At 40.7% G+C, this 127,979-nt stretch overlaps 1 protein-coding gene across 2 annotated transcripts; it reads right to left on the reverse strand.

Moving 5' to 3' along the window:
* Positions 1 to 41,359: 41,359 nt before the first annotated feature.
* On the reverse strand, positions 41,360 to 121,338 carry EPAS1 (endothelial PAS domain protein 1). 2 transcript variants are annotated; one of them, XM_069852626.1, is made up of 17 exons: positions 121,084 to 121,338; positions 78,193 to 78,383; positions 66,615 to 66,766; positions 65,918 to 66,002; positions 65,527 to 65,589; positions 65,295 to 65,413; positions 64,987 to 65,189; positions 56,276 to 56,382; positions 51,093 to 51,240; positions 50,213 to 50,421; positions 49,701 to 49,888; positions 48,770 to 48,880; positions 46,569 to 47,053; positions 45,313 to 45,436; positions 45,106 to 45,223; positions 44,428 to 44,598; positions 41,360 to 43,688 (listed from the first exon to the last, which is right to left on the reverse strand). In XM_069852626.1, the coding sequence occupies exons 1-17, from the start codon at positions 121,107 to 121,109 to the stop codon at positions 43,537 to 43,539; spliced, it is 2,652 nt and encodes an 883-aa protein (XP_069708727.1). In that variant the 5' UTR covers positions 121,110 to 121,338; the 3' UTR covers positions 41,360 to 43,536. The 2 variants fall into 2 exon arrangements, with proteins under 2 accessions (XP_069708727.1, XP_069708728.1); XM_069852627.1 differs by lacking the exon at positions 65,527 to 65,589 and having other exon boundaries at positions 121,084 to 121,336.
* Positions 121,339 to 127,979: the final 6,641 nt, after the last annotated feature.

Raw genomic sequence — 127,979 nt, forward strand, 5'->3', positions numbered from 1 at the left:
TTATTTTTCAAATAAAGTTTTATGCAATAAGAAAATTTGGAATGTGTTCTTCCTATTTTATTTCACCTCCTTGGCCTATCACAGTGACTCAGGCTTATTTACAGTAAATTGTCCTAGAGAGATTTCAGAGGTGGATTAATTAGCATAGAGGGAAGTGTGCAGGAGAATTCAGTATTCTGTTCTGTGTTTGCTACCATGTGCTGCGCAGACAACTCTCTTTGGATTCGGGCTGTCTACTTCTGGGATAGAATTCCCCTCTGTGCAGTGCCATCCTCTGTAGACACACCTGATGTCTATCAGTAATAGAACAGCAAGCACTGGCAAGCCCATTCATTCTTTGTAATTAAGGTAATATGATTTCTGAAGTATCCACACGAATAAGGAAAGACATGGAAAGTTATCCCAATAAAAAGGTATTTTTTTTTAGTGAGAATGTAGCAACACTCTTTTAATACTATTTCAGTCATGCAATGGAGAATACTTCCAGCAGAGAAAAGGTGAAGTCGCCTACCATAGGGTATGTCAGTGAAGAGTTAGTACAATCTTATCAACTTTCTAGTGTTGTTGAAATCAGAGCAAAACTCACCCATATATCCCCATGCCTTAGTCTGTTTTATTTAAAGAAGTCTTGTCTCACTCTGCATTCTCTTTGCACTGCTTCTCAACAGGAAAGCAACCTCAATAGTATCTGATAATCAGGCTTGGTATGCAAGAGAACATTCACATCAGATGGAAATGGATGTAGTCTAACCCTGCTCAGGTTAGCCAGTATCCATGGTAAGTTTGACCTGAATCAAGATGGTATGCTTTGGGCATGCCAGTGACAAGGTGTTTACAAAACCAATGCTACGTACAATACTGACTGAATCAAAGCAGTAGAGAAAAGAGCATCTCAGGTCCAGGTGTAATGACTGGGCAGTTTGTTGAGAGCGCAGAATGAGTGCAGAGTGCAGGGTCTTCTTGCATTTCCACAGTGGCTGGGTTTCTGAAGCCATGGAAGGTTACAAGGAGGGTCGACTTTACATATATGGAAAAATTTGCAGAACATTGACGTGAATGGTGACATGGTCTTCCTGAAGGGAAGTTTAACCAGGCAAAGTGAGGATGCTTGTAACAGGCATGACCTACATATCCAGATTTAGAGAAGTAAACCAATAAACAATAAGTAAATAAAAGGTTTACTTCAGCTGCAGCTCCTCTTTTTTTTCAACAGAAGCGACCAGCAGCTCTCACCGAAATCCTAGGCCCCCTCAACTGCTTTAGGATTTCTAGGGAAGGCAGGGATGTGGTTTATTTTCTTATAGACAGCTGCACCACCATACATGCATACTACAAATACAATCACCTCTCTTATGAGGAGAGGCTAAGAGAACTGGGTCTGCTTAACTTGGAGAAGCAAAGACTGAGAGGGGATCTTATCAGTGCTTATCTAAAAGGCAGGTGTCAAGAGGGTGGGGACAGACTATTTTCAGTGGTGCCCTGTGACAGGACAAGGGGCAATGGACACAAGCTGGAGCACAGGAAGTTCCATCCAAACATGAGGGAAATCTTCTTTACTGTGAGGGTGACAGAACACTGGAACAGGCTGCCCAGAGAGTTGTGGAGTCTCCATCTCTGGAGATAATAAAAACCTGCCTGGATGTGTTTCTGTGCAACCTGCTCTAGGTGAACCTGCCTTATCAAGGGGACGGACTGGGTGATGTCCAGAGGCCCCTTCCAGCTGCTATCATTCTGTGATTCTGTAATCAATGAGAGCTAGCTTCTATTTTAAAGTGACGATTTCTATGTAGCTGCCTAACTTCTGGGATTTACAACTCAATTTTTTTTTAAAAAATACCATAAATCCATTTTTAAAGTAATGAGGAGCAGCAATAAGGCAAAGAATAGAAAAATCAACAGACAATAGACAAACACACCCTTTGAGTTGCCTGGCTGTGTCCTACATCCTTATTTTATGACAGTAGGCACACTCATCACAAAGTGTATGCTTTCATGTGACACCACAGGAAACTTGCTGGTTTCAGCTAGTTTAAGCCTAAAAGTAGGCAGTACTTTACTGTTCGTTTGATTTCAAGAGAACCACAGCAAATAAAAAGAGCCTTTGAACCCTCAAGTCGGTAGCATAAAGCTATTCTAAAGTTTCAGAAACCACTATGAAGAGCCCCAAATTAACAATTAAAAATAATAGTGTCATAATTCCCATGTTTTTTGGCAAGTAACTTGTGATTTATCAGCACTAGAGTTGGGAATGACTGATCTTAGCAAAACAAAAGGTTTGCTAGTTCACCTACTAGTTAAGGCTACATTTCACAGCATGCATTTATCAGTCTCCCATAAGGAGGCTGGCTGCATGAGGTGCGTGTTTTAGTGATTGATAGGAATGGTTGGACTCAGTGATCCAATGGGTCTTTTCCAACCTAGTGATTCTATTATTCTATGATTCTATGATTCTATCAAATCAAAGTACAAACTTGGAAGCAAAAGGAAGGCACCAGCCCACTAGATAACCCAAACGTGTTTTGTGTTTAGCAAATTCATTCTGTGGCCCTGTTGGCAGAAACTTTTCTAAACTCAAAGCTGTGGGTTGCGACAAGGCTGCAAGGTCAGCTTTGTCACAGGGAGGTTTGTTTGCAGAGGCTCTTTTCAGACCTCAGATTTATGTCTCAAACCCAACGTGAGCATCTACCTATTCAGAGGCTTTGTAAACCTGATTAAAACCTTCCTTTTCTTTCTTTCTTTTTTTATTCTGGGCTGTGGGAGGGTAAGAAGAGGGAACAAGGAGAAAGGCGGTGCAGCAGGAAGGAAGACCTTGCCCGAAGATCGACCGCTATTTTCATTGCCACGGCTGCCAAGCTCAGCGGGTCAAAGGAGCCCCGGCTGAAGGCGGCTCAGAGCATCCCTCAGGCGTTCGCTTCCACCGCAAACCAGCAAAACTTGCAGCCGAGAAGCTGCAAGCGAGCTGTGCCCCTGTCGGCGTTGCTGGAAGCCGGGCAGGGAAGCCGTTCCCGACCTTTTGCAGCTCCCTCCGAGAGCCCAGAGCCCCCGGAGCATCGCGGTGCGGGAGCCCCGCCCCGGCTGCCCTCGGGGGCAGGTTGGGAACACGGTGAGTGACAGCCGAGAGGGAACTATTGGCCCTCCCTCACGGGACAAAGAAACTTTGGAGAGCTTCGGTACGAGGCAGAGGTGAACGGTACTGTGCTGTGGCTGCTTTTTCGTGCTCTGGCGAGTGCCAAGTTGATTTTACTCCGTTTCCAGCTGTGCGGTTCCAGAAGAAGCGTTGCTCAGGTAAGAAACCCGTAATAATCGCAGTGTTGCAGATTGCAGTGTTGAGGAGTGAGGTGAGATAGGAGAAGAAAAAGAAAGCGCCTGTGCTGAACTGCTCAGCAGTACCTGGGTGCTCAGGTGTGCTCCCTGGCACCCTTGAGCCTGGCAGGTACCAGTTGGGGAAGAGTGTATCAGTAATGGCAGACGATGGGACCCCTGCCCCCCCCCCCCCCCCCCTAGTTTTACAGAGCGATTTGTCTGTTGCAAAGGGTTAGGTGCAGTTCTGCTGAGTAGTATAACGGATTGCTGTTGCTCTAAATTGGATGCTTTTGCCCCAAGTCTTTTTTTGGGAACTGACTGAAAGGTCACGAGCAGCCAGCTTCTGTGTGTGCTGTATGTACTCAGGGTTTGGGGGAAGTGGGGAGAAGAGGCTTTCAGGTTTTCTGATACCCCTTTCTAGATTAACACAAACTCTGCTGGAGAAAAATGTTTTAGGTCCTGCCTGCTGCCTTCAGCATTATAACTGTTTTGTAGGACTTGTGGAATGAGATGGGCTTCTAGTTGCCTTACTGTTATGGGAACAACTCCCTAACATATAAAACTAGGATGTAAAAACTGAATGTTGGTGTGAGTGGCTCATCCTTCCTCTCAGCGGTGGGAGGTGAAACCTGACTGGATAAGCGCTTGCGCCTGACATACCGCTGATCACAGACAGGTGTGGGCTCAGCCCCTTTAGGGGAGCCTCACATCTAAATGACAATGCTTTTAATCATTTTCCACTTTATTTCCCAAGACCCAAACCATTTAGCCTAAAATTATAGTTGTGTTCTTGAATTATTGCCCTTTTGTCTGTATTTTGGTTGTATAAGGGCTGGCTTTTGCATGTGTTGCAAGATGCTTTTCCTCTCTGCGGAGGTGCACCGTTTCTGCAGAAACAGTTATGTTCTTGGCTTTTCTTTTAAAAATAAGGTATTTGTAGTGCTGTGGTTAGGTAGTTTACTCTCCTTTCTTGTCTGGACCGCAGGAACTGTAGTTGCTTAGCACTTCATGGACTCTGCTTCTTTCAAAGTACTTGTAATATCCAGCCTTGGATGACTGTTACTGAAATGGTCCTCTGGCTTCTTAAAAATCACTGTATCTTGAGATATATTACTGCGTTAGTGTTGTGTTGAGAATTTTAAAAACCTGCCCTGGTGGTTTCATCCAAGAACCTTACCATGCAGATAGCCTCTCTGCTACAGCCTGGTCCAGCTTTCACTGAAACCAGTGAAAATCATTCTGTTAACCTCAGTGGTAGCTGGGTTAGCTGTTCTGGCTTGCAAAAGTACTCAAGAGTATTACCATAGTAGAGGCCAATGGGATAGTACAGCCGTAAGTCCCATTACAGTCACAAAACTTCCCAGGTGTGTATACTGGGCAGCAACTTTGATCTGAGTTGTTTGGTGTTTCCCGTGGTTCTTCTGTTGGCAGTGAAAGCTGGTGGAGTGTGTATTTGTTTGTTTGGGGGATTTTAGGGTACCCCTTTGAAGGAAACAAGAAAATAGGTCCTTGTTTACTTTCGCCTGCAGCCTTAAAATCACAGTAAGAAACTTTAATTTTTGTTAAGAAATCTCTCCTCACATATTTTTTTTGTGTTCTGCCCCTAAAAGTCTCATTGCTGTTGGGAAACTATTGATATCTATTTGAGTTAACCTTACTGGAGAAAAACATGAGAGATTGATCTGTTTCACCAGCTTAGGGAAATTAATGAAATTGGTCAACAGCATGAACAAAGATATCTTCATCTGAATGCTCGGGAGAGAGAGAAAAAGGATGAGGTGCATCTCTAAGATGCAGAGGGTGATTCTGGTTGGAGGAACATAGTTATTGAACTCTAATTTCTCTGATCGGAATGAACAAGTCTGTGGGCTTTGCTGCTTTTAAGGCAAGACCAGATCAATCCACAGGTGTTGAGTGTGATGGTGTGCAGCTGGACTAAGGACTTTAGCAGGACATTCATGTTTATGAATCAGGATCTTGTTACTCAGATGACTTGAAGTAGTACCATGCTCACAGCTGTTCATCCATCCCTAGTTAGGTTAAGTGTTTCACTAGAGCTGCAGAAGGGCAGTGTGTCTCTGCCCCTCATCCCCAGAGTTCTGGATGCTGCTTCCTGCACATCAGCTGGTGGCTCTGCCTTCAGCATTGGTGTAAGTAGAGGTAATTGGGTTACAGAACTTGGATTATTTCCAACAAGGTTGTCTTCTGAGTGTTAAGGGTAAGCACCTAAAATGTGCTCACTGTCCAGGGTCTGGAAACCACCATCAATCAACTGGTGCTTAAGTTGGAAGCACCAATATCAAAATTATGGATCTAAGGCATGGAGGGCCTGGAAGTAGTGGGAATTAGGGGAAAGTTTTGTGTCTTTCTGAAAGCTAGTCTGCTCACTGGCAAGAAAGAAGGTAAGAGACTGTATTTCAGGGCTGACTTTTCCTAACGGCCTTCATTAAGGATTTGAAGAAAGGTAGAGAAGAATCTGATCTGCTATGGTTTACTAAGGCCTAATTGTTTAGATAGCAAAGACTCTGCTCAAAAGGAAAAGCAGACAGGAGGACTGGCATAGTCTAGGTGGTTGATAGTGTGGGTTGTTGTTGGGTTTTTTTATAAGAAAAAAAAATCCTAGAAGAACCTCTACCTTTGAGCGAAAAAAATGCTGTATAAATGGCAAATGTTGTGCTAGTATTTGGTCTTGCAGAATCTTTGTGATCACCTCTCAGCTTGATCTAACCGCAGATGAACTCAGAAGCATGGAGAAGTGGTGTTGACTGCTGTAGAATTGACAGTGTATTTAAAGATGAGCATCTGCTGAACCATGTACTTTATTGTTGGGCTAGATCCATGTGCAGGATGCTCCCCCTTATGTCATATAGCTTGTAAAAGGGAAATAATATTTCCCTCCCCTTTGAAGCTTGCAGGAGGCTAACTTGTAAGTTTTGACATGTACCCAGGTTTTTTTTTTGATGGACAGTGTTATTTAAACACCAAGCATCTGAGATACGTAGGGGTCAAATGGGGTAGAAAACAGGTGTAACAGTGAAGGCTCGGTGAATCATCCCTAGTCTAAGTCTGCCCTCTATTGGAGAATATCACTTGTTGCGCCGGGTGCACAGGGGTTTCCGACTAAAGTAGTCCTTGCATCCTTGCTTTGTAACTAACCCTCGCTGCTGCTGCTACTATTATTATTATTATTAGCAGCAGTAGTAGTAGTAGTAGTAGAAATGTTGGTTGTCACTTGGGAGGCAATTGTAGAAAGTTTCAAAATAATTCAAGATGCTGCTATGTTTTCACCCCAGGGCAGACAACTGCCATCTAAATGAATTTTCTTCTTCTCCCACCCCTCTTCCTTTAGAAAGAAGGGAGCTTGATGGACTATTAGAGACAAAATAACCTTTCAATACATTTGCTTAAATTTAGCAAGGGTAAAAGGCGTGGAATGGACATAGCTGACCAAACCTTGATGAATTTTTGGAGGGATTTTAACATCTAAGTATCTCAATGCCATAAGAAATCTTGCTCTGTGTTATTAAGCAGTGTCCTAAAGCTTCTAGATGATCATGTATATTTTAGAATTGTATTCTGCTTAAACATTTCAAGTAACATCTTTATAGTAACATAACCAGGGCAACATGAAGGTATATGGGCTACAAGTTGGTTTTGGCTAAAATAATGCTGAAATGTTTGTTTAGAGTTAGCTAGACTGGCAAGTTAGGCTAATAGACCTGTTTATCCAGCCTCATTCTGGTGCCTAGAACAGAAAATGCTTATTTTAATAATCTGTGAAATTTAAAAAAAAAAAAAATCCAAAGTGATTTAAGGTGACACAAACTTAGTGTCGTTTGCTTGCAGAACACTCTCTTATCTTGCTGTTAAAGCCTGTCTAGATAAATACTCATGAGTTGAATCATAGAATGCTTTGGGTTGGAAAAGACCTTAAAAATCTTTCAGTACAGTGACCCTGCCATGGGCAGGGACACCTCCCACTAGATTAGGCTGCTCAAGGCTCCATCTAACCTGGCCTTGAGCAATTCCAGACAGGGGGCATCCACCCTCTTGTTGAAGAATTTCCTCCTAGTGTCTACTCTAAATCTGCCCCTCCCCAGTTTATAGACATTCATCCTTGTCCTATCACTACAAGCCTTTGTAAAAAGTCCCTCCCCAGCTTTCTTGTAGGCCCTTTCGGGTACTGGAAGGTTGCTATAAGGTTTCCTCGGAGCCTTTATTTCTCCAGGCTGAACAATCCCAACTCTCTCAGCCTGTCTTCATAGCAGAGGTGTTCCACTCCCCTGATCATTCTTGTAGCCCTCCTCTGGACCCATACCAAAAGCCCCACATCCTTCTTATGTTGAGGACTGCAGAACTGGACACGCTTCTCCAGGTGGGGCCTCACAAGAGAGGAATAGAGGGGAAGAATCACTTCTCTTGACCTGCTGGCCACATTTCTTTTGATGCAGCCCAGGATACGGTTGGCCTTCTGTGCTGCAAGCACGCATTGCCAGCTCATGTCGAGCTTCTTATCAACCAGCACCTCCAAGTCCTTCTCTGCAGGGCTGCTCTCAATCACATCATCGCCCATCCTGTATTGAAAATGCTGATTGCCCCAACCCAGGTGTAGGACCTTGCACCTGGCCTTGTTGAACCTCACGAGATTCACACAGGCCCACTTCTCTGGCTTGTCCAGGTCCCTTTGGATGACATTCTGTCAACAAGATGGGGACCAGGGGGGTAAAGCCCCTCCCACTGTAGGGGAGGTTCAGGTTTGTGACCATCTGAGGAACCTGAATATATATAAGTCTATGAGACCTGACGAGATGCATACCAGAGTCCTGAGAGAATTGCCTGACCCAGTGGCCAAGCCACTCTATGTGAAAAGTCATGGCCATCAGGAGAAGTCTCTGGTGACTGGAAGAAGGATAACGTCGTCCCGATTTTCAAAAGGGGTAGAAAAGATGACCCTGGGAACTATCAACTTGTCAGCCTCACCTCTGTGCCTGGGAAGATCGTGGAACAGATCCTCCTAGAAGCTGTGCTAAAGCACATGGAGGTCAGGGATGTGGTTGGAGACAGCCACCATGGCTTCACCAAGGGCGAGTACTGCCTGACCAACCTAGTGGCTTTCTGTGGTGGAGTGACCATGTCACTGGACATGGGAAAAGCAATGGATGTGATCTATCTGGACTTCTGTAAAGGCTTTCACATGGTCTCCCACTTGTTTTAAGGAGAAAACATATTCAGACATTCCTACTGGCTTAGGAGTTATTTATTTTATTTTACAAGAATGCTTCCATGGAGCCTGTTTTTTGCCCAGCTTTGTGGGATATCCTGAGGCCAGGGCAGAAATCCTTGCAATGATCCGTCTTCCTGACCAAGGCATCTATACCCTTGACATTGAAAGTAAGCCAGCAGATGAAATACTAAGGCTTGCAGAAGAGCGCAATCTGGAACAGTGCTGTAGGCAGCTCAGTAAGACCATGACAGATTGAATTGGCTTTGCTTGACTAGTTTTCAGGGGCATTGTCTCAGAGAGAGACTACCTACCTTCAGGTTGTTAGAACTGCAAAGGGCTAAATTACGTTTTGGCTTGACTGGGGTCATGTTATTTGTCACTTCTTAATGGAATGCTGGAAACTTGGCATCACCCCAGCTTGCACTTCTGTCAGTATATGGACTGGACGAGGATTCAGACAACCTTTTGATGTCACATATTCCAAACAGCATTCTTCAGCTCAATGAATTAGTATCTTTTTTGGTCTGCTACAGAAATTCCAACAGAGTAAATGCTTTTTCTTTTCCCAGGAAAAGGAAATTATTGATTCACTATTGTTGGCTCACCGAAGTTGTAGCATTCTTTAAAGATGTCCAAGTAAAAAAAAAAAGGGTATTCTGAGTTTCTGTCTCTGACAAGACTAGCTTTTCAAGGGTGAAATAAGTTACCTCCTATGTTCTTCCTGTGCAGTGAGCAATCCCTCCATCTAATAAGACTAGAAAATGCCCAGCTTTTGTTCTCTTTGCACAAGCTGATGTTTGAGAATGTTCTCCCCTGGTGTGTGGGAGCACATTTTTTTTCAGAGCCTGCAAGGGGTGGAAAATTATTTTGGCCTCAAGCCTTAATTCAGAGATGCTGAGTAGTAGCCACTGTAATAGCAGGAGTTGTAAGAGCATCCTTCCCTAAGATGCTTTAGACTTTAAGCTAAGGCAGAGTAGTTTCAGATCAGTTGTTCTTCTGATCCCAGTCTGCCAACAGAATTGTAACGAGTGCTGTTCTGCTTGAATCCAATCTAGAATAGCTGTTGCAAGATTTGGCTTGGGTGTTGAATTTATGTGTGAGCTTCAGTTGCTTTCAGCTACTGTGGTATTTCAGCACAAAAGATTGAAATAACTAGCTAGTCAGGTATATTTAACACATCTCACTGCATTTAAAGACTAGGACAGCCTGTACTGATTTATATAGAGATATGTGGTGTTTTGATGTTTTCAAGTCCTGGGCTTGTGGCTTCTAACCAGTGAGGTCCCAGAATTTTTCAGCTAAGGCATGAGGCTAAACATATTCTCCTGCTTCCCCTTTCTTGCCAGAGAGGAAAATCGGCAGTGGAAGAAGACCATGCTTTTAACGTCCTTGTCTTTTAGCATCTGCCTCGGTGAGGGTGCTGTGTCTGATATGACTGTGTCAAAGTCTTCCTTTCGCCAGTGTCCTCTGCAGCTTAACATGCTGCTGCTCCTGCTTTTCTAAGCTGAGATGGAAGGAAGGAGGATATGTGCCCCCTGAAAGCAAAATTTCTTACACAGTACAATTAACTTTTTTACTATGACCCTTCCAGCACTGAACCGCTTGTGTGACATTCATTGCTCCTTCCTCTCAGTGTCATTTTTCATTCACAGCCTCAGTAACTCTCTTTGGAGTTTATAACATCTCAGCCTCCACTACTGTTCACATTAAGATCCAATTTTGTGTAAGTGCAGATGAGGATAAGGAGCAAGAGAGAGAGGACAAAGAAATACCAGCCTAGCAGAGACACCAGCTGGGTGGAAAGGAAGGCTTGCTGGGAAAGATTGTTCTGCAAGAGACATTGAATTAGTGTCTCTTGCCTTATTCCCTTTTCCAGTACAAGGGCAACATGTAGATGCTTTTGACATTCTGAAGGCAATGTCCTCATAGTCTTCTTTATGGTGACAGAAGAGAGTATTAGAGTTGGAAAGTAGTTCAACTGGCCAGTGATAGGCAGGGTCCTTTGAAACCTACCCCTTGTCATCACTGTCCCCAGGGGCTGTACAAAGTTTTCTGCTGTGATATGAATCTGCACAGTTCCCTGTCTGAGAGATCGAGTGAGATCCAGTGTCAGTGCAGAGACTGTTTCCCATAAAACCAGAAAAAGGCAGATCAGGAGAGGGATTTCACAATGGGTTGCAGTTACAAACTGCATTGTGAGATAAAATGCTTACCAGTCAGAGCAGGCAGCAACGTGCAACTGCAGATTCTTGCAGCTGCTGACTGACGTCTGGCTTCCTGCGCAGCCCCTTGTGTCTGATGATATGGCTGAGCTCTGGCTGCAGCCTGTCCCTCCATGAGGTGGGTATTGAGGCTGTCTTTCTATATCTATTGTCAGGACTTCTCCAAGAACCTGATATCCCTGTCTGCATCAAAATGGGATTCAAACTGGGGAGCTTGTTTAAAAAGGGAGAATAAAACCAAAACCTCCCCTGGTAAAAGGGGCAACAAAGACAGCAAAAATAACTGAATCTGCTGCTTCTGTCTCAACAGATGTAGTAAGATTTTTTTTTTTTTAACAACAGCTCAGTTTTATTGCATTACAGATATTTATTTTTTTTTAAATCTGATTAACTACCTTGATGTCAGACTTCAGATAAAACACACTCGAAAACTCTAAGCCAGTATCTTTTGTAATTGTGTTTCATGCATGACATAAACAAAACACTTCCAAAGAGTGGCAAGTATTTAGTTTTATTGTGGGTTCTGTGTATTGGCAAGACAAGCCACCAAAAGAGGAGCAGAGCCAATTATGTTTGCATCCAACTGACCTTTGATCCATTTTCTACTGCAATGAGCCTCCTCTGTCCAGTCCTTGCATATCTGGGGTCAGCACAGGGGTCTGGATTAAGGAAGCCTATTTGCAGTGGCTAGTGGAAACCCACATCCACACCGGCTACTACCAGCCAAGAAGTGTCATAGCTAAATTCCTCCTTCAGTCTCCCGAAACGATGCTTGGGTAATCTTCTCAGCTGATAATTTTCAGGAAGCAAGTTGGGACATTGTTATCAGAGATATTTCCCCTGTGTAAAATTTGATTGAAATTGGCTAACAAGTTCCAGAATAGTAGAAGCAGTCCAGATAAACAGACTGTAAAAATATATCTTGCTTTTTAAGAAACTGAGGAAAAAAACAAGCAAACTTGTTTAGGGATCCTCTTATAAACATGCTTTTTCTCCTATGCTGGAAGTTAGCTTAAAAATTAAAACTGTTTGACTCGCTTGACATAAAGGCGAATATAGAACCAAGACTGGAAATTTATGGAAAAGATGGACCGTCCTCTTTTCTGCTCGGCCTCTGAAGCTGTTCTCCAAAAGGTGGCAGTCTCTGCTAGCAGGAGTAGGTTGATCTGGCCGATGGATCCTTTTCCTTCAGGTTCATTCAGTTTTGTGTTCTGCATTGGTTGTTTTTCCCTCCCCTCCTCCTCCACAACCTTTATCTTTCAAACGACAGCAGCAGCATGTATATTTGACAAATATTTGTGCAGCACTGTAAATGCACACAGACTTAAAAATGACCTTTGAGTTAAACCAGAGCAGATTCCCACGCAAAAAAGGAATTACATTTAGTTAGGGTTTTTTTCTTAAGCTGTGTAAACAGAAATTATTAGAATGCATGCTATGAATGCTTCATCTCTGCATCTCTGGTTGGCCTTCCATAGCTTTTTAAAATGTTTTTCCCTAAACACTCTGCCAAAGACCTGGACTGGCACTCTCCAGTTCTAATCAAAACTTCCTGACTTTTCCAGTGTTTGCTCAGATTGGGGTCAGATTTGAAGCACCCAAACCTGCCTGTGTCATAATTCAGACCCTGTGGAGCTCATATTCTCTGCTTAGCCATGTTGTTCTTGTCGAACTGTATTTTACTTCCCTGCCAGAACTCTACAACTCTAAAGGCAAAGTTTTTCCTGAGCTGCTGCTGGGCCTGATGGCAGCAAGGAGCCTGTGGATTCTCCTGTAAGACCCAGCCAGTGCCTATCACAGGATGAGAGGGAATGCAGTTCATACCCTGATGTTTCCACCCCCATCACATCCTTATACACATGATTTCCTCATCTACTTTTGTAGTCTTTTTCCCTGGAGAGCTCGATGAATCTAAGGAAAGGAGTGGAAAATGTCTGAAGAGGTAGCTAATTCTGTCCTTCCATTTGGGCACCGAAACCCAGGTTTACCTCTTGGGACGCTCTCAAAGGCATGTGGTGTTGTTGTTTAAAAACAAATAAAGAGCAGACTTTCCAGAATAGATCTCCAGCAGTTAAAATCCCAGCAATTACATTTCAAGCCCTTTTTGAGGTAGGGCTAATTTAATGAGGGTATTCTATAGACAAATTCTCTAGGACTGACCTGGTTCTACCATGCAAGCACTCTAAAGTAGCTATGTCTTTACAGCATGAAAATTTCCATGTCATTGGAATAAAAGGATCTTCATATGAATAATAATTCAAAACTAGCATGGTACCATTAGAAGTTTTTTTTAAGTAAGCTGTTTGTAGCAGTGAGTCTGTTCTACGACTGTCTTTTCCTTTTTAAAAAACCTACTTATTGGTTAACAAATCTGACTTACCTTCACTTGAGATTTTATGACTTAGAATGAAAACCTAGTTTTCAGTTGTTGTGTTGTTTGGGGTTTGTTTTACTTTGGTTGGTTGGTTTTGTTATTTTAAGAATGCATTTGTCTGCCAGACACTGAGGAACTGATAAATGCAAAATCCAGATTCTCTTCTTGCTACTGATTTTTGGAAGAGCCTTTGACTCTGCTGTGCTCTGAGGCTTCACACTACGGGATAAGTAGACAAAAGCCAACAGTGCAGAAAAGGGCTGAGGGCAGCTCCACATCAAGAGAAGGTAGGTTAGGTCTATAGAAGGTCCAGATGAGAGCAGCAGAGATTGTGAAAGTCATTGAACAGCTTCTGTATAGCAGCAGATTGGCTTGGGAATTCCTTTCTTGGGAAAGAAGCTACAGAGAAAGGCTGGACAAAGTCTGTTGATGCCACAGGGAAGGAAAATTTGAAAAGGAATTAGTTGTTCTCTAATATGAGATCTGGGGGACATGAAAAATTTTAGTGGGTTTGGGTTTTAAAGCAAGGGATGGTGTCTTATAACATCATTTAAGCTGTTGAGCACAGCCTAGAGGTGCTAGAACTTCATGTGGGTTCAAGAGTTTTCGATTTAAGGAGTCTTGTGGTAGACCTGTGAATTGCGTTGACCCTGGCAGAGTAAACTGGTGAGCTGTTAAAACGTGAGTGCACTAGTCTTGTATTTTTCCCCAAGCATCTGGTATTTGCCAGTGTCAGAAATGGGCAAACCTAGGTTGCAGAGACTGATGGGGCGAAAATATGGTCCCATCCACTATGGGCGTTGTGATTTTTTTTTTTTTTAAATATCACAATAACTAATTTTCATGTGGATAAGAACCAGTTTGAAAGTCAAGTTAGTATGGCCTTTAAAGGTTTTCTTTCTTTTTCAGTGATCACAACTTGTAAGTAACTTTCCTCCTTTTAAAGAAGTATTTCACATGCGTAATAGGAAATTAGATTATCTGGATTATTTCACAATCAGTGTAGAACTTGCTTCCTTTTTTTATGTTCCCGGGTCTTCTTGGCTTGGCATGCTGCAGTTCTTCACCAGAGGCCAGATTCTGGAAGATGACTATCCCAACTCCCACAGAAAGTTTCCTGGAGGCATTTGGCAGAGGAAAAAGCACAAATGTTTCTATGAGAGAACTTTTTTCTTTCTTTGTTTTTCTCTTCTCTCTCTTTTTTCTTTTTCAAACTAATCACATTCTAGAGCATTTGTTTTGCTTGTGTCTTGATTAAACCAGAAAAAGGAAAGAAAGAAAAAAAGAAAGCAAGAAAGAAACAAACAAAAAAACCCCCACAAACTGAAATCCAGGTAATTGTTTCCTTCCTTGTAGACAGAAGAACATTGCAGACTTATTTAAATGTAGGATAACTGCTGCTGTATTAATGTAATTCATTAAATTGTTTCCATTAAAGCTTTTTAAAGTTCTCCTTTTCCAGTTAAATTTCTGTTTATTTTTGTCAACTGGCATTCAGGACCCATTGAAACACTGGAAACCTACTAGGTTAGGTTCTACCTAGGTTTTCTGGGGTGATGGAGTAGTCTATAATTTTGTCCCAAAGATTTTTTTGATTTGAGTTATATGAGAATGTCCCTTTAAAAAAAACAAACAAATAAAGAAAACAAACCACAATGCAACAACAAACTAGTCCAGCTATAAGCGATGAGGCATTAATAAAGTTATGTAAGTATAACTTTTTTTTTTGTTATCCTCTAGTAGCTTATAGAAGTATAAATATCCTAATCAGATAAAAAATGAATGTTAAATGCACATTGCTTTAAAATAGACTGGTCTCTTAGTTTCTTTGGATCTTTGTTGTAAAGACGCTTGGATCAAAGCTTATTTCTTTAATAACAAATAAATTGCATTAAACATAATTATATGCCTTTTATGAAGATTCAAAGACAAAGCTTGTCAGCCATGCAAATATTTTGGTACATGCGTTACAGGTTTCTTCTGGACTGGGCAACTTCTAATTTAATTTAAGAAATGAGTGGGGGAGAATCATATTTATAATAATAAAATCACGGTTTCAGAAGAAAAGAGTAGGAGCTTGTTTACAGCCTTCAGTAGGCTTTAGATCAGAAGGAAAATTATCACAGTTATCTCTAATGCCCTTAAAATTATTGTAATAAACTTCCTTTTCTTCTTTTTAGTATCCACGTGGAAAATCTTGTAATCTCTGCTAATTCTGAGGCAACAGTTTCCCTGACTTTGTTAGAGGCTTTCCAGAACAGTGTTAATGAAACAATGAGACATGACAGGTTGGGTGTTATGGTCTAATAATGATCTGCCTTGGAGGTTAATGGCCCTTGGCTCGCAGCCTCCTGGTAATAGGCAGCATGTGCAGTAACTGTCCAGGTGCAGCATTATTAATTCACTTTGGTTTACTCCAGGCTCTATGTGCATCATTGAACATTCATCTCTTGGTTCTTCAGCCCCAGTATAGGTTGGTGTTTGAGGAAAACGGCAAGATTTTGCCGAATAAAAGTAATGCATCTCAAAATAAGGACCTTTTCTAATGCGTTACCTTGTGGTGTCCAGGGAGTCCACTCCTGCAGGGGCAGAGGTGGGGTAAGAGGAGCCTTCCCTCTCTTCCCCAGGCAGCAGCCACCCAAGCACATCTGGGGTCGTGTTTCTTCACCTCATGCAAGGCTGCATCTGGGCACAGAACTGTGCTTTGCTGTCCTCTCCCCCCCTGCCCTAATCTCCTCAGGTGATGGCAGGCTGGGCTGTGACACTTCTGCTACATACCTTGGGAAAGCTCCAGCTTTGACAATTTGGAATGAAAAATATTAAAATATTGCTATTGCTGTGTAATAGCTCCTGGCCAAATTCTTTCTGCTGAAATTTCAGTTCCTGAAAAGAGTAAAGGTGTCGCTCCTCTGAGGTTGTTGCTGCTCTGTTCTCCAGATACATTGACATCTGAAGGGGTGTTTGCACCTTGTGTGACTCGAGTGGTGTCTGCAGCCTAACTCTGTGGGACACCAGGTGTGCTGTGGGTTAGAGGAGGCTCAGGAAGCCAGAGCTCTATTTCTGGCATTGTCAAGGACCTGGCTTATGACCTGGGGAAAGGCACTCTGCCTCTCCCTGCCTGTGTTTCCTTTCCTGTTTATATAGCCTGCAGACTCTTCAGGCTGAATTTTCTCAGGCTGTGTTTGGTGTTGAATGTCTACTTCTCCTCATGTCTGAAGGGCTGTGGCACTCAAAATCTGATGGTGGATAAATTAGGAGACAGGGAGGTCCATTATGATGCTAGTGAGGCATTTGCCTGTGAACAGCAAACACATCTACTCTTTATCCTGTAAAAAATAGATTGTTCTTTTTGTCATGACTTAAGTTACTTGATCTAAATTCCAGCGAATTATTAATATAGTAGCCACTGCATTTTTTTTTTCAAAGGTCAGAATGGACTTACGAAGATAGAATGCTGAAATAATAATTGCATATGGGTCTCTCTTGACAATTAGAGTACATTGTGAAATGTACTTGTGGTATGGAGTACTGACAGCATTTTATGTGAAATTAATAATAATTCTGAAAAGAGTACTTTGTTAGGGGAAAATAGATTACCTGTGGTCTGAAACAAGTGAGGCTGCTACATCCCCATGTCTAGCCAGCAGCGAGGCTGATGATGTATACCCAGGCAGTAGCAAAGGCAGCAGCATCCGGTTCCCCTAGAGAGGGCTGAGCATGATAGAGGTCCTCCAGTAAGGGGCTGCAGGAAAAAAAAAAAAAAAAAGTATATATATTGGTGGGAACTCTGGTCTCTAGTAGCTAGCTTCCTGCATTCTTTTCCTAAAAATACCCCTGGCTCCCAGTCCAGTTCACCTCACCAGCTAGTTCAGCTCCCTCTTTGTCAACATTTGCATGCTCATTCACACGCCTGCACTCACTCCATGGACACACGGGCCCTTCTAGTCATAGTCTGACACCAGTAGCTGCACTCAGACCCCCATACACACACATGTGTGATGAATAGCAAGTCCCTTACCCACTAAAAGAGTTAGAAATTAGTTTAATAAGAAGATAGGGCAGGATGTGGCCAGACACGTGTACCAAACAGCCAATTGGTTACATGTGACCAAATTTTTATATCCACTTACATCCCTGTTTTCCCCACACTTGTTCATCTCAAAATCACCTAAATCCATCCCTTTCCCCATCTCTGGTGCCTTCCCCAAACACCCTGTAGTAAGTCTTGTGAAATCCCAACATGCTTTTCCTGCACATCCCGTGTGTCCCATACACCTGGACAGCAAGCCCTCTTCATCCACAAGCTGCTCTGGTATTGACCCATCTAGATTTCATGCCTGGACACTGGAGCTGAGGGCCTGCTGGGGCAGCCCTAGGAGGGCCCAAGCAGGGTGTCCCTTCTTATGAGTCCTTAATGTGGACTTATTTTGGAGTTTTAACATTCCTGAGGTTTTGTTTTTAACTTCTAAATGGCTAGGGAAAATGTGAGAAAGCAGGAAACTTGAAATCTGTAGCTGTCTAATTCATGGCCACCCAATATGCTTAATGCCCGAGAAACACATGCATCATCCTCGTCAAAACCAGATAGCAAAACCTAAGGTAAAACAACATAGCTACTTTTCTGTATTAGTGATCTATCTCTTGCTTGCTGTTTTTTTTTAAACGTCATTCTTCAAATGTAAGTACAAAACCATAATTAGTACGCAGAGCAGATATGGCAACTTCAAAAACAGAAATCAAGCAATAAACCCTGAGGTAACATAAACACATCTTGGTTGTCACTCCTGTGTTATAGAGGCAATAATGATATAGGGAAGTGAATGGCTTCATGGGAAGATGAGATAGACATTTATGAAGGTTAACACAATTTCTGCACAGAAATTGAAGGGCTTTATCTGATGATGATGGTGTGGGTAACAAACTCCTGGTTTTATCCTTGTGGCAAGTTAGGTTGCTTATCCTACTAGTTATTTGTTGGGCTGCTGTCTGTAGCAAGGTGAAAGCTAGCAGGTTTCCTCCTCCACTCCTGAATAATTTAGTTACCTAATTCTTCTACAACCTACCAGCCCTTAACTTTTGCAGAAATTGCTTCTCTTGCAAATAAAAAAAGCAAGCTGGAAGACAGGCACAATTCACGAATTTCTCTTCTGTGCTATGCTGGGTGGTGGTTGTGCCTTTACAGGGCAGCCTTTTATGAAGAAGCATTTGTTCTAATTTAAGAAGGCTGAGTGAAGGGCTGTGGCTGGTCAGAGCTTGTGCTTGACCTAGGTGTAGAAATACAAAGGGATTAGTTAACTGCAAGCCAGAATGAGATAATCAGATAGTATCTGGGGTCTTGTCCGTGCTAAAAAAATTGCACAGCCATAACTATTCCAGAAAACTTTGTTTTATGCAACCCACAAATACAGTTGAATTAGTACTGCCAGTGTTGTAGTATTTTATATTGGACTATCGTTCCCATTTGTTCCCTCTTGTTAAAGTCTGAATGATGTTGATAGAAGATACTTAAAGCTGTTTCCATGTCACTGTACCTGCGGTCGCAAACAAACACACTTTCTCACTGTCACAGTGACTGCCTTGTAACTGGGAGGACTTTCTGTGATAGCACTTTGCATACGTGTGTGTATCAGTACATACAAAGCCTAACTGCGGTCAGTAGACCCTTACGTGACTGATAACAGAAGGAGTCTTCAAGTGAAAACCATCCCAGACATAGCCATCCCCCTACACCTCTGGTGGGAAAGGAGCTGGATGTGCTGTGCAGGCAGGGACTCTGCCTCTTCAAGGAGCCCTAAAAAAGGGATAGGTAGAGATGAGGACTGGATCAAAATATGGGTTAACTGGGGAGTAGAGTAAATTACAGTATTACAGTAATAACATTTGGCCCTGAAATGTAACCTGGAAGGAGAAAACTGTATTAATGATAGTAGTGCTTTCAGGCTCAGGTGAAAGGAGGAACAGCTCTGCTGTTTCCTAAAGTAAAAAAAAAAAAAAATCAAAGCCAAATAAATCATTAAAACCTTCAAACAACCTTTATTTTTTTTTTACTGAGGTTATTTTCCAGGTGCAAACATATAAGAGAGCAGGTAGAGCTACTCTCTGAGGCGTTCTGTGCCTGAAGCCTTCTGTTCTCTCCCCAAGTGGGAATCAGTTATATTGTTCTAAGCAGTTGTGGACTAATACTACAATGTTTACCCTTGGAGCACTTGTTATCTATGATAATCTGGGTAAAACAACAACACTTCAAAGTGAAGATAAAATACAGATAAAGGTAATTTTTCTACCTGTGACCCTCTTAGTCCACTCTGTATTTATTATTCTGTATTTTTATCAGGTAGCTTCTAATTTCTCTTTCCTTCTTCCGATAAAATAATTTGTAGGTTTAATTGATGCTTTCTGAACTGAAAACTGATGCCTAGCAGAGCATTTTTCTTCTTTACTTTTTTTTTCCCATGAGAACCTCTCAATTTGTGGTTGCTTGAGGAAGTTGACTTAAGCAATTTAAAATGTAGTCGTGGCTTATTTAGAAAGAGACACTGGCCGTTAACACAAAAATATATGCCTAAATATGCTAACAGGTGCAAGAGCTCTCTAATCACATGATGGCTACAGGAAACCTATTAACCATAGTGTTTAGGTTAAAGACAGGTCATGCTGATAAATACATACAGAAAGTAAATTTTTTTGCCATACCTTTTTCTCTCTTCCCCTCCACCACAGTTTTTCCTGCTACTGCTCATGCTTACAGATGGATGTTGAAGTTTTCTAAGTTCTAGAGTTAGTATGAAAGGTTGTGACGCCAATTAAAATTGGTGACAGTCATAGCTGTAGTGGGAACAGAAATAGAGGTGTGAGGTTAAGCAGATGTCAGCAATCATTATGAACTTCTGTGCTCTTTCAGTTTTCAGGTCACCGCTTCCAGATACTTTCTACATACTGCTAAAATAAAGCTCCTGAAAACACATTGTGAAAAATCTGAAGTTATTGTCTAAGTTACTGCTTAGATTGCCTTTGGCTTTAGAAACCTTTTGTAAGGCAACATTTGAGTTTGGAATTCTTTTTTTTAGGGCTAGAACTTTCCTTCCTCATTGTAAAGAGACCACACATACACACACACACAGAAGTAGACTGGAGTAGAGTTCAGCTTTAATAAGGAGGACCTCTCTTCTATACTACATATTCTATCAGGTCTATAGTTTGAGCATATAAATGTGTGTATAGCCCATCTCAAAGCTCCTTAGTTGCTGAGTAAAAATCTGCTGGCTTTCTGCATCACAGATTTCTGTAGGCAGGGGAACCCTGGTGATTCATCCCTAACTGTGATCCAAAGCATTTCACACACTTGCTATTGATTTGCTTACTGGTTGAAGTTTCAATGTGCAGGGTACTGTTATACTCTTCCCCCTAGTCATGACTTCTAGGTGATATAAATTACTTTAAAGTTGATTGGTGCCATCTTGCCACTGCACCTAATTTTGAATCATCAAAACATGTTTATGGAGCATGTAAACAAATATGGGACTGACCATAGTCATGTTTAATATCTTCATTAATGATATAGATCGAGTAAACCCTCAGCAAGTTTGCAGATGACACCAAGCTGAGCGGTACAGTTGCCACACTGTGAAGGTAGGATGTCACCAAGAGAGACCTGGAGAAGCTGGAGAACTGGGCCCATGTGAATCTCATGGGATTCAACAAGGCCAGGTGCAAGGCCCTACACATGGGTCAGGGCAATCTGTGGTTTCAGTGCAGGATGGGGGATGCTATGATTTAGAGCAGTCCTGCAGAGAAGGACTTGGGGGGCTGGTGCATGAGAATCTCGACGTGAGCCAGCAATGTACACTTGCAGCCCAGAAGGCCAACCATATCCTGGTCTGCATCAAAAGAAATGTGGCCAGCAGGTCAAGGGAAGCGATTCTGCCCCTCTATTCCTCTCTTGTGAGACCTCATCTGAAGTATTCTGTCCTTAAAATAAGAATTATATAGAACTACTGGAATGGGTCCAGAGAAGGGCTAAAAGATCATGAAAGAGTTGGAGCACCTCCCATGTGAGGACAGGCTGAGAGAGTTGGGGTTGTTCAGCCTAGCGAAGAGAAGGCGCTGAGGAGAACTTATAGCGACTTTCCAGTATCTGAAAGGGGTTACAAGAAAGATGAGTAGGGACTGTTCACAAAGACTTGTAGTGACAGGATGAGGGGGAATGGCAATAAACTGGAGAGGGGCAGATTTAGATAGATGTTAGGAGGAAATTCTTCATGATGAGGGTGGTGAGGCACTGGCACAGGTTGCCCAGGGAAGTTGTGGATGCTCCATCCCTGGAGGTGTTCAAGGCCAATGTGGATGGGGCCTTGAGCAGCCTGTCTAGTGGGAGGTGGAATCTCAGGGCAGGGGAGTTGGAATTAGATGGTCTTTAAGGTCCCTTCCAACCTAAACCATTCTATGATGCTATGATAGGCTCAGAGTGTTGGGGTTGTTTAGCCTGGAGAAGAAAGACTCTGAGGAGACCTTATAGCAGCCTTCCAGTACCTGAAGAGGCTGTGGATGCTCCCTTCCTGGAAGTGCTCAAGGCCAGGTTGGATGGGGCCTTGAGCACCCTGATCTAATGGGAGGTGTCTCTGCCCATGGCAGGGGGGATTGGAATTAGATGACAATTAAGGGCCCTTCCAACTCAAGCCATTCTATGTTTCTGTTTGAAATCTACTTCATAAGGATGTTTAAGAGAAAATCCCCATTAGCCTTCAACAGCATCTATCCTTTCCAGGACAAGAACATCTGCCTGTCTACAGCAGAGGCAGTGCTTCTCAGAGGTTGGGTCCACTGCGCCTGTGTAGTGGGGCCAGTCTTTCAGCAGCAAACAAGATATAAGTGATTTTGTCCTGCAAATGGAAAACAAGTGAATCCTCTACTAGAAGGCTTCTTGTTCTGGTCATTTTCTCTCGTTCCCAGCAGGGCAAGATGACATGAAGAACAAGATTTTTATTTTCCAAGATGCCTTCTGACATAGTGAGGTGGTTTCATCTGTGTCTGGCCTCTGTCTGCTAATGACTAAACTGGCCTGCAGTATGCCATTGAATCTCAGTACCTAAACCTGCATCTGTGGTTCAAACATCTCAGTTAGTCAGCTTGTGCTACTGTCCACACCTTTAAAAGTCTATAGCAGATGGAAGTTGCTGGGTGTTTCCCCCAGGATCTTAACTGTCTTACTGCTTTCAGTATTACAGTGGAAAGTTGATGTTGAGGTAAGATTTGTTAGAAAATATGAAAGCTAGACTTAAGTGCCTAAGCTGTAGATTTTGACACTTCTACCTTATGCTTCTAAATTACAAAGTGGAAGCATGTGAAGAGCAGTGCTTTAATCTTCCAGAGACACATGACAAAGCTTTTACAATCGTTCATTATAAACCATTTCCCTTGGTGTAAAAAACTCAAGCACAATAACACTGCAGTAGACACCTAATCTCTTCGTAAACTAACTGGTTTTCTTCTTTCAGCAGTCATAACTATTTTTAAATTGCAGTTGTCTAACAATGTTGGTAAATAGTGATGATCCAGGGATTAAGGGATTTTTTGTTCTACAAATTTCTTCGTAGCCTTCAGTGTGTTACTTGCACTGTCTGGCTTTAGAGCACATCTTCCTTGGATGGAAAGCCATCTTAAAGGGTAAAGATGATACGAGAAACTCCTGCCTTGTAATCATGTAGTGTATGGTTCTTCCTATCTGGCTTGTCACCCACTGACACCTCAGGAATTCATCTGTGTGTAGGATAACCCTTCATTATACAACTGCTTTCACAAATACAAGGGTTTGCAATACTCTTTTAGAAAGCAATCATTTTTATTCTTTTAACTATTCGTCCTTATGTTATTTAAACATTCTGATCTGTATAAACTTGGTTTGCTGACATGATTAATTTTAAGATTTTGGTACATATAAGAACTTTTCCAATCTGATACTTGTGTTATTTACCTAAGGTGGAAAACATATCTAAGGTAGTTATCTTCTGAATATTCCATGGGGACAGCTTGTTCTGCTGTGTTCTGTCATATCACAAGTCTGTTACCATATTTGATTAGAGAATGTATTCTGGAAGGTATGGGCAAAATACATGGTATTTTGTGTCAGATCTACTTTGATGATGGCAGATGCTTTTGTTAGCGGAAAGTAAGACTTACCAGAACATTCTATCATGAGCTGGAAACAGAGCTAATCCACACAAATGAGAGGTGGGAAAAGGTATTTGCATTGCAAAAGCCTGCATAGTTCTCTACTGCTCAGCACAGTATCGAATAAAGCCACAACAGATGCAGCAACATCAAATCTGTTTCCCAGAGAGGAGAAAGCCATCTTCTCTCTGAAAGACAAGTCTTGGAAGGAGCAAAAAGACTTAATTTGTCTGCATTTTATTATTGTCTTTTGTTCTTATATCAGCTTTAAAACAGCTTCCTTCAGGAGAGAATTTGGAGAGGAGGTAGACATTAATGTTGCTTATCTTGCATAGCCTTCCACTTCCTTGTGGAAGTGACAAAATAGGATAGCCTTCTTAAAACTTGTATTGATGGTGTTTTGCTACCTGAGCTTGGGGCTCCAGTCTAAATGTCACAGTTGTCCCTACTTCTCACACATTATCTCATGATGGGTGACCCTTCCAGATCAATACTAGCATGAGGAGGGGGAAGGATTGGTGTAGTATTAAATTTTGCCCAAAGAGGCATATCGCTATGTCTACGAGAGAAATATGTATGCGTTGGAGTCTGAATGTTGGACACCTCTGAAACTTCGTAGCAGAGCCCTTACTTGTGTCCTAGAGATACAAAGTTCTTGTCAACAGCTTGAGGGAAGCTTTGAGTTTGGCCATACCAGAAAACACTGATCTGTGGTAATTGCATTGCACCTATCTCATGGCAGCTTTATCGAAAGACCTGTTGATGTAAAAAAGCAGTAATCGAAGAGCATGTGTATGTCAATTGCAGAGGATTGAAGTAGAACCCTCAGTTTCTAAACATGTGTCCGCCTGAGGACACATGAGGATTCACAGGAAGCTTGTGTTGAGCTGTTATTAGTGAGTTAATATCTGTACTGGATTTTTCTGGAAGCTCTCGTATGGCCTATCAATACCTTTGATCTTCTATTCCCATTTCCCCAGTACAGATCTCTATTGAATAGAGTACCTAGTACAAACTTCTAAAGTTTGTATGCAGGTTGCTAGCAAGCATAATAGAAATCCAGAACTTGACTGACTGAAAGAAAAGAGATTGTATTTCTCATGTGGGATTGGAGCACGCCCCAGTAATGTAGCAGTTCCTAGCATTCCTTTTCACTTGCCATAATCTCTTTTCCACTCTCTTCTCCCCTGGTATTGCTCAGTCTGTCATTCCTGCCATTCTTACCAAGTAGCTGAGTGCTGAACAACGTTTTTGGAAAATACAGCTTCTGTGCTTCCTCTTTTCCTCCCAGCTTGGATCATCCCACCAGTGGTATTAATCTTTCTTCTTGAGAAAAAGAAGCTTTTGGAGAAAGGAACAGATGCAGCTATGGTTCTGTCCTCTGCAATGCAAACAAAAGGCATTTGGAGATTTGTGCCCAGCTCTCTGTCTCCAACGACTGCGGCACCCTGGAGTTAGTATGAAAGCTAAAAATTAGCATACACTTTGTGCACCTACCTGCCTGAATACAGTGCAGGAAGTCTGAATCACCCCAAACTGAGGTCCTTGTTACTCTTGCTAACAGAGGCACGGTGCTAATATAGAAAAGTCAATATAAATGGTGAAGTGCTGATAATGTATTTGGCCTCCTGGGAGATGGAAGATATTTTGTTACAAGGTGCACAATGCAACTTGGTTAAGCAATACATGTAAGCCAAGAGGCTTGAGACAGGGTGTGTGAGATAGCCAATGAACCTGAATGTGGCCATCTGAATAGGCATGAATCAAGTTCACCTGGTTCACTGGATGTGAATCAGCATTGAGACAGGACTACTAAAAGAAACAGATGTATCATAAGATACTAAAGCCAAAGTAAAAGAAGTATTTGAACATTGCTATGGTTCTGTTGACACAAGAAAATACCTTTGCGCTCTACTGAATCCATGCTATTCCACAATTAGAGAGAGAATTGAAAGCCATAGATTTACAAAATCAGTATCTGATGTCTTTGGTCCTGTTGAGCTGCTATTTTGTTGGCATTGCCCAGTAAAATATTTATCTTCTAGAAAAATAGAAAAAATCCAAGAGATGACTTATATGTTTGGGAAAAAACCACTAAATATGTGAAAGAAACAGAGCATTCTGAAATACCTGACTTGGAAAAAGGTTACAGGAGTTTCTTGTAAACAGGAATCTGGGTGTGGTTCTTGCATCCACACTTCTTTTGTGGTTAAAGCAATAGTGGGTCACATAGGTATTCACCTATATCCTGTAGATATGCACTATAAAAATAGCTTGGGAAGTATTTTTCTTATTCCACCCTGACATCATAAGAATTTAACAATGTGCTCTTCAGGTTCATGACCTTTAAATGCTCATAGTGAATAATGAAGATGGAAGAACATTTGTACACTATATAATGAGGAATATTGCATAGAGGATTTTAGTCTCTAAATACTTTGCCGTATTCAGGAATGACCAATGTTTATTTTTCACTTTACTCCTAGAGAAACTAAAGCAAAAAGAGCCTGCATAACTTTCTCTCTGATCTGCATTGGAGCTTCATGCTTGTGGAAGGGATAAGTTTCAGTCTCACAAGTTGAAGTCTGCATTACTACATTTTATATTTAAGCTTATACTTAAATATAATTTAAAAATTGCTTGAATGCTTCTCTGACCAGAACTGTGCTTATGGCAAAGCAGATACGATTACCAGCAAAGACTCCACAATATTTTGATGACACTTAGACTTACAAAAAGACATTGCATGTGAAGGCAGTCTAGGATCAGTAAACATAAGAAGAGTATCTAGAGTAATTCAAGTGATAGTAGTTTTGAAATAGCTTGTAAGACGCGAGAATCCCCCAGTGTGCATAAGAGTGAATGAGATCACTCTAAGATGTGCTCTCACCCCATTCCTAGCAAATCATGATTACAGATTGTGAATTCAAGCTTGAAAAATCTTGAACAGAACCAAAAACACAGGAGGTGAATACTTCAACCTTGGAAAAAACCCTCTAAATTTAAGAGATGATGTTAATGTTCACACTTGATAAGAAAGAATAAAGTTTTAAAATTGGGATAGTAGGTCTGACTATGCATTAGAGCTTATTTTTCACAGGATATATGGAAGGGAATTGATCTGTGGAAGTGGGAAGGTAGAAAAGGAATTGCTCTAGCAATGGTTTTACATCCTTTTATTTCCCAATAAAAAGGTTAGTTACTGAATGAATAAAAACAAAGAGTTTATGGAGGCAAGATACCTGTGAATTCTGTACAAGACAGGCATACCTTTGCCCATGAACTGTGATTGATGTTTGAGAGTGGGTGATAGAATCATTTTTGACAAAGAGCTCATGTTCAGAAAAGGTTTGAAGAACTTGGATGTAAATCTGCTTACTGGAACAGAAGCCATGTGAAAGAGGAGAGTAATTTCCAACTTGCATATTTGCCAATGAATATTAAACTGTGTAACACAAGTTTATTGCCTGTCCAGCAGTTTCTTAGGAATATTAGAAGTTCACTTACTCCTTTCCATTCTCAACTTCTTTCCCTGTCATAAGCTTATTTTCAGGTAAGAAGATTAGCTAAACCATATAAGATGTTGCACTGGGAACAGTTCACATTCCTATACTCTAAACAGAAGAAACCCTGATTCTGATTTTGGGAGAAATATCAGTCCTAGTATGCTCTAAAAAACCCATGAGATTATCAAAGTCAGCCCTGTGTGGGGCATATAAAAATTGAGAAATCAAGGAAACATAGTCTGGATGTTATCTGGTATGCAAAAAATGAAAGCGTGAAACCAAATAGGCAAAACTAACAATAAATGAGCTAGTCCAAAGACCTTTTATCTCCTTTTGTTATGACTGTGTATGGTTTTTTTTCAGGCCTTTGTATGTACCACCAAGATCACAGGCAGGCCCTTCCTCAGGGTAGTTCAATGGTTGCCCCCGTGTAATAAGCTACCTCTTGTCATTGCTAATAGAGTGAACAAGGGGAAAAATTGGTATTCAAAGATTAAAGTTTGGGGTTGTTTTGTTTTGTTTTGTTTTTTAATTAAATACTGAGCCCAAAATGCATATGAAGTCACATCTTGAGAAAACAGCTCCTGCCATTTAGGTCTAGAAGGGAGGGATTTTCCTAGTCTCTAGTTTATCTCTAATAAGTGCTGACCATTATATAGGTAAAAAAGTGCCCTACCAGAAATCTTGCCAGCATCTCAGGCAGTTGAGCATTATACGCGATAATTATGTTCCTGGCAATAGGTAAAGCCAGATGTTCAGGAGCAGCTGTTATTGACCTGTTGGCAAAGTTAGGTATTTCATGGTATGATGGAGCGATTCTTGGCATCTTTCTAGAGGAGGAGGGCATAAAATTGAGGGTAAATTACGCTGAATATAAAGTACAACAGAATTCCATGATGATAGAAATATATGCCGGTGGTGTAGAACAGTGAATATTGAAAATTGCAAGCCCTGTAAAGGGTTGAAAAATACCTCCTGGGCATCATTAGTCAGTGGTTTCTGCTCATCAAAAAGGGCCACTGGGAGTGGCATCTGGTTCTGTTTCAAACAGTCTACCTTTGGATTGTGGGAATATGACCTAGAGGCTTTTCTTCTTTCACAGGTACTCAAAATTCAGGCACTTGGGATTTCTTTGCTATCAAGTTTTGTGAGGAAAGAAAATACAAGGTTACAATGGGAGGTCACAGGTACTTTACTACTGGAACAGTGGAGGGGGAAGTACACAATAATCTTGGGTCAAACATTTCTTAAACCCTCATGTATTTGTGTAATTCCTCTGACTCTCCTTCATAAGGAGCTCAGAAAGCATGTATGCTATTGTGGGAGCAGTTGCAATGGTGATCATTTGCTATCACAATGTGTATTTTATGAGTTTCCCGTAGCTAAGTAGGCCATGCAGGGAAATGTTTGGTTCTCTGTTCTCTCAAATGGATTCAGAAGCGAGTTTTAAAAGCTTGTCTTTATGGGTAGGAAAATGTAATGAGTTTTTGTTTTCTTTGTGTTTTATGCCATGCTTGAAAATGTTCTGAATGGGATGTTTTTGTATCTTTAAATATGTTCAAAAGGCTATATTGTCTTAATCATTCATTTGCACAGATAATTCAGTTTTCAGAGCAAAGTCCATTTGTGTGTTTTCATGTCTGAGAAGGGTAAAAAAACACTGTCCATGAAATGCATTTTTTCTGTGGAGCTTATAGGAAAACTGAGTAGCACAGAGAAGAAAATATATGTTTATGGGTATTTTTATATAAAAATGAAAGTGGACAAGCTTTATGAACTGCACAGTGTATCTGTAACTAGATTTAATATAATTTAGCATTATGTATGTCCGAGATTTACTTAACCGAATTGTCAGCTTTTGTATGTGCATTTCATACCTTTAGAAGACCACAACTGTGCGTCGTCATGTCCAAGACTGATTTCTCACTATGAAAGTTTGAAGCTCTAGCTCTCAGAACCTCTGATTTTAAGATCTTGTGTGCACTAAATCCTGACATTTTCACCCAAAGTAACTTAGAATGAGATCCTGTCTCAGCCTTTGGTATTCATGCACATGTTTGCACATGAATGAGCTTACATAAACAAGCGTTTATGTGCTTCATTGCTTCACTTTTCTTAGGTAAATGCTTATGAGAAAATATGTGTGCTACTGGGTAAAGCCGATTAAAAACTTCTTACGGAGCTAAACTGTTTCAAGGATCCTTGGGGGATGATAGAATTCATTTGTCGGTATTTTGCTGTCCTTCAACAGAATATTGCTAAATGGCAAGCTGGGTAGAAGAAATAGCTTGTTTTACCTGTTGCTTACTGAAGAAGCATAAAGAAAGTTCAAGTTTTTGACTGAGTTACATGGTTGTTTTACTGAAGAAACACAGCACGATACTTGCATTGGTCTAGATGTTCTTTTCTGCTTACTCCTCCCAGAGGGCTTAGTCTGCTATGGTTTTTTTTTTGTTATAAGCATAAACATTGTCTAACCATTGGAGAGATTTTTGCCTGTGATTGGATTTGCTGATGCTAATGTTTCCTCCAGGAACTAATAAGAACACCTCAAGAAAAAATATTTTTATATTGAAGAAAGATTGTAGAGTAAAATACACAAGAATTATTGTGTGTTTTCCTGGAATAAGTATAAAGGGTAGATGGGTAAGAATATGTAACAAAAAGTTTGAAGAATAAATGATATAATGTTGTGACATTGCGTTTTTATTGTTGTTAAACTGCATTGTTCTGTTTTATAACATATTTGTATCAAGCTCTACTCCCCCAAATGTAACTATATTTGCAGGGCTTGTCCTTGAGCTAAATAGTTGCTAAAAACGTAAAGCTAAATAATTATTATTATAATCAACTGTAAATGTTAAAGCTTAAGTATCATCAATTGTTAGTATACCTACCTCCTAGCCCGACATCAATGTAAAGCCTCCTTCAGGTCCAAAATCTTTCCTGAAATATGGGGAGTGGGGAGGAGGAAATCTGTTTTTTTTTCCCCAGCCAATTATGATCATTAAAGTTTATAACCCTATATATTTCCTGCTGCATAACTATTATGCCTTTAAACCTATCCTTTTAGAACTGAAACAGTTTTTTGAGGCGAGTTTTTGGGTGTTTTGGTGTTTATTTTTCTTACTGTGTGGCCTTCATGATATTCTGTAGCATTTCTTGAAAATTTCTCTGAAAAAAATCTTGAAAAATTTGTGGAATGAACTTTAAAAAATTGTTGAAGAGCTGTAGCTCAAAATCCTAGAGTAGTACAGTATCTCCTATTTCTTGCTTTCCTAAGACTATTAACAACTGAGCCCCTTGCAATTCAGGACAGTTTTAAGGTCCGTATCCTACATTTAGATCAGATTCCCATGTTTCTGTTGAATTCAGAAAGTTTGCAGGCTGAGACCAGACTGCACTATCTGAGGACATGGACGAGAAAAGCTAATGAGATGGGAAGAGTTAAGCATGAAAAATAACCATAACAATAACGTGACCTTTCTTGCTGGTGGGCTGTAGACTATCATTTGTTCTGCAAATGGTTTAGCTTGTCCAAGCAATGTGTGGTTGTTGGTTTGGAAATGGAATCGAGGCACTGTTATTTAGTTTTGTTTGTCTTTGCTCGCTTTGTGCAGCTGAACTTCCTTCAGAAAGATAAGGTGGTTCTCCCAGAGTATTTTAAAACTGCAAGAATAGCAGCTGGGCTGGGAGATGGTGAAGGGACATTGGCAAGGCTAGAGTTCTAGATGAAATTCAACATTTTAACTTTACAAGGGCAGGTCTGTTCACTTGCTATGGGGGTGGTTTGTTAACTGCTCGGGATTTCATTGTGTCCAAGCTGGTCAGTGCATCAGACTGTAGTTTGTGTTATTTAAATTAATATGTATTAACCGATGCTCATGGGCTCACCTGTGCCACTATTTACAATTAGAATTTGGGAGCTTAGCTAAGGGTGCTCCGCCCTTGGCAATGCAGGGGAAAAGGGTTGTCATAGAGCTGTGATAATATGTCTCTAGTTACGAATTGCTCCAATCAGTAGGTCTATTATGTTGCGTGAAAAACTGTGTTTTGTTTATGCAAGGGGAGAAGGGCTGGGCACAAAGAGGTGGCCGATATTTGCCTAGAGGATTCATATGTAATGCTGATGTAATGCATTGCCAAGCCCAAAAGAAGTGCACAGCAGTAGTCTCAAAGCGTTAACGGTGAGTAGTTAAGTGCTTAAAGATAGAGGCTGATTTAAATGCCTCCTTTGAATTGTCATCCCCTGACTAAAATTCCCCTTTCTAGATTCATATTATTTATATCTATGGAAATTTCTATAAGGCCACGAATGGCTTCAAAGTTCAATCCTCATAGGTACTTTGAAAACCAGCAGGGAGTGAAAATCCCTGCACCAGAGAGATTCATACTATATGGACCACTGAGGCAAGAAAGAAGGGGATGCTACTCCCACCCTCCTTCCACACCTTCAGCTCCTTCCTCTGGCTGCAGAGTCTCCTTCCTTCCCATGGTCAGCAGTCAGGAACCTGCCGTCTCCCGAGCAACACGCCCTCTCAATTTCCAAATATAGATTGAAGAATAACTGTCGGGACCTTCCTGAGCACCCTTAGAGGGTCCGCAGCCCTCCGGTGCTAAAATGAGGCAAAAGCTGCAGTTGCGAGTTGGCTAGCATGGTCTGCATTTCTTAATCCTCTTGCTCTTGTGGCTGTGGAGTGGGAAGGTGAGTCCTCGTGGCATCCTGGGGCACGAGCTTTCTGAGAAGAGGTGCAATGTTGTGTTGGTGGTGCTGTTGTTCGTTTCTCTGTGCTCTCTGTGCTGCTTTTTGGCCCTCTCTGCCATGCCTGCCCTCCCTTCCGTGCCAGCATGTGCCCGTCCCCCCTGGCCAGACGAGTGCCCAGCTGGGGCGTGCAGCTGGTGTGATGGGGGCAGGAGGCGAGAGCAGCCCCCGTACCAGCTGCACCCTCACACAGGAAAGTCTCCACAGGCTGCTTCCACATCTGCCAGAGAGGCGACGTGTCTGCTGATTTACCAGTTGCGTGTGGCTTGCTGCCCTTACAGCTGCACAAAAGCCATGGATGGGGCTCTGTTCCATCCTACCCACGTGCTCCCTATGGGAAGATAAGCATGCCCAGAGAATTCTCACGAAGCAGTGACTGCTCTGCCGTGTGTGGGAGCTGCAACCAGCAGCACAGAGGAGACATTCTTCAGGTTGTGTCATATGACTTTGAAGGGGTGAAACTCAGATCGCACCAGAAATGAGAGGAGTCAAGTCAGGAGATGTAGTAGGATGGTAAAGGCTTTGCTCCTTCACTTTAAGGAGCACCATCATCCTTTTCTATTGCTCCCTTCCTGCAACTGATGAGTCTAAATGGTATTCCATCTTCTACCTTTAAACTTGTTTGAACGTGTGTTGCCGAGTCACCTGCTTTTCACTCAAATGCTACAGTTAGTGAGCTTCCCCTTGCAGTACTCCCGGTGACATGACTTACCTCTCTTTGGCAGAAAGTAGTTTGTCTTAGGGGAGTATTTGTTAAGTGCAATACAGTCTTGAATTAACATCTGACATAAGCGTTGCTGAAAGAAAACGGATCCCATTTATTGTGCAGCAGGTATAATGGGGCTTCTTAAACAGCACAATTTGGGAATAACCCAATTCCTTAATTAAGTCTCTTTTTTCTTTTGTGCCAAACCCAAGCTGCTCAGGCAGTTTTATTCTTTTCCCATGTCTGAGAGGCAGTACAGTGTTTAAGGACTTCAGTAAAGCTACATGTTGATTTTTAATAACAGCTGTGTCTTGAGGCTGATCGTGGGGTAGTTCGTGGTAGATCGTGGGCTGATCGTCTATCAGTAGTTAGTCATCTTGCTTAAGCTTACTAACCAGTTTGTTGTCAAAAATATCTGTGTTTTGGAAGAAATTTGACACCTCTTTGCTCTGTTTCTTTAACAGATTAGTCTGCATTTCCTCAGCTCCTGTGCAAAGGGAGTCTGCCAACCTGGAACCAAGCTCCCATTTGAAATAACTAGTGTATACCTATAAAGTATTCATGAAAGGATTCAGGCTTTTTGTTTGTTCTTTGATTATTCCTAATTAAACATCAGAGGATCATTTGAGATAGTTGAAAGCAAAAATGCTTTTTCTGCACAGAACTCTTCGGTTCCATCAGCTCTCAGTTGTCTACCTGCCAAGGTACTACTAATGAATGGCTCAGGTTTGTCTCCTATGGAGAAAAACAAAACCACTTTCAAATGGCTGATTTTTGTGGGTGGGTGTAGGCTCTGGCTAGTAGTCATGCATATGTGCTGTGGTGGTAGCAGCCAGCAGACTGGTCCTGTGACCCACCATGTGGTCTGCTCCAGTCCTACTACATCTGTCTCCTCAGCCAGGCTCCAACTGATATGGAGGACGCTGCTACTCAGTGGGTGTCTTTGTTTCAGGAGTGGGAAAGGGCAGGAGCTGAACTGTCTTCTCTCCGGTGACACTCCTCCTTTCCCCTAGGAAAGTGGTGAAGATTAACCAGGCAGAGCCAATTGTGAAGTGCTGGCTGCTGCTCTGGTGTGATAAGTCTTCACCCCATCACCATGAACTGATTGAGAATGGGAGGTTTAATGACTGACACCTCTAATCCTCTAAAGACCCACTGACTCTAAACTCAGGATGTTATAGATGACCTGTGAAGGACTTAAAGCTTCTGTTGTAGCATGGGATGTAGTGTAGTAAGTGTCTATTTCTTATGCTTGGTTTATGGCTTAGGAGGAAATGAGTTGCCTGTATATTGTCTATAGATGCTTTATGCTTTGACTGGGAGCCATCCATTTCCCAGATTTAAACTGTGGCACTGTGCTGCTTGTGCTGTCAGCACACTACAGGCTTAAAAGAGATAACTTCACCCCCTCACCTTCTCCATGCCCTTTTATCTAGCATCTTTCAGACATCTCTGAAGCACAGTTGAACCTTACATAGGTAAAGGTGGAGTGCTCTGTGACCTCCTAATGCTGCAATGTACTTGTCACTTGTTCAGCAGGTGGTATGGGCAGCTACTTAGGAGTTTATAAGATCAGAAACAAGCCTTTCTCTGATTACTGTTATATACTGTGACTACTACTTTGGGTTCTAAAGCAAGGGCCTGATGGAGATGTGTGTGATGTTAAACAAAAATAAATTATTCATGAATGAACATATTCAAGCCCAGACTGTTTTGAGATTATGATTTCAATTTCATCAGAGTTGGGGGGAGTGTTGCCTTTTGTGGCCCTGTTCTGTAATTGCGTGTATTCCTTTGTAAATATCTTTGTGCATCTCTCTGTACTCCTATTGACTCATGACAAAAAGCTCTCAGGAGCACTGGCGGGTTTGTATTGCTGCCTGGAACAGCTCTGTAATGAATCCCTGAGTGGGAATTTCCATCTCTGCTTCTATCCTCTGTCTCTTGCCGTGGATTATCTATATACATGTGGCTCGTGGTTCAGATGGGTTAACGAGCCAGGAAGGTTCCAGTCCCTACCCAGGTCCTATACGTGTTGTACACAGGTGTGAGGGGAGAATTGACTTCTCCATGTGGGAATGTGGTCAGTGCTGCCTGCAGACAGGCATTTGCTCACTGGTCCATCTTAAGCCACTGAGTTGGAACATACAGCGCATATTTGTGACCCTACCAAAGCAGTTAATAGGATTTTATTTTCATTTAAGCAAGTTCACAAAGTGGAAGACACTGTGACTCCCTTACACTGATATACAGCTGAGCTCCGTAAATTACAGGGAATGTTGTAATAAGATGGCTTTCTGCCTTTAAGGTTTCACAGAGAAATTCTCTAATGCTCTTTTTTTTTTGGCTATTACTTGCAAACAGGAATTGAATAAGCAAAGACAGGCCATTATAACTATGGTTTCAGAGGCTGTTCAGCTTCAAACAAAGGGATTTCTTCACATTCAACCTCATTAGTTTGATTAGTGGGCTTGTAAAACGAAGCATGAAAATGAAACATGACATAGACACGAATTGATTGTACTAAAATTACACAAACTGCTGTTTGGAAATGAAAGGATGACAGCCATCTCTGAGCTGTTGAAAATGTAACTTTTTAAAAGTAGCTCATTTTTTAGAGCCTGTAAATTACATTGCTGTAGCTGCTGAAGGGAGTCACTAAGGAACTAAAAAAATCCAAATGAGTTCATCAGGTGATTATTTTTCTTTTTTTTTTTTAAATAGAGCAGAAAAATCTGAGGATTAACAAATTACCAGTTGAAAGAAATTGGGGAGGAACACATTATGATTGGATGGAAATGGATGACAGTCTACTTCTCTCAGTTTTTAAAATGGAAATAACAGTCAGCACTATTTTTAAAAAGGCCTCTTTGTCTTCTGGTAGATTCTGTTTTCAGATGTGCTCTGCCCTGTTTCCTTGGTTATTGTAAAAATATCTGTTTGGTTGAATCCTGACTGGAGATCATGAAGGAAAGCAAGGTTACATTTTCAGCATCAGCTCAATTACTGGCACTTTGCAGTGCAGGTGCAACACTCTCTTACACCTAGTGTTAGCTGTAGGGCTGCAACACACTGTCTTTAAAATTCAGGTTTGAGGGACTAGTTTTCTTACTGGAGTTTAGTCCCACAAGCCTGTATCTCTTTGGTTATGGACTGATGTATGCTCTACGTACATCTCATACTGTCAAACTAGGCCTGTGTACATGACTGTGCAGCCATCTAAGTCCCTTTTCTTTTGTAGCTCACTTTAAAAAAAATGAACAAATAATTTGAATATATGTTTTAGTGCTGGTGCAATGATACTTTCAAGGATGACTCATGGCTGTACAGATAAGATCCCTGAACTCCTTTTGCAATTGTGTGGTCTGCATTTCCAATAAGAACATCTGGAAAAGGATTTTGAAATTAAGTTAGGTGTTGTGAAAAAGTGAGATGGAGATGTTCACTCAGGACAAGGATTCAGCATCTTGGTAGTGAGGAGAGGAAGAGTACAACTGTGAAGCACAGCATATTGGGGAAGTATCCGGTTGCTGGGGAAGTATCCGGTTGCTGTGAAAGTAGCTGTTGTGAGTGAGGCTGCTGAGCACAACTGTGCTTGGGGGATGCTGCAATGCAGCTTTTGTGACTTTAATTTTTTTTCTAAATATTTTTTTTCTAAAGATTTTTTCTTGGTTTTGCATGGGGGGAGGGAGAACTTGTAAAGTGGGAGGTTGGAGAAGCCACTTTAAAAATGAAATCATAGGTTAACGTGTTTATTCATGATATTAAGATATAATTGATGGTTAAAAAAGCCAGGGGTTTGCCTTCAGTTTTTTGAGTGCTTGGGTGGCTTTGCATAGACTTTTCTGAATGCTGTAGATCTGAAGAAGGCAGAAAGCGGTGCTAAATAAAGCAAAACCACTACACAGTTGTTCAAGGCGTCATGAAACAGAATCTTTTCTGCAAAGAGAGGTTTTGAGAATGGAGAGGGGGGTAGACCAAAAATTAAAGCATTCAGTGTTGGTGTCTCCTTTATCTTTAAGATCAGACTGGCCCTAAAAGAAATGATACTGTGCACTCCAAAGACTGACTTAAGTTTAAACTAATTGAAGTTGTGAACTACAAGCTGTGTTAAAAGATGTAATTATGCTAAAAAATACAAGTATCTCTGTAGTTGAGCAAGGCACAGAAAAGATATTGAGCACTTGCAGTTAAAATATGGAGAGTAACAGGCTTTCATTGCTTCGACTGGTTTGCTTTCTGTTAACTCTGGTTTGCGGGCTGCAGTTAAGGACCATACTATCTGTGTTAGTAGTAAGGCGATAGACACAATTAGTATTCCCTGCTTTTCCAGGAAAAAAGCCAATAGATGTCATGCGACATATCTAAAAATGGATGATGATGACTTTCATTTTATGCTTCATTTGATCCAGTCTAACACTGTTGTGGTGCTGCTATGTGGAGGAGGGGGCAATTTCAAATTAAATATATTTGTATTGATCATAAGGCTCATCAAATGAGTCAAGTTTTGTGGCTTGCCACTTAGAAGTTCATGCAACTGCTGCTACAAACTAATGCCAGTGAGCTGTGGGCTTCAGTCTGGTGTTGGCAGATGTGAAAAAGAGAGCAAGACTTTAAAGCTGCTGCTTTTTTTGCTAGAGAATCGACAATAAAAATCAGTTGCATAAACAGTTGTAACTAGGAAAATGCATCCTTGCTGATGTCTTTAAAAAGATCTTTATTCCAGAAAACACTGCTGAAGTGGCATTGTAATCACTTCACTGTCGCTCTTTCCAGAAAATATTCAAGTGGGTTTTAGCTTGCCTGCAGGAGCATTGACCTTTGATTTTCTTAATTTAGGGGTTATAAACAGAGAGATCTGTGGATCACTCTTCCCCCAGGGCACCTCGGAGTTCTCCAAGTTCTGAATGGCCAGGCTCTGGAGCTGATGCATAAGGATTGCCCAGGTCTGAAAATACCAGGGGATACATCTTGACTTGGAAATCACACCCTCAGTGAGCTTGTTGGTGTCAAGCTATTGGCTTGTCCCTATTGGACGCAGAAGGAACAACACTGAAAAGGGATGAGGAAAAGGCTGAGGTACTTAATGCCTTCTTTGCCTCAGTCTTTAATTGTAAAGAAAGTCATTCTGTCTGTGTACAAACCCAGAAGCTAGAGGAGCAAAATGAGGCTCCCGTGATCCAAGAGGAGGTGGTCAGAGCCTTGCTAGCCCAACTAGACACCCACAAGTCTATGGGGCTGGATGGGATTCATCCAAGGGTATTGAAGGAACTGGCGGATGTGCTGGCCAAACCCCTTTCCATCATCTTCCAACAGTCCTGGAAGACTGGGGAAGTCCCACTGGACTGGAGGCTGGCTGATGTTGTGCCCATCTACAAAAAGGGCCGCAGGGAGGACCCAGGAAACTACAGGCCTGTCAGTCTGACCTCAGTGCCAGGGAAAGTTATGGAGCAGGTGATCTTGAGTGCTATCATGAAGCACATGCAAGAGAACTGGGTGATCAGGCCCAGTCAACACGGGTTCACAAAAGGCAGGTCTTGCCAAACTAACCTGATCGCCTTCTATGACAAAGTGACTCGGCTGCTGGACAAGGGAAAGGCTGTGGATGTATCTTCCTGGACTTCAGGAAAGCCTTTGACAGAGTTTCTCACAGCATTCTGCTTGAGAAACTGTCAGCCTCTGGCCTGGACAGGCGCACACTCTCCTGGGTGGAAAACTGGTTGGATGGCCGGGCCCAGAGAGTGGTGGTAAATGGTGTGAAATCCAGCTGGAGGCCAGTGACAAGTGGGGTTCCCCAGGGCTCAGTGCTGGGTCCAGCCCTGTTCAGTGTCTTTATCAATGACCTGGATGAAGGCATCGAGTGCACCCTGAGCAAGTTTGCGGACGACACTAAGCTGGGTGGAAGTGTCGATCTGCTGGAGGGTCGGGAGGCTCTGCAAAGGGATCTGAACAGGCTGGACCGCTGGGCTGAGTCCAACGGCATGAGGTTTAACAAGGCCAAATGCTGGGTCCTGCACTTGGGGCACAACAACCCTGTGCAGTGCTACAGACTAGGAGAAGTCTGCTTAGAAAGCTGCCTGGAGGAGAGGGACCTGGGGGTGTTGGTTGACAGCCGACTGAACATGAGCCAGCAGTGTGCCCAGGTGCATCTTGGCTTGTATCAGAAACGGTGTGACCAGCAGGTCCAGGGAGGTTATTCTCCCTCTGTACTCGGCACTGGTGAGACCGCTCCTCGAATACTGTGTTCAGTTCTGGGCCCCTCACCACAAGAAGGATGTTGAGGCTCTGGAGCGAGTCCAGAGAAGAGCAACCAAGCTGGTGAGGGGGCTGGAGTGCAGGTCTTATGAGGAGCGGCTGAGAGAGCTGGGGTTGTTTAGCCTGGAGAAGAGGAGGCTGAGGGGAGACCTCATTGCTCTCTACAACTACCTGAAAGGAGGTTGTAGAGAGGAGGGTGCTGGCCTCTTCTCCCAAGTGACAGGGGACAGGACAAGAGGGAATGGCCTCAAGCTCCGCCAGGGGAGGTTCAGGCTGGACATTAGGAAAAAATTCTTCACAGAAAGGGTCATTGGGCACTGGAACAGGCTGCCCAGGGAGGTGGTTGAGTCACCTTCCCTGGAGGTGTTTAAGGCACGGGTGGACGAGGTGCTAAGGGGCATGGTTTAGTGTTTGATAGGAATGGTTGGACTCGATCCGATGGGTCTCTTCCAACCTGGTTATTCTATGATTCTATGAAGCGCGTAGCAGCATCTGGAAGTGCTCTAACAAGTGTATGCACCTCTCTTTGTCTCAGGCTTAATTTTTGCTTTGGACACATAATTATTTGTATCGGGAGAGGGTTTGGGGAACAGCAAATACCAATTCTCTTCCCACTAGCATTAGCTCTGTGGTGTGGATAGCATTGGCTTGCTCTAAGGGAGAAGAAATGGGACATGTGACAGACTTCGTTGTCCTAAGAAAATTTTCTTTTTTCTTTGAAATAGTTTCTTCCATTCTTGGGAATCTTATAATAAGAGAGTTCAGGGGGAAAGAAAGAAAGAAAATAATGGTGTTTATTTAAATGTAGGTGAATATTCCCAGTTCTCCACTGTAGCCCTTAAAAAAAAAAAAAAAAAGATCTGACATATCTGTGAACAGCTTCATAAAGCTTTTTAAGGAGAAGTAACAGATGAAACCTTCACCATCAAGAACCAGAGCAGTTGTGGTTAAGACTCTTTTTCTCGTTCTCTCACCTTACTGTTGCAAGCATGATTAATCACCTACTGTCCACAGATATCAGTACTGCTCAGGAGCTGATGTCTCGACTGAAAAAATAGTAGGACTTTGCTCCAGGTTACCTGGGCTTTTTTGCCCTTTTATTAGTAATCATAATAGTTACACAAGGATACAAGGATGTTGGGAATTTCCTGTAGTATTTTGCTATAACCATTTGGTCGATAAACAGCCTGAATCTTACCTGCATGAAATCTATGGTCTAGAAAAAATATTGGCTTGATTATTTTAAAAAGCTGATAGACTTGTTAACCAGCTGGAGGCTGAGGCCAGCCCCAGTCACAAGCATTTGGCAAAACAGCCTGATTTTCAGGTGAACATAGCTAGTGTTGAACTACGTAGTTGTGTTCAGATCTGTCTGTGGTACTGGTGATGCAAGATGTGATACCAAGAAATGGTGCTTTTAGGCAGTAGAAAATAATTCACGCTTAGTTTCAACCACTTCTGCTGGCCTACTGGGGGCAGAAGAGGTGGGAATCAACATTTTTAAAAAGCTCAGCTATTGTGCGATCTAGGTATTATGCTTCTGGCCAGGGTTTCATTCTTTATGGTCCATAAAATGCAGTGTCAGAGCTTACCTATCCAGGACAGCCATATGCATAAAGAAAAAGCCACTACAACTCACTAACATGAGAAGTGTTTAGCTGTAGCGGAAAGGAGGCTGCCAATGCTGAAGGCACTACTAGCAAGTTCTTTAAACTACCTGAATACAGGAGTGGTGAATACTTGAAACTCTTCAGAACAAAAATGGGACACCCCCAAAAAACAGTGCCTGGCAGCAATGTTTTGCAGTAGCAGTCAATGATTTTTAAGTGACCTTTAAGATAAAAATTGATCTGGACACTTTAATCTCTACTTAAGAGATTGGCTTTTTTTTTAAACCTCAGGTGGATAAGGATCTGACATGCTGAGTTAGTCTTGTCCAAGTGCCCTAAAGATCAATGGCATGCTTTAAAAGGGAGGGTAACAGAAGTACCACCATTAACTCATCACTACTAGGTGTTGTGTGGTTACTGTTAATTGCGACAGACTTAGAAGCAAGGAGTTACTTTCTAGGCCTGCTGAGCATCCCGCCTAGAAAAGGAGGCCATGATAGGTCACTTATACGTATTATTCAGAAGAATTGCCTTTGTTTGAGCAGCTCAGCTGTGTCTGTATGGCACTGCAACGTTTCAAAGTAGTTATCAGAAGGGTCAAGCACTAACACTTTTGACACAGTCTATTCTGAATTTAAGTGCAAGTTTAGAAGTTAATTTCTTAATGTATCTGCCTGCCTGCAGCATCATCAGTGTTATTGTACAGGCAAAATTCGCAATTTCTGTATAGAAAAGGACTGACATGTTTAACAACAGCATTGGGAAAAAGGCCTGCGTGGGTGAAACAGAGGATTGGTTGGAGGGAAAGCACATTATTCATGGGCTTGTCAGGACTGCCAGAATATGATGGCTTATGTTACCAGAGAACCGAGGCAATTCAGCCTCTAAAGTGTCAATTTGTTAAATTTCTTTTCTTTATTTTCCTCTATTTTTTTTTTTTTTTGGTTCTTTTGAAATGGAAGCAGCAGTCTGAACCATAGGATGTGTTTCAGAAGGGTGGTTTGCAGGGCATTAATTCCTCATTTGAGGAAAGCTGGGTAAACCCTACAAAAAGGGTGACAGCACAGACCTCTGGCAGTCTACATCCCAGCGCTCAAATCTGGATAACTTGTTTGCTCTTTCATTCTTCAAAGATCAATGCAAACCTTTATTTTCTATAAATAATTTAATAAATACTTTTGTTTTACAATGATACAACAAATAACAAATTCATAGCAAATGAGTCACAAAGAATTTAGGATCAGTATACTTTAATAAGGTATCAGTGTCAAAATACATTTCCTTATCAAGTTAAAGTTCCCATACAGTTATAATATTGTCAATAAGAATTCAGCAATATAGATTATGAAATAATTATGATAAAAAGTATGATTAATATTAAGACATGGAATATTCTTTCAGAGTGTTTTAGTAAACTGTTAGGGTATAGCATTATTAATGCTGAAACTACACAAAGAAGAAGAGCAGTATTCAAGTGTCTTTAACCCTTGAAGCCTTTTAAGTCCTTGCCACTGCAAATTTATCAAGTTTGGCTTGCCAATTTTCATCATAATTTTCATACTTAAAATATATTTTTTTCCACATGGTAGGAAGTTCAGTTTAGGAGTAGATTATTTTTGGCAGTAAAGTCTTGAAAGATTGCCTACAATAGGGTTTATGATTTTTTTTTTTATACAGTGTACCACTAACAAAAGATCTTTAGCTTTTCTAAGTATTTGTAATTAAGACTTGCTTAACAAAGCAAACTCTGAAGTGCTCAATGAACCCAAGGCTCCCTCTCTGCAAGTGTCAGTGCATGATACAAAGCAATTTTATAAATGAGGCTTCAGCAGAATTAGAAACCTCAAAAGTATATATGTTTGTTCTAAGTTTCTGGACCAGATTTTTACCTTTTGTATGTACATTGCCACTGTTCCATTTTCTTCAATGAAGCTATGATGATTTTTACCAGTGGAGGAAACAAGATGATATTATCCCACCATATATCTAGGTCTGTATGTATTTTAAAGTCAGAACTGCTCACCTGTCTTTTATTACCTTAATATTTTTGCTGCTTAAATATGTTGCAATTTAAATTTTCAAATCTCTTTGCCTTTGAAAGCATTCAAAGCCTTATTTTATTGAAATATGTACATGACAACTAATGATAGTTGGAAAGGAGCTTTGAAAATGTCTGGCTGCCTTTTAATGACATTTCAGCTACGGATGAATGTAAGGCAAGTAAAAATGAGAGAGACCTGCCTGCCAGCTATTCATCTCATTACGCAATCCTTAATTCTTTTTGTCTGCTTGTAACTGAGTTAGCCTAATATGCTGGGAAATACTACTTTAACTTTTAGTTTTAACAATTGAATATCGCAATTATTTTGCTAGCTAGCGTGTAAAATGAAATAGCGTAACATTAATCAGAGGTGTTAGTACTGGCCGCTGGTCAGATTCCTGAAATATCAGCAACACCATAACAAATACCATTTGTTCTAGCAGAAACAGCTCTGAAATTTGTTGTGCCCTAGGTAATATAGCCTAAGTACCAAGAGATGATCAACAACTGACCCACAGAGAAATTTAAAAACCCCAAACAAACAAACAGTGTTTTATGGAGGGGAAAAAAAACAACACCACCAAATGAAACAAAAAAGAATAAAACAAGAAACCTCAACACAAATGAAAACACAGGTCTAAATTCTCCACTGGGGTAAATGTGTAGAACTCCCTTGGCTGTAAAGCTAAGTCAGGTTAAGGCAGCTGAGAATGGGGCTTGCTTCTGAGGAGAAAAAAAAAGCTTAAAACATGCAACTTTTACAGATACCCATAAACATTGCAGTTCACCATTCACATTTCTTTCAATAAAATGTATAAAAATGAAGGGGAGAGAGGGTAGGGAGAAGGCTGGGATTTTAGTATGCTTTTCCAAAAATTATGAATGTTACAATACAATAAATGCTAGAAAACTGAAAGACTCAAAGGATTTCAATTTGGCAGATCAACAAAAAACTGTGGCTGGAGATCAAATTTGTTTCATTCATCTTTGGCAATAAAAATAAATCTTTGCAGTACTGCAGCCAAAGTATCACATGATGAGGTGTTTATACCACAGCTTTTATTAGCAGAATATTTGAAGAAAAATTCAGAGTATAAATTACAGGTAACGAGATAAGGGGAGGGTAATCAAACTCTCTAAACAACACTTTAATTGCAATAGAGAAAATACAGTAGATGTATTTCTTTAATATGAATAATAAAGTGAGTAACTTCAAAAGGCCACTATTTGGTAACGTGGACAGGTTCAATATCTAAGTAAAATCCTGTAAAAGTGTATTTGTATTAGAAATAGTCTACTTGCAAAAATATATTTAAAAACTGAAGCTGTTTTGAACTGCATAGGCCATGGTATATTGCAGGATCGCTCAGGTTGCCTGGTCCAGCGCTCTGAGCAGTTCACTGCCCTGCAAAAGTGTAGAGCTGCCCAAAACAGGGACGTTCACCTCACAGTCATATCTTGTCAACTCGGGCAACAAGTAGGGTTCAAAGGAGGGCCCCAGCAGACGACTGGTCATACCTGGAAAAAAATCAGTGAAGTAAGTCATGGTGCTGAGACCACAGAGAGGACTTCTTTCCTCTCCTCCCTCTTTTGTTTATACTAGTTATAACTTCATTTCATGCTTCTGTCAGTATTCCTCAAGACACCAGCAGTTACAGGTTTCAGAGTAAACCAATGTGTTGCTCTGCCTTAAACTGTTGCAACCGAGTCACACAGACATGTGCAGTTTTTCACCTCCACCCTCAGTTTAGATTGTTCTGAGAAAAATTATTTTGGTGCAGATGAGGAAAGCTGTAGTAAACGACACAGTGTCTAAATCGGCACCCACCCCCCTTATATATTAAAAGGGACATATAGCTATTCCCTTTAATTACTTACTTTAACTTCCAGAAGGCCCATGTTAGGACTCTAACCTACAAACCTCCCATATCAATCCTGCAGTGAACTTGCTCAGTACAATTTAATCAATTCCATCACAAGACAAGAGTATGGATGGAGGATGACTGGACTTCTAAGGTAAAAAGGTATTAAGTTTAATTGAAATGAAGGGTAAAAATATTTTTCCTCATATATTACAAAAGTAAACATCAAAGTTTCACAGTAAATAACAAAACTAATTTTTCATTCTATTAAGTAATACGTATGTTGTTCTTAGCTTATCATTCTCCTCTGTACTTTTTAAAGCATTTTCTTTCATGGAATCCGTACTGGAACTAAATACCAACATTTTCCAATTTCTGTATTTGACAGCTCTTACCTGACGTTTTATGAGCTGGCTGGAGAGTATAGTCCTGATAATGGGAACTGTAAAATGGAGGGGGAAATGCTCCTGCTTTCAAATTCTCACCAGGACTGCCACAGGAAGGTTGTTGCTGCTGCAGTTGATTCATTGGTTGGCTTAGACCTCTTGAGTTACAGACAAATTCATCTGGTTTACATAGTAGGAGGAAAAAACCAGGTTAAATAAGCCGGTGTAATAATTATAGTAGCTAATACCGATTCAAAGCAAAGCGATCCTCAGCGTGATGGTCATACAGCATAGGCATGCCTATATCTTGTCATAAAGGAAGTCCAGAAACAGCTCTAGAAGTAGAACTGCACCAAAGATAAGCTTGTGTAAGGAAACACAGAGTCCACAGTGTCACAGAGGAAGTATCAGTTCTAGCTCTGAGATGTCTGCACCTTGGATCAGCACAAGGTAAACCCATCTCCATTAAGCTGACTTGTTTTACCTCCAAAGCAACCACCAGGTTGTTCTCAAAGGTACCTTAAATTTTTCAGCTCTTAGTGATAGAAATTGATCTTTAACTATAGCTTAGTAATATTTACAGAGCTTATTCATCTTTCCCTTTGAAAGAGCTTTGGTTTCTATTCAACCTGTCTTAAATTTGTGTTTCAAAATGTAACATTGCAAAACCACTTTCTTTTGTCTTACCAGTAAGAACACTTGTGCTGAGAGACTTCTTTTCTGTAACCAAGGAACAGTTTTCCCCTTTGAGAAATTTCATTCTTTTCCACATTAGGTGAGATGGGTTTATGACAGATGGATCTCCCTAGAATGTGAAGAAAAGCAGAACATATAATTCAATCAATGACTGTGGTGAATCCAAAGCTGTGAAGGGGATGCATTTCTTATGATTACCCCACTCAGCTGTTGCAATGCTTGTTCTTCATAATCCAGTTGTCGCTTCAGTTTCAAACTGTTAGACAGGGCAATTCTTGCTGGGTTTACATCTATGCCTCGTTGTCCAAAAGCATCCAAGGGCCTGTGGAGAAAAGATCCCTGGGTGCGTGAGCAGGGAGGCAAATCTAAAGCGTCTTGTTCATTTATGCAGACTCTTCTTTCATTTTGACACATGTAAGATGCCTTTGACATATGATAGTGGACAGACCTTAAACATCAAATGTTTTTATTTCCTTGTGTTAGCCACAACACAAGCTTTGGAAACTTTTGAGTTTGGGGATCAAAGACCAGTGAAAGTCTAGCACAAACAGCCTCCAGGGATCTCCAGGCAGACATAAAAATGCTGTGGAAAAGAGAAGTTATATAACTTTTAAGGACAGGATTTTAAGACCCACACCTGTCCTCTTGCTTTGTGTACCACATATGAACACAGAGGCTGCTGTTTGGGGATAAACCCTCACTTTCCCTATGCACATTCAGAAGCTGGTATTTTTGCCAACAAGAAATCCCAGAACTCAAATTGCAGGCTAACTGCTCTCCTTTATGTTTTAAAATGACAAATGCCATTTTAGGTACTTCCTGAATGTTTTAGCGTGACCAACACTGAAGACCCAAGAGCTACAGAGAAACTTCTAGCTATGATAGGAAACTTCTAGAACTGTACCCTCCAATCTACATCTCATCACATCCTGTTCATGTGTGTAAAAGTGAACAAGGTGAGGATGGATTGTAGACAAAGACCCTGTGATTTTAAATCTTAGTTATGGTACTTACATGTGCCAACAATGAATGCACTCTCTCCTATTTGCTGTTGAGCAAAAAATACATGCACTGTAAGAAAGTAGGTATGGGTCCCAACTCACTGCTGGACCAGTAAGCCTTTTCAGTACTTTTTTTAAACTGCATAAAGTCAAGCAGGCTTTGCAAAACTACTGGGGTATTTTTTACCTCACTAGCAGGAAATCCACTCATGCATCTTTACAGGCAATAAACAATTAGCCCACTTCTGCTTCCACCAGACTGATTGCCACTGGGAGACCACCGCACTAATTTTCCCCAGAGGATTGTAGTCTGATACCTAGCTAAACAACTTGGTCCAGCTGAATTGAGAAAAAAAAAACTTTTTTCAAACTTTTTTTCCAAGATTATTATCCCCTTCATTTCTGAAAATTTTTTCTGAGTAAAATACATAGTTATAGCACAAAACCTCTTACCTTTTTTTATATATGGGCATGCTTGGAGAATGTATTGGTGGCCCTGAGGGTGAACTTGATAAAGATCCTGAATGTTTATCCATGAGTCTCCATTTAGCAGGAATATATTCTAATGGGGGATCGGGTGGCCACTGGGTATTTGGTCTTCCTCCCATCGAAGACAGGGGAGTACTGGCTTGGTCATGGTATGGTGGCAGTAATGACCTACTCCCCTTGTTGAAGAACACCGATGACAGGGACCCATGACCAGGGTTAATGTTTTTATTTGATAGCTGTGGGCAATATTTCTCTAGGAGGAACTGATTCTGTGAAGCAGAAGCAAGGGGTTGGAAGATGGTACTCATGCTACTTGAACTCTGCTGGGTATTTTGTGTAGTTTCAGAGAGAGGACGGTCTTCTTGGCAGATTGGGCTGAGCTGGAAATCTTCTCCATCCATAGGAATGTAAGGAGCCAAAGTTTCAAGGTCCAGTTCATTGAAGTCAGTCTGTGCAAAAATAAAAGTTCATAAAGAAACTAGAAATTAGTAGTTGTGGCAATTAAGTGTTATATGGAATACCAGTACATGTAAAGCTGAAAAAATCACTGTGCACCCAATTTACCTACACAAAATTGACTAGCTCTTATTTAAAGATGTCTTACTTCTATAACTAGCATACACATTCATCATATCTTCAGCAGCAAAGCAATATGACAAACTGAAGGAAAAAACCTCCCGGAGAAGCATTATTAGCTAAAGTAGCGTGTGTGCAGCCTGCAAGATCAGTGTGATCTGAAGTAAATCTTGTGTTTCGCCATGCTTTGAATAATTTGTCTGCCAAGGCTCTACATGTGACATGTAGTTCAACTCAACCTCAGGCTTTTCTGTGCTAAAATAGAAACCACAGCTTTCTCATAACCCAGCTACATGAAAAAACTATGTCTGAAACCGCTAAAGTTTTAACAAATGTAATTGGGAGAGCACTATTGAACTTAAATCTGGTTTTGTTTTGTTGTTCTTTTTTTCCTTGGAGGACTAGTCATACTTAAATTAATTTCTCTTGGCATTTGACCAAAACTGAACAGCAAGGGAAATCAATGTTGGCCCACCAGTCAGCTCATGACAGCAGTACTTTTCTAACACTCATTTTTCCCACCAAAGCTGCTGATGTGGTGGAACAAACCTGAGCAAGCAGATGCTGAAACTGACAATACTGAAGTTTGCACACGCAAGTCTTGCACCAAATCTCATCCTGATCCACATTTTCCTCCTCTCTGTCCACTTTCTGTTGCTTTCAATGCTGTTTCTATGTACAGACTTAGATGAAATTTCTTCAGGACATGGACTACAGCCTATCCAAACCTGCAACTTGCACTGGCAAACTGAGGCACCTCATTTGGGCCTCAGTCACTCCAAACTTTACATAAGATTAACAGAATGAGATGAGTGTAAGATCTGAGCTGCCAGGCAGCAATTCCTGTTCCTTTCTCTTAACTATAATAAGCATAAGCTGTTAACAAAGACATTTCAATGAAGTATCTAAAGTTAGGTGGGTTGAACCAAGCCTACACATTTTATTTACTAAGTCTCTTTATATAATGTTATAATAGCGGAGAATTAAGAGTTATTTATAAAGGGAATTACTGTGCTTACACCCTGATTAGAAGGCAGGAGACAGAGACTGTATGTTACTTTACATTCAAGTAACTGTCACGTCTCTCTGAAATCCCCCAAGAGGTAAGACAAGAAGAATATACCCAAAATTATTGGGTTTGGTTTGTAATTAAAGAAGATATGTGCTATAAGGGGCACTCCTTTCTCATTTTAATGTTTTGCAAGAGTTTGTTTATATTTTGTTCTAGGAAGGATGTTTACTCGCTAGTCAGTAGGCTAGATTAAAAAAAAATTGCTGTTGCGTGTATTCCTTATTCAGTCTACAGAAGCTTCCAAATTCTGAAAGCTCTCTATTGCTTCTTTCTTCTTAGCAGTACCACCACAGTGAAACCCTAAGTCGCTTGCTTCAGAGAGTCAGGCATAGAAATTTACACCCTAGCTTTTGAAAGTGCATATGTTTCTTAGTGTTGTGCATCAGAGCTTTGGTGTATATGTGCAAATGCAGTTTGCATGTTCCATCACAATACTTGCACATACCACATGCATTTATACTACCTACTGGCAGGGGATTGATTTTTATGGTTTTTGGAAGAGATATCCGTTCCTTACCTGGGAGGTGCACTGACTTTTTGATTCTGTGTCCATGGCAAAAAGTTTTTCTATCACCTCAATCTTAAAATCTTCATCCACAGAACTGTAATAATCTCCTGGGCTGCTTGGCTGTATAGAAACAACAATTTGCTATAAGCAGGAAGACAATCACAGTATTGGCTTAGCGTCATACTCTTTATACTGTACTATTCAGTAACAGATCTTTCCCATGAACAACAAATGGTCAGACTATATATAGTGTCCTCATAACCAATACTACCTGCTTCTAAATACCGTGTTCTCTTTCGGACCCTTCAGTACAAGAAGGAAATTGAGTTGCTGGAGCATGTCCAGAGACGGGCAATGAAGATGGTGAAGGGGCTGGAGAACAAGTCTCTTGAGGAACAGCTGGGGTTGTTAAGTCTGGAGAAACTTCCTCTAAGAAAGGTCAGCTAAGGCTCACTCCAGCTCTTGGGATCAACACCCCAGCCTTTCAGTGGGGAACTCATAGGGCTGCTCTCACATGGTTGAGCCGGATAAGCTTTCTGAGGACTATAGCTTCTAATTAACAAACAGAAACAGGACAGGTCTGGGGCAACGCTGCTAGTGAGCACTACTTTACATTAGCTTTTCATTTAAGGCTAAGTCCATGAAAGGTGGTAGCACATTCTTCTACTAGTTGTTTTATAGGTTATAGTAGTTATTGAGGGACAGCTAGGAGAAAATGAAGACTGCGACGTAAAGGCAGGATATAGGTCCCATTTGATGGTTTTGCTATTGATCCTTAAGATACATGCAGCACAGGAGGGATACGGGTACAGGCAGAGAGAGCCTTGTTAGTAAGCAATGACACAGGACTGCTAACGTGAAAACGTCATCTACATCTATAGATGTGACTTACATTAAAAACATAACATGATTTTTTTTTTAAAAAAAAAGCTCTTCTTACCGTGGAACAGCTACTGTTGCTGCTTGCACTTGGAGTACTGTTGCCAGGTGCAATCTGAGGCATTGTAAAGGATGGTATTATCAGTGTTTCACCTTGAGCAGTGTGGCTTTTCACTTCTGCTGGCCATGCTTTATTTGGTGTCACAATAGCACTGGTAAAGGCAGGGGCGTCCTCAAACTTCTGCGTCCCTGGATGGAGTTTTAACAATATTAATGAATGCTTTTAGCTTGTGCTGTGTTATGATATAATTGCAGCTATTCATTAAAAGTAAAGGCTGCTCCTAGTTGCCATGACAATAAGTTGGCATAGACTTAATGCATGTTGTTTAGTCAGCAAGAAAGCCTGATTCTACTCTCATTCACAGAAATTTTCCACTGGTGTGAGCACGTGGGCTCTTATAGCCATTACTCCCAATTTGTACACACAGTAAAAAGACCTTGTCTATTATGTTTCTAAATGTAGGCTCACATGTGGTTCTTTGTTGCACAAACAGTATTTATACAAATACTAACCAAAATCCAGGGAAATAATGGCATCGCCGGGTGTTGGTGCCAGCTGAGCGAGTTCCTCTGGTTCCTCCTTTAACTTAGTAAACAAGAAGTCGCTCTTCTCCGTCCCAGGGATGCCACTCTCATAGCCGGTGCTCACTGTCAGCAGGTGAGGCTTGAAGAGTGATTCTGTTTGGTCCATGGAGAACACAATATCGTTCTTCTCAATTTCACTAACAAGAAAATAGGGTTTAGGCATTTTGCACTCCACAAAAAAAGATGTGGGTGAAGTAGGCAGTACAAACTCTCTAAAGCTGAGGCCTGTACAAGTATTCTGGCCTCTCTCGGTTGCATGCCAGGCTCTCAACAGACGAGGCACAGTTCCAGCGTTGCTGAGCACCACCATCTCAAATGACACAGAGTGTGGTCAGGACTTTTGTGAGAATACTCAGGGCTTTGTTGCTCTGCTTTTAAAAGAGATGTAGTTGAGGCTATAATAACCCAGACTATCACTCAAATAAATATTTCCTATTTTGTCCCCACCTAGGACCAAAAATACTTGATTGATTCTGATTTTTGAGGCAGTAAAGAGCTTCTCTTAGCAACATAAGATAAAATTATTACTTAGCAGTTGTATTACACAATAAAATTCTCATTGCAGGCTTTATGCTCTGTTGTATCAGCACAGCAGCTGCTCTGCAGAAGAGAAAGGCTGTGGTGTATTTCAACAGTGTGTATGGGAACAGGCATGCCATATTCTTCATCAATGTCTAACATCAGTAAGCAAGACTGATTTTAGAATAACACCACTGAATAAAGACTCTTCAAAAACTTCTCTGATTATTGTATTTCTTCTAGCATATGAATCCATACTGTTTTTTTTTTTTTGTCCTGTGCAGCTTACCTGAGTACATAGTTGACACAGACAATACACTGGGGCTGTAGGTTGCGAGTACTATAAATCACTGTCCCTTGTGTTTCCAGCCACACATATCCACCATGCTTGGCAAGCATACGGTACTGGCCTGTCACTACTTGACCTTTTGTACATACTAGGAAAAAGGAACAGAGAGAGATGAATAAAGCAACAGGACGGGAATGGACAATATATAACAGTTATTTTAAATAAACCCGCTTCTGAGTTTCCATTATTCAAAACTGCACTGAGACATTTGTTAGCAAGGATGCTTAACTTAGAGAAAAGTCAGCCACTCAAAATATAAAAAGGGCTGCTCTTTTGTGGTTTCCACTCAAGGTCAGAAATTTGAGTTCTGGCATTTGAGTTCTTGAGACGGTCTGAGTATCAGATTTTAATCAGATGTGGCATTTTAATTTAAAGTAAGATCTCAATTTCCCCCAAAATAATGCCTGCTGACTGCATATTTCTTGAGAGTCCCCATTCTAGAAATGTCTCAGTTTGGGCTCCCAAGCTGACCTGTAGAAAAGTGGATTTATTAAGGAAACTATTTAATAGCTTCCTTAATTAGGTCATGGGTAAGCCCAAGAGTCAGATGACTGAAAAGCTATACTCACAAAAAAAAAAAAAAAGAAATCCTCACAGTTTAAATCCATACCTATGTATCTCATTTTATACCTTAGAGTTAGGAACTGGAAATAACACCACAAATAAAGTGAAGGTGTCACTAGCACAGCACTGGTCTTTAGAGGCTGAAGAAGTAATACCACTCTTAAAAAACTATCAGAATTAAGAACGGTAAATGGGACTCTTGCCTAGGAGAAAAAATAAAGCTGAACTGCTGAATTTCTCTGTCTGCATGAACTGTACTGTTCCGCAGCAACAGCTTGAAATTAGCAGCCTAGAAGGAACCAGGAGCTTTGTGACAAATCAAATAATATTTATTTAACTCAGAATGTTTTTTTGAACTGGCCTGTGTTTCTCAAGCAATAAACTGACAATAGTACAACTTGGGTTTAAGGCTTCAACTCGATGTTTCAAGGGTGAAATCCCCCCCCCCCCCCAAATATTTTGTAATAGTTGAAGAGAATGAGTTTTCAGTATGGAGCTTTGAACTTCTGAGATGTAAAGTTGTATGACATCCTGTCTGTTGTAAATCTCCTAAAAGCAATGAATATTATCATGCAATTCACAGTTGTCAGCTGAGGAAAAATGTTGTCGATCAATGGCAACAAAATTAGGGCTGGAGTATGCAAGCGGTACTTGTGACTAATGAGAGTTTGTACTTGTTAGAAGATGTAGTCACACTGAGTAGCAAAAGTGGAAACTGGCTCAACTAAGTCTTTGACTACACTGGCCATCTTTCCTTTTAAACAGCTTTTACACCTGAAGACAGTGTGCCATCAAACTAATGCCCAGAAAAGAATGCAATTTGACTCAGTAAGGCTGGAAACTTGATTCTGCAGTCTTTGTACAGAAAAATTCCTTCTGAATGTGCCCATTAACAGAATCTCTTTATTGTTAATCTCTCCTACACTGCCACCATACAAATGTACAAATCCAGGCCTGTGAAATGCAACAACTGTTTTGCAGATAATTGTTGCTGTGTTTATCCTTCTATCTCTGAAGTTTGTTTGTTTTCTTCCTAGGAGTATTTAATCATCCTTCGCTTAATTTATTTAGACAAAGTAGAACATTATTTTTATTGATTAAATACTTCTGGTGGAACAAAATCAAAAGGCTTTCATTTCAAAGTGTTTTAGTGACTGGACTGTTCTGCTCTGCTTGTGAAACATAATTACACTGCTTCCTAATCATCAGCTCATCAATAAGAGTCACAGTGTAGGCGCCTGTTACATTACAAAGAAGCTTTTACTGCTTTAATCTTTTTTATTATTATTATTCAAAGCATGTCATGTTCTGATATAATAACGTACAGCAGAATCCCTCTGTGGGGTCATCTCATAAATTACTAATACACTCATAACTGCTGACTTTGTTATTAATGCTACATTTAAGATTCTGCCTTCAGAGTGAACTTCTCGCTTCTCATTTTTTATTATTTTAGTATACATTGCCTGTATCTTTACAGAACTAGTATCATCTTAATGAAGTAGGCTCTAATTATATTCATTATTTCTGAGTGGAGAAAGGGTAAATCTAACTGGGTGGGGTAAATCTAACTGAACACAAAATTTGGGTTTTGATTCATTTGGAAGGCCTGCTGAACTTGTATGTACAAGCAGCACATCCCACATGGTGGCATTCAGCTCCCCACTGAAGTCAACAGCAGAATTCCCACTGGCTTTAATGGCAACTAGATCAGACTCTAAATGGAAGTGATTATAGACTATTAATTGCTGAATTGGAAAATATAGCTCAGCTATCAATCTTTTATGTAGATTTATGTAACTAGACAGAGATTTTCTTCTTGCTTGCATAACATGTGGAAAACTGGGTATGGTAAATACTGCCAAACACATTCTAATCTTCCATTTGATGGTGATTAATCAAGACTTTTGTACTCTATATGCAACTGTACTTCCAGCCAAGAACACAAACACTATTGTGGCTTGCTTGAACGTGTGGTTGTTATTTTACCTCAAGAAAAAAAAACAACCAAAAAACCAAGAACCAACTACAGTACAGTAAAACTGCAATAAGGGTGATTTATCACTAAACTAGAAGGAAGGAAAGGGAAGGACTTCTGCTTCTGTTCAAGAGACTAAGTTGTGGGGTTTTTTTCCCTTTATTTGAACTTCAGTCTCCTTTCTGTATTTCCTATGCATTTTTACAACGCTAAATGTCTGTCACTGTCAGAATTGATGACTGCATTATTGCATGAATATATACTTTATACATAGCATATTTCTTCTTAAATATATTGTTTAATAAGTACAAGTGTGCTGAACATTAATTGCATAAATTAAATGGCCAGAAAGAACTAATAAGTTCTTCATAGCTACAAGCCAAGAAGAACAAGTAAGCTGTACATCAGCTATACACCTGCTTGGTTACCTCATGCATTAGACATCATCTCAACGGCATACATGAAACCCAGGGATTTCTTATTTGGACAGTTTATGTGTGTTTTCTCAAGTCATAGCTTGCTTGTCACTTTGCCTTTGTGGTTGTTCTGTGAGTAGAAAAGAAGCCTGACTATTCCAGAAGACACGGGAAATATTTATTTTAGAAAACTAAAGAGGTCAGATTTGCTGGCAATATAAACTGAGGGTTCTGTTGCGAGCAACAGCGTTTAGCACAGCACAGACTTTAGTCCTGTGCTTCCAACAGTAAAGAACATCCATGCTGATCCTATGCTATCATAAACACCGTGGAACAGTTTGATCCTAAATATTTATAACCTGTGCAGTGCATAGTGTATGTCTAGACTTTCCCTTGCCTTCTTTCTGCTTCTCAATCAGTCATCATTCCCAACAGCAAAAGCTTGTAGGACATAGCTCCTTCTGTAGGCACAAATAGCATCTCTGCACTACAATTTGCTCTGAGGTGAATTGAATTGCTAGAGTAAGGAGCAACCTCCATCAGTGTGTGGTCCAGATGGGTACCAGAAACTTTCCAGAAATCTTTATGTGTACCAGTCCCAACTCGATGATATCATTTAATTAACTAGGAAGGGATAACCAACAAGCGGTCACTCTCTCACTCCTGTTATCAAGGGGATTGCCAGCTCTCATTTAATTCCCTTCCTGCTGTAGTCCCATTCTTAGAAATGCAACACAATGTTTCAAAAGCAACAGTGCAGCATACCCATTGATTTCTCAGGATGACGCTTGATAGCCCAGCGTAAGTTAGGTATATCCTACCTATGAATATCACTAACTTCTTTTCACTGTTAAAAGCATAAACACATTACCTAAGAAACAACTTTGACAAATGCATTCCCAGGCAACTCTCTGCAAGTATAATGTGATTCTACACCCCCACCCCCCAGCTCGGGAAACAGGATGATTCATACCAACACTGTTTTACAACACACAACTTCAACCGCTGCCAAACATTCTTTCAAGTAACATTTCAATTCAAAGCTGTCCTGAATCCTTGCCATTAAAGCTAACGCATTTTCCCTTTTCCCCTTAAGGTCAGACAGTTCTTTGCTACTGCTTCTCTCTGGGAAGTACAGAAATACTTTCTGTAAGTCTGTTGGATGGGCAATTCCCTACATGCATGACCTAAGTCATGGGCTTTTTTCTTGACGCACAAAGACCAGGATCATTGTAATAACTACATGGCAGGGGTTTTGTAGCTTGTGTATGCCAGTCTAGGAGCTTTGCTTTAATAAAAAGAGCAGGAGCAGATGTTTTAGCGATTCATTGGTAAGAACTGTCCCATGCACTAGTTCAGTGGTTGCAACAGCCAGAGGTAGGACATGTCATTTGTACATTAATGCACCACGCTGTCTCCAGCCATAGCGCCGACTCTTAAGGACAGAGACTGATAATTTAAATCCAATAATTAAGACACCTTATGTTTAAGAGAGAGGAAGCATAACTGTGTGGCCTGTTGAAGAGAGGGAACAGATATTGGCTCTGATCTCTGCTCCTGGAACAATTCAGGTACTTTAAACACAAACTAAAACTGGCAGTTCATACAGGCATAAGAATAACAAGAAGCTGTTCCTGGTAGTATGTATTATTTGTGTAATGAATATCTCTTTTAGAATGTTTCCTCATATATCTGTTTTGGGAGGAGAAGATAGTTATTAGTTGGTTGCAGAAGACAGGCATTAAAAAATACACTGCAATAAGATCTTCCTATTTCCCTTTTGTACTGCTTTTCCTGCTGAGCCCAATGGTGCACCAGGAGGATAATAACCACCAGTAAATGTACTTCTCACTAGGCTACTACTGCTTAACTCAGCTTTTGAAATTTTCAGCTCATCCTTGTATTATCCCTTAGAGAGAGTGATCTTTCTCTCTACTATCCAAGTTTAATTTTAATTATGGCAAAAAATCAGGCCCTCTGGAAAGATCAGCAGCAGGTTCCAGCTAGGCAAGCACAATAACTTGTAAGCTTTCTTGCAAAGCCTAAATACTGTTCTCAGAGAATATCTGCACACAAGGTTCATTTGTATTTTAAGCTACTTATTTAGGTAGCTACAAACTATGCTTTATGAGCAAACTGTGAGGAAAGATAAGAATCTGACTTACAGTTCTGGTGACTCTTGGTCATGCTCTCTGAGTCCAAGGCATGGTAGAATTCATATGCCGAACGGCCCAGCAGTTCCTCTGGATGGTATCCAATCAATTCTGTTATTCTTGGTTAAGAAAAAAAGATTTAAAATTCAGATCGCCTTAGCCTTATGCTTACATGTACAGGGCAGCTATCAGCTCTAGTCCTTAATCTAACAGAATTAAAAGCACAATATGAGAAATTCCGAACTTCTAATCACATTAGGAGCTGTAAAGGGCTTCTGATTACATTCTGAAGTATTTACATGTTCAGAATAAACTGCCTTTTACTACTGCTGGAATACAAGTTCCTAGAAACGTCACTACATGTATTGTGAAATTTCCCAGGTCTATTTCACTGTACATCTTTTAGAAGGTCTCAACTGGAAAACCATTGCCGACAAAGTTCTCCAGCTGTCCACTACACGCAGAAACTCCCAGCTACCATCATACAAAACTAAATGCATGTGAGGGGGGGTAGTGGTTGGCACCATCAAATTTAAAAGTATGTGTACATTTAAAAAAACATACATAAAAGGGTTGAATCACTACTTTGGGTATTGCATTTAATGAAATAAAAAATACAGAATGAGAAATGATGGGCAGTTAAATTAAAAAAAAAAATCAGCTCTTCTACTTAGAATTTCTTAATTATATGAGAACTTAGGCATGTGGATTAGGTTACTTGGGTGAATAATCCACAAACTAAGTAGGATTTTACACAAAGAAAGCTATGATCTCAAAAACTAGACTTTTTTTCCAAGCCTGAGTACTCAGGCAAGGCAGGATTTCTCACAGGTTCCTGAATAAATGAAAATAGGTCATCAAACTGTGCAGATGATTTTCTCTAATGAGGGGGTGGATGAAAAGGATTCTTTTTTCCTAAATTTAATTTGAAATACCATCACACACAACTTTACAGGAAACACAGCTGGTAATATATAATACAAAATCGAAGATATCATAGCTTCTGTGAAAATAAGGAAACATCACTGGTTTCCAAGTCAACAACACTCTTGGATGCCTTTTCTAAGCCTTTAAACTGCAGTAACAACCCATAATGTAACAGAGAGCAGCAGCAGAAACGACTACAAGCCAACTGCTAAATTGACATAATCCTTGAAAAGCCAGGAGGTTTGCAAGGAATGGTCACATCTAGCAGCATGTCACTGTCATCAATGGTAGTGCTCAAGTTTCATGCCTCATAGCTAACTCCCTGGAAAGGCTTTATGTGCCACCACCACATCTGATTAGTGTTATTGCTGTTTTTTAAAAGACACATCTTTAGGTTTGTGTAGTACCTGAAGAACTGCCTTGACCCAGCCTTCCAGACACAAGCATGTCTTTACAAGATAGACATGTAAATACTGTAAAACAAAAAGAGCAAGAGCATGGCATTCATCTCCCAGATGCCCTTCCAGCAAGGAAGACACATAAAGCAGACCTATTTTGTGTACAGTTTGAATGCCAGGGCATTGAACCAGCTTTTCCCTTGTCTCCACAGAACTGTATAGCTCACACTTCTGGGAAACCTTGGTTTGTCATGGTGAAAATTGCTTTGTCTGGATTTCCATGGAAGGAACCTGGGTTCATAATGGTTTAGTTGAGCAAAGACTGAGTTGGTTTTATTGGGTTCCCCTTGAAGACTTGCTCTTCTGCTTATGTTTACAGTTTTATTTTTCCTTACAGCTAAGACTGACAAAGAGGAAATTTTTGATTCAGGTTTCAAAAACAGTTGCTTTTTCCACTCTTGTCGCTGACAAGCTTCTGAGCTTTTAAACTGCACCCCAGTCAAATCTGTAACTTTTCTTTGAAAACACAATTGCTTTTTCATTTTTAACAAAAGCAGAAGTTCTCATAATGAGTTGACCATCAGAGTTGAACCATTAGGATAAAACAATGAATACAGAAGGAAGCCCTACTTAAAGTAAGGGTCCCAAAATATAGTTGTTGCTTGGTTTTACACAGTTAGCTGAGACACAGTTAGCTGAGACATTGGTGTAAGCGGCCAGGGGCTTTTGCCAGGATCAGTGTAAATACACAGTTTTTAGAAACAGAACCTATGGCTTTGGTTATATAATGTCATAGTATCATAAAACCACCCTGGTTAGTTTGGAGCTCATCACAAGAGGGAAGGCTTTTAAAATACAGGAAGATGAAGATTTACTCTTAATCCAGTCTTTGGGAGCTGAGAGCCAAGTGGGTGTTGAGAAGGAAGAAGAAAATGGAAATAAAGATAATGGGAGAAAAAAAAAAGGCATCATGTACCCAACGTCACCAATGCAAATCCAAAACCACATTACAACCTTCATGAGTGTCAACAGTGGAACACAGATAGCAAACAAAAAATATGCATTACAGCAGGCTGAGGGACTCATAACTCTTACTTTATAGGAACTGCAATCTCTATGCTAAATCATCTATTCCAGTCCTGTAAATCCCTTACCAAATTGCTCCTTACTGTTCATAATGAGCTCCCTCACTATAAAAATTACTCTTCTTGTCATTTCATGGCACGGAATGACTGCTGGTGTGATCCTGCTGTGACAATGTAAGATTTAATTAGATCTAACATAACGTTGGATGAAAGTTAGCAAGTTGAGAGTTGATGTCTTTTTAATACAACCAATTAAAAAAGTATACAGAAAGATAATAACAAGATATCAAAGAATTACACACAAACCCCACAACACTGGCCAAATTCTAAACCTGTGCCTGGTAACAGGGAAATACTAAGAGTGATTGTTTCAAAAAAGCTACTTTAAAAGAAAGATGTTAAACTAGCCTCTAAGCCCTTGTTAATCTGTTACTGGTATTCAAATTCATTACATTTCTCTTTAAATACACCTCGGAGTGAAATGATTTTCTAAAGAAATTACATGTTTCTTTCTCCCATTCCAAAACTACCCTAAAACTGGCTGGCAATGTTTCCTAAATACATTTTTAAATACCACTATTTTATATCAAAACCCTCTCTCTCCAAGAACTGTTAGTAGTATTGGTTTTAGGTGCATGATGAATTGGCAGATCACACCCTCCTTTATTTCTCCTCTGATGCTGCTCACTCTGAAAAGCTTAAAAAAATCTTGCAGGCTGCAGACATCAGATTAGCCAGTTCCATGCTGAGGTGGGTGGCTATCTCTGTCTCTGTCACACCTGTCCAGTGACTCTCCCAAGACATTTGTGGAAGATGACTGGCTGCAGCTGACAGCTCTGAACCCCGCATGCCTTCCACAGGAGCTTCTTAGCAATACAAAACACCAAGTGAATACACAGAGGACTAACTGCAAAGGAAAAAGCACCCTGCAGACCTGTGAGGAGGAGGAATACACAACTAAGGGAGTCACAGAAACGTATATGCCCCACGGGACCAGACCATCATTTACAAAACCGAGTCCAGAACACAAGACTTCTACTTTTGTGTAGACACCAGACAGAAAATTGCTCTTTGTGCAAGCTGTGGAATGACAAATTTGGAAAACAAACTGTATGGTGGTTTGGGATGGCATTCCTGCCATGGTAGGCTTTGTGTTTCCTTTGCATTTGTAAAAGCTAAAATGGTGCTAATTAGAAGGATAATAATAATTTTTGTTGAAGACAGGTGGGCTGAGAGGCTGTTTATTCCCCTGTTAACCATTCATTTCTGGAAACACAAATACCTTTGAGGGAATCTTAATTTTGCCAGACTGGCACTTCAGTTTTCTGAGCTAAACTTGTCACCATTATGCATTGAGGTAAAAAATCTCAGAAAACGCAGTAAAGAGTTGAGCAGTAGCCCTCCACAGTAGCATATCTGTCCCAACTACCACACATAAATGCTTTTTGAGCAGTACTTCAGCTTCTCTTAAACATACCCATTTCTTGAGATGCGGAGTAAAGGCAAAGTTTTGTGCTTAGGGTACACAATGGACAAACAAGTGATCCAAATCCTATTTCTAGATTTGTACAACTTTGCCCTACTTTATCTCTTCAAGAGATGGCCAAGCAAACAAAGCTCACTGCTTCAAAGGTTACATCTCCTATAAGATGAGCTATTTCAAGTGTTTTGGTGTTCTTAAAATTATGTTTTTCTGTCCCTTTACAAGAGTACAAAGCTTTTATTGTATACCATTTCTCAAGTTAAAATAGTATCATAAGAACCATCAAGACTGAGAAGTCAGGCTCTTTGTGAAAGACTGGTGTAATGTTTACTGCTCATAAAAAATAGCTGGGTGTATATTCATCAGGCTGTGTGTGGACTGTGTATGTGAGGGTGTGGATCTCTTAACAAAGTCTGTATTCAAAGTGCTACCAAGTTATTGAAGTTAAACTGGTCTTGACGGGAACAAATAAACAAAGTTATACTTAAAGCAGAATGAGTTAAAAAAAAACCACAAAAAACAGAGAGAAAGAGAGAGAAAAAAATAAAGCATCACACAGACACTACGTCTGGGGTAAAGCACTCTGCCAGCTTGCTAGAGCAGGTGACAGGACAGCTTGGCAGTCCTGCCAAGTACCCTCATTTCCTCTCAAAAATATTCATGGCTTCTTCCACTCTAACTCAGGCCAATGAAAAAAAATAAGATGCAAAATCCTGGGACCTCCTATCCATTCCTCAGAGTGATGGCTGGCCTGGTCAGTTGTATATACCCTTCTAGGCAAAAAAACTACCTGGGGACATGAAAAACTTCACAAGGACTCTGCCTCTCCTACCTATTTTGTCTATCTAAATCAAAGTTTTGTTATTAAAATAAATAGGTCTTTTTTTTTTTTCTTAAATATGACATATACCAAAAGCCAGTTTTGCCAAAAGTGGATCTTTGGCTTCAGATATCATCACTTAACTGTTGTCTTCATACTGCATTTTACCCCTGAGCAGGCATGAAGGGACAAGAGGTCTCTTCAAATGCTTATTTGCATTCTCACCTTATTTATAATATTCCCCAAATATAAGTCAAATGGCAAACTGACTCAAATTCATATATAAGGTCCTATGCTTGCACACTTCTGTTTTACAGGGACATAACTGGAAACACAATACAATTCAGTTTCCTGTCAGTCAGGCACAGCCTGTATTATCCCACATGTACTTTTGTATTAGGAGAAGCCTAACTGTGATCAACATTTTTGACATTGTATCTTCCTGCACCATCTTATTCTGAATCACCATACATCCTCCACTGCTCCTTTTTCTTAACTCTTCATTTAAAATGTTCCAACCAAGAAAAAGAAAGAAAAAAAAAACTAAAAAAAAAAAGAGTACAACTAAATGGGTTTCTGTAACAAGGAACATACAATTTCCCAGAGCAAGCCATGCAGTCAAAGTAAAGGAGAACAAACGCCTTTCAGCATGCTGGTGCCAGGGAACTGGTTTGTGTTGCAGCCTTCAGAGTTGCCGCTTGTACATGTCGCCCCATGCAGAGTAGACTTCTTTCCTTATCCTTCTCTCCCCTTCTGCATGCTACCCACAGCAATTACGGACACAGAGCACTTCCCTTTCCCGTCCCCAGCACTCCAGAGAGGTCACAGGGATGAAGGCGAAAAGCCAGCACCACCTACAATACCACTTTCAAAACCCTGGTACCCTCCAAAACACAATGAAGGAAAACGATATGCTGTGCATATACCATAAAGGCTAAGGCTGCATGTATTGGGACACCCAAAGTAGTTTGGGGGCTTTCTATCAAATTCAGATATAGTTTTCACTTCTGTTTTGTGGATCTTTCCACCACAGGAGCATATTGCCACTGTTTCTATCTACTCATCGCTCCAGTGGTCCTGCACAGGAGGATATGCCAAACATCAGCTGTCCCACCAAGGTAACAAAACCGCCTCTGTACAGACTTGCTTTTTTTTTTTCCTGACTAAAACACCCTCACTGGCGATATTCCCTGACACAAAAGCATTGTGCAGCTGAACTAAATCCTCGCTTGGATTACTGAATTGTACCACTGATCAGCATTTCCGTTCTGCAACTAAAATAATCCTTCCTATAAACCACTTAGCCAAGATAAGCGGAGCAAGGGAACATTTGTAAATCGCTCTCCAGGAATGGCTGAAACAAGCATTTAACATAACAACCTATTTTTATTATTTATATCTCACAAGCCTTTCTTTGCAGGCTGATCACCTTGCACAAGCTGTTTTAAGAATACAAGTATATCCCAGCTAACCAGTGGCAAGTCATAAGCCTACATATATAAAAATTTTTTTTTGAAGGCAAAACATATGGGCTTGGTCTCACACATTTTAAATGAGGGATGGCCAGTCTTGCCTGCTTCACGTCACATCCATCTGTCTTGTACCCTCCTGAGGAAAAGCCAACAGAATCACAGCACTTCATGTCAGCCAACTAGTGTTTGCCACAAAGAGTTGAAAGGTAGCCAGCCTGTTGCCTTTTGACAGAAGACTATAAGCTTTCCTAAGGAGATGACAGATGTGATCCTTATTTTCCACAAGCATAAATTTCAGCTCTATGTACAAAGGCAGCTCCCTCTTGCACCCACTTAAGCTTCACACTGAAAATGGATGTTTCTATTTGTAAGGTCTAGCACAGCTGCCATTCATGAAGAAACTCTAGACTTTCCTTAACTGAATGCGTTAAGAACAAATACTTAATGCTCCCTGGAAGCAGACCTGTCCACACCAGAAGAACTGTAAAGGGGATACTCAGATCACTGCAGAACCCTGCTAGAGCAGGCATGCTGCCTCTATTGGGACTGAACTAGAAAGACACAGTCCCCTATGGACAAATGAGCTGTGTCAGGCCCCGCTGCATCGTTGCAGAAAGGCCAGATTACATTGACAAGGGTTTGCGTTTCTGACTGGCACATGCTGCTTTTCCTCCTCTGCTCCTCAGTCTGGATTGACATTCTTGGTGTAAGCTGCTCCTTCAATGCAATTTGTCTCCCAGCACCGAATTTAATAGGAACAGCTGAGTGCTTTGCATTTTTACGTGTCTAGTGATGTGTCGCCTGTTGGAGGGAAAGCAACAGCCCTCTGGCAGGGAAGAGAGATCCAGGAGGATCTGCCAAAAAGAACCTGAAAGGTTTGTGAAGTCTCTTCCCTCTCTGGCCTGGTTGGCTTTTTACAGCTCTGTCACAATCTCAATAAAACCTGAATGAAACATCCAACTAAAACTATCCAGTAGAAGACATGCTGTTTTGTTGCCGGGTTTTAAAGAAAAATTCTCTGAAATTCCCTACAAGTTAAATCCTCAAAAGGAAGCTGTTGTATTTCAGTACCATGTGAAAATTTTTCCCTGTAAATCAACTCCCACTGTTTTAAGATAGGGCATAATATGATATTCTTTTTAAAATAAGCATGCGTATCTTTAATGGGATAGTATTAATTCCTCTAATTCTCATTTATAATTCATTACACAGAGTCTGGCAGAGACATGTGACTGCTGCAATACATAAAAACCTCTCTTAGTCTCCTCTAGCCTGCCAGTGAACGGCCCCAGTAATTCAGAGCTATGTTGCTTTTAATAATGAATCACTAACATATTGTTGCTTTTCCCTGCCCAGCAGCAAAATCCTACTGATATCTCAATATTTTCATCCTGAAAGTATTAACAAGGAAAAAGAAAATTAAAAAAAGAGAAGCTTGTTTTATTGCAGTTCCATCAGAAGACATTTCTAGTTCAGGCACACTTGCTGCTAAACTCTCAAAGAGGTCAGAAGATCAGTCACAAGTTTCACATTTGTAATCTTGCTTTCATCCACAGCTGTTAACACTACCACTTTATACGATTGCTTCATCACATTTTTTAAAATGACAACCTTGCTTTGCACAAGTTTTAAAAATCCTTCAAAGGATGAAAAAAATAACCAAGATCTCAAACTTGTGAGGTTTGTGTCAAATGCCAGCATACATATAATCCCACTGATAACCCTACAGACCTCAGCAGTTGCTAGCATCTCTGAATTTCAGAAGACAAGTTTCACTAGATAGGAAATTTCATATTAAATTCAGGGATGACCTCATATACTTAAAAGCCCAAAACAAACACCAAATCCACAGCACTACAGATAAGACTTCTCGGGGAAACTGAGAACAGGACACTTCATGGGAAGGGATCTCAGGCTCACTCACATGCAAGGAAGTTGGTTACCACAATAGGTAGACAGGAAGAAGAGGTAGATAGTATGAAATGCCATGGAGATACTAAGGGAAATCAGGCTGGTGGTGATTGGGAAGATCTCAATATTTTCCACTCAGGAGGGAAAGGTGGGGAGTGGAGGACACAGCCCCTTGCATGACCCATGATGTTCCCCTCCCTTTCATTTTGCCACTAAAAGGAGCAGATAGATAACCAACAAAGGTTGTTTGCTTTTCATTGAGCAAGAGGCTGGATGCTCTGGATGCCTTAGCAATTCTTAGTTAATCTAGAGCATAAAGTACTTTCCAGCTAACTGATAATAGCGTCCTGGGCCAAACCAACTGTAAAAAAGTCCTTGACTAAGGTCTGTAAGGCATGTAATTTGCAACACTCTAAAAAACAAGAACAGATACCTGTGTACTCTTCAGTTTGTTAAAACCCAAGAAGCTAATGTGGATTAAGTGAGCCACTGAATAGATGCCTTGGTAATAGACTGCACTTCTGGTCCTTGCTTACCAGGTCCACACAGGAGGATGTATAGAAGGACTGCTTGTTTTGTTCAAGAAGACAGAAACACCTATAGGAAGGAAAAGTCAGCAGAATTTACCTGTCATCACAGTAGGTGAATTTCATGTCCATACTATGGCGACTCAGGAAGGTCTTGCTGTCCAGGGGAATATCGATGTTTGAAGGATGTTGAATAGGCTCACACATTATTATAAGGCAGGTGAGAAGAGGCTCTTTATACCCACACAGACTGTGAGGAGGACAAGTGTTATACACTTTAACTTGTCCAGTGCAGTGCAAAACCTGAAATAATGATTTTCGAATAAGAAATAAACTTAGAATGTACTTTCTCTACATGCCGAAATGTCTTTTACATCAAACTCACTTATTATGGCTAAAATATTATACCTTCCATGTGGCAGACTTGAGGTTAACAGTTCTGCCTCTGTTGGTAACAGTGCATTTCATTCTCATGAAGAAGTCACGCTCAGTTGACATCTCTTTGCTTTTCTTTCCAAAGCCTGGACCTGCGTAAGGAAAATGGCAAATAAGTTTTCTGAGTTTTGCTCCTTGATTTCCTCTATTTATAAGCATGAAGGATTCAATAGAAATAAGAGACTAATTCTCAGATAAACTTTACCTGAAGAGACCATCAAAGATGCATGGACCTTTGAAGAACGGCTTGAAGAGCTCAGACCTAAAACTTTAAGTGGACTTTAAATGGGACTTTGTGCATTTAAACCTATGTTTTCACTTGCAGCACATAAATCCTTGCAAGATATTACAAGTGAAAACATTATGCCTGTCTTAACTTGATGAAAGGAAAACACTAAACAAACAGTCCTTAGTGCAATCATATATAAGCAGTTATTGGCAAAACAAAACAGATCTGCAAAGTATTGAATAACAGTTAATGATTACTCCAGGAATGAAAATTCCCTTTAGCATGACTAAGAGATCTCTACTGTCAGCCAGTTATTTCATTTGGTTATTTAAAAAGCAAACAGTGATTCCTCTATTTTCGTTATTACCATTTTTCAGACTCAGATTCTCTCGAATTTCTTCATGGTCACATGGATGAGTGAAATCAAAAATGCTATGTCCAGTTAATTCCACCTGTGCAGAAGTAAGAATCATATTTAGCCAAGTGAAAGCAACTAAGATTATTTATCTATATTTAAATATGACCTATTCAGATGAAACAGGTCACTAGAACTAAGTGCATCAGCAGGATGCTCACAGACACAAACCCTGTGACCCCCCCCCCGCCTTGTTCATATAGAATAAACTTCCAATTATATGGCATAACTTCCAATTTTTTCCCCAAACACTTCCCTGTCTTTGGATTTGCAGTTAACAGTGAACACCGCTGGGTATTTTCAACACAGCAGGAGAAAACCCCCAATCCACAAAGCAGAAAAGTGAAGACTCAAAAGAGCAGCTTTGTCCCATAGTCTAAGGCAGAAGCTGAATAAACACTAATTCTCCTGTCCATGGTAATATCTAGGAAAGAAAGTTTGCAATCACCCAGGACTCTACAACTTTGACAGTAAAGGAGAAGAAAACCCTCCCCACTGTTGTCTGACGTGCAGGGTACCTGCCTTGGAAAAAAAAAGACATTTTATTTCTTTTTTGCAGTGATACCCAGCTGTTTTTCTGCATTTAGGCATAGGACTTGTTTCTAGGAATTGCATTACAAAGACAGGAAAGTGTTAGGGAACAAGCTACCTGGGTAAGACCCATGTATTTGTTGACGTTCTCTGACAAAAAGATCATGTCTCCATCCTGTGTCACCACGGCAATAAATCCCTCCAAAGCTTTCAGGTACAAGTTGTCCATCTGCTGGTCTGCCTCTAGTTCATTCTCGTTGTCAGCACATACTGAGAAAAAAAGAAAACAAATGCATCTAAACTCTTCAGCACCCTAGCCAGACTTTTTCAACACATGCACATCCAGTTACAAGGCAACAGAAGTTTCTTCTGCTGTCAGAATTTCCTTTCTGCTTCCAGTGAGGCCCTTCTTGAGAAGAAAGCTGTCTGCAGTGTCTGAAAGGGATGTTCCTTATCACTAGAAAGATATTTTTCTAAACCTTTTGGCAAATACAACAGACCCTTTGCTCGCTTTCAGCGTGTTTCTGCAAGACGCATTTTCAGTACATGGCACCTATATGTCCAGACACTGAAGTGCATCTTTTTTGTGCCTGTTCCTTTGGCCACACACAACCTTTATATCTCCAGATGGGCACAAAGTATACAGCAAATCTTACAGAAGATAAGTAAATTTTTGCATTCCTTACAAACATCTAAGACATTTCCATCACGTCAAGTTTTCTAAGAAGTTCAAATACTTTTCCTGTGAAGTATGCCTAAATAGACCTCTCTACTCAGTATGGGGAGGTCTGTTAACGCTACTTTCAGTAGAAAAAACTTCCTTGAAGCCCTTTCAGAGGAATCTCTCTTTCATCCCATAAACCTCAGGATTCCTGGAGAAAAACAAAGATCCACCCCACCAATATCTGGGGGTTTTTTTCAGTTGCAAATGTCAGAACATCCTACATAGCACTCCACCAAACTCTTTGACAAGCTTTGTCACCCAGCTATGCTCCCCCTCCTATCCTGCAGGAATGACAGCCTTTGACCCCAATTACATCCTTTATGTTTGCCTATGCAGATTCATGAGCCCAGTGCATCTTAACATATTTATTAAAGCTTTTTTTTTTTTTGGTTACTCATCTTCTTGTTGCTTCTTGGCTGTGCTGCAGAGACAATTGACGGTACTGTGATGCCCTCACCATGTGTGCTCCACAATGTACATCTCCTGTGAGGCTGTAGGCAAAGCTGCAGGGAGGGAGACAGTGAGACACTGCTCCTCCTAATGTTGGTCACCCCACTGTCCACTCAGCACTCTTGCCTTCCCTTCTACACTTTTAAGCATGTTTCAGCTTCATGAATAAGAACCCTGCAGGAGATGATGTGTACATGAGTAGTATCAAAAAAATTCTGTGTAGGAGCTGGCCCATTATTTTCTCAACATGTTTTACATGAAAATTCTGGGATGATATATATAAAAAAATATTTACAGATATTGCATCTGGTTTGTGTACCTCAGACATGATGTGGAGAGCTTATTTTTATAGCTTTGTCAGTTAGCCTGCACATTTGTGATTGGTCATTACAAATATGTGCAGTGGTAAGGCTTTGAATTTGGGGGAGGAAAGGCAAACATCCAAACAAAAAAAACCCCCTTATATTCTAAGAATAAAGAATAACCATCTCCAACCATACACTGCTGAAGATACAAGTCCATGGCTAAATCCCACCTAGACCAAAGGTGCTCCATAGCTGGAAGCAGCAAGAATGGTCTGAGAGGAGCTGCAGAGACGCTGCCCTCTGTGCTCCTCCCTAGTGGTTCAAGAATGCTCCATACTGGACCCACCACTGATTTTGCTGGCCAGAGGCTCCAGCCATAATTGCATCAGCCATATTTGCAAGAACAGTAGGACTCAAATTAATTTCTAGGAGTTGTTCTTCTTTGTTAGTTTAATGTGGCAACAGTTTTTGTTTTCTAGCACACATACCATCAGCACTTGAGAAAAGTATTTAAATTTTTCTCTCTTCCTCCCTGAAACAGCACATTCCTCACTTCCTTTCATGTTTCTTATCAAAATACTAATTTTGGAAGATGTCTAGAAGCAGGAATTTTGCTCTATAAAATATTATTAAAAGTTGTTCAGGTTTGGTATTTTTTGGATAGGGAAGAAACTGAGCCAAACTAACGCAGTTTTTACTTTGAAGTATTAATGAGTTATGTTGCCCATAGCAACACAGCTATGGCACCATCCCTGGAGGTGTTTAAAAGGTGTGTACATGAGGTGCTTGGGGATATGAATTAGTAGTGGACAGGTACAGTTGGAGATTATGATCTCAAAGGTCTTTTCCAACCTAATGATTCTATAATTAAACAATGGGTTTGATCTCTATAGCTCCTGCAATTGCATCTGCTAGCGCCTAAGGATGGATAGCAAGCAAATGCAGAGCGATGAGCATTTGCAATGCAGAGCCATCCAAGATGCTGTTTGGAACAGATAAGTCATGATAAAAATGATGCTGGTTACTGCTTTGCATCCTCCTGCTCCTCAACAACCCTCCCTCGAAGTAGCCCATTATCCATTATCCATCGTGCAAACAATGGAACAAATGGTTTCAGCCCCAGAGCCACTGGGAGAATTTGGTTTATCACCCTTTTCTTCTCGATGTGATAGTTCGGTAGCACAGAAGAGAAGATGCTCTCTGGGGATGACCAGCACAGGCTGGGGATTTATCGTTTTGTGCCACTGCACTACAATTCTAACTACAGATGCAGGAGCCAGTTCCTCCTCAGCACAAAGCAACTGACTTCAGGAAATTACATCAGGGCTAGCATTTAAAATACAGAAAATACACAATAATACATCTGAATAGTATGCACTTTGACCATAATGACATTTAGAGGGGGTAAAAAAAAAAGGTAAGTGACCATCTGCTCCCAAGCTTGTTTCTGCTGCGTAAAGAATGTCAAGGGTCTTTTTTTACTTTTCCGGAAGCAAACAAATGGTTTATTCAGCAGGGATCATGGCGATAGCCCAAGACAATCAGCCAAGTGTGGGTTCAGAGAAAAAAAAATGACTTTTCAGCTCTAACCCCAGACCCTCCTTTCCATTTTTTTCCCTAGCTCATTAGGTTTGCATTAACAAAACATGACCATTCAAAGGCAGGAAGGCTATTCAAAGCATTCATATTCTTAAATGCCTCCAGCAGTGAAAGACAAACACTTTACTTGTATTATCAGATGATTAAATTTGCTTTTCCATGTATATAAATTATATTACTAATACAAACACACACAGAGGACATAGGATCACTCACATCGGGGCTGCAGGTTCAAACCCTTAGTGTCCTAGCTGAGCACAGCACTTAACGATACAGTCAGCTTTAAAGCACACGGTTACAAGGTTTTGGGGGACCGGAGTTAAACTTTTTTCAGGCATCTGAAGGAGGCATCTGTGATATGGACTGGGAGAAAGGAGGGAAGAGGGTTTGTGCTGCTCTGCACACCTTCTCATGTAACCCAAAAGCATAACAAAGGTGTTTTGCAGACACCAGCTTCCCTGATAGCTCAATAAATCCCACTGCATCCCCTCCTTCCGCCTTAGCAGGCCCAGCCACAGCAGGCAAGGGGAGCTGGTGGATTTGGATTTCTTCTAGTACTTCATAGGTTCATAAAATGGTTTGGGTTGGAAGGGACTTTAAAGATCATCCAGTTCCAACCCCTCCTGCCATGGGCAGGGACACCTCCAACCAGACCAGGCTGCCCAAAGCCCCATCCAACCTGGCCCTGAACACCTCCAGGGATGGGGCAGCCACAGCTTCCCTGGGCAACCTGTGCCAGTGCCTCACTACCCTCATCATGAATAAGTTCCTCCTTATGTCCAGCCTAAATTTGTCCCTCTCCAGTTTATACCCATCACCCCTAGTCCTATCACTACAAGCCTTTGTAAACAGTCCATCTCCAGCTTTCTTGTAGCCCCTTCAGCACTGGAAGTTCACTATAAGGTCTCCTCGGAGCCTTCTCTTCTCCAGGCTGAACAGCCCCAACTCTCTCAGCCTGTCCTCATAGCAGAGGTGTTCCACTCTCCTGATCATCCTTGTAGCCCTCCTGTCGACCCGTACCAAAAGCTCCATATCCTTCTTTTGTTGAGGATTCCAGAACTGGACACACTACTCCAGGTGCGATCTCACAAGAGAGGAATAGAGGGGCAGAATCGCCTCCCTCGCCCTGCTGGCCACGCTTCTTTTGATGCAGCCCAGGACATGATTGGTCTTCTGGGCTGTGAGTGCACACTGCTGGCTCATGTCGAGCTTCTCATCCACCAGCATCCCCAAGTCCTTCTCCGCAGAGCCGCTGTCAATCACACCATCCCCATCAAGGAAACCATAGGCACTATCAGGCACAGAAAGGTAGGTAACAAGTACCTCCAGAGGCTGCAATGCTGCTGCTGCCCCTCTGTTCCTTACCTGTCTCCCATAAGCATCCCCCAGCAGCCTGCCCAGGGAAGCCCAGGCACTGGGAGGATGCACAAAAGGCACTTGCGTCTTCTGCTGTGTTCAGATTTTTCGTGGGGTTGCAAACACATAGTCCCAGAAGGTGTCATCTGGGCTAAACTTCTGAAGGATGTTAGCTACCTGGAGATTCTCAGTCTGCAGCGAAGAAACACGCTGGGCATCACTGTGGCGGCCCTAGTATGCCCTGTATCAGGCAACTTAGTTTAATTATAGTAATATACATAATAAATAACAGTCCAAGGTATGGCTGCAGTTGCAACACTACAACTTTTTCCCTTTCTCCTGTGAAAATCACTAGCTACTAATACACAGAGGATATATACACATTAGGAGACTTATATCAGAAGCAATTCAGTTATTGCCACTAGCAAAAATCTGCTTTGCTTTAGAAAGAATCTATTTTGCAGAAGAAAAACAAATAAAGCCATCATTACTGCAAGCTGCTCCCAGAAAACCCTAATGCCTTTCACTTTAGCCTAAGAAATTTCAGCTTCAAATGGAAAACATTTGAGAAAGCTGAGACTAACTAAATGAAAGTAGGAGGTTAGCATGAGGAGCTGGAGACAGAACTTGGTTTCCACTATGTCTGACGTCACTTTATCAAATATATTTATAAAAATATTTTCAAAATAGCTGCTAACTACATTTTTAAATAAGGATGCATTTCTTACTTTTCCCTACAACTTTTTCCATCTCTACTAATGGAATTATCTGTTCAGGCACCATGACAATATAGTAGGGAAACCGGACTGAATATATGCCAGTTTAACTATACCATAATAGCATGTTCAGTAGAAGAAAGTATTGTAATATTATTGTTCGTGTTATATTTATGGATCCCAGCCAAGATTGCGCTTGTGTAACACTGGGAAGCCTATAAAGGAGGGAGAATCCCTGTCTAGCTGAGATTGAGAGATCTTGAAACATGTCAGAGAGCCATGGAAGAGTGCTGTGGCCTCCCTAGGGTGACTGCCAGAGATACAAAAGAACCAGGAACAGAGCAACTGTATCCCATGGCCCAGTATTTCTTGGTCTGCATCAAATTTTGCTGCAGTATTGTTCAGTCCACATCTCAGAATTCATGAAATTTCGATAAACAATTTTAAATCAGCTCTATTTTGAAACATTTTCTAACCACCAAAGTAGAATTTACTAATCAACAAGAAACTTTCAACTGTAATGACAAATGCTTATTGCAGTGTTTATGATAACCTTTTATGCTAAAAATAGCTCTTGTAAACAAGCTTTGATTAATTCCCACTGTCAGGATGTCCACTGTTCCCAAGTTTAAGAACACTTTTTCCGTAGACGCTTGCTCATTTCCTTCAGTCCAACCTCCTGGAATGAGTCTGAAGGCTTAAGAACTCAGTCTCTCCTTACAAGAAATAACTGCTCAGGTGTAAACAACCTCCTAGCAAACAGCCTGTACTCCTCTGAATACCTTTGATCTGACTCAAAAGGGCCATTTAGTCAGTTCAGAGGTACAGTGTGATAAAAAGGAGTTTCAACGGAGGCCACATTGTCACCTCCACAGAATTTTCATGGCTTTGTCTCTAATCCTGGATCCTACAAGCAGCAGAACATTGCTTGGATATTGTAATATATAACAGACATCAGGCTATAGTTGCCATTCCTCAGGAGGCAGTAGGCAGGAGGTAGGGAAGATCTAACAGCAGCAATACCTGCATCAGAGAGCAGCTTTCAGACAGACTTGTCTCTTCCTCGTTTCTTGTTGTGCCTCAAAGGAAAACGACTGAAACTTCTTTCCCCCCTCTTTTTCTTTTTTTCTGTCTTGACAGGGCAGTACAGTTCAAGGGCATTTTTTCAATGTGTTCAATAAAAGCTTTCAGTTTAGATACATCAAGAAAAAGCTACTCTTAAACTTGAAGCTTCCTGAGGGCCTCTTATCTCCAAGTGCACAAGCAACTTGGATAAAGGAAAACACTTATGTTAGTGTTGTTTTGATTGCAAAGTCTGTATGTAGCTAAGTCATTCAGCTGCTATTCCCAAGAAGCTGCTTCCAGTCCTGCAGCCATTGGTACTGAATGGTGACACAGCACCCCATCCAATCAGTCTTCACGATCTCCATAAGACTTTCTGGTGCACCTTCCCAGAAAAGGGACATCACTTCAAGCACCTGAAGGACTCAGCACCCAGCTCTACTTTCATTCCTAGCAGCATGGCTGGCACAAAACTTTTTTTCCAATTTAATAAAAGCAAACAAGTAGACATGCTATTTTTAAAGCACTGTTTTATGCCACAATAGTCTGAGATTAGATGCAGCTTGTCCAGACATTCAAAAACAATGCCCACATCATTTCTCCCTACAGTCTGTCCTCTCCCTTAAAAGCCTACAGAAAAGCTATTTTTTCCCCTCTGCTCCCTGCTGGCTTTCCGGCTCTGTTGTCTCCCTCCCTTGAAACAACTTCACACTGGCTTCCTTGTGGCCTCCCTTCTCCCAAACAACTTCCCGTCTGCTTCCCTGTTCCCTCCCCATTTCTGCTGCTGTCTGCCTGCACAGGAGCAACTCCCATCCAGTTTCCTTTGCTGGATCTCCACACAGAAAAGACGCACTGCTAACTACACAGTTGGGATGGGATTAAAGAAGGCTGCAAAAATGGTGTTTGCCTGATTAGTCTGACTAAAATGCCTGTAGTACTGGCACACAAAAACTCCCTGGTACTAAGCAGTACCGTTTCCCGTAACGCCTTTAGCATCAGCATGGTCCAAGTAAACACTTAAAATTATTGGCACTGCATGCTAATGCCCATACAGGTTTCCTAAAATGGATCACCTTCCTCATTCTGAAAAAAAGAGGCCAAGGCAGACTTAGCAACTATCATGATAGCAGCTTTTAACCAAGAGAGCCATTTGTTAGCAAAAGGCAGTTATTTCTCTTTTGCCATCTATTAACCCTCCAAAAAAGCGTTTGGCTAATTTACTAGCTATATTAGAGAATACCAGAGGACAATCACTGCTATCGATTTTTCTGATTATACTAAAGGGCATCCGATCCCAAATCCAAAAGCTCCACTACTGATAAGCATCAAGCAGTCTATTTTCAGCAGAAACTTCATAGGATCAAAACCTTTACTTGAAATGAACAAAGATCAGTTCTAAATTTACACTGAACATTTGAATGTAATGATGGCAAATAATATATTATGCCAACAGATAGGAGACATCTTGAAAAATATTTAAGATGATCATAATTAAATGATATTTGTACTTAGCATTCCAATTATACCGTGTGCTGTTCTGTGCACAACATGGAAACTGTATTATAAAGCTATTGTTTCAGTTTGCTTCCTGTGATACTAATCTCAATCAGGCCGTCAGACGAACAGCCTGCATTTCTAAATGTTAAAGGCTTCCTCTCCAACATTCCCACACAGAATTGCCTACTGTGAAAATCAAAGGGAAACATGTTACTAAGTAAAGCAGTGACTTGTATAAAGCAAAACCTGGTATTTTTACCCTTTTGAACTCTGAGATATACAACCAGCTATTTCCTATTATGATGGGATACAAGGGCCAAGCTCAGACCCTGCAGCGCCTGCAGGAGACATGCACCCTGCAATCATGAAGCCAGGATTTTCAGAGGCACGTACTGGGAGAGCTCTCAATGGAGGGCTCAGATTCGTGGACTCTGCCATTCACCTGCTGGAAGAATGTAGTCATAGATTTCCCTAGGTCTTGGCTTCCCAACAGATAAATAATCATTATGCAGATACAGCTAGTAAAACAGCCCAAGTTACACAAGTGAAAAGCCTATTCCGAGTCAGGGAATAATAGGAAGGGGCATGAGACACTCAATGCCAGCGGACTGAGGCTGGCGAGTTGCCTAGAACCATCTCTGAAATCCCATCTGGAGCATCAGCTTGCAGAAAGATGAGGATGCAGTCCTGGGAAGGCCCTTGCTCTCTCTGTTCCCAGCAAAACAGCCATGAAATGAAAAGACGTGTTTGCATTTGAGTATAGTGCCTACAAACTGTAAGATATAATAAAAATTGGTGTGTCAGTTTATTGTTTATTATTGATAGAATAAATAATAAAAATGCTAATCAAGTGGTACTTTTTCTTTACTACCTTTTGAAGCACTTTTTCCAGCTGCACTGCAAGCTTATTTTAGTGATGTTGTGTGTATATATATATAAAAATGCAGTAAATGTTATTTTAATGTCCTAATTAATGACGGAACAATTACTAGCACTTAACTCTAGTTTACACTAAGTGTCTATCCTAAATAATCAAAACTATTTCCATGAAGACAACATAAAGCAAAGGGGCCAGGCTTTTGATTCTCATGCACATTGCAGTATTCCACCTCCTCATTTTCCAGTTAACCCATCAGAGACAACACAGTAACCCCTGTGGTCCCCATCGGTGGACCTGGGCTTCTTAAATGCAATGCAGAATTAATGGCCAAATTCCAGTCTGCTAAATGTGTGTGAAACAGAGGCAGCTTTGCTTGGGGCTCAGAAAGGATCTAGAGCAAAGGTGAGTACAGAGTAGGCAGGCATCACACGAGCCCAGTTCCCATGTTGCTCCACACTCATCAAAATGTGAGGACTAGCAGACCTCCATCTGTGAGCCAAAAGCTCCATCAAAAACCTGTCACTTTGAATTATATCAGCCAGCCTTCTAGTGAAGGCCAGCACCCTTATAAAGACTGATATTATTCAGAAGCCCATATTCTGCTTTCACAGGAATGGATCAGAGAAACAGTGCCCATCAAATACTAGCTGTATCAAGCAGTTATTGTATGGCGATGGTGTTAATCAGTCCTGAAAGCCAGCACTTTTTCAATAAAGCTCACCTTCCAGAAATTCAGTATTACAGCTTTGCCTCCTGAAAGCAAGAAACAGTTCTCAACCAGATAAGAGATTTACTTTTGCTAGAGTAGTACTCTACACCTGTGAACCTCAGGAGTCTCGGCAACTGTAACCTGTTGGGCCATTGCATGAGGAAGAAACAATAACCTGAAATCATTATCAAGCTAACAATAATGAAAGTTCTCTCTCTGATGCCAGTTTATTCCAATGCTTGATAAATTTTATCTTTCAAATATTCCAGGCTTAGATTCTCAGCCTTCTTGTTTAGCTTGGCTAATCTAAACGTTGGCTATACTCAGAAGAATATAATTAGCAGATGAGGCCTTTAGAAGCAACGGTGGTTTTCCGTCTTGAGTTCTTTTGTTTCAGTATATTCTCACTGTCAGAAAATAATACCCAACTCTTCCAAAAAAAATTAGTCCCTTTAAAGTGCCCTAAGTTCAATTTATCAGAATAGAAGCACTGAAGATTTTGAAACCCTTACATACCTCTCTGATGTCTAAAGATACAGCTATGCAAAAATCCGCATTTGACTAACAACACAAATTTCAATAATGAGATGACTTACTCCAAGTCAATATTTAGACTGGGGAAGTGCATCAGATTTAAGGCTAAGCAAATAACTAACACAGAGAAAGCCTGGACTATTAAATCACAGCCTGTTGCTACTGTAGTATTTAATTTCCAGACTCCTTTCTAACTGCTGGGTCCAGGTGGTATTTAAAATAAAAATGTAAATCAGCTACATGAATCACATTGTTTTTCAAGCACCATCACAGAAAAATCATATCTGCATATTTATTTTTGAGTACTATATACATATATTGAGCTGTCATCACGATCAAATAATATGTGCCTAAACCTTAACACTACAGAATTGCTGACACAAAAGTTACATTTGTAGATTTTTTTCTTCACCAAGAAGTGTACCTGCTTTTGAGATGTTCACTTTAAACTTCACAGTTTGCAGGTGAGCAAATGTATTTTTCTGACGATGACAGCAAACTATTTCACATCAACTTTCACAGATGTGCGTTTTATACCGTTACAGCCCTTCAGAAGTTCACTTTTCCTACACTGTGCCAGTCTCTAGTTCATGTCATATAAATATTTGAAAAGCTGAAGCTGAGTTTTTATGAGGAAGTTACTAACAAATTGGCTTGGTGTATGGCATGTTTAAGAACATTTACCTATTTACTCAACTTCTACAATTATTAAGTACCTGATGAAATCAGAGATCTTTTCACAGAAGTAATTGTTAAAATCAGATAAGGCAAGATGAAACCATTCAAATTTAATACAATATTCTTAGCAGAACCAAAAAACCTAAAAAAATTACAAAGCACACAGAAGCAGAATTGAATTTGTCATATCTTTCAGACTAACCATGAACAAACCAGCAGCATGTTCTTCCACAAAATGAGATACTTCCTAATACCATTTATTAAAGTAATTGTTATGGTATGACTCAACTTTTCGAAAGAGAGGAAGTGCAATCGTGACTTTATTGGGAGCGTTGCCATTAATGAAGGAAAAGATGAAATTTCGGGTATACCTTTCACAAACAATGCTGGCATTGTTTTGTTAAAGTATTCTCAACACTTATAGGTCACCATGTGAAAGTTCCCCCAGAAACATCAGTTTTTTTCATTGATTTTACTGGCTACTCAAATCACATATTTCCATCAAATTGATTATTCAAATATAAGTGCAAAGTAAGAATATTATTAATTAATTTTCATAGGCTATGAAAATGATGCTGGTTCCCACTTCCTAGTAGTCCAACATAAGCAGGATTGTGACTACGTAGAATCCATTCATGTCAAGAAATTAAAAAATGTTTACTTCAGCTATCTTAGTATACCTCATCATAAACAATCTGCCCACTACTCATTACCAGCACAGAGCACAGCTAGTCGTTTCAAATGAAGTTCTAGACATTCCCAACTGCCTTTTGAATGCACTGGCACAAACATGCTTGCCATGCCAAGTCAAAATTTACTTGTTCAATCATGGAAGCTTAACATATATGTTTGCATTCTGATTAAACTCTTAAAAGCTTAAAATCTTGTAGCTGAGCTTAATAAAACACATTCAAGAATGCTGAGAGGATTTTTATTTTCACAGAGGCAAAACTGCATTAATTCTTACCTTGGTAACGAAGACCTTATATGACTAATGCCACTCACATATTTCTATGCCAATTAAAATATACATAATTCTGATGAAACAAAAAACCAACCCACCAACCTATCTTTAAATCCAGTTGTATTGTTACAATGCAAGCAGTTATGTCCTGTTCTCACTTCAGGACAATTTTACCAAATTGCTATTAATTAGCATTGACAAATTCTTTCACCCAGATCATACCTGAAGACAGAAGCTTGTGAGTGCGTAGGAAACTGATTGCCAGGCGCATTATGGATGCCTTGTCTAGGTGGGAACTGATATTGTGGGGCAGGGGCAGCTCATGTGCCAGTTCATAGAAAACTTCAGTCTCTTTGCTTCTTCTGCACCTTGCTGCATCTCTTGATTTCTCCTTCCTCCGTTCGGAACTGCTCCTGATACATAAAGGAGAGACAGGAAAAAGCATTTCTTTAAATACAATCGACAACCTGAGAGAGGCATTCACAAGGGTTAATCTTCCCGGCAATGAATTCACTCTGTCAGCTAGTTTAAATCAATTGACCAGACTTTAACAGCTATTTGCTCTTTTTGAAATGGGAATTAGGAGAGGACTGCCACATCTGGAAAGGGCTCCAATTTGACACAAGGCAACCTTTGGACACCCTGAATCCCTGTTGAGTGTAGCAGGATCAAGATCTGCCTTAGGCAAGAGATTTGAAATGAAATAGCAAACTATGTTCCTGGGATACAGGAAATGGCAAAAATAAAAAATTTGTTTGTTGAATCTGAATCAATTTGCTTGAGAAATACTCTGGGATTAGGTGACAATCTATTTTAAAGTTGGAACAATTATGATGCATGTGGCCTGTCGTAGATATTTCAGTGTCACAGTTTCCAGTGGCTGTACCTGTCATTACAATAAAAGTAATAATAGGGTATCAAACTGTGTTTCTGTATACAACTGTCCCAGCTCTTAATCCAACACTACCCTGAAAAACCACCTTTCCTTGACCATGAAGGATGCAAAATGGGAAAGAAAACACTGTTACTCACAAGAAACCCCTCCTTTGCAGAAGCTATTCTAATCAAAACATCATCTCTCCACTGCCTATGAAAAAAAGATCTCTTCTTGAGTATGATCAATACAGCCAACCTCCTTTAAACTCCACAGAGAGCAGAAAAGCAGGAAATAACAAAGGGGAAGATGTTTTATGAAGCAAGTATGCAAAATTATGCTGCCAAGGGACATAAAGCAAAATTTGACATGCGAGAAACAAGAGCTACATTTTTAATGGATCTGGGATAAGTTTAAGAGAGAACTTCACTGACTAGGGTTCTTTTTTTAAGTACAATTCTTATTTCAGAATATAAAGAACCTGAATCCATTCAAAACCATCAGTTATTTCAACCACACATAACTACTGATACTACAAGTTTCCTTCACTTGTATGAGTTGAGGTTTTGTACCTTAGTCATACCAATATAAAATATATATTTTTTTTTTTTGTTTCAGTCAGGCTCCTGTAATACTATACTAGTGCAGACAACACAGCTTGGATGAGCACTGAACAGAGTGTGAAGAAAATCAGCCCCACTGTTTTTGCTGTTGTGGCTGCACATTAATTTCTAGAATCAGCAGCAGCAGCTCTCCATTCACAAAGCTGCCTAAAAATGAAGCATCTTATACCTGCTTTTTCCAATGTTGGTATAAAATAATAAGCCTGTAAACCAAAAATGGATCAAAAAAAAAATCCAACCAAAACAGGATATGTCAATAAATATATGCCATTGTGCGATGACTATGAGGAAAACAAATATTAATCACTGCACTTAATCCTAGAAACTGTTCCAGACATGGCTAGTCTCATATAAAACTGCATGAACCAGAAAAAAAATATTACTACATAGTAATGTAATCCAAAGAAGACGACCATTTCTAGAAGACTGTCTGAAGAAGCTTCTAGCAAAGAAACTGCAGGCAACCTCATAAATTAAAAAGAAGTAAAAATAGCCAAAGTGCATATTAAATGCTATAAGTAAAGTTACATTAAAGCATTTGCTAGGGCCCAGGCAAGACTGGGCATTCAATATCATCAACCAAAGCAAAAACGTGCTCACAAACCATCAGCATGGGCCTCGTGCTGCAAAACAAGTGAAGCCAGGCATACACTTAAGGACCAGATAAGTACTCGCCATTGGGTGTGCTAGCAGGGCAAGGGGCCTCATAAATGCTTACAGTATCTTCTCAAGATCCGCGAACAGCCCTTGGCAAACCTCTTTCACAATTATTTCCCCTGAGGTGACTATTTTCTAACATGGCATCTGTTACAGGAGGTATGCACGGAGCAAGACCTACACACACGTCAGTACATAATGGCAGGATCCAACTGATAATGACTTCATGGGTATCGCTGGAGCCAACAACTCCTTGCTCAAGTTAGAATCTAAAGGACCAGATATTCTCAATGTGACCCGTACTCCTTACTTTTATCACTGACAAGCAAGAGTCACACTATGTCCACATGAAAGCAGTCCCTTAGTACAGCTGTCTGAGAAATGCTGGGGCAGCCAGCCCAGGTGGGGGGCTGCGCTGCTGCCACTGCCCTGCTCCGGTACCCGCAGAAGGCACCTGCCACCCAGACACAGCAGGGATCAGCCCACAAACACTGGGGCAGACAGACCACCTCCCACACCGGAGCTTACGCACAGGCGTATGGCATCACTCACCAGTCTTCCCAGGGCAGGTGCTGGGAACAGGAGAGCCATGTGAACTGCTTACGCAGATGCTTCTTTCAGAGGTACACATTGCTTGCTGAAGAAAAATGTGTCTACACTGTGCCTACAAAGATGCCATACTAGGAACAAATCTTCTCAGTTTCTAATTCTACTGACAAAATAAAAGAGTAGAAACAAAACAAAACCAAACAGAACTAAAACTAGGCAGCAATATTTGCAAAAATTGCCAGTTGCGTCTTGGAAAATATAACTTGAACCACTAACATTCAAGCTCTGCTTTAAACCTAGAGCTCACAAGTTTCACATTAGAACCAACTTGGGCAAAACAAGATCCAATCTCTCCTCGTTTAAATACAAGAACCAACGCCAAAGCCATGTCGCAATTTGTGCAGTAAAAACGGGTTGTATAAGACAGAGTCTCTCATGACAACACTCTGGCCACAAAGAAAAATATTTAGTTTTGCTATCCTCTGTAAATATAATTGTGAAGTGCGGCTAATGAGACAAGCTGGTTTCATTAACCATGAATTGCTCAAGGTTTGCAATAACTGATCAGAGCAGAGTAAATTTTTTTTTCTTGATGCCGTAGATGTTTTGCTTCTGACTGTCGTTAGAACTTTCACGAATAAGAAAACAAGGGAAGGAATCAGCCTGCCTGTTTGCTTTCGAAAGATTTTCTTGCTCATGCATTATAATTTTAAATAAACAAACAAATTGCTTGTTAAGCATTTCCCCTATGGCTTCCTGCACCTAAATTTTCCTCCCCTTCTTCCCTCACTCAGCACATCCTCACCTTGTATTGTTACTGCAGCCAGCACAACACAAGCACACAGAAACCCAAAACACCCCCGCAGACCCCACCATTGCTTGTCCCACACAGCTTCCCCCCTGCCTCCCAGCAGATATCTACATTTGTTTGCTGTCCCTCCCAGGGACATCTGCATTGAAGTCTCATACTGAAGTCAGTCATTCTGCACTTGTCCTAGTTCCAAAAGCCTTCAAAAACTGCAGTCAAGTGGCAGAACTCTGCAAAAAGCAGTATTTTCACCATTTTTTCATTTGCAGATGACAGGCCATGATGTCGCTTTGCATTTACTCCCATTTTATGCCCAGGATTTGCATTTTACCCTGGGTGAGGCTGGACTACCCACAGCTAAAGAGTGAAAATATAACCACTGTACAACCTGCCTGTTTGAAGGCCAGGAAGAAAGGCTGACACCGAATCCTCTTCACACATCATTAGGCCAATAGAGAAAATGTCCAGGCTCTAGCTAATTTATGAATCATTCCCTCCCAGTACATAAGCCACCCACTTAGTGGCAGAAAAAGAGCACACGTGTGCGTCACTGCTTGGAGAGAGTGACGCAAGCAGAAGCAGAAACCTCACTCACACAAATGTGTGTCAGATTTTTAAAAATGCAAAGTGGGGAGAGAGGAGAAAGCCACCACAAATTAATCCACCACACACTGTGGTACAGCAGGGGAAACCTCTTGGGAAGTCACCAAAACTTGCTCCTTCAGAAGCCCTGGGATCTGGCAGGATAAGGTGCTGCTCAGCTACACATACTCACATGGTAACTGCAGCCTGACCATTCCAATAAAATGGCAAGAAAGGAATGGAGATGCTCAAATCTCCACTGAAAATAGGGTGACTGAACTCAGGAACAGGCTTGGGGATTCCATCCAAGAAACAAGTTATGCTGAAGGCAGTTGGGAGGCTTGAGACGCAAAAAAAATAAGGCACCGCTTCCCGGCAAAGACTCTCCCAGGGCTGCTAGACAACACTCCAGGGATGCAGCACTTAGAGCACGCACGCCACAGGGAATGGAAGAGTTAAGGCAGTGCAGGCAGTTCCCTGCCACAGAACACAAGTATGGCACTGTACCCCCAGGAAGGCCGTTTATATGATTTCCCACTCCCTCCTGGCCGTGTTTAGTTTGTGCTCTGAAAATAGATTTTACGGGCCAATCTGTGTGAGCAAAGATGACAAACAACTCACAAGTATTTGTCCTCTCTGGTGAACCTCCCAAATTTTCAGGAGCAAAAGCTCTTCATACTTCTTCCAAGAACCCCAAAACCAAAGTGGTTCCAGGTGTACACCCACTCATGGGAACAGAGCATGTGATCCCACCTGCCGGAAGCATCTGAGCGGGTGTAGGAATGCCCTACACCAATCCTGGGAGCCAGATTCCTATCCCTTTGCTCATCTCCAACAGCCCCTTGCAACACAGCTCCACTAAAATCTGCAGGAATGCCTGCAGACGAAGGTCTTCCACACCCGGGCTGAAGATCATAATCTGGCTTTCCAAAGCTTCTCATTGCAGGACTGGAAACTCCAGGCACGGCAACTTATTGGCAAAACTTGAAGTCCCACATTACTGCTTCAGGTTAAAGAACCTTGCAAAACTATCATGTCAGCCTAGGGACTGTCTTCTCAGCGCTTGCTGCTTTGACAGCTCTGGACTCCAGCAGCCAGGAGAAATGCTGGGGCAGCCAGCCCAGGCTGGGGGCTGTGCTGCTGCCGCTGCCCTGCCCTGGTACCCGCAGAAGGTACCTGCGACCCAGATACAGTGAGGATCAGCCCACAAACGCTGGGGCAGACAGACCACCTCCCACAATGGAGCTTACACAAAGGTATATGGCATCACTCACCAGTCTGAAATAGGGTTAGATACTCACATAAACCTCCTCGTCTCAACAGAGAGGGACTGACCTGACGTTTCGGTGTTGCATCCACTGGTTGTGACCATACTCAATCTCTGCAGTTTCAAACGTACTTCACGTCCCCCAGTAATTCCTGCCCACCACCTCCACCCATACATCTACCTGGTCCTTCCCGCATGCAGTTACCCCCTCAGAGCCCTTGGTACCCACTCAGCCAACGACGGTGCGGGGTGGTCAGCTTCAGCGATCCTCCCTTCTGTCAAAGACATTGGTGGCCTCCTTTAAGCTGATGGAGGGGATTTGCTGAGATAGCAATCTTCTGCTCAGGGTTTCGCTGCTCTCAACAAGTCCATATAGGTCGATACTTTGGCTGTGTACACACGCGTTTGCTTGTTTAAGACTAGGCAGCACAGCAATTGCACTGAATTACACTCCCACCTTGCAGACTCCAGATCACAGAAGCTTTTACAGAAATCGTAATCCGCACCTTGCTGGAAAATACCTCGCACGTAATCTGGTAGCCTTCACTCTTACATGCATACTGCTTGACACATTTGTACAATGCTTTGAAATACATAGTTCAGATTGACTCGCTACCGTTTATTTCATGATTTGGTGACCCTTGGACTTTGCTTCAAACTGCAGTGCTAGTAAAACAACAAACATATTACTTTATATCCAATGGCTGGTTATGAAATGTTTCTAGCTCCCGCACTTTAAAGGTCAACAATCCATAGTTAATCAAGCTGTCACATGAAAATTCTGTAACAAATGCTCATTTCAAATGGTTTAGAGCTAAAACTTCAAATGCTAACTTGGAAAACATGGGAAATACATTCTATGGATGCAAAGACAAGAAAATACTTTACAGGATAAATAAATGAAAAAATTGATCAGACACTTAGCATAAAAAAGGTTTTCCAATTCAAGCCAGTAAAAACCTCAATAAATGTATTTTGACAAGTAGCACAACAAAGATTTATTTCAATCAAGCAAATCAATTTTTTGCTTGGGTTATATTTTGCTTTACATTCTGCTTGGCAAGTCCCTAGATGATTTAAACTAGCACATACTATGTAAAAGTAGTTTTGCTGACTGCGAGGCGCTCCATAGCAATCTCAGAACCACACTGCGTGATGGGCCTAGAGGTATGCACAGACAACAAGCAGTCAGCAATAATGCTTACTTAGCCTTAAAATTCCTTTTAAAAGTATTTGTAACCATTCTACCTGACAAGCAGTTTATTCTCGATAGCATGCTGTGCTTTTGAAAGTCCCTTCCCTTAAAGTAATGGAAGTGACCAATAGTAAATAGAAGGTGCCACAAACAGCAATTTACTCACTCACCAGGAACTTGGGCCAAAATGTGAAAGCTGTGAATGAAGCCCACAGTACCACACAGATCCCCTTCTTTTACCTCTTTCCAGTGAAAATAACTATTTCTAATGTCTTGGAAGACACCAGATGCCCAGGTTCAGCACACCAGCAAAAGCAATAAGGTGAAGGATGCAGTGTTATTCTTGGATTGAGAGGAAGAAAATGGGTTGACAATACATGAACTGCCTATGGCTAGTAAGTGCTAAGGCAGCGTTGCTACATGTTGAGATATTGTACCCAGTACACAGACAAAACAGACACAAAAAAACGCCAAAAAGGGCATTAATAGAGGAAATGAAAATTCACAGGTAACAAAAATGAAGCTACTAACAGAAAGGGCTATTACAAAAATAAGGAAATTAAATACCCTCCACCCTTCCTTTGAAGCTGCCCTAACTTACAGTAACTCACCACTGACTCCTTGGTTTGATTGGGGGATTTCTTGTGCTTCTGTAAAAGCAAATCACTGCTAGTTTTGTTAAGTTTGGCAGCTACTGCCATACCAATATGATGCAATTCTTTCCTCAAAGTTTAAAACCAAAGGCTAGATGAGTGTCAGAAAAATAAGAAATATGAGTATCTACGGCACAGATGAGCAAAGAGTTCATGCTAAGTAAGGGCCAGAAACCCATTTCCATTGTCATTAGGCATTTCCAAAGGATGCCTGGCAAAACACTACGGGACTTGGCTAGTATGATTAGAGCATTATGAGGTGACACCCAAGTGAATACCAAACTTTTGGTGTCTTTGAGCATATTTATGATTGACTAAGTCTGTGTCATCTTAGGATCATCACAGCTGACAGTAACGCAGCCAGGAATACCTTCAGAGAGGATAAATTCTATATGCACTTTAAAATCACTTGTAAGACTGTAACTTCCCCTCTGTCTGCAGTTCTGGTGGTACCTTCAATGTGTTTATAAATAAGCTGTAATGGATTTGTATTTAATTTATTTCCGTTAATATTCACAGCACTTATTTCTATTAAAAAAATGGTGGTACTAAGACAATAAGCTTTATACCAATACAGTTCTAAAATGCTTATACCCATAGCAGCTTTTTTATACTGCTACCTGCATTTCACACAGCTATTAAAACAAAAAATTTGCACCTGCAATTTAAAGTATCATTGTGAATACTGAAGCAGTCACAGCAACTAAATAGTCTTTGAGAGTTCAATGTTTAAAACCTTACTGAGACTGAAGGAGTACTTATATTTTTTTTAAGCATTTAGGTTCACGATATGTCACCAGAGTCTGATAAATTTAATCACAGTAAGCAAAACAACATCTACAGGATTTATGTTCAACCGTTTTTTCTCTAGTTTTATGAGTACCTTGAACCAGAAAGATAAGTATTAGGATTTCACCAGCCGTTAATCTGGTCCTGGATTATTTTACGATGCCGCGAGTGCAGCCTGTCCCGCAGCTGCCACGCCAGCACCAGCCTGGTACCTCAGAGGACGTGCCGAACATGCTGCTCCTGGGGCAAGGCACAGCCCTGTGGAACCACGCAAGGCCCGTAGTGTGCAGAGAAGATGCCAAGTTGCTGTTTGATCAGCAGTTAGAGGCATTGACTTTTCATCTTTTCATCCCATTCCCTGCACCAGGGCTAGAGGGCAGAGAGACTTTCCTCATGGCTCAGTTTTCAGGCAGAGCAGTTTCCTCCTCCTCCAAGGTACTGCATGCTCAGCAAGTCCCACTGCAGGTCACAGAAATGGTCAGGACAGCTTTGGATCACCCTTGTAAAGCTGCTGCAGCTTACACCTAGGAAACATCTCCTCAGTCTTCTCAGATAATAACAACATTTGTAGAGAAACAAGCAGCCCAGCACATGGTCAAATCTCAAATAGACGAGCACAAAGTCACCTAAATTCAGTCTTCACCCCCACCGTCCTCCCAAGACTGGTTTTGCACTGCTCTATAGGTTACATGATCATGGATTTCTTCCCTGCAGCAATCAACTCTGACAAAAGCCAAAATATGGCAAGCCTCAGTGATAACCTGCTTACTAGAAAAGCCCACCACCAAACCCACCGAACAATAAAACAGGAAAGACTGTTTTCAGTGATGGCCAAAACTGAACTTGCTTCCAAGCTGGCAAAATTTTTGGAGGTCACAAATGCATCACTCTGATTTTCTCCATAGTTTCTACTTCGATATTCAAGAACCCCTGCAGTACAGGTAGAGCTGGAATCACACCACAGCAGCAGGGATGAGGTTGTGACAATGCAAAACTTGAGATCTCTATCAATGGTTCACGTTTGAAAAATTACTGATCCTTATCTTGTGGTATTACTTGTCGTAATCAGTCAATTTTGACAGCTAATCTAGAGGTCCATACATATTGTTGCTCAGAAGCTCAGCAAGTATTGCTAAGATCTGTTCCCAGATAACCCAACTATTTACCTACTTTAAAAAACACATACCAAAGGATGTGCTTTATCTCTTCACCAGCGGGTTAAAGCTAAAGGTGAACGAAGTGCAATTTGCAGCCCAGGGAGGCCCCCAGAACTGAAACTCAGAATCAGCCTCATTTTTCAGATGGGGCACTGACCACATCCCAGCCCACAGCAAACCACAACTAGCATTATTTATCAAGATGGCGCAACTACAGGCAAGCAAGGCCAATTTTTCAACTAAGCTTTATTTCAAGCCTAAGGGACAAACATTGCCATCACATGACTTTACTATCAGTGGTATGCATACCTAAGCTTCAGCCTCAAACCTACTCAGACTGTAAACAGTTGAGAGAGTCATGCTGAAAATTGTTGACAAATCCTGAATTTTATGATCTAACGTTACGTTACGCCGTGGGCAATACCCAGTGACATTTGCGGGTGAAATCCCTGGTGCTTCGGCAGGCTTGGACAGTACATTTTATCTCCTTGAATTGGTTCATTTGCTGACAGGTTCACACAAGGGGCCTTTGTGGGCAGGAACAATAAGAGAGGCACACACAGCACAGGAAAATGGGTGGTGACCACCAAGGGCTGGAAAAAATCCTCTTTCAAAGGAAGGTCTTTGAAAACATTTCTTACACCCCACCCAGCTATTTTCACTACAATATTTCAATACATAAAAACAACACACGGAAAATAAACAGACCACCCTTCAATATGTTGTAGGTTTTCCAACCTCTGAAAAGAGATCAGCAAGCCATAAAGACGCAGAGATCTTCACCAAATAGAGATATACAAGACGTCTGTGAGCATCCACCAAAGCCTCTCCTCATCACCTTTCTTCTCTCATGCATCTCCAGGCTGTCTATATAAGCAGACTCAATTAGTCATCTTTATTTCCAGAGTAAAGTAATCAAAACTTAAAACAGTATTAGCTGGTAAAGAAATGATAGCAAGCATTTATAGGGGTCATAAAATAAATACATTGCCGCAATTAAAAATCCTGTTATATAAGTGAATGGTTCTCAACAATGCATTTCAGCTTTTTTGATAGTTCTGCCAATTAAAATAGTGCAGAACTAATCAAATATTTAAGACTGTCTTGGTTTCGGCTGGAACAGAGTTAATTTTCTCCCTAGTAGCTAGTATAGTGCCATGGTTTGAATTTAGCATGAAAATGTTGATAACATACTGATATTTTAAGTTGTTGCTAAACAGTACTTATTACTAAGTCAAGGACTTTTCAGTTTCTCACATTCCAGTAGCAAGCAAGAGCACAAGAAGCTGAGAGGGAACATAGCTAGGACAGTTGACCCAAGCTGGCCAAAGGGACCTTCCATACCATGTAACATTATGCTCAGTATATAAACCAGGGCCAGGGGAGGGGGCAAATCAGTGCTTAGAGACAGGCTGGGCATCGATCATTGGGTGATTGGGCAATTGTATGGTACATTACTTGTTTTGCATATTCTATTAGTATTATTCTCCCTCCTATTAAACTGTCTTTATCTGTCCATGAGTTTTACTTTTTTCATTCTCTTTCTCATCCCACTACAGGTGTGGGGAGTGAGCAAGTGGCTGCGTGGAAACAGTTGCAAGACAGAATAGGAGCTATAAAACAAATCCAAATTGAAATGGGTCTATGAAAACAGAAGATAACAAAAGGCTTGAGGACAGTCTTTAAAGGTATGGAGGCTGTGCTCTCACACACATTTGTCTCCATCGCAGCCAGTGACGTTACCAACAGAGCAAAGATCAAGCAGGTGAAGTCCCTCTGCCTTAGGAACACAAAAAAAAAGGGCTAGTTCTTCCTTTAAGATGATACCCTCTACAGCACCCTTACTTGCAAGTTCAGCATATAAAGAGGTCTGAGCATCTGCAAAGGAGTATTGTCCACCTTACATCCCTTTGTTTCAAGCCCAGGGTCTCTGCACTGGATGCATCTGCACTGGTGGTGCACAGCAGCTCAAAATGAAAATGCTTTGTCTCTTTTAGAGAGACCTCCTTAGGTGCCAAATCTTTTAACAGTCTTGCTAATAAAGTTAAGAAAATAGCTCTTGTAATACAATCTTTATGAAATAATGCTGACCCTTCTTTACCTTTAGGACCTTTATAATTTTGATGTGCATTTGATTATGTTGGAATTTAATGGTTTCTCCCTCTCCGTCTCTTGGCCATTTGTAGCCATTCACAGTAAGAAAATAGATGTCCAGAAAGACAGATTAAACAGTCACTTCTTTGGCAAGCAGGGAATAATAATTCTTGAGACTAACAATACAGATGCTCTTAATTTTGATCATTCTATGTAACACAGTTTCCTCCACTTCCTGCAACAATGATCAAGTGCAGCTAGTGAGAACTACGCTACATTTTTTTGCCCTCTGGGGTGTGAGTTTTGTTTGTACAAACATCCTGGGACATAGCTTGTTCTTAGTGCCTGCTTTCTTTTCAGGTGGCTGTTATTTTATACGGTAGCTCTTTAACTTGTCTGTCTCCTCTTAATTAAGTCATTGGGTAAACTGAAATAATGATAACTTCACATGCTGTGATTTTAGTGTGATCTCATTAGTATTGAAGTCTGTCACCAGTTTAAATTGATAAAAATCAAAGATTAGTAGTCTGAGATGGGGTAATTTGTATTCTCCTCTTACTAATGAGGGAAAAGGATTGAAACAAAGGGTCAGGCTGCTTCAGCTACCTGGCCAGAAAGCCAGCAGTCACTTCAGCAAAGTTAGGGAATTCCTCTATATTTACAGCTAAACTCGGAGGCCGGAGCGATACAACTTGGGTGCACCAGTGCCTTCTCTGTCCACCTCACAACAGACACCTTCAGCTGTTGGCAAAGCCCTGAGTAGCTGCCCTCTCACTGCTGACCTACCTCTCAGCACCCACCACTGCTGCAGAAGCCAGAGGGACATCAAAACTCCACTACTCGAAGAGGAAACAACTGTGGCCTCTCCACACTCAACTGCAGTATTTCAAATATTTTAAAAATTAAGGCTTGGTTCTGTGGGGAAATGGCCGCTGGCTCTTCCGATGCATCGCCATGAATAATTACTCGGTAAGCACAAACTTTCAAAGGGAACTGATATAACGCATTCTGAGTTGCAATAGAAAGCAAATAAATGGATGCACTCTTTCTCTTTAGGTGTTTCTTGGTTTACTGTTTCCTTTCCCACTGCTGCCTATTAACCCCTTAACTTTCTATTTATCTACAATCAAAGGGTGGCTGTTTTAGACAAAAATAAAAGATGACGGTAAAAGAGAAGCAGCAAGTTAGGAAGCATTTAGTATATATACAAAGGTAAATTTACATGGCCACGTTTCTTCGTATTTTCTAGTTTTTGCATCAGAAGTATGAATTAACCTATCAGTACATTGCTATTATTCCTGCTGGAGTTTTATTCTCCTTAAAGTTAAGCAAACGAGGCACAAATGCATATACTGAGCCTGATTCTCATCTTCATCATGACTCCATCACCCCAAGAGGGCAGGAGATGAGAGTCTAAGAAGGGTAACAAATTCTATTTATGACAAAGGTAGGTAGGTAGGTAAAGCTTAGCTCTTCTAGAAGAGACGCTAGACTTCTTTGTTCAATTGATACAATTCACAATTGTAAGCTTACTTAACAAGAAACACACTACAACCAGGCAAGTCTTGGACATCTATCAGAACTTTGCATCTGTCAGGGTGTGGTACCTCAATATTTCACTATTTTGGTTCTAACTGTACAGCAGCCAAATTTCTGATAAGAAAGCCCATGATACACAACTGTATCAGTATACACATAAGGAGTCACAAGAGTTACACAAAACAGATGGTACTTCCCAACACAGGGACAATGGTGGTCTCATCCATTTTGAGCAGAAAGCTTCAATAACTACCAAGACTGTCTTGCAAACAAACCTTGTGCCTCCTAACCTGCAGTTCTTAGGAAATGCAGGTTTTATTCTTCTTGTCCTTTCCTAAATTAAATAATTTAATCAACGGAACTTCATGATTGTTCCAAAAATGACAGCTTTCTCAAGAAAAGCAGAAAGAAAAAGAAAAAAAGGACCAAAAAAAAGAACTCGCTGCCAAACCCGATGATTTTGTTACTAGAAAGCACAACTGGGATGGCACCGAAGGCCAAATATGAGGTATGCTGAGAAACAACAGCAGCACAACCCTATCCCAAAAGCTAAGCTAGTACGAAAGAGCAACAAGGCAGGTCTAGGGAAAGCACCGTGTACCCATGTTGATACCAGCTGAATCCAAAAGATAACATTGCTTCAAGTGTTAACATATTCTTTTGAATGGTATTTGCATGCTGGTATATTAACTGCATCTGTACAAAACACGCTGCTATGGCCATGAACACTTGTAAAGATTTTTATCCCTTCATAGACAGGAAAAAAAAGAAAAAAAAAGTTAGATTCTTTTCATACAGAATACAGGATATGAATATATATTTAACTCTTACTGGAACAGCCATATGCTACTGTGAAATACATTTAAGACTACGAAACCTTTATAATGCAATGAATATGGAAAACAGCAGTATATAAATGTAAGAGCAAGGCACAGCACACCTAATCAAGTCAATCTAAATCCTAAAAATATGAATTAGACTTGCTTTAACATAGTTTTTAGTCAATGGTACATTTATAAAGTAACAAGCCTTAGAGGAATACACTTTGTATACATCCTATTGATTTAATTCCCAATTTTTTTAAAAAAAATCCTATTCACTGTTGTACATAACAATTACCAATATCAACTCCCCCTTCTTACTATCTTTTCTTCATACAGGTAATGGACTTCCAGTAGTCTTTTGAAGAAACTTTGAAAGCACTGAAAAAATTCTCCGAGGACTGTAAAGGAACAAGTCATTAGCAGAACAAACCCTCATGGATGAACATTTCAACCCCAGTTTTTCCACTCAGAGGGGTCATTATCTCAGATCATTAACTAAGAATCAAATAGCCAATTTCATGAATTATACTAAATAAAGCTTTATTATCTACTAATAAATGTTTACTACAGCTGAGAAGAGGTTGTTTAGCTTTAACCACCAAAAGCTGGATGAAACCTTTCTGAAAGTACAGTAAGTAAAACTGACGGACATTGTGATAAGATTGCTGTATTTTCAGTTAAGCTTTGAATCAGAGTGGAGGTAGGGTGTAGGCCTGTGCTTCTGCAGATGCATGGATTTTATTCACTCTGATTATAGCATGTTTTATTAAAATCCTGAGTGAGACATGTTACCCTGAAGCTCTGGCTTACTAACAGCTCTGAGAGAAGGATGAATGACAATGTCAAACTTCATCAGCCCAGAAATAAAGAATGCCAACAACTTGTCTAACCTGTAGATAAGAGGTTGCAGGATTCACTTGAATTAATACTATTTGAATCTGAGCATTTCTTTAGAACAGCCTAGTCAATTTAATTGACTTTCAGGAATGGAGAACCAATCGACTGTAACATTCAGTATGTTGCTCTACTGGTCAGTCACCATCACTGTCAAAATATTTGCACAGATTTTATTTTCCCTCCATAAGAATTCATTTTTTTACTGCCTATTTTTATAGGTCTGCAGTTATTTTGGGCACATAGGTGTGCCAACCCAATACCACTTGAGTTTTAGCCTCTGTTTTATATTCTGAAAAATCTCCTAACCAGCAGGTCTTGCATCACCAGTATGTTCTGGGCAAAAACAAGGTGCAAATTCAAAACATTCAACACGAGAAAACTTCAGGCTGAGCAGGAAAGAATGCAGAATTACAAACTGGAGTTTGGCCAGAGGGGAAAGGAAAGACAGAGAAACAAGCAAGATAAGCTATGGGGCTTAGGGAGAAAAACCTCACATACAAACACCCCACGCCCCCGTCGTAGTTCCCAGAAAACGCAGTTTACATCTACCCTGGTGAATACCATTTCTCCTTCTGCCTTACGTATGTACCAGCTGCAGCAAGTTGTTACATAGGTGCTTTCAGAATTACACCATTTACTAGTACTCATCATAACGCCACTTTGCTGGGCATGAACAATTCTATGGACAAGTTGCTCTGGATAGTAAAAATCAAAGATGGCTACAGGCAGCGGCTGCAAAGCCTGTTACTGTGTGACCTCTCCCCAGTGTTTACATGAGAAGAACTGAATGTTATGAAGCATACCATCTGATTTAGGATTGACTCAAAAAACTTAGCAAAGCTAGTCTCAAAACATATCTTCCCATGTTTTTGGTGAGCTGCAAGTTATGCTCTTGAAATGTTAAATTCCTCACTTCCTTGTTTTAGTATTAAAACCAGGACAGTAACAAAATGACTAGGAAAAACAGGATTGGTGTGGGGTGTGGGATGTCTCATGCCTGACCCATCAGACTCCAAGTCAGAGCAGGGATCCATTACTGACACCCATCTCCACACACAAACATGGAACCCAAGCACATGAAGTAGCAAAAATCATCTGAAACTCTATCCAAACAACAGTACTTGCTCTACAAAGGAAGAGGACACAGCAGGGACACAACAGAACCCAGGATGAAGGACTAGCCTGCAACACTACAAAAGCTAAGTCTCCCCTTCCCAAGTCCTCCTAGGGAATCACATCACAACACATCTGTCTCCGGGACCAATTCTCACCTCACCACATTAACTTGAGTTATCCTGACTTGCATAGATGGAAGATCACAACACAGCTGTTTAAAATAAGTTTTAATTTATGTTTTCTTGTCGTCTGTCAATGTCAATAAACAGGAAATACATAGATTCTCCTGGGATGTCACACTCCTTACACCAGACCAACTGCTAGTAGGCAGTGTCTGTTTGGCATAGGAAGGAACATCCAGATTTCTGTATCAACTCTTTTACTAGGCTACTAAGAAAGAAGGATGAAGATTTTAAAAAGAACGTAGGTACAAACAACAGTTCTGGGTGAAGTTTAAACGAAACAACGGATCTGCATGGAAAAAGCTACTCCTTCTACAAGTCTATTACAAAAGAGAATGGAAGCTTCACATAATTCCAAAGGCCAAGAAAGAACAAATGTCTAGCTAGTCAACGATACAGAAATTCCAATGTCTCAATACAATTCTGTTTCATTATTGAAAGAGCAATAAAATTATTGAGAAGCATTTGAAATAGACACCACTTCAAGGGAAGCACGAAGGGCCACTAACAGCTTCATTAAATGATGTTCTCTACCACCCAGAGGCCCAAAGCATGGAAAGAACTAGAAACCAGATTTTTATCAAACCATCTCTGGAGGAAGTAGATAACACAATTCAGAAAATGGGAGAAAGATTTGGGAGTGCCGTCAGCAGATTTAGGGAGAGGAAAGGGAAAGCAGACAAACCCCCCCAAAAAATCCCATGGGTATAGAACGACTTCAAGAGCATGGAAAATATTTCCAAAGTCCAGACCTAGAATTAGATAAAGAGAGAAGTGGAGGACTTCTCACCCTAAATGTCTTGCTTCACACGGGGTAAAAGGTGCAAGTATGGCTGAAATACAAGAACATCTGGACTCTTGTAAAGTCCCAATTATGCAAGCACTGATCATCTTAATTAACCAAGTTCTGAGAACAGTCAGAAGGAAAAAGATTAATTATGTTTAAATCCAAATAATACTTTAAAGAACAAAAGGGTCCAGTTCACCCATCAGCCTGATTTATTAAGACTTAGTAGATCAGAAATGGTCTTAAAGGAGCCATTTGTTATCCCCACAAGAATACTGTAAAGAAGAAAGGTTACTGCATAAAAACTTTATAGAGAGGTTAAAAATACACATTCTATTAAGCAGTCTCCTCATATAAATATACATGACTATAATTGTGCAGATACAAGTCAGTCATCAAAAACAATCTAGGCTAAACCTGCCATCAGGTTTTATTTTCTGCTTGTGCAAATAATTTTCCCCATGCCGCTGCCCAACAACTTGCACCATCCTGACCCATGTGAAACTGCCATAACTATTTGTTCGGTGAGCTCCACACTAGCACTTGCACTTGCATATTTAAGACCACTCCCAGCCCTACTCAGAGAAGTATGTGCTCTCCTAATGAGGACAACTCTCTCTTGAAGCAGAGCCTTTTGCACTGTCATTTACAATTTTGGCCTGAATAAACTTATTTCCTGGCTGTCTGTCCCAACAGCTCAGGGCTTACATGACTTGTCTCTGGTCTGACTGCTCACCTAAACTATCTAAAATGACTAATTTTCTAGAGTGCTTTCAACACTCACATTGTACGCCAGGAGGTGTTGAGCACTTGCAACCTCCTCCTTGAAGACAGATGAAGTATTTCAGCAAGAAACTAGTCTAAGACCTACTATTCTCAGGATTTAAATCTGCAGATGTATTTTACAGTTTTAAGCAGAGACACCATTTTACCAAAACTCTCAATGTTTCACACTGCTGTTTTCAGTAGATTTGTGGTCCACCACCCTATTTTACTCTGTCACCAGAGAACAGGGGACCATTTTCTGTAGAAAACTGTTTTGTCCAACATCCATGCATACATACAAGATAACAAATTTGTACAGCAGAGCTACCACTATTTCTACTTGTACATTACAGTTCACACTCTAGCCTTTGTCTCTAAATGAAAATCAGTTTTGCTACTCCATTTTGTTCTTTGATGTTTTTGTTAACTAGTACATAAACACAGTACCAACACATCAGAATGCTTTGCTATCCAGCTATGGTGATACAGCTTTGATGTTCCTCATTGAAGTTATGTTTTACACCCTACGAAAAGAATCATCTTGTGCATCACATCCTGCCTGCCCGCTAAAAGTCAGAGTACAGCTGCTACTTTACACCAACAAGTAGACCTCTGCCATCACGGTTTCAGGTTATTGACATAAATTTGGGTTTATATGAGTAACCCAAAATTTAGATTTTCTTCCAATATGGCATTATTATTATTATTCCATTATATTGTTATCTAATTATTATGCTACTAAATGCATCTTTGAAGGCAACTTCCACCTATTTGGCCAGTATTGTGAATAAGAACTTAATAATCTCTTCTGCTATAAATATTTTTAATAACACACTTTTTTTTCCTAAACACTTTGAAGCTACAGAGGGAATAAAGCATGGCACACAGAATGGACATAGTACAGAAACAAAGTTCAACATATAACAACATTATATTTTTATAACAACCGTGTTCAGCCACAATAAATAGTAAACCACTTCAGAACAATACAGACCTGTATCAATTAACACAAATGGAGTTTGTCAGATAAAAGTACTTTAGAAAGTTGATCTGTGTAATATTTTCTCCTACGTTACACATAAAAGCCAAAATATTCATGTACAATAAGATATTAGAACACTAGCTGCTTCACACCTCAGACAAGCCTGTGCCTGTAAGAAACAGATCAGCAGCAGCAAGACTCAGTGCACTGATACTTAGCACAGCTACACTCATAAGAAGAGCTCCCCCAGCTTTCAAGGTGCCCTTGTTTAATTTTTGGGGACAAGGAGAGGGAGCTCATGTTCCTTGCCAGATCGCTTGGATCAACAAGGCCTGGGCTCCCCAGGAAATACAATCATTGCAGCCGCACAAGTCAAACAGCAATTGGCAGCAAGAGCTGGAGAAGGAGCACTGGAGACACAAGGGCAGGTTTTCTGAAGGATAGTCAGAGGCAAACGGTTCAGGAATGTGAGATGGTAACTGTCCTTGACATTTGCAAACTGGCAGGCACTGTACAGCAGCATCCATGCTGGAAATATAGACTACTACTAGGTACTGTAGCCAGAGTTTAGCAGTTGCTCTCTATTCAGTCATTCACAACTGAATGTCTTTAAAGAAATATTTTTATGAACTATGAAACTACCAAAAAGCACGTCCAGCTCTTACAAGAAACCAATCATCCTTCAAGTACCCTGCAGTTAATGTTGTACCCTGGATGCTGGCTTCCCATCATAAAAGTAATCTGAATTTCAAGCATTTAAAAAATGATAACTCAATTTCAAGAGAGATAAGGCTTGTTTACAAGGAAATTATAAGATTTAAATGTTTGTGCATGTGTGTGTACATTTATACATATTGGACATATTGGAATCATCGTGTGCACACACACAGACACACAGGGATCAGAAGTCTGTGCATTTGCCTTCGCATTGCTGAGTTTTTGAGAGCAACTGGGACGTGACTTCGAATGTCCTGACCTTAAGAGTCAAAATATTAAACTTTTTTTTAAAAAAAAGATGCAGACATACAGAAGGACAGAACCAAAGGAAAGGAAAGTAGGACTCCCACCTAAACACACGACTCCAAGAATTCTTTCACAGTGAATACTGTATAACTTGTGATAAGTTTATACCAGTTATCAGCGCTGCAATGAGAGGAACCATTTTCTCAGTTTTTGTCATTAGCAGATAAATTCCTTAAGTTAGGATGGATAAAATTATACTGCTAATAGCCCTTCAAACTGTGTACATGCTTTGACTTGCCAATATTTTAGAACAGAAAAAGAAGGGAAAAAAATGGTAGTTATCCCTCAGAAGGTCACCCCAGCCAGGACTTACCATATCCATAATTTTATTGCTCTACCGAAAAGGCCCTTGCTAGCATGGGAAGCGGCAGAAGACAATAAAAACCCAGAGGACAGAAGTAGGTTACAAGCACTAGTAAACATTATCCATTTAAACTGCTAATGGCAAGCTCTGCTGTTATATTTTTATCATTGCTTTTCTGCAAATTACTTTTATCAGTGATAATTTAGCTTTTATTTCATTACCTAGCACAGCAGACAAAAGAAAAACAGATTTTACAGCAGCTCCAGCACTTGCCCTGTCCATTAACATGAGCAGACAAAGGTAAATTAGACCACATTTTCAGCATACGTGGTACTGAAAACTCTGTATCTAACCAATATATGTTTCTACAGGAGAACAACATGCATGCTAATGCTTTTATTCTCTCCACACAGTTAATGGGAGTTTTTGTATTTCATAATTTTTCCCCATTCAGTCCCTTGTGCCTCCAAAAACATCTCAGGGTAATCGGGGAAAATCAATATTTTTAACCAGGAAATTACTACATTTCAGTCACCTGAACAGTGAAATAGCACTTTCCTTCCTTCCTTCCTTCCAGTTTTCATAAGACCACAAAACCACTGAGAAGTTGTGTTTGATTAAAATATTGAATATGCATACAGAAACCATGGAGGATGTTATGTTGTTCCAATGCTTCTCTTCATCCTTTTTTTAGACATGTTTTCAGCTATTCTACTTACTTTGACAGAGGTAAACAGATTCCTTTATAACTTTCATCTAAAAAAATAATCTTATTTATAGAAGATACTGTAACTACACCAATGCTCTGGGCAAACAGTGGCCTTCCCATTTAAGCAACTGTATAACGGCTTTGATTAGAAACAATTTTGCTAGAAAAACAACAAAATACTATGGACTGCTCTAAAAATGCAACTAATAGTCATTAGTAATAAACATTCACCTAAGTAATAGTCACTCCTGTTCTTGTATGAAATATCCATTCACCATTTCTAACAAAAAAGACACATTAGGAAAACAGAATTTCAGTCTGAACTGACAGCCAGATGTTCTGGCTCCCTTTGAAGACCGCCTGTGCTATCATTAAAAAAAAATCCTTTAATTCTAGATATTTAGAGTAGTTTTAATTTCTGATATACAGACCACATAAAAGGGTTCTTTTTTAAAGGCAACAAATAACATCATTACTGGTTATTCAGTCTGAAATTGCCACCACAACACAAGCATAAACATTTATTAACATATAATGCAAAATTAAAAGCTAGTGACAAAGTATTTCAAAGAAAGAATATTTTACTTTGTAAAGGCAAAATTAAAGAGTTCTGCTACCATAATTTCTTTAATGAGTATTCGGTTTTGTGACAAATTACCCACTGATACTGTCAAATGCCATTTCATTTTCTAATAAAAACTTTATTTTTCTTAGAATAAGTTTTTTTGAAGCCTGACATAAATTTGAGTTAGTCTTTACATCCCTTCAGCAATGACCAATTACAAACAAATTTTACTGCTGGGGCAGGTCACATTGATGAAAATAGATTAATATTAAAGCATATGGAAATTTGGAAGAGCAAGAAAATACTTCCTGGATTACCACCAAAGCAATTTCGAAGTATAAACATGAATATAATTTAATCATTTCCTTACAAGCATTCTTGGCTACAGGGCTCCCAAAGTAACAATAAAAATGAAGTTGCAGAGAATGTATTTTAAGAGGACCTTTACTGAGGGGGGAGGAGGAAGAACATAGTAGCTGAATATTTTTAACCAGCTTTCCACAGATGGGTCTAAATCAAGCTCTTATGACTCTTCCCTATCATAACCCACTACAGAGGTCAAAGGTTGAAGCTTTCCCAGAGATTCACTGTGCATAATAAACACTAAAAGTTCCCCCAATTTAGTTTATGTATAACAACAAAAGTGCTATGGCCATTTAGATCCCAAGTCCCATTAGTATTGAACAGGGCATAAACAGGGCAGCAAAAGCACATCTCCACATTTTCAATCAATTTCTTTACTTGTGCCTGCAAAAGTTAGTGCTGCTTACACTCTGTAAAGCATGCTATGAAAGGATTAAAAAAAAAATAATCCTTTACTGCAAACACAGATATTTAGTCATAAATAGTGTATATTTTTCTAATATATTGAAAGGGTTAGTGATCTATTATTAAGCTATACAAAGGGACTTCAGGGGTTCGCTTTTGTTTGTTTGTTTTTTTGTTTTGAGTAGAGGTCCAATGAATAATTGGGTAATTTGAGATCATGAGCTCTGCAAGCTGGACTGGTGGAACAAGTTCAGTACTCTACAGCTAACCTCGGGGAATCCTGGGGACATACAGTCGGTGGGAGCTTGGCCATTCTGCCAAAGTTGAAACCTTTGGCTCTTATGCTAGGCATCTGACCTCTATGCTATTCCATGACTATAATTTATCTTAAAACAGCAGCAGGGACATTGGTAGGAGAGGAAGGGCTGTTGAATGAGCGTGCTGAACTGTCTAGGAAATCATCATTCCAACTGCAGTTAGGACTCATTCTTCTAAAAGTGTCTCTGATCCAACCAATAAAATAATTAAAAAAATCCTTTTCCCTGAACTTTCCAAACACTTAAAAGAGACAATATACTGGAGATTTTTCCAGAACAAGCTACTAGCACAATCAAAAACACAAAGAGAAACAATTATGAGTTTCATGAGACATTTTCATCATCAGCAAGTTCAATTTAAGGAGATTTTTTTGCCCCTAGCTGTTCATACAGCATTGGGGAAGAACAAAGGGACATTAATGATGCCATTGCACATACTGCATAGCCTCACCAGAACCAAGGAAGAGTTTAAGCGCCTGAGGATGCAAGTGTCTTGCTCCATCGGCTGCCCTGCCTCTGGCCACCCACGTCCCCAGCGACATTTACTGTGGGAGTGTGGGTCCTGCAGAAGCTACCATCAAACTCTTGAAGGTTAAAGTCTTCACAGCACAACGTGAATGAGAACATAGCTTCAGTTGGTTTTGTGAATGTAGCCCGTACCTGTAAATCTATCCTTTTCACACTCAGGCAATCTTTGACATTATTGTGCCCTACCAGTATCCAGAACTTGTTCGGCACATGATGATGTTTCAAAAACAAGAACAGCATTGTAATTATGGTTTTGCTTTGTATATAAGTAGTGGTAACCACAAAATATATTTAAGGCTATTTGCTGCATATGCAATTCTATCTAGCACATAAACATCACTCTCCTAAAAAGCCTATTTCCCTGCATAAGTTAACCTGGTGTGTCGTCCCCCCCCCAGCCTTTTGGACTACACATCACCATTTCCTCATCACTCCCTGCCTACACCAGCAATGTCCTGTCTGTCAGTGCCACACACTTTCTCCTGCAGCATCCTCAAGTCCCCATTACAGCTTTAAACTTGCCAAATAATAACAGATGCATAGTAGAGACTTATAATTGGCAGATGTTAAACGCCCTCAGCAGTCACCCTACAGGAAGCAAATGCAAATTACTGCCTTCCATACACAAGGCATGGTTCTGGGGGTATTGCTATTAAATCATTAAACTTCACCTTTCATTTTACCTGTTTCCAGTAGTCAAATGTTGCTTGAAATAGGCTATGTTACTATTTCTCCGTGCTGCAATTTGTTACCAAATATTTCACTCCACTGGCTGAACAGTCATAAAACAAATGAGAGCACCAATTTTTAAGCAACAAGAAAGGAGTTCAGTAATTATTGCAAAAGTTAACAACAGAGTTCCCATAATACCTGCTGAAAATCTGCTTGTTCATGTGTCTTATTCAGTCCCTAAACCAAGAATTTCAGAGTCATAAATACTGTTTTCCCTGCCTTCCAAGGCTATAACTTTGCACCCCAATAATGCTCCAGTTTATCAGGATATGATGCTAGCCATAGGTAGTATCTTATCACTCTAATCCCCCAGTGTTAGGCCAAGGTTTAAAGTTATGCTAAGGGTATGTAAAATGTGCTTTGCTGTGGAAAAAAAATACATGCCATTTGGAGAAAAGGTGGAATAACTCTTGGAGTAATGATGGTTGCTAGTAGCAAATGTTTATTTTCCTGCAAAACAAACAAAGCAGAAGCAATAAAAATACTTCTCCTTCATAAGAGTCCTTATTAACCATCAGACTGAAAGTTGATTCCTGCAAATATTGATGTTAGATACAAAAATTACAACGATGACTGCTCAGAAAACATGTATGGCCACTAAAATCAGCAGGTGGGGTTCTTGCTGACAATTTGATTAAAATGAAAGTAAAGCTGGTTTGCCTCTTAAGGTAATTTGTGCCCCTATTTCTTCATTTCTTTCTGCCCTCTTAGGATGTCCTTGCCTACAGAGGAATACACAGGAACAGCCCTGGTGGGTCAGGTGAGAGGTTGACATATTGCAACATATTCCCATCTGCCCATTTTGATCAGCAGACAGCTAAAGGAGGACACAGAAAGCACAGTGATGATTCCCCAAAACATTCTCCCAGTTCCCACACGCTTGCTCAATAGACCTTCACCTGAGTACTGTCCCCAATAAAGTCAGTTCAGTGAAACTTCTCGTGGCTACAGATGCTTTTGATAACTGAAGTCTAGTATATACCCAAACTCCAGCAATAATCTTAGAAAATACATGCTATTGTAGGCCAGCATGACACTCACAGCTGAAACTGTTCACTAGTTTTCTTCACTGCTCATGGACCTGTCCTGCCAGCCTTCCACTTTAGCAGGTAACCTAGAGCAATCACCTCAGGAGAAATTTGAGCTGGTGAACAGGGATCCGCAGGACGGGCAGAGCCCCCTTGTCACCCCCTAGCTCTCATTGGAGGCTGGAACAGCTCTTCTATCCAAAAGATAACTCCACCAAGCCTACAAGAGCACTAGCACCAGAAAAAGAAAAGCATACTTCTTGTGCTCTATCAAAGTTCCCCTTGCATTAAGCTTTCCTTTGCCTTTGTTTAAAAAAAAAACCCACAACTTTCCTGTCCTCATTTATTTTTTTTTCTGTTTAGAGAGACAGAGGTGTGGAAACTGTGTAAGATACCATCATTTTTTCTAGGACTTTTTGGTTGACACTTCAAAAAGGTACATTTTCATAATTTTCATAGTATTCTGCCCCTTTACCGCATTACCCCCTAATACTTTTAAAAATGTAAGTAAAAGCCAATGCACCATAAGCAACAGTTTGGTTTACTATTCACTTCCGCTTGATCTGGCAGATCTAACAACTCGAGGGCTTTTCAGATCTCTATTTTTTGTAGTATGGCTAAGACTACACTTCCTCACCAGAGCATATGCTGGGTTTTAATACTAATTTTACAGTTCTTTCATTTCACTTTTTCAAACCGCATTCACTGTGTGCTTAAAAAGCTCAAATGGTTAGTACATATATGTATTAAAATTATTAAGACCTACCCTCTAAGAGACTAAGTATACTGCATTACTACTTCAGACAGTAGGAGAAGCTGTTCCAAACTCCCGTGGTCCTCAGTACTTCGCAAGATTGGATTTATACAATAAAATTGTTATTATACACCTACAGCATTCCCTCATGTGCACTGCTCCCTAATTATAGCATACAAGCCACAGTATTGCAGGAGACATGGCATGTTTTGCCGTGACATCACAAGTTTGGCTTTCCCTGCTGACAGACTACAGCCTCTGGGCAAGTTTCATTAAAAAAACCCTAAAATTAGAAGAAGAAAATAAAAAAATACCAGCAACTCTTCCTTAACTGTGATATCCATACGAGTATCTAAATGAAGTCAGAAATATGTCCCATTCCTCTCTGCACAACACCTGTGAAGAGGTTTACTGATGTTGCCCAGTTTGCCAGCTGCAGAATGAAGTTCACAAAAGATGTTCTAATGCACTTTGGCACCATAAGCATAACTACATTTCTGGTGTTTCCAGTTAGTCTTTACACAGTCTTTTCCGCAGATAAGAAGTTTATTCTTGCTCCCATAAAAGTTCAGCCTGAGAAACACTGAGGAAGATCTTCAGCTTCAGAAAGGAGCAGGCATGTAGGTCTGAAAACACTCAGCGTTAGGCAAGCTGCTCCTTTCTGCCTTATCTGTGAGCACAGGCATTTTCAAAGTGTGTATCGGCCCTAGTGCATCCTTCATAGGACAACAGTATCTCACCACACCAAAAGCCAAGTGACGGAGGCTGCTGTACCCTTCAGAGATATCTTTCACTTCCCTTCTGTGGTGAGACAGATGTGGACTGGTGAACAGTGTCCTTAACATGAGCTTGCATGACGCTCGAGATGTGGCCATGTACTGAGCCACACAAGTAATGCAGGGTGTTTCCCAGCTTCAGAAGTAGATCACCATGTACAGCTACACACTTATGCACTGAGATCTGTATTTAGACATGTACACAAGTGCATGATCCCAAGCTGTTTATTCAGACAGACCTGCCACTGAATGCAGCAGGTACACATCTGCCTGTGCAGCTGAGGATTAAACCCTTAAATCTTCTGCAGTGCTCTTTGGCACATTTCTAAATAATCAAAGGAAAAAAATCCAGGAAGAACATGTCCAAGTGACTGTGGACCTCTCCAACATTCGATTGCATTTGGATTTAGAAGCTCACGTGTGCCTCTGTAACATTGCTGATAAACGTACTACGGCTCAGCCCATCTATTCTGAACAAGTTTTTAAACCTTGTTATTCTAAATATTGAGTAAATCTCCAACTCTGTCACTTTATAAGCCAAAACATTTTTTCTGAAGTCTTTTAAAATCGCTCAGGTGGTTTACATAAGAGGGACAAATACTTCTAAAAAGAAATAGGCTGTCAAGCCCTAAAATTTTTCTCTAACTGCTTTTATTTAGAGGGGAAATCCCTCTTTATTGACTGTGAACTATGTCCTCTAGCTGGCTCAACCCAACAATTTCTGTAATTCTTAGGCTTCTTCCTTAATCTTAGGGCCATCCCAGTATCAATCTACTTCTACTATGCAATTCACACTGTACAGCTTATCCAGGACTCCAAAATCATCGGTGAGAAACTAGCTTGGTAGTGGCACATAATGGCTTCTTCATCACCAGCAAAAACAAATGGAGTTGAACTTTGTTTATTTGGTATCCATGCTGCTGGACTTGTATGGTCAAGCCATACTAGGAAATCTGGCTTTACATGCATCTGCCAAAAATGCAGTATGTCTGTATAAGCCTCCTAGAAGCATCAGTATTCACAATACTATAACTGGTCTGCTAGATGTCAGTAGTATTACCACTATATTACTCTGACAATTCTCCAAGATTATATTAGTTAGACTGAGGTCATTAAGTGTTAATCCTAAGAATGCAAAGCAACAAACCACTATAAAATGACCAGAAATCTTCCCTGTTTATACACATTAACCCGTAAAAGCGTATTTTCCAATAAATGGATCAGATGAATAAACGGTGTTGCAAAAAATTATGTGTAGGCAGCATGAATTTTTTTACGTCAAACTGACTGAGACACTGGATAACCTGCTTCCATGGAAGAGATGTTGACAGGAGATGATTTAAATGAAATCTCATGTAACTGCGATGACTAAGTCAATTTTAATGCTTTCCCTTAAAATAATTCTTCTGTTTCTTCAAGGCAGATCACATTTAACTGAAAGATCATAGAAGATCCAAGAACACACCAATCAGTACAGTCTATTGAGTGAGTTTACAAATATACTGAAGCAACTGTTTTGCAATTTCTACTCTGCAGCTTTTCAAAACCATGCCAAAAACAGGATTGCCAAAGAACATGAGCAACATTTCAAAAACGTCACTTAAAAGCGGGTCCTAGAAAGTGTCACATTAGGCAAGCATCTTTCTGAAAATGATTTACTGAGAAAGCTCTACAATTATATGCAGTGTTCTCTGTATAAATATACCTGCAAATATAAATATTTGAAAAATAATCAGTATAAATACAGTTACGTGGCACAAACTGCTATGAAATTCATTTCCAAAAGACATATAAATAATCCAGGCTAATACATGGTAAACACTAATAAACACACGTGCTTCAACAATAATGCAAAATTAATGCATATTTTAACAGCAATCACAGAAACAATGCGTGAAAGTATTAAAAATCAGCAGAATGAAAAGACTGTTTTCTTAATTACCTTGATTTGCGTTCCTTGTCCTTAAACTAATACTCCAGATACCTGCAGCACATTTTCAAGGCAAGTGTAAGGACTTTTAATTGAGTGACTACTAGCAATAGTGAAAATTTCACAGTGCTCTGAAAATGTGTTCATTCATTGATACAACAGTGGTGGTGCTGCCTCTCTCATCCTTAACTAATATCTATGTTTGTTACAGAAACAGAGCAACAGTAGTGCATATTTCAAAGACACAGTCAATGTGAACTTGTGCCTTAAGCTCATCTTGTCACGAGGCTATGGCAGTCAACTTTATTGCCTTCAGACATGTAGGCATTATCATAAGTCCCCGTCATCGGTGGTTTCCCCGTGGAAGGGTGCTTCCATCAGCGTCACCGCTGGGCTGCCTCCTGTCACTGACATGGCTCACTCACATGTTTGTAGGGCTGCCTTTTTTTAAAAAGTCAAACGTATAAACTGGGCAGTGACCAGATCAAGCCGCAGTTATACAAGAAGCAAGGAAATATTATGCAAGACCACAGGAAGTCAGAGGAGACAGCATTCTGGGCAGGCCTGGCAAGGAGTCTGTGTGAACTTCAGCTAACAAGCAAAGCTCGGTCATTGGCGCCAAATTCAGCAGAGAACATTCTCAGTGCTGCAAAGGATAATACTCCCCATGTTTTTGCCAGTGGGCTACATTCCAGGACGCCATGTACCTGATGAAATGCAGATAAACCCAGGTCTTATTTTTCGCCAAGCCTTCATTTATTTTTAAAATTTGGAGCATATTTTTGTCCAACATTTGTTAGAAGTGGCAAACAGTTTGTTTTCATGGCTTTGCTAATAGACCATTTGCTTTTATGCTCCCTGTAATTTCAACTACAATAAATGACCTACAAAGAAAACATTTAGAAGGCTCATTTTTTCCATGCATTTTGCCCACCTCCACCTCGAGGCACTCTGCTAATAGGATATGTGAGGGTTCTGGATTCCTTTCCCCTTGGCATTTTGGAATGACCACTGCAAGTGGACTTGGCGCAAAGATGACACCTACCTTGCATGCGACTATACTATTTTAATACATTACCATGCAGAAAGTAGTTGGAGTTTTTTTGCGTTTTCAAGAACTACTTCATCTAGATCTTACTTGAAGGAGACACTCATTAAAATGCAGCAAGCTTTTTGTTAAAGCAGGTAAAAAAATTGGCCTTAATCTGACATTCATCATCTAGCAGTACATGAATCCTGAGAAGTTTTATGCTTTGTTCTAGGATTCACCTTTAAAACTTCAATGAGAAAAAGTTGGAGGTAAGAATCCATTTTAAGGGTCACACACACATGCTTGCCAAACAAGCACAACATTTGAAGTCTTACACAACACAAAACAATTACCAATTGTGATGAGTGTAGACAAAGCATTCTCAAGAGAATCTATTTTATGTTTGTAATCACCCTCAAAAAACACACAATAGTGCTCTCCTTCCAGCAAACACATAGTACAAACAAAAACCAAACAGCAGTACTGCCTTGACTGGGAGAAGTGATTCTGAGGAGTATAATAGATCTCCACAAGATACCAATTGCCAACGCCAACGAACAAATTTTAAGTTTTCATCATTACCGTCACTTATGGGAACAACAAACATATGCAACTCTTAAAAAGAGATTCCCATCTTCCCCGTGGTTCGCATAAGAAAAGGTTCCCATAACCTACTGCTTTTGCAAAAATAATTAAATGACCACTGCAGCAACACAGGAAAGGGTAAATGTTAGTGGTGACAATGCCTTCATTGTTACTGCTGGTATAAAAATGCCCCAAAATTAATCATGACCCTGACAACCAACTCTAAACGCACATACAGCTGGACCTCTCCAACCAAAACAGATATTTCTGCAGCCAGCTCCAGAGTTATAGCTGTTCAGAAGTGCAGTTGTTTCTCCAGTTGACACCAACAATTCCTGTTCAGCAGAAAGAAGTCCAGCTGCATTTCTCAGGGCCTGAGTCAAGCGTTCACTGGTGATTTTAACGTGGCTAGTCTAAAACACCTTGCAATACCAAGTGTTAGCATTAATCATAGTTGTGCAGCAGTTTCTTCATCCAAAACCAGTAAGGTCTAGGCACATTGAAACACTTACAAATGCCCAGAGTAAAGAGAAACTTTTTATCTGTATCTGTTTCTATCAAATAGAAAGGCTAATGTCTCACAGTTGAGTTTCCCAAGTGACACAAGGATTAACTACAGAATGATGCTACAAAAGCAACAAGCTGTTGTGTAAACAAGAGCTGGATGAGAACTATGTTTCTCCAGACCCTGAAGACTCCTGTTGGACCCTGGTACCTGTGCCACAGCCTGCTGCAAGCATGGAGTTGGCTGGAGTTATTGCCTCTGCAGGGACACCTGAGACTTCTTCAGTCATAGGAAGTCTGTGGTCTCTGCAGGGGTATGCGCTTGTGCTGCAGCCTTTCTCTGAAAAGATCACACCACTATTTCTAAACATTTGTTCCCAGGAATTTAATATCCTTGAGATCTTTACAGTTCTGTCAGGAATGGAGACAAGAGACGCGCTGTGTTGTTGTAAGCCTTGATTTTTTTAAGAAAACAAGCTAGAAGAGTATAGTTCTAACCACTGTCTCATCTTCTGTTAAATCTTCTATTAAAATTTCTTTTGATGACTGCATTTCTCAGTAACTCACCCAGCCAAAATCCTTCTCCAAACTTGCCGTATGCAATTCACAGCTACTAACTACAATATATCTACCGCCACAAGCAATAAAGCATTTACTTTGCCAGGGTCAAGGGGGAAATGTTTTGACTCTCAATAACTAGTTTATCTCTAGGTTGAGGCCTTGTCTTTATTTTCTTTCAGTACAGTAATTTCATATTCCACAGCTTCACTGTATGCCCTACAAGAGGTCCTGGTATGTGAGTAAACACATACTTTCAAAACCAGCATGTACTGAATTACATTTGCTCACTAAATATTTCCTTCTTAAAACTTTGTAAATCAGAACTGACTTCCCACAGAAACAAAGCTATAAGAATAGACACTTGCTCTGCTTTCCTCATACCTTGCTGAGTGTTTAACTATTCCATTTGCTTAATCCACCAGCTAACAGCAATAGAACCCAATTGGAACGATCACAAAATTCCCTTTTAAGAGGGATAAAGGCTCACACTACACACAGTTTATATCATATTTTCCTCAAAAGTATTTTCACAAAGCAGTACTGTCTCAGGGAGGAACAGAATCTCATTTTGACAGAAGTTCTAGACATTATCACACTTCAAATATTTTGAAGCTGGAGTTAATTTGGAGTAAAAGTCAGAACGCTCAACCTCATAAGGTACAAACAGAAAGTCAGAAACCTCACCATCAGGAACACACAGCTCAACATACAAATGACTCAGTAAGCTTATTCCATGGCTATAAACTACTCAAAATGCAATACAAAATGAAATTATTTTATGCTTGCACAGTATTCATCCTATCAGTTCCCTCCAAAAGAATGCTCTAACGACTTCACATTGGGATGATTTGTTCTTAAAGGTTTTAACAGATCAGGCTGCAGACACTCTTCCTCTTTCAGCTCTGGCTTTAGGTGGACCTCTGCTCCACTTAAGACATCACTGCACCTGAAATCCCTACTGTGACCAGCAAGGCAGACTTTGTGCCCTGCACATTTTATTCCCTATTGGTGGAGGAGCACTGGAAAGTCACTGTTTATTGAATAAGCACCTTCTGCTGTCATCTGCCTACGCTTGCCTTCAGAAAGAAAAGCTGGAATTTAGTTACACCTTGTTTATGGTGGCATGTTGGGGGTGGGGAATGTTGTCTTAAGATTTGGCAGGCAAAAGGAAAGGAGCGGTGCTATACAGATAACACAGCTTCTTGCCTTATCTTCTTAAGGGCCTGCATATACAGTATGCAAAGCTGCCAATACAAGCCTGTATAAAATGTTATGCTTTTCTAAACGTCTTTTCTATACACAGAAGAACATGCCTGCTGTCTTTTCAGGCCTGCCCTGCCATCTGTATACAGGAGAAGCCTTAAGGTGAATGAAGATCCACCAGTTTAGGTCTATGCAAAGGAGCTTGTGCGCACTGAACTCTCTAAAACCGTGCTAGATTAACCCTGTAATTCAGCACTGTTTTCCTTTCTTACAGCTCTCAGTTCAAAGCAACTGAAAGCAAACGATTGCCAGCTGAAACTCTGCTGAACTCCCCATGTGCAGAAAAGATTCAGCTTGGTGTGACAATGAAACCTTCCTTTGCATTCTTGCTGCCTCACAGGTTGCTCACTTGTCTGCTTCATGAGGAAATCTGGAAGAATAAGGGGGTTTATCATCTCCCAAACACCTTCACGGCATTGCAGTCCTGTTCAGCCACCACCCCATCTCCTCAATTGCTAGTGGTGTCTAAATTGCACATGGATCTTATACAACACGAGGGCCAAATTCAAAGGTGAAGCAAACAAAGGCATAGGTCACATGTCTGCATGTAGGTGTAACCTACATACTGAGGGATAACATGGAGTGGTGCAGTAAAGAAAGTAATTAGCAAACAATGTAAGAAGAATGAGAAGTAACCAAACTCCTTTCATTTGACAATCCCCTGTTCAAGAATTTTCAAGTTAGGTTTATCACACAAGCTTCTTGCCAACATCACTGCAGCATTGTGTTAGGCATAGAAATAGAAAGTCCCTACTTTAATAAGTTTACAGTCTAAATAAATAAGACTCACAAAGGGTGGAAGGAAGGATATGCTACCATCCCAGTTTTCCAGACTAGGAGTGAGGATAATGACAAAGATCAGCCACCCTGTCCAGGCTCTGTTAGCAACCCAACTCTCCTAGTCCCAGAGAGGATAAAGAACCAGGGCCAGGTGAGCAGGGCTTTCAGAGAGGATGTGGTGGGGAAAAGCGACAGGAGAAGCAGCTGGAGGCCAGAACCACTTGCTGAAGCTGCTGTTCATCATCCAGGTCAGCAACCAGACACGGCTTTCACAGCCAGCTCTACCTAAAGTGGTGAACAAGTTCAAAAGACAGAATCCAAGAAATGGTTTTATTCAGCTTCACTGCGCTTTGGCCCAGGTCCCCATGCCAAAGAGGCTTTGTTCAGGCCAGCCATGTGGTTAAACAAAACTAGGGTTGGGGGGGGTGTTTTCTTATATGGGAAATAATAGGTGTTTCGAAACACCAGCATTAAGTTTCCCTCAAGATATCTGCACTTGCTTCTATTTCATTTTCAAGCTAGCACATGCCTCAGCAAACGGGATAGTCCCCTTTTGTGAATCACTGGGAACATAAATACAGCATTGCTGTTATGTAAAAGCCAGTAGCAGCACTAAGACAACTTAAGCACAGAGAGGATGTCCTCATAAAAACGTCCCTCTGATTAGAAATGGCAGTAAACACATCCTTCAAATAATTTTCAGGGGAAAACCCAAGAACTGAAGTTATTAAGAGTAACTGGTAATCTTACAGCTGTAGCACATAAACAGCCCACCTGTAGCTGAACCAAGCTATGTTCCATCAGTCAGACAAATCTTCCAAATCACACATATAAAAGTGCTGTGTTAAGTAATGAAGAGGATCACCTCTCCAAATGTCTAACCTTTCTTAAAAATCTAAGTAAGGCCATTTTGTTAAGACCAGGCACTGTCTTCTTGGCCAGATGGGGCACTGCTTTTCCCTCTGCCAACCAAGGTCACCCATCTCACATGCACAAGTTGGCAAGTTCCAACTCTCTGCATTTCCCAATGTACATGAGTCAGCTTAAAGAGAAACGGGAAACTGGTCACCTGGGTGAATATGGGGATATGCTGGAAGAAGTAAACCATGAGCTACATTTGCCATCTATTTCCTTTGTGACAGAGGTTCTCTTTAAAGAGGGATGGGAATACCCAGGGGCAGTGTGAGCCAGTGGAAAGCAAAGTCTTGCTGCTCTGCAAAACCAGCTCTCCCCTCCTGGTGAGGGCAGCATGAACAGGTTGTTCTCAAAGACTCACCTCTTTCGTGAAGCAGGTAAACACAGCCTTCCAAGAAGAATCACCTGGACAAAGCTCTACAGGAAAAATGCCTGAAGCGTTTCCACCAATTTCCAATCTTCCCTCACAGGCTGCGAAACACACTGGAGGCAATTGAGTTCCCAGTAAAAATACTTAAGTGAAACGTAGCTATAGTTGTTCACTGAAATTATATTCCAGAGACATACGGCCTAAGGAGCCATAGCACGATAAAGTCAATGTAATGCTGAATTTCTTCTCACACTTGTATGTGCAATGCTGCCATTCCACAGATTATTTAAAAAGCATTTTAGTTCCAAGCAAGTTTTATGTCAGCTTCAAGTCAATACCCTCAATATTTACCTAACAGTTTGGAGATACCTTCATTACCATCAGCAAATGAGTACATTATTCTATCATAATAGCATATAAAAATCTAACCAGGCACAACCACACATCTGGTCACAGAAGACATTCCAATACTTGCAACAAGATGCAAATTGTAGGACAGCTAAAAGTTTGGCACATTCCTAGCAACTTTCCCTATTTACAAATGTAGAAATTCAGAAAGAGGTAGTGGGTTTTTAGTTTGTTAATGTTACAAAGATCTTTGAAGTATTGTGACAACAAGTAGCCAATAACACCAAGAATTTACTGGCAGAGAGGGTGATACAATTGTGAATGGACAGGGTTTGAAGACCAACACCAGCCACGAGATTGTCCCAAACACAATGACTGAATAGGATTCCTTTGTAGTTTATCATACAAATGCAAGTGCGAAGAGAGCAGCATACCAAGAGTTTAAGTACCTTTTTATGGCAGTAAAGACCTTAGATATGCTAATGGTTAGGAAAAAAAAATACAAGGAATGTTCTTTCAGCTACTTCCACCACCTTTATAAAAACTGCCTAATAACCATCCTTCAGCTAATGCTTCCTTCAGCTTATTAACTAGGCAAATATTTATCTTACAAGCACAGAAATGTATCTTAAAGGAAAAAAATACAGTAACTTTTGAACATTATTAGATTATTTGCACCAAATTTTTCAGCTGTTATTTTCCCAGTTCTAAGGTTTTAAAAAGTTCACACAGCTTTTCCTTTTAAGAAAATAAGACCAGTGGGACAATTTTCTTAGATTTCATGCATCTTATTCAGGCCATTGTATTGCCTTCTTAAACTGAACTCATTCGGTAAATCACCTTCTGTGTAGCAAGTAACACATACTAAGGGATTCAAAAGCTGACCACCTAAAGAAAAAGCAGGTACTAGGCCAAAGGTGGATATCACCTGGAATCACTATATTTCAAGATATCATTCTGTTACTTAAAGCAGTAGCTTTTCTGGGAAAGGCAAACATTTCTATCTCTCACTGTAAGTAGGCAGGTTTTCAAGAATGTAACTCTGAAATTACCAAAGTAACGACTTTGAGAACAACCAGGGTAGAAATTCTGCAACACACTGTTTCCATCTTCCCCACATTTTCACTTTCTTGTTCATAGTATCAGGAGCCGGCGAGATGGGCCAGGGGATGGGGAGGGTCTTTATTGTTGTGTTTTCAATTATACTACTGCCTTTAAAAAGCTGTTCATATAACCAAAGCTAGAGAAGACCTTTGTCATCACCAAGTCACACTTCCTGCCTAACGCACTCCAAAGATGACTAAATATTTTCATCAGACCTGGTAACTTTTTTAAGCAATTGCAGTAATTCAAAGACTCTGATTATTTCAAGTTCAAGGCCTCAAGTGATGAGGGCTTCATGAGTAGTGTAAAAGGAATACCTAGTGTTTTGGTTTTGCAGATAAACTTAGAGAGTCTTCCCAAAAGGAAGCCACCAAACCAGATTCATGTGTCTCGTGACTTTCAGTAAAACAATGGGGAAAAAAACAATTGAATCAAATACCAGAAAAGAAAGAAACAAAATATCTCTAAATTAAAAAGAGACTAACGATTACTTAAGTCTCATTCAAATGAAATTTGAAACATCATTTTAGATTAACAATGTAGTGCAACACAGGAATTCAAAAAGTTTATTAAAATAAAGCCAAATCTAAAATGTTTCAGCAGTCTCCAAGTGTTTCGACAGTTTCTCAATCCCATCCCTATGTTTTAGTCTAACACTAGCTCTTATTTCCTTTGTTCCCTGGAAAATTACTTCCCCAGAAAGTATTTATTTTTACAGAAAATATTCGCTCCACCAACTTTATCTGTAGCTCTTCCAATGCTCAGTAATCCATTGTTCAAAACTTGCACCTTGCATCTTACCTTCATTTCCCTAACTCTAAATGTATTTTGATATATTAGATAATGAGTAACAAATATTTACAATAGATTAAGTTCACGTTTCAGTAGTTCCAAATAGTTTCTAAATGATCCTGGTAATCTTATTACACATACACCTTCAGACAGACTGGTTACTATCAAACGCCATAAGTTACACCCACATGATTCATCCATTAGGAGAGTTGCTCAGTTTAAAAAAAAAAAAAAAAACCAAAAAAAAAAACCAAACACAAAATACACAACCCTCCCCATATCCCTTCTAAATTTAGCCTCTCCTTAGATAACACAATTTCCTGAAACAAAAAGAGATTGTAAGACTTCTCACACTCTTCTAGCTCCAAAATGTTATTGGTAGAAGTAGCTGAACATGTTCAGTATTTCGTATCCAAATATAAAAAGACACTGCAGGCTCCAGCTTTGTGTTCTGCCGGAGCTGTGGAAAAAGAGGTGAAAGCAACAGTCAATGAGTGATTTGTAGAAAAAAAAAAAAAAAAAAAAAAGAGGCAGATAACAGAGCACACTGAATGGCTTTTCTGTAGAAAAAAAAGAGAATGGCAACCCACTAGAGCACAGGACCCAAGGCTGGGTGTGCACCGTCACCCAGCATCCTCCAGTCCTATAGCTCTGGCTTCCAGGGAGAGCTAAGACATTAAACTGGTCATGGGTATGGTAGTGTGGAAGGTGAGAAATGGCTTCTCAGAAGGTACGTTGGTCATCAGTGCAACCCTCCCTGCAGCAGGGAAAAGCTAACAGCCACACACTGGCGTAAGAGCACCCAGCATAAAGGAAAGGTTTTGGGGTTTTTTTTCAGTTCAAAGAAAACTAAGGGATGTTTGACACCAGCACAGATTAATAAGAAATAGTATCATCAGCCCACCACCTATTTCATAAATAACATCCTTCATTTTACAGGTCTGAAGTGCTGAAGCAGATCCTTGTGGGGAAATTATCATTGTGTTAACTTTCCCCCATCCTGATACACTGTAAAATGAGTGCTGTGTTCATAAAAGCAAATGGTGACATAATCGCCACTGCACCTACTTGGGGGGAAAAAAAAACAACAAAAAAACCCCACCAGCTGAGAAGACATACTAGTTGCTGTGAGTTATCTTAAGATCATGGCAGGACAATAACTCTTAAGCTCACCAATGATATAGTAAAGAAACAAACAAAACAAATCCCAGCCAAATCCCATAAACGGCCACAGCCCAATTGTTCTCTCCATCACAATTCTGCTTTACAGCCTGTCCACACTCTGGCCATTCCTGTAGGTCATGGGATTTAGGGACAGTCCTCAAGAAGTAGGGGCTGGAGAGGTAGTCAGGCACAGGCAAGACACATCTTTAAAGATGCATTTACTTCTCCTCCTTCTTGTTGGAAACACCAATAAGTTGTTGAGATCTTTCTGGAAAGCAGTCAGTTTGGTTCTACAGATTCTCCATGAATACCTGAGATTAAAACATATGCTGCTTAATGTTTTCTTGAAACCAGATCACTATATGAATACATACATAGCAGAATGAAGAAGCATTTGTAACTTGGGGATGGTTCCAACATATTTGCATTAGGAATGAAAAATGCTAAGGAGCTCTATTATCCTGGCATTGTCCTACTTAAGAGCAGGAACAAAATAAGAAAGTGGTTTTTCCTCCTGCCCAGATGAACAGAACTTGATCATAAAGCTGCAGTGAGGCAGTATTAATCACACACCCACAGGCTAACGTAAAGCATTTGTAAAGCTTCTTAATTTTTCAGACAATCTTTTTGGAGGCAACAGCCTAAACATTCTCCTAACCAAAGAAAAGTGCTGATTCCACATATTCACACACAGAGGAGGGGTCAAGACCAGGGCAGCTCTTCCACTGAAGACCATACATAAAAAATCCAGCTAAAGGAACTTTGCTTCTTGTCTGGCAAAGTTTGATGACTTTCTGTAGAAAGGAATATTGAATACTTGCTGTGTCATATTACGCAATATACAGAGCAGCATACTGGATACATTATCCAACTCCAAATTCTTCGTAATAACAGTCAAGTAAATTAAATTAAAGTCTAACTGTTTTAAGATGCCCATTTAATCAGAATTTATCGTGGTGGATTTTGTTTCTGCTAAATTTTCTAGACCTAAATAAAGTCATAGAGGAAAGAACCAAATTCATAATTCAATTTGAGCTCAAGAAGTAAAGAGCCTAATTAAATGAGTTACTCTGGAACATTAGGTATTTATCAGCCCACTGGCCTACTGTACTTCATTAATCTGCTTTCCAAATGCACAGTAAAATAACTTCCCATTTTACGTACTTCAGAAAGTCTCCATGAAAAGTAGTCTTGTAAATTTAAGAAAGCAGTTATTTTTTCCTTATACAAATAGTCGAGATTTTATGCTCAGCAGATAAGTACTTTACTATACTACCTTTTAAGCAAACAGAACACAAGAATGATAAATGAGAAAATAATTGCCAGCTGCCTAACTACCATACCTGCACTTTTGCTTACTTTAAGAGAAGGGTTCCGTCAACCTTGCACCAGTTACTAGGAGTAAAAGTATTTATAACTACTAAGATATCTGTGACACTCTGAATACTATGAATTAACAGAATAGCATTTCACAAATCACTTTAGAGGAATAAAATTATTACATATATCCAAATTATTTTTAAATACAACCTGCCTTTGTATTGTTTATTTCATTACTCTAATGTTTATCCTAATTCTCAGTTTTAAAAAGGTTACTAATTTGAAAATAATAGCAAAAAGTTCAATACTTGAAAAGTTCTGCCCCCACCACACCTGACAGCAGTTCCTACTTGGAACCTGAAAAAGAAATACTTAATGTTTATGAATCCACCGTAATAAAAAACGTAGCAAGGCAGAGAGACCTATTGTTAATACTCATGATGGGCCTCCTAATTTAGCCGCATAAAGTGAAAACTCCTATTAGCAGCGTACCTCTAATACACAAGATATTTCCAATGACCCACACAGGATAAATGCCAGATGACCACCACCAGAAGCTGAAGTGAAAAGAGCATGACAGAAAGATGCTCTATACTAAGGGGTGCCAGACTTCTAACTTGCCCTTGGGCTAAGTGGTAAACATAAGCAGAATCAGCCTTTGTGGCATCCCTGCAAAGCACAAATCCTTAGAAGTCCAGGTAACTCCAGGAGGATGGTACACACCAGGAGGCACTCCCCACTCCCACCGTATAAGCCATTCAGCCCCTCATTAAGCTCAGATTCTTTGGCTCTGTAGAGGTAAAGCCCTAGACGTTGGGCAGCAGAAGTCAACCCTTCCCAGGTAGGCCAGGGTGGCAAGTCTAAGCTCAGCCCAACCTCTGCTATGTGCCATTGCTGGCAAAGGGAGACATTGAGGCACACGAGCAGCCCGTGTGCCTCATTCGTGTGACCTTGGGCCAACCTCTGGTAGAAAAACCCATTCCACACCCACAGAAATACAGCAAGGATGACGAACACAGAAACCAGAAGGAGCAAAATCTAAGTATGAGGAGTATGACTGGCGAGAGTCATTCAAACACTTGCAAAGTATGAAGTACTTGCATTTCTAGTACTGAAACCTAAGTTCAAATTTCTTAATGATAACATACCATAAACATGTGCTAAACAGGCAATTTCAACAGATTGTGCGTCATGAATTCGGGAGATTACATTTCCTCTTGATAACTCCAACTAAGAAATACTTGCAAACAGGAGTAAATTAAATACGTGGGTTATGCGTGGGGAGATGTTGAGCAATAACAAAACTTGAATAATGTTTTTCTGAGACTGTGCAAGGAAAGTGTTCAGAGCTCCGTCAGCTGAAATACATAAAGTGAGGTTTACAGGAATATAAGGAACAACCTACATTAGCAAGTGGATGGACAAGATTATCCAATTCACCACCATCAGAGAACAGCAGGCAAGAGGTAGTACAGCTGACGATAGAGATATACCTTAAAACAGAACGCATACCAGGTAGAACAAAACCTAAACTGTATGCTTCCTGAAACCTGCAGTTTAACACCCTGGCACATCCAAACGCTCCTCACATTTCCTGGCATCTGAATTGCATCCATTAAGAGCCAACAACTACCTGAGCTCTGGAGAGCAGTGTCATCAGGACTGTTTACTCATCCTGAAGAGGAACGGCCAAGAGTGACTTCAGCTTGGCAGAATCACTCTCCTGAAGGAAAATTGAGGCATGAAGCGTCTCATTAGAGGGACTCAACATCTAATAAAGCCCAAAGTGAAAGGGTAATTGAAAGCAGTCAGTTACCTAGTCAGTAACTGGGAAGAATCCCTTTTGTTTACCATCTGGACCAGAAGAAGTTAAACAGATTTATATAACATTACACAAAACACAACTGCATCATTATATGGGGACAACTAGTAAAGCATCTCCCAGAGCCACAAAATTGGTTTATTTTTCATCCTGTACAAGAATCCCCAAACAACAGAACTGACAAGGTGATGCCAAATGATGCATCCCAATCAGTGCTACCCAATTTGTGCTGAGCCTGTTTTCAAACTTCTGTCAAACTTATGCTGTTGTCCATCCAGAACAGTCCATTTAACACATCGTCCATTCCTAATAAAATAACTATGTCCCTCAAATAATTCAAAAACACACTATGACTAAATAATTAAAAAAAACAAATCAAGATATTCTGCCAGACTGCCCTAATTACATTGGGACCTATCTACTAATTGCCATTACACTGCACAATGATTACAGAAACTTTTCCCTCTATTTTTTTATTTTTATTTTGCTAAAATGTTTTAGCCTTTTACTCCTTTCCTCGGTTTCTAATTACTGGCATTCTGGGAAACATTAGACTTTGTATTTAAGACTATGTAGATGATGACTTTTTTAATTAAGCGAAAAGAATAACCATATTAATCTCAGCTCAGTGTCTTGGACTTACTTCATACATGGGCAATCAGGCTATTGGAATGAATGTTCTAACACTTGCAAAGGAAGCAACTGCTCTTTTCTATTGAGACAGAGCTTCAGATGAGAACCTGAGGATGCTCTTCAACCTAAATGGACCACGAAAAGAATCAAAGATTATCTTCGATAAAACATCTGTTTGACAGTAAGGGAACCACTCCCCTAAACATATGTTCCAGAGCTGCCTGGAAAACCAGATTAGCATCACCACCTTTTCTCCCTGAAATTGATTCATAAATGCTATTAGCAAGTTAGGCTTGAGTTCCTCCCTCCATATCTGGATAGAGATCAAGCAAATAATACAACCGTTAAACTCAAGGTAATAAATCTATTCTACAATAATACTGGAAAACAAACAAAAAAAATCTCGCTTTAATAGGCTAGATAGAGTACATCCCCTGTAAGGACACAGTTACTCATGGAGCCAAGGAGGGACAAGCAGGCTGTCTTAAACCTTTCATCTGATACTCTCCCAGTTCTTCCACAAACATTAATTTACAGAACAATCCTATGAGCCAGATGACAACTAGCCTCCTTATGAGAGACAAGGAAAACTGTCACAATATTCATGTGAAATCAAAGTCAGGATTAGCATTCAAACTTTAGTCCTGTCTAGTTTCTGTGTTGTATCTGAAGAATATTTCCACAAAGCACTTCAGCATGCTGCCCTGCAAGATTCGACAGCACTCAGTCCCTCACTGTATTTGAAAATAAGATGTTAAACCTGAAGAGGAGTGCCTCATGAAAATGAGGTGATACAATGAATGCAGTGTATTTTCTATACAGGTGCTATTTATTTCTTCTCATCCCTATAAACTACTATAACACCTTTTTATAACTAGATTGCCTGTACTGTAGTTTTTTACTCTCTTGTTCAACCCAAGAAGACACAAAATATACCCATATTTTATACCCTGCACAGAAGATTGCTACCTAGAACAAAATACACTTGAAGTAATTGTTTAATCTTAATGCATTAGCAATTGGTAAACTGAGGCTAGCTACGTGGAAAATGTATGGTTTATACTACAATACTCCCCCTATTATATTGTCACAGAGTGACTCGAGAGACAAGGAGCTAGCACACAACCAAAACCAGAGTGTTTAAAGTTTAGTGCACTATCAGCTGGGAAGTACACACGAAAAATAACAAGATCAAATTCTTAGTCTGTAAATCGCATCATTTATGAACACAATCTACAGTCAGAACAGCAACCTGAGCCAATAGCCTCAGCCTTCTGACTGCCTGCTGTATAAAATAGGCGGAATAATACCCCGTTAGAAAGAGGCTGCGGACCTTTATCCACTTGCTTAGACTTCACCAAGTCAGCACCCTCCCTCACCCACAGGAGCTGTTTATAAGCTTGGAGCCGCGACTAATACTTCTTTTCTTGATCTCCACCTGTGACTTCTACGTAAGGTATCGCCAGCTTTGTTTTGGCGTCCAACCTCAAGAGCCAAGGGGAAAACACGCTCTTTGCTGCGAGCAGGCAAAATTACCGAGTTCACTTTTATTCCCTTCGTAAGGTTCATCGTGGCTCTATGGAAGCGTCTAGCTTTACACCCTCTCCAAAGAGCAGCAGCTGGCACAGACGGCGCTCCTCGAGCTCCCAGCCCTCTAGGAAAACTCGCTGACAGCTGAGGAACTTGACGAACCGCGCGGGATGCCCCGCACGAACCCTCCAGCTCCTCCTGGGGCTGCGCGGAGCGAGGATCCCTCGAAACGTCTTATAGTTTTATGCCACTACACAGCGTTCGCGCAGCCTGACAGCGACACCCACACCGTTTTAAATGGACGGAGCACGCTTCGCTAAGGGCGCTACACCTCTAAACCCCCCTCCCGGCCCTCAGCTGAAACAAATCGCTTCCAAACAGCCAGAGCTTGGTACAGGAGCCACCCCGCAGGAGCCGCATCCCGCGACGCGGCGGTCGGGGCTGGGGCTGCTCCCGGGGCGTCGCTCCCCTCTCCCCGCGGCTCTCCGGGGCGCATCGCTCCCCGGCTCGTCTCGCCCCCAGCTGGCGCTGGGAGCTCCCTCCGCTGCGAAAAGCTCCGGGGTGCGGAGCCCCCGCCGCGGAGGGCGAGGCGTGTGCCGAGCGGCGCTCCCCGCTCACCTCTTCTTCTCCTTGTCGGCTGTCATCGCGGGGGCTGCCGGGGCTCGGCACCTGCCCGCGGGGTCCGCTTGCTCCGTGTCGCCCCCGAGGCGGGCGTACAGTCTCAGGACACTGCCGAGGATTGTACGGCCCGCCCGGGGCGGGGGGGGGAAGGCGGCGAAGGCGGCTCCGGCTGCGGCTCGGGGCAAAGCGGCGTCGCGGGGCTGCGCTGTGCGGCTCGGCACCGCCCGCAGAAAAAGTTCTCACTTTAAACCTTGGGCCGCCGCCGGCCGCGGGGGCAGGGCCGGCCCCTCCGCCCCGGACCCGGCACGGCACGGCCCCGACGACGCCGCCGCCACCGCCAATGGGGGCCGCCCGGCCGCCCCGGGCTCCCCGCCCCCAGCGCCGGGGTCAGCGGGGACGCTCCTGCCCCACCGGCAGCGGCCGCTCGCCCGCCGCTGCCCTGCGCCCGCTGCCTTTCTGTCCCCAGATATTTGACTTATTCCCCTTTTCCCCCCAGCTCTTTACCTTATTCGCCTTTCCTCCCCCCCCCCACCCCCCAGCTCTTTACTTTATTCCCTTTTCCCCCTAGCTCTCTACCTTATTCCCCCTTTTCCCCCTCAGATATTGAACTTACTCGCCCTTTTTCCAGTTATCTTATTTGCCTTTAATTTTAGCTAACTTATTCTCCCTTCCCCCCAGCTCTTTAACTTATTCCCCCTTTTCCCCTCAGATATTGAAGTTATTCGCCTTTTTTCCAGTTATTTATCTTATTTGCCTTTCTTTTAGTTAACCTATTCTCCCTTTCCCCCCCAGCTCTTTACCTTATTCCTCTTTTCCCCTCAGATATTGAACTTATTCACCTTCTTTTCTGCAGTTATTTATTTGCCTTTTTTTTCCAGTTAACTTATTTCCCCTTTCCCCCCAGCTCTTTAACTTATTCCATTTTTCCCCAGTTATTTATCGTATTTGCCTTTTTTACCTAGTTATTTATCTTATTTGCCTTTTTTAAACCCACTTATTCATTTGCCTTTTTTTTAGTTAACTTATTCTTCTTTTTTCCCCCAGCTATTTAACTTATTCTCCCTTTAGTCTCAGTTATTTAACTTATTCTCGCCTTTTCCCCCCCCCCAGTTATTTCACTTATTCGCCTTTCTTCCCCGTTATTTAACTTACTCATCTTTTTTTTGCCCCAGCTTATTCACCTTTCCCCAGTTATTTAATTTATTCGACTTTTTCCCAGCTATTTAACTTATTCTCCTTCCCCCCCCAGCCACTTAACTTTTTCTCCTCTCCCCACCCCCCAGCTATTTAGCGTATTTTTAGCTTATTTTTCCCCACGAGGCGCGTTAGCCCCGGTGTCCCCTAGCGCCCCACCGGTGCGATCCCGGGCTGGGGGGCGCGGCGGCACCTGCTCCGGAGTTCCTGGCACAAGCCCCTGCTCAGAAAACGGGGGGAGGGAGCGGCCTCAGGCAGCGTGGGGGTGCTTAAACAAGTAAATGAACAATTAAAAAGTAAGAGTTATCAAGCGCCTTACGCGGCTGGAGCTCGTAATGACAGCGATGCTGGCGACGGGGCTCTGTGTCTGAACGGTCCCACTCCGGTTTCGGTACGGGACGCGCAAAGGAGCCAGGGACTGCACTTCTGACTCCCTGGTGGTACTTCCTCCCTCGCCCTGGATTTTTAGTTTTATTTTCTTATGTCATCCTGCATATTTCAACTCACGTGCTTTTAAAACTCCTGGTTGTCGACGTACGGCAAAGTGCAGCAAGACGTGCGAGTGCTGCTCTCATGCCGGCACCTGCTCTGGTTCGCGATCTCAGTAATAAAAGACAAATCCTCGCTTTGATTTTTACTTGTTTTGCACCAAAGCAGCTAACCTGCTGCTTTGGTTAGACAAGGGATTATGAGACTTTTTCTGAGATAGTATTTCATCACAGCAGCAACTGCAGCCTTATCCTCATGTTTTCTAAGGCTTATCCTTATATCTTAACATCTCAAACTGAAATGCACACCTTTGCATTAAACTACACCAGGTTTCCCATACTTCTGGTAAATGGAAGTACTGCAGGCAAAATGAGCCAAACTCCACTTATTTCTTGATTATTCAAATTTGAGCAATTTCCTTATGCCATTTCATAGGCTGGTTCGTGTACGTGGGGTCAGAGGATTTTTTTTTTTCTTTTACATGATATGAGTGTTTGAAGAAATGCATTTGGGTTTGAATTTGCATATTCCACTCTCAGGTCTGAAAAGAGCTACACATGCTTGCACAGCAACAGCCTAATTACGTGGTGACAGTTGAGGTTTTTTTCTTGTTGTACAAGAGAACCTAAACAAAAGAAACCCACAAATATTTAAAACCTAAGTAAACTTAGTCAAACTGAATTTGTGTGTGCAGGACTAAATTTAACCTTCTGGGAATAAGAGAATGTAATAGGATCAAAGAGCCAAGTCACTCATTTCCTAGATTAAATAGACCTCTTCATCCTTCATTGATCTCTGCTGATGTCAATGCTCCTTGGTATATCTTAAAGCACTTCACTTGGATAAACAACTTGCCTTCAGAAATCAGACAAGAAAAGCATTCAAATCAACTGCATCTAAACCACTCAGTACATTTCAAATATTCCAGGTCTAGCCCATTGGCCTAACTCTCATTGGCTCTGCCTACAGGGATGTAATGTTGTTGATTACCTGTCTAAATCTCATGTTCTCTTGGCTAGCCTGAAGATGCTTTGACAACGGAAGAATTCACATCTAATTACCATTAAGGAACCACCACGTGCCCTTCTCTGTGGAGGGAGACTGGTGGGCTTCCTCACATATCAATGCCCAGCAAAAGCTTGCTGCTGCATTAGTAAGGTGAAGCAAGAAAGATCAAGTGATTCTTACAGGTCCCACACAACCTCAGTTCCCAAAGCTCGCTGCACTATTATTTTGTGCAACTAAACTCCCCATCTTGAACACAGGGAAGACAAATGGCCCATCTTCCAGAGCTTACTTTAGTTGTTAATTCCCTCTTTATCCCATAACTATTCAGAAAGGGAAAGATCAAATATATTTTAATAGCACTCTAATTCTACTTGACACATCATGGGGCAATAAGGAACCTCACAGTACCTCAGAGACACAGAAAGCTTTCACCTTGCTGGAGAAGAGTAGAGATAATCACACAATTTTAATCTAAAACGCACCTCATTAGCACTTTGATCTCCTTTATGAAGATCACCCGGAAGTGGACTTTCTCTGTTCCTGCTTGGAAGCTTTGATGGGAGCCATACCGTGAATGCATTTACTTTACAGAGGTGCAGTGTTTAATCTGCAGGAGATGACAACTGACAGGAAAGCCAAGAAAAACCTTGAACTGACAGTAAGAACAGTTTGTTCTCTCAGTTACTACCACCATTTTAAGGGCTCTTTTTCTGTTTTACATTCTTGTACTCCTCACATCTTCTTTCTCATTTACTACATTTTATACTTAGCTTAGGAAAGGTAGATGTAATTCAGAGAAAAACTCATGGAAAGGGAAAAAGTACTCAGAACCCTTCATGAGCTGACCTTAGCAGAGGTTAGTTTCTGTCTTACCACCACCACTAAGGTTTCCAGCAGAATCAACATAGCAGATGGGACTTTCTCACTCTTGGTGGTCAGAGACAGTATAGGCAGTTATGTTATCTACTCTATTCTGGAAATTATATGAGGTGACCAACACTGCTCCTCTGTGAATTATTCTAGAGATGTTTCAGAAACAAAGGTTTTTATTTCCTAAAAGCAACCTTCACACGAGGTATTTGAAATGACTCATTAACATCTGCCCAGAGAGCAGATGCTTGTTCTTGAAGGGATCTTCAAATCTACAGTGGAACAATTTATGTCAACTGCGTTTGGACTAACCTTTATGGAAAAAAAACCCAAAACCAAACAGAAGACTTATAAAAAATAAAACGGTGATGTGTTAGCAGTTTTCATGACCCACTCTCAAGTTTAAACTACACTGAGAAATGCGAGAACCTGAAGACAGTAGTGATTGGGCTTCCTGGTGCTCAGCTCACCCTTCTGGTGTTCCGAGGCAGGAGAACCCCATCACCCAACCAAGATGCTGGCAAGGTCCTGATTACTGCTATTTAATCTGAAACACATCACTGATTTAGGACCAGTTTTTTCAGGATTTGCATATGTATGTAGTCAACCATCCAAATCAGTGCCTGCACCAGTTTGAATGCGCATAGCTATCATCAGTGAAATGAAAGCAGCTCTAGTACCCTGTTTTATGTATGCATGCTGCTGGCGCCTGCACTGACTAAACAGTATTGGTAAAACATAGAGAAGTTCACGCTGTTCAGCTATTAATGCTCCAGAGTAGTCAGAAGAGTACACAGATACCCCATCCCTTGCAGGGGAAGCGTAATAATTAAAATCCAAAATGCTATTAAAAACCAATTGTTGAGAGGATGAAGAGTTTCAGATTCATTAATAATCCCTGTTAGTTTTCTTTCTTTTTCTGACTCCTCAGTACTGCAGGAAAGTATGACAGCAAAAAGCTGATGCTTGTAATAACAAATAATGACATTATGGGAAAGGAAAGGGGAGAAAGGAGAGCCCTGTTACAGCAACACAGCTGATCTTTTGAAGGAAAGATACAGAATTCTTCACTTGCTCGTATCAGAATAAGTAAGTTACAGCCATAGAACACTTATTATACACGACAGCAAATGAGACCAAAAATTTTAAACTTTGGGTTAATTTGTTAGCAGGGGAAAAGTGATATTTATAAGCTAAATAAAACACAAAACGTCCATGGGAGAAAGTTGAGATGACTCAGAAGGAGATGTAACAAAAATGCCTGAACCATGGTGCAGAAGAAGAAAACAAAACTACTGTCCCTTGTGCAACCAGCCAGTTACACACACTCACATCTACTTTGATAATTACAGGTGTGTGCCTTAGTACAGCTGTGCTGTCTGCAAAAGCAATAGCTGTGCCCCTTCTCCACAGTGGCACCAACTACTCGCTAGGGCAAGGAAGAGCACCTCAGGCAGCACACCTGTGGAGTCTTTAGGATTCCTTTGCCTATTCCTACAGTTTCATGCTACAGAGAAAATTATTATACCAGAACATATATTAAGACAAATATATTGCTCTTATACAAGGATAGATACCAAGAACAACTTATAACAGCACTCCTGCTGTTAGCCTAGGCAGAAAGCAATACCGACTATATAGGCAATACTGGACCAGCCTGTTTAAAATGTAATTTTGAGGGAATACAGGAAGATATCCTTGAGAGCTTCCAAATAGCGAGTGCACACCTTGAAGGAAGACTCACAGATAAGCTCTGGTATTTTGAGGCATTGATTACTTACAGAAGCATTCCAAACGTTCCAGCCATCACAATCCCATGAAAAAAAAATCAAAACCCCAAAAAAAACATGATGGACAAAACGTTGGGAATGTACTTGTAAATATTAAAAGGCCTAAAATTACTCAGCTTATCTTTTAAGCTTTTTTCAAAATGACATACTGAGGATGTCTTAGGCCTGTCCTAAGGAAAGGTGGTGAAACAAATAAAGTCTAATTAACATAGCAATGTGTTGCATTAGAGTCAGTTTAGAAAGAAAAATGATGATGAGTAAGTACACAGAAACACTCCTGTGATGATACTGGGAACTACCATTTTGAAATTTTGGGAAAGCTTAACCAAGAAACCCAGGAGAAAACAGATGCAATCCAGCTTGTTAGGCAAGAAGGCTTTTGTTTCAGGTTTTTTCCTTGACCTTCAATAGCTTACTATTTAGAAATACTATGTTTCCTAGTTACTTTTTTTTTTATGGGCCTGTGGAGAGCAAAGGCTGAACACATTTCCTAAGCAGGACCCTGATTCATCATCTAGAATGCAAACAGCTGCAGGACAGCCAGGGCAACCACTCAGAAGCTTAAAGACTTAAGGCACACGTGAGACTCCAGCATATTTAAAAAACTAGTGAAAAGGAATGAGCCTGATGTAGGAATGTAGTCTGTTACTGTATGTTTTTTGTTATGTAATGCAATTATAGCCCAATTTAATGAAAATGAAGTATGAAGCAGATATGGACTTCACTTAATTTTCAGAAATTCTTCTGTGAAGTTTCTGGAAGGTAGGCACCATACAGAAGTAACATTAATTATTACCTCCTCTTCTATTTTAAACTATTTACTTCATCCTCCATATTACCCACATCAGGTGTCAGTGCTAGTGTCAGGCACAAGAGGTCTGTGGCCTCTTCCTGCTCCTTGCTCTTAGAAGGAAACAGGACTCTATGATCTCCAGAGGCTTCTCTTACTCAAAGCAAGCAAAACCAACTCTAACATTTATGAGATGGGAAGGGAAGCCGTTGCTTTGAGTGGATTTAAAAGCCAAATTCTGTAGTGATACTTTTAATACTCACTGTCTCCTGTCCCCAAGAAAAAGTTGTCATTGCAGAGGAAGAGGAGCACCTATATGAACACAAGCAAAAGCACTGTGTGCTGGATGAACGTCCAGAAAAATGTGAAGTTATGATTGAAGGTTTTTGCAGTACTGAAACTCCTACCAATGCCTAGAAGTTAACATTCAGTCACTCAACAAATATTTATTTAGAGAGAATGTAACATGCCTATTGCAGAACTTTTGAGAGCCAAGAGGTGGGGTTTTTTTCCATTATTATTTTAGGAACCTAAATACGAAAGACAATGCAGCTCCTGCATCTTTTGATCTCCGATTGTTACTTCTAGAGGGTTTGCATGGCACATTAGTAATGCTTAAGCCTATACTGACTTTCTGTATATCAGTGAATTTCCCTCTAACATAATCCCAATGAAAACTCAGGTTAGAATGAAACTGAAGCAATGAGCTCTCTTCTTAATCCCAGCACTAAATGCTGATTTAACCCTAATCC

The sequence above is a fragment of the Phaenicophaeus curvirostris genome, chromosome 2, assembly GCF_032191515.1.
Source record: "Phaenicophaeus curvirostris isolate KB17595 chromosome 2, BPBGC_Pcur_1.0, whole genome shotgun sequence".
Taxonomy (NCBI): Eukaryota; Metazoa; Chordata; class Aves; order Cuculiformes; family Cuculidae; genus Phaenicophaeus; species Phaenicophaeus curvirostris.

Excerpts from the sequence above, each read along its gene's own strand:
- EPAS1 (XM_069852626.1), bottom strand. The coding sequence starts at position 121,109 with ATGACAGCCGACAAGGAGAAGAAGAG. Across the intron at positions 78,384-121,083 it reads GCCGACAAGGAGAAGAAGAG|GAGCAGTTCCGAACGGAGGA; the intron begins GTGAGCGGGGAG and ends TTTATGTATCAG. Across the intron at positions 65,590-65,917 it reads GAATCTGAGTCTGAAAAATG|TTTTAGGTCTGAGCTCTTCA; the intron begins GTAATAACGAAA and ends GTCCACTTAAAG.